Source organism: Haliotis asinina, chromosome 9, assembly GCF_037392515.1.
Source record: "Haliotis asinina isolate JCU_RB_2024 chromosome 9, JCU_Hal_asi_v2, whole genome shotgun sequence".
Lineage (NCBI taxonomy): Eukaryota > Metazoa > Mollusca > Gastropoda > Lepetellida > Haliotidae > Haliotis > Haliotis asinina.
Window position 1 is genome coordinate 2,385,055 of NC_090288.1, and position 144,179 is coordinate 2,529,233.

Below are 144,179 nucleotides of genomic sequence, written 5' to 3' on the forward strand. Positions count from 1 at the left end.
AGACCTGTGGGTGGATTTGTTATGGTTTTATTGATCATGTACTCAACCGACATCGTCTACCTACCACATTTGTCTATTACTTTCGAAATATTTCCTGCAGTCAATGGCATGGTCAAATGTATACCCTTGGGAAATGTATTGTTCCATAGAGCTGGCTATAAAATAAAGTTGTAAACTAGCCCTGTAACTAGCAAGCAACGGGCCGCCGGGCAGACACCATTTTATACACTGATTGTACCCATGTAGGGAACCTGTGTCTTCGGCGTGACTGTTTAACCAGTAAGTTACCCCATCGCCCCACAAGAAGACAAAGGATTGCGTGGAGATCACTCTAGACTCATAACTAGCCCCTCACTGAACATATTTTACAGAAAAAAACACTTCATAAGAAAAATGCCAAAATTTAATGAATAAGGGCCCTGAGGCATTCTTCGTTTTCAAACTGAAACTGTGAAAATCTAGACTTGCCACATGATGTAACCTTGCACGGACGTACTTGGATATGTTTGTTTCTGAGTCTGTAGGACAGACTAACATCATTCGTACCCTGGATAGTGTTATTGTCTATTGCTATAATCACTCGATTTGCTTCATACTGCCTTCAAATTAGTACAGTACTGTAACTGAATATGTAACAAGTCTTAAAAACTTTTCGAAATGTTGTTTATTTAGCTGGGTAAGTTTCTTTTGTTCCTGAATATTCCAGCCTACATATGCCCGAGAAGCTAATAGAAATAGAATCTTCCACACCGCTGTTTATAACACGATCGATAATACATTCCTGATAACTAGCTATCGTTGGAACACAATGTAACAATGTTACGAATTTCTACTGAACCGCAACGGGAAAAAATGCAATACAATTACAACAGTGTTTAACAATGAATTACTGACAAATGACCAGAACGGAGTCTGCCACTGCACTGAAAGTGAAAGTTTCTGTCTTTATTAGAATGACACAAGATTATAGGAAGATTATTACCAGTCTAAGTAAACTTAGTCTTAGTGTTTATCGTTACACTACACCACTGACAAAACCTAGTAGAAGGTCGTGTCAGGTAAACTTTGAGCGACTACTGACCGTCCAATCAAACGTGAGACGGTTAAATAGATTTAACCAATCAGAGAACGACTACTATTTAGGAATCGGAGGGACTTTCAAAATATTCAGATCACTGACACATATCTCTCCACATACAAAAATCAGCATATAACACGATTGTTTGACCAGCAGTATATACGCTTTGGGTTTTCATGTTTACCATTAGCCAATATTTCCGCAAGACAGCATCCTTGAATATTGCCAAAAACACTATTTTCAGCGACTGTTTACTCACCGTTGCCATGGTTGTGCGTACGCCGCGTGCATCACCCGGAAACGAGCGTACGCTAAATAGCATTCGGAATCGTTCGGGCACGAACCTTTTCGAGATAAAAAGTTCAAAAGGTATGTGCGAATGTCCACTTTCGCGATTTGGTAAGCTGTGTTCTGATTGGTCAAAGGTTATCAGACGCGACCTCCCATAAGGTTAGACTCAGTAGTGGAGTGTAACGAAAAGTACTGAGGATAAGTTTACTTAGACTGAAATTATTACATCCCAGTTTTTCGGTAATGCAACATCCAATATAAAAAATTTAATGTATACTGAACAGCATTGAAAACGTGCCAGTAGCACACACTGACATGTCACAAAAACGCCTTGAGCAATGACCAAGTGTATTAGAACAGGAATATATACGGGTAATTATGAAAGACAATTTAGGGCAAAAACAATCTCCCATACAATAATTACATTTACATTCACCAGTGTTCAGAACACACAAGTCAGTATCGGGTATGTCCACCATTAGCAGCACGCAGTATCTTCTCACTGGTTCAATGAGTCCTTAAGTGTTCTGGGAGATAGCGTTCCACGCCTGAACATGGTGCACTGATCTTCAAGATGGCGATGACCGATTTCGCGATCTTAGAGCGTTGAACAACACGACGCTGACCGGGACGTATTCTGTTTCTAAGCGTCCTTTTCTGCTTGTACCTGACCTTTAATTTCGACGATAGTTGAATGGTGGCACTGAAACCGCTACGCAGCAACTCTACTTGAAGCATGCCCAAGACACCTTCACGGTTCTCCGCTGTCTGTCTTGGCATCTTTTGTGCACAGCAACTAGTCATATGGCTTCAAAGAATGTGTCTTGTAAAGCCTTATTCTGCATGTTGGAGGATAGGAGTTCGGGAAAAGGGGAAAAGGCGAAAAAAAACAACAAAAAAGTCAGCACATTTTCCACGATGTGCACGCAATTGTCTGCGTTTTGTGATGTCGCCCATAAAGGATTTAGCCTGTTTTAGGCATTTACAACTGATAAACTGCATACAAATATTTATGTAAACGGTTTTAAAAACGGATATATCAAGTAGATCTAAAAGAAATACTCTGATTTTACGAAAACGCCATTTTTTGCAATTAATTAAGTTTGCCCTCGGTTTTTTTTATATGTGTATTATCGAGCACCCTGTACAAAGATCTGTAACAAAGCTAGAGCAGATGCAGCCAGGTGTCAAGTTATAAAAGATCAGATGTCTGTTAACATGTATAGCTTATAAAAGACCACTTAGTCAATGCATACGTCCCCAGTTTGAAGTTCTCTGCCATATCTGCGTGGTCACCACGAGTTCCCAAAACAGCTCTGTATCGTCTGGGCATGGGTTGAATAAATCTTTGAATACAATTCTGGCCCATACCTCTTGCCTCTTGATCTAACGTCTCGGGTGTCGTTGACGTCCACGTGCGCGTCTGCACCTGCAGCTGCAGTTGCTGTGACAGTTCAGTTCTGCAAATGAAATACCTTGATATGTCTGTTCCACTTCGAGGCCAAACTCGCGTAGAACCGGTTTGTTGATAATGGTTTCATAAACAACTGATGGTACTCCGGTGAACACTGGAGCGACATGCAACGCTAGATTGAGGCTCCCCTTTCTCCTAACGTCCACTTGCAATGTCTAGATTTACCGCAATGATTCGCGGCATAACGATATTCTTTTATTTCAGTTTTTTTCAAGATCCGGTTAAGAATTGATCTTCAGGAAATAATCTGTGTCGTAAAAGGCAAATAACGGGATCGTATGGTCATGCGTGTTTCGAACCCAACATGCAAGATTTGGTTGTTTCCCAATACGGCTCTTTCTACCGCTCTTTAGTGTAATACAGCCAAGGAATCCGAACAACAGACTTCCCAGTTTCCGACTGAACACTATTCAGTGTATTCACCATGGAATAATTTGTTTTGACGACGACGACGACGATGATGATGATGATGATGATGATCTCGAAAGAACCAAAAGACGTCATGAATTTCGTCTATCATAATTAAAATCATAATCAAGATTCTTTACACCACTTGCCACATCTGCGTTTAGAAGCAGGGTGACTAGTGATGTTCAGTATCTACTTTACCTCTTTTTCAGCCACTTTCGTCATTTTGATTTCTGTGGACCCGTGGCTGACTCAACACATTCAGCCCACAGACTGCAATTAATGGTGACAGTTTTGTGAACTGTGACACATTTACAAATTTACATTGATCTATAATTCTGCCCGAAATCCAGTGCAGTACAAACTCCAAAAGCCTCATTAATATAAACTAAAACAATGTGGGATGTTATTTCTATCTGTTGCGAAACCTTTTTCGAATTATCAAATTAACATTTAATGCAAATGATAGCGTAATCCAACTCAATATTACAGGAACGTTTCTTATCTGAATTACTTACAGATAATTAGATATTTACTGAAATATCATCCAACTCCTGCTTACAAAAATACTATTCAGAACATTCTGATGTATAACAGCCATCACAACGGCATAAACCTCAGCGTTTCATTACACCGTGGGCTCGCGTTCCCCCGTAGTCTCGTGTTCCCCCGTAGTCTAGATCATTAAAAAATATATTTTGTTTTTGCAGAACGAAATGTTGAAAACACCATCCTCAATGCCATTATTCATTCTGCTAGCGGACTTTTCGTATCACATAACCTTCGTTTGAGTAAGATAAATTTCCAATGCGGACGTAAAAAAATAATCTTAATCAAAGTATCTTATTTGTTTTAGATGTCTTTTTACCATTAACTTCTATGTAGAGTTCTATTTCACACCTACAGCTCCACTTCGTTTCCCTTTATGGTACTTTCAAATTAGTGAGCTTCCTTGTTTATAATTATTAACGTAACTTTCCTTTCAAATTCTTTGTTTTTACATCATGAACAGGAGAAGTTTTCACATTTCCTTGAAACGTTATGACGATGAGAAGACATTATGAAAGTTTATAAATGTTTAAACTTACAGCGTGATTAACTGAGGTTGAAACAGTATTAGAAGACTAGTTTCTAAAAGACACATAACAGTTGCACATCGAACGCGAGTTTCAAGGTGGACCTAAGCGAATTTGTTTACCCTGTTGTGATGATGAGTTACAAGTCTGGCTACCAGATAATTAGAAAAATGAAATTATTAATCTGTTTGTATACCACTTCCTTCAGGCTGGGTGTAAGAATGTTGCAAAGCACAGGGACAGAGAGAGCGACTGCCAAATTTGGTTGTGTTTTGTTTAACGCAGGGTAGATGTGAGAGTTCTCGATGGTGCATTCTGAGAGAAAGGGTGAGTTGAGAAATAGGATGAGGGGGCAAACAGGATGTTGTCTTGCGCCATTCAGAGAGTGTTGAGTGACATGAATTCAATGTGAAGAACAACAGGAAGCCAACTGCAATGTACTTCTTTCAGAATGGGAGTGACGTGTTCCCGTTTTGGACACTGTAGTAGGTATATTGCCGTTCTATTCTGTATCAATTGAAGAAGATTCTGTAGCAGTTGTATCTGAGATGTGCCTCTGCCTGGGGAGGATGTAACAGCAGCATGTGAGAGTCTATGTTCTTTCATCCGACAGATAACGCCTGACGTCATTGCTGACGTAATTATGACGAATACCAGATCCAAAATGACATGGCAGATCTGTACTTAGAACCGTTACAAATCATGATTAGTAGCATCAAAATTGGCTACGTACATGATATCACTAGAAGGCGACAAACCGTATGGTCGTCCCAGCGAGCAAACACTTAATCAGCTTGTCCAGCTCTCGCTACATCTTCGATGAAGCATTTCAAATAACGGCTCTGACGTTTTCAGCGAGCACAATAAATGTGTGTCTTTGTAACCCTCGCCATATAAATAGTTTGACTGATAAAGTGCTGAATTGCATGAGGACAACAGCATTTTTAGGAAGAATTCTATTTTCCTTGTCCTAATCCGCCATGACAAAACATTCAACGTTGACATCAACATTTCACCAACACAAAACAGTGCACATGGCCTTTCGGTTTGTTCCGTACTGACTAGGATGTTGAACGATTTTACGGCTTCTTCAATCACCCGAGTCCAATTCAGCAGCACGTCTCGAGAACTTCATCCCATTTTGTGAGTGTACCTGCCCACATCATGATAAACAGTCCAGATTGTGAACGCTTACATCACTCTGCTTGTTGTAAGAAACAACTGAGGAAAGGGTTATCTCTTTCCCCGTTGTCCCAAGGAGAACCCAACAAAATTCCCTTCCCAGCAGACCCGTGAAGGTCCCGGGGTAGAATAGGCCTTCAGCAACCCATGCTTGCCATAAAAGGTGACTATGCTTGTCGTAAGAGGCTACTAACTGGATCGGGTGGTCAGACTAGCTGACTTGGTTGACACATGTCATCGGTTCCCAGTTGCGCAGATTTATGCTCATGTTGTTGATCACTGGGTTGTCTGGTCCAGACTCGATTATTTACAGACCGTCGCCATATAGCTGGAATATTGCTAAGTGCGACGTAAAACTAAACTCACTCACTCACCCTTCCCAGCACTTAGAACTATACCCGTCACCACCCTCACAACAACACGACCTTCCAGAATTCCCTTCCCAGCACTTCTACACTCAAACACCACAATCACACAAAGATGACCCTTCAGAATTGCCTTCCCAATACTTCTACACCCAATCGACACCCCTGACACCAACACGGCACTCGAGAATTCCCCTCCCAGCACTTCTACATCCAATATGAACCTAATGTGTGCTTCTCACTATATGTTAGGTCATCTCTTGTTTTCCCAGAATAGCCGCATTTGAGGGGGGTTTTTTTGGAGGGGCGGGTTTTACTTTTCCTAACTTCATACGAACATCAACATTCAAATGATTCGTGAGTATTTGAAATCAGCTGAAAAATATCGTCCGAGATTAACCTCACTATACAAATGTGTTCTCCAAGTGAGATTGGAACCGTAATTCTCAGATGTGTAGGCAGACGTTCTACCGCATGGCCACCGGGCCAACGAAAGTAGTGGGGTTAAATTATCTACCTATAGTTACTGTTATTAAATTGATTTTACGCGCGCTTAATTTATTGTTATATAGCTTCATTAAATGATCATCTGCATCGTGATTAGATCACTTCTGCACCCAATCACCACCCTCACACAGACGTGACCATCGAAAAATCCATTCCCGGTACTTAACAAATGAATTATTGGTGTTATTATTGAGCGGAAAGTTTGGAGTATGAGACTGACTACTGGCATGTCTAACTTACCATAAGGTCCCAGCGATACAAAGCGAATGTGGCTCGTAGTAGGCTCACAGAGAATTTTAAAAACCGAAAATTCCTACTGAAATTGTTATTTGTATTTTGGAAAATAGATATATAGACCTGCATAGGCAGAATATGTCCTTCATTTAATCACGCTCTGCTGATCGCAGCTGATGGCTTCCTGGTGTCTGTAGGAGCAATGCAGTCGACCACAGCCAACGTGGTCGCGTCTGGCTGATGTCTGTCAATAGTTCAAGGCTCATCGACAGTGTGTTGCTGGCGTTCATCAGCTGCTGCGAGCCACGTGGATGAAGCGCAAACTATTGTCAGTTAACTCTCTGTTTGACTCACAATGTAGTCATACGTCATACCTTTATAGAGGGGGAGAAGAAACTCCTCGAAAAGCCGCTGAATGTATGTCTCGGGTCGTTACGTATCCAGTGTAGCCAATATGGTGACAGCGTAATATTTAGATTGAGCCCGGTTTATTTTCAACTGCTGATAAAGTTCGTTGAGTGTTGCAACAACTGAAATCCAACATGTAGAAAATAGGCTAACAATTTTGTCACTTAAGTTTAAGTCAAATAATCGGTATTAGTGTCGTATTAGAACTGTAGATTTGTGGTAAAGTTTCAAGTCGGTATGGTATAGCTCACTGACTTCTATTCTCGATTCACCGCGAAGATAGACTACATTGTGTCGATAGAAACTTCTTTCACATATTCGTTTAATTTCTAGAAGGAAAACGTACCTTTAGTTGAAAGTAATAGTGACAGTTTTATGACTGAATTGTTAGGGTGTATTTGAGGTGTGTGGAAAATATGACATTTCGAAGATCTGTTCTGATCCGCCATTGAAATGCTACATGCCATTGTTTGAGTATTCCTAGTTACTTCCTCAAAAACATGTTTCACATACACCTGTAATTCATACGAGGGGGATATACTATCGGGTGAAATGTGTTTGCAAGTAATAGTGATAGTTTCATAATCTAAGAAAGAATGTTAAGTGTATTTGAGGTGTGTGAAATCAGGGAGCCTATAAAGATGTCGTAGAGTATCCCTGGTGAAATATATGACATATCGCCGATCTGTTCTGATCCGCCATTAAAATTCTATACGCCGTTGTTTGAGTATTCCTAGTTACTTCCTCAAAAACATCTTTCACATACACCTGTAAGTCATATGAAGGGGATATGCTATCAGGTGAAATGTGTTTGCAAGTAATAGTGATAGTTTCATAATCTAAAAAAGAATGTTAGGTTGTATTTGAGGTGTGTGAAAAATGTGACATATCGCCGATCTGTTCTGATCCGCCATTAAAATTCTATACGCCGTTGTTTGAGTATTCCTAGTTACTTCCTCAAAAACATCTTTCACATACACCTGTAAGTCATATGAAGGGGATATGCTATCAGGTGAAATGTGTTTGCAAGTAATAGTGATAGTTTCATAATCTAAAAAAGAATGTTAGGGTGTATTTGAGGTGTGTGAAAAATGTGATATATCGGCGATCTGTTCTGATTCGCCATTGAAATACTACACGCCGTTGTTTGAGTGTTTCTAGTAATTACTTAAAAAAACATCTTTCACATACACCTTTAATTATTTTAAGGGGAATATACTATCAGGGGAAATGTGTTTGCAAGTAATAGTGATATTTTCATAATCTAAAACAAAATGTGAGGGTATATTTGAGGTGTGTGAAAAGTATGACATGTTGCCGATCTGATCTGATTCGCCATTGATGCGGGAGGGTTATAGTTCCATAACTTCTTTCTTTCTTGTTGATCTTATTATTTGACAAAACTGGAAAGGTGTTTTAGAACGCTTTGTGAGAGTTTTACACTATATTTTTGAGGGCAGTGTGTTCTAAAACACAAGGGCGGATCAGAACAGATCGGCGAAATGTCATATTTTTCACACACCTCAGTTACACCCTACCAATTTTTAAGCCATAAAATTGTCACTATTACTTGCAAATAAATTTCAACTAAAGGTATGTTTTCCTTCTAAAAATTAAACGAATGCGTGAAAGAAGTTTTTATCGGCACAATTTAGTCTATCTTCGCGGTGAATGGAGAATAGAAGCCAGTGAGCTATACCATACCGACTTAAAACCTTACTACAAATCTACCGTCCTAACATGGACACTAATACCAATTATTTGACTTAAACTGAAGTGACAAAATAGTTAACCTATCTTCTACATGTTGGATTTCAGTCGTTACAACACTCAACGAACTTAATCAGCTGTTGAAAATAAAGCGAGCTCAATCAGAAAAATATTGACTTGAAGATTCATCTACCATTGTAACGTATCTGTTACTAGTCTAGTTCCAAGGTATATATTAATTGTTTTCGATTACATTCAGACATGTAAGATTTCAGACTGATGTATGTAGCCTACTGGCAGAAACGTCCCTGTCCTTTAGCCTGCAGTGGAATTACGAAATTGGTCATTGGTCAGGGCATCGGTCATATTTGACGTCGAATTGCTACAGCTTTATTACCTCGAATTTTATGTAATTAAAATATTCCTATCGATCAATATTTGTCGTAATATATGCAAGTGGTGTCCAAATATCTTTGCAGTCACCATTACTCAATTACGAATATTTGTATCTTTTCAATAAAGGGAACTAACTTCAACTGTCTACATTTCCCAACGCCCACTAATCGTGGATATTGATCCCGCTAAGTTGGCATACACAAGTTATTTCCCTTAGAAGTCCCTTTGCTCGTGCATGCGCAAACAGGTTTTACCTCACGTGGTGCATTCGCGTCCCAGTCAACAAACGACAGACAGCAGTAGGATGGCCTGTCTCTAAAAAATGGCGAATGTTTTTGATATTTTCAATGTCAAGCGCCCAAGCGAAATTGACAGCGGCATCAAATCCCAAGGAGAGTCAGTGTCATTCAAAACTTCTGAACTGAACTGTCAGAAGAGGGTTCTAAGTCAAGACAGCACGGAAGAAGACATTTTTGAAAACAAACATGGCGCGAAGGTACCCGGAAATGATACACTGGAGGAAGAACAAAAATCAATCAGAATGGACAACATACCATCCTTTGTCATTCCCAAGCTGAAAAGGAAGGAAGAAGGTACATTTACACATATGCAGACTCGGTTGACAGAAACAGAATCCTTTTATTACCACTATAATGCTGAAAGTTTGAAACGGGTAGTGTTACACATTCAGACCCGTGACGTCATGATATTGTTGCCGTGTTGGATGTCATGCTTCCGTGGCATTAATAAGTTATCATAGTTTAAGTACATTGCCTTGATATGAACTGCCATCATGTTGTTTTGCATTCACATAAATATGATTATGACTTTACTTGCAGAATATGTTCAAACGCCTCAATTTGTCAGACGTGTCATGGATGGTAAAATGCATTTAAAATATCCAGGTTAATGCAAGCAAAATTGGCAAAGTCAGCCTCCAGGTTGATAGAACATGTGATAGGTGTGTTATTCTTTCGTGCAGATATGCACCTCCTTCTCTGTCTGCTGTTGATGCAATGGCAGTCGTACATCACCAAATACACATGGCCTCTCATGGCCTCTCCGGTTTACAAAAGATGTTAACAGTCATATGGTCTCATGTTTCTGCTTGGTCATTTTGAGTCATGTTATTTTTTATATGTATTGTATCAGACATGCATTTCTAACAGCTTACATGCCAACTAGCATTGTCCCGCTACCACACCTGTGTCAGATTCTGTCCACATAACTTGATTTGTTTTATCAAAATTGAGAAAAAAATCTAAGACTTAACAAAAGACTTAAGACCACAAGAAAAATCTCGAGTTAATAATTTTTTTGCACTCTCTGTATCATGATACATAGTTAGGCAACATTATAACACAGTATGCTTATCAAACTATATTTTTTGTCAAATGTCTTCCTCAGAACCCTTATCCTAAGATAAATTGTTGGTGAAATTTGCAATTTTTCTGTATGATTTCTATAAAATCTACCTTGACCTTGTCACTAGAATCTGACGTTTATGTTGATATTTACACTGTTAGTTGATGTCCAAATATACATTTCTAAAGAAAATATTTGAAGATAGCATATCGTGATGTGTATGGAATCATATCATATCGTTCCAAGACATCGTGATGTTTATCACATTGTGAATTTTCTGTATCGTCACACCTCGAGGATGAATTTAAAAGTTTGAATGAATTAATGCAGTGATCCATTGAATCTCTCACTCTTATGTCCTCTACTGGCCGAACATTATTTCAAGCAAATCCCATAGAGTTTTGTCCTTCGGAGCCCTCTTTACAAATTTATGAATATCCTACACACAACATCTCCGGTAATTACAGGTTTTTTACTGATAAAAATTGGGATGATCTGGTATTTTCAACTGCCATCGGTAGCTGCTGCAGGTAAATTTTTCATTGCATTTAGTTGCCTTTTATTGGTAAATTTAATATAATTGCAGTTAAAAACAACGTCTTGGCACATCTAGATATAGCCTTTAGCACATAGTGGACGTGCATATCAAGCCATGCCATGTGATTGGCTGATACAAACAGTCGCACAGCCACGTCCTGTTATCTATTTGTAGCTGTAGCACGTGGTAATCATTCCGTGCGTAGTGAAAAAAAAAATGGTTTCCAGTGGTTAAAAGGAACAGCATAAACTGACAGGGTTTTTTTTGGTAACATATAAGATGCAAAATAAAAGTCAAACATCTAATCCAGTGGTTAAGGGTATGGAAAAATATGGTGATGTTTTTTTCCAATTGTGACATGTCATAACAGCCCAGTGCCTTTTCTTTTATTTTGTCATATTTACAAAATCAGAACATTATCATAAAAAGATATCTTAAATAGTATATATGGTCACCCATTTTCCATTATCAGAAACTTTCCACTCAGTAACATGACACAATAGTGGAAAATACCTCATTTTTATAAGCTTCATATGAATAATATGTGAGGCGATTCGCTTAATGGTGGGTATCATTTGAAAGCTGTGATTATCAACTATATGACTACCCGTGCCAAGAGTACTTTCACAGTTGTAAGAAGCAATTTTCTTGGATAAAAATTGGTTTCTAAGGAAGCATTTTCGACACAGCCTGCTATCGGGATGTGATTGGCCAAAATCAGGCACATGACCCAAGGCAGTCAATCGTATTAAAGTAATGTTGTCCTGGTAAACGAAAAACGTTTAGATTTAGAACAACATTTTGGGTATTTTGAACGCATTAAACAAGAAATCACTATCAATATGTAAATTATAGAACCTACTGGACGTATCATGCTGCGTTATGACAAATGTACTTCATGCACGTTTTCTTCATTAAACATCGAGCCTGGGCATAAAGACTGAGGTGGCGAAAGTCAAGATATCACTCGACAGTGACAAGACTTACATTACACGATCGCACAAAAGGATGGACAGAGTAATTTATATGTACGTTTCCCAACTTTTATGAATGCTGTTGTTGATTTTATTCCTCAGTTTATTCAATTTATTTAATGACATTCTGAACACATTTATTGGACTGCTTGAAATCATTTTCTGATTGCCTCAGCATGGCATCGAATTGATAATTGTATTTAATGTAAGTCTAATGAACATATTCTCAAACAACAAGGAACACACAGCACACCCTGCAACACATTTATTGACAGTATTTCGTTTACTGATAACTTTCTCTCCGGATAAAAACTGGTTCAGCCGGAATTTTCAGACCCTGTTGGCATAAGCCACCAGCAGTATTCAGGACTACAGGGAACGCTGAACATGTGATTGAAACCAGTTCAGCAAACGGCAACAAGTCTCTGTACAACAGTTTTTGATGTAGTACAGAGCATGTGTTTATGGTCCATAAATGACAAGTGTTATCTGTTTGGAAGTTGTCCGCATCCAGCTTAATTACCGATTTCAGCTGTAGGAAATAATATGTCCTTTATTGCATCAATAGTGAGTGCATATGTCGCATTGTATACTCTTAAGTTAAAAAAAAGTAGGGGAACCTGAACTTTTGATAGGAAGTGTAGACGTTAACAAATGTTGCAAGGACAGACATCTTATGAACACGCCTCCATTTCACCCTATTGCCACCCCTAAACACAACGCAGTAGCCCCATACACGTGTGTGGGGTCTCTTTTTTTTCAAGAAAGTCGATCAATCACTTAAAACATAATTTTGATGCTCATCTTGCATCACACATTTGTTTGTGTTGGTTTCTAGTCGTTTATTTTTAAATGAAAATCAAACACAAGCAAATTAATTGCCATACACAAATCATCTTTCAAAATCAACTACAGTGGAAGCTGTCTTACTCGGACCCCAAGTAACTCGGTTTTCTATATAATTCGGACCAAATTGTTAGCCCCGCAGAAGTTAACTGAGTTATCATTACATATAGGCTAACTAATTCAGACTTCATGTAACTCAGATTTCGGACTGAAATCTCCGCCCCTTCAAGGTAATTTAATATGAAAACATAGCTAATTAACTCGGACTAGCGGGACTGCCTGAGGCAGAAGTGCTTTGTAGTAAGCTGATTACCGACTTCAAACGGATTATCAGGTGTGATGATAACCAGTTAACAAAAGGAATTAACAAAGAAGTTCAGCAACCTGACACGACTCATTCAGTGTCGTTTTGATGGTATGCGATTTTGTTATAAAAAGACGATTCTCTAGTAACATTTCATCAGTGACAAAATACCTGAACCAATGATACGGTGTATTTGTTGATTTCTGTGGAGAAGACTGAATCATACATGGGCGTTACCTCGTGAAATAGCAAGTAACACGAAAACATGGTACGCCACTTCTAGCGTTCGTGCTTATGGACAAGACACGAAATGTGTGTTGCATTGGAAACCACCTGACGACAGAGCATTCCAGCAATAAATTATTTATAAAAGATGAGGTGATATTTATTGATGGAATTACAGTTTTGATAATCTACTGATACACAATAATGTCCAGGATAATCTTTTGCGCTATTACCCTGAAAACACGTAACACCATGGTAAAAGTACCGTGCATGCGTATCTCCTGGTCAAGGGAGCTAACTCTTGACTATCACCAGTCCAATTCGGACTCCTTGTAATTCAGACACAAAAGTCTGTCCCAGTCGAGTCTGAATTAGACAGTTTCCACTGTACATTCCAAATAGCTATGGCTGTAAGGTAGTGCAAATGGTGATACATTCTCAAAACATTCAATATTATCATGTCAACATTGATTGACTCCTTTAAATCTCCTAAATATTTTAAATCGTAAATAAAAGAAATGAAGATCCACCACTTTTTTTTTTTTAAGAATATATAATATTGACCAAATATTTATCAGATTTGTGTGACATTTTGCCTTCAATATGTGTTTGTATATGATGTCTTATGAAAGTGGAAAACTAATTGATAATGCTAGTAATTGTGAAAAACTGTTTTCTTAAGTTCATTTTTCCATTGTTGTCATTGTTATGGCCCTTGTTTCATGTGTTTCAGCTTGGTGCAACTGTGTGAAATGGCAACAGTTTCTCAGAAACCATTGAAAGTTTGCTTGCTTATCTAACTCAAAGCGATAATTATCAAACTTTGGTTCCAAGAATTCTCAGTTGTCATTAATTCTTTTCTATTATTTTCAGGGGCCTTTCTTTGCAATATGTTTTCTTTGACTTTTTGAAAAGTTTATTTAAGCATATACACATTGTCCAGAATAGGTGCCATGATCTCCTCTTTTTTTCTTATTTTGCAGTTAAGGGTCTGTCTTTATTTATTATTCATATCACATTTAATCATTGTTACTAATGCCTTTAAGCAACCTTTAAAACTGTCTCGTTCTTGTCTTTACATTCCTCCTGTATTATTTATATTTTGGTTTTCTTCATCTGTTAAAGAGTCAAAAAAAACTTTCACAAATTCATTTAGCTTCTTAAGAAACTGAAGTCTGAAGTCTCGATATGCACACAGTTCCATATTTTGATAAATTACTCAAAATGATCTCATTTGCACAATTAATGCAGATTTGCTTTCATGGAGAATGACTGAAGAAATTAAAAAACAAAATAGCCATGTGGCACTATGCATAAATTACTATGGGTTCTTTAAAGTTGTATAGTATTGGATAGTTTTACGTTGATGGGTTTTGCTGACTGAATACAAGCAAACATCACATACATGTGAACTCTACGGTGGTAAATAATGCATAATACTAATAGAGCAATGCATCTCATTGATTGCTGATGTGTGTCACGTCTATCAGTTACGGACTTGAAACAACAGCACTTGAACAGATACAAATGAAAAGTCACCAGAAACGATGTTCTGAAGCAGGCTGCTATGTTTACAGTAATCACTGAGAAAGTCAGTGTGTCACAATGTTGTGACATCAGTTTGTAAAAACTCTCAATGTGTGCAGCACTTTAATTGTGATTTCTAATTAAATTATTACAAGCCATTTGATCCAGATGCTGCATGTCACTGTAAGCGCTGTTGACAGGTTCAAACTGCAATGTTGAATATGTGAACAGCTTAAATCCATCAATATTGACATTAATCTTGCGTTTTGTTTAACTTCCATTCTCTTCAGTGCACAGCCAAAAGTACCTAATTGTTATTGGGATTTGTCATATATATATATGTGATAACGTGTCTCCTGAAACTTTCCTTTTTGTAAATTACGCTCTTAACATGATGAAGTTGAAGATAATATTAGATTCAGATAATGTCCCATTTGTGATCAGAGTATTAGTATATTCAGTGTTTTCTGGGTTGCAGTGTTCCTCTCAGGCTATGCTCTTGTGCCATTTGTGCTCTTAAATAAAATCAGGTACACTGTACAGGTATGGGCGGGTGTTTGCGGATTCATTCTGTTTTCTTTCTCTTGACATCTTATGCAAAACTCCAAAATCAGTAGAGTTGGGTTTTATTTGTTTGACATGATTCACTCACGGTAATCAATGGTACTGGCTTCACATTCAAATGAATGGAATTTTTTAGAAACTTCAAGGGTCGTCCAATTGCTTTTCCCTACCCACAGAGGTTACTTCTGTCATATCTGCCGCATAACCTCTGTTCTAATAAAGCCATGTTTATCAGTTAGATTCAATATGGCAGGTGCCATGGTGTTTGTTGATCATCGAGCAAAGGATGGATTCAGTATTTCAAGTTTAACTGAAAAGCAGAGACTAGTGCAACAGAGAGAGCAGGAATCAATTGACAAGACGTTTTTGTTTTTTAAAATATTACAATATTTACTGGCTAGCTCGTCCATTGTTTTTTGATGGAAACGCAATTGATCCACCATTACATGAATTGATTCTGTCTAGATTCTAGTTTTACCATCCTGGATATCTCCAGGGTATACGCTCCAATAAGTCTCCACTATACCCTGGATGCATCTACGAGTTAACCGATAAATTTATTACCTCCCTTGGCAGGTGTTTTATCCAATCAGGTGTCGATGTAGGGAAGTTGAGCGAACCAATCACAACTCACTTTCTCTTTTCAAATTACCTAACTGATTAAACTTGGCAACACAAACCATGCAGAAGTTCTCTGAAAGAGGTAGAAGGAGTTCTTACATATATATTTTTTTAAAGTATCGAACCTATCAATTTGTATGATTTCTCCAAAATCTCAGTCGCAATGCAAGCAAATCTCTGCAGTTGAGACCGCTACCTTTGTTGACACTGGCAAGCTTGGTTATAACTGCGGCCTAGCTGATTGGCTACTGTGAGAATGCAGGGCCAGCAAAGGGAGGTAATAAAACATGTAATTCTGATTAGGTATGACATAAGACAGTACATACCTGCTTAGTAAACTTACTCAATATACTTAGCTGAGTAAAATCATTGAAATACCCATGTATTTGAAAGCAGTGGGAAATATGAATTGAAATACCCACTCAAAATTCATAATATTCAATCTGAAAACAAAAACAATAGGTACAGTACCCACATGAGCTAAATCTTATCTAGAGCTCTGTGTTTGTTAAAGCATAGCATGAACAACTTATAGATTTTAATTCATAAAGCTCTGATGTACTGAACACTTCCAGTGTGTTTCAACAGGAAGTATAATCAATCATGTTCATTCTTTTATATGATTATTAGTCTGTGCCTATTCCATTTGCTTAATGCTATGGTTGTGTCCCTTGTTTTTGACGCTTTAAGTTTTGTGGTGGTGGTGTTTACAATTAGACAGTTATTGTTCATTTGCTGAACTTTGATTATTGATCTGCAAAATGTGAGCGACAACCAGAACTACTCAATCACTGGAACAGTATAGTGGAGAATGAACCTGACATTTCTGTAATAAGAAATGTGAATATACCTACATTGTATGCATTGCTTTTGACATCACTGACTTGAGGACTTTTGGCCTGTAATTAAAGTCATATTTTATGGTGACATTTATTCAGTATTGCTTTCTAATCCAAGTTACTAGTTAACAACTTGACTGAGTCTCATGCCAAACATCATATTATTGCTCTTTGTCATTAAGCACTGTCAGAGAACTTAAGCAAAGCACTGTTACTGTGAGAACTCAGTATCTTCCATTTCAGGATCATATCAGCTTATGTACATACAAGAAAATATGCACTATATGGTAGGAAAAATTAAGGAAATGTAGCTGATAGCCATGCACCACAACAATAGTGTCCGGTCGTGGAATCATTTTCAGACAAACTTTTCTGTATTGTGTCACTGTTCACTGAAGAGTAGCATTGTCGTGATACATATATGAAATATAACAAAATGAAAAGTCATTTCAGTGCTCTGAAGTTTTTCCAGTATTCCAATATTGAAAAAATGAGGAGCACATAATCCTGATGTTGAAAAATTATCTGGGGCCTTGTATTATAACCTTGATCATTTTACATTTGAGTATGAACTTCTCATCAAACGTTAAAACAGGACACATAACTGTAAATTTTTCCAGTTTTGCCATTCCATTTGAATAATTGTAAATGTATTAGACCAAACATCATCTTTTATAGATTATTTTAAAAACCAGTATGGTGGACTCTGACAACTTGTTATTAATGCTTGAAAATGGTGTATATTTTTCAGATTTGTTGACTGAAATTGGCAGCGATACCCATGAATTCCAGCAGGAGATATTACCAGCCATCAGGAAGAGTTACCGTTGTACTTCATCACTCAGCAGATTCTCTTATTACAGGATACGCACTGTTCACAATAGTGACCTCACACAAGCTGTAAGTAGCACTCTTGTTTGTGATGTTTTAACCCTAGGTCATTTTGAGTAGAATGCTGGCTGATATTTTAAAAACATGTCAAAATGTGAAAATCACGTCTGTTGTCTTTGTATGGAGATGGATCAGGTACATAATTAAGTAGATAAGAACACTAAACCTAATTTCACATCCATCTTGCGTCACGTCCTAAAACTGTCTATAAAGAATGTCAGGACTAGTTCATAAAAAGCTTACAGAGTATCTCCCTGTCAAGCAGATGGTAACAGATGTTATACCACCTGCGTAGGGATTGAATAACAAAGACAGTGTGCTGGAGTGCAGTGTGCTAAAGCATGATAATCACTGTGAAGGGGTTATGTGTTGATGTGCTATTTTCAAGATAATGATGTAATGTTGAAGTATTAATGTATTCTTCCAAGAACACATCAACTGCTAAGTGGAATGTTGAAGTGGAATGATGAGGAAACTATTGTTGTATGAGACCATGTCACTATTTGTAAATTACCAGTACTGTATATAGGGCAGTCAGTACTGTTTGCTGGTGACAAGGTGCCTGACTCTGAGGGTGTGGGTTCGAATCCTGGGTGGAACTTACCCCAAGTACTAGAATCTGTACTTTACTCAGTGAGCCGTGAAGGTCCCAGGGTAGAATAGGCCTTCAGCAACCCATGCTTGCCATAAAAGGTGACTATGCTTGTCATAAGAGGCAACCAACGGGATAGGGTTGTCAGGCTCACAGATTTGGTTGACACATGTCATTGGTTCCCAATTGCGCAGATCAATGCTCATGTTGTTGATCACTGGATTGTCTGGTCCAGACTCTATTATTTACAGACCGCCGCCTTATATCTGGAATATTGCTGAGTGTGGCATAAAACTAAACTCACTCACTCACTCACTCACTCACTCACTCACTCACTCACTCACTCACTCACTTTACTCAGTGTATGAAGAATACCTGTCATAGAGCCCAAGATTGGCTAGATTTCTGATGGGTGAACTACATTACAGCTAGCCAACCCTACTGTCTGGTTTCAAGTGTTCTACACATCTGAGTAACTTCTCAATATCTTGATGTGTGGTCTTTTCAGATCCATTTGGGGCTTGTGACATTTGAAGTTAACAGTGGTTATGTCTTGTTGGGAGTTTTTACTTACTTCATACACTTAAAGACCGGAGTGTTTATGGATGACAACTTCTTTATTGTGAAGGTTCAGAATGCTTCAGAGTATGTTCTCACTTCTTCATCAGGTGAATGAAACAATTATGAACAGACAGCTGTATGTACACATTGAAACAACAGTATAACAAAGGAAGCCAGTAGTTAACAGGTGGATGGACAAGAGTGAAAACCAGGGATCCCTGTTTCATTCATCTGATCGTTTCCTTAACCTGATGAAGAAGTAATTTATTCATGTGTATCACTTCTAAAAGTCCTTCAAAGACTCTGTACGACATGATACGCTACTTTCCTAACGTGTAATCCTGAATGTAAAATCTTACACGGAGCAGACAGTAGTGTGTAAGGCTGTCCACAGTTTTGTTTCCTCATTTCCAAAGTGGTACTAACAGTAGGGCGGGCGTTTCCCATCTTTCCAAGCTAGTGACAGGAAAATGGTCCCACTACATTACCCAGACCATAGAAAGAGGCTTTTACCAATGTGTAGTGGCAGTGGTAGTGGTGGTGGTAGTAGTAGTGGTAATAGTTTAGCTCTACACATGTTTTTAATCATAGAATATGTGTTGTTTTATTATTGCTAAATATCAGTACAGTCGCAAATTGCTGAGGGCTGGTAATAGTGGTATAAATCTAGTTGGCGTTTTTGCAGGTAGCCATAGTGCCGTAAGTCCCCATGATCACTAGAGTGGTGGTCTACCTTCAGTTGTCATCCTAGTTTCATTTCTTATTACTCTGATATACAGGCTGGTTTTACTATCCTTGGAATTTGCACATTTATCATGAATTCATGATCATTTTAAGTCACGATATGGCTGAAATATTGCCACTGTGACTATGAACTTTAACTCACCATAATCATTCCATGTAGCTGATGTATGCATTTATTTATGTTATTACACATTTGATAAATAAAACATACGTACAGTTACTGAATAAAGTCACTTATATGTAGTGTATTATAGTATTATTATGATGAAATTCAGATGACGGTGCATGAGGATACTTTCACACTGTGCCCATGCATCATCTCCTGGCCATACTGAATTACCTGTGTGCAGCCTAATTAGCATACTTAACATGCTTAAGTTACTGATTGCAAGACATGAACAAAATGACTACTGCGGTAAACAAGATCTGAAAACAATTAGCTGATCCCCGCCTCACTTCAGATATCATCCATTCTTGCAATATAAGCAGTTTTGGCTATCACTAGTGTACCATGGAATCACAGAACAAACATTTTAGGACGTAACATCTGATATATTGTCGGTAGAGAGAATAGGTATAATTATTCATTTGCACCATGATAACGATGATGGTGAAGGCTCTACTGGTTAACTGTGTGTAAAGCATGTCGTAACTCATACAGCATCCATCACCAGTAATGTATGCACTGTCAGTGTTTAAGGTTGGACGGTAAGGATCAGCGCTCCTAGCAGTTTGTGAAGGATGATAAAGTAGAAAAGATTGCCCATTTCCATACTTGAGAGACTTTGAAGATATTGTAGTTTGTTTAAAGTTGACGATCAAGACACATTTTTAGTTTAATCAAGCTGAAATTATTGTACATTTTGTACAATTAAAAAAAAATGGTTCCATTAGAAGGAAAATTTGGGTCAGTTGTGTGTGTGTGAATATTTTTCTAAATCTAGTTTAGAACAGTTGATTGAAGTAAGCAGCTACATTCACACTAGCGAGTCTAAACGTTAGATGGGCAGCATACATGAGTCATTTCACATTCTCTGTTATAAAGACGGGATATTTGTAGGTAACAAAATCTGTTAGGTGCACAAGGTAATGATATCTCTGAGAATAGATTCAGTATGCAAATAAGCCCAAATTTAATGTCCTTGCTGAAACATGTAAATTCCTGCAAAATTAAATATTTAGAACTCTGGCACAACAAGGTACAATGCTTGGACCGTTTGGACCTTTCCATGTAGAAATCCACAGCCATATGACTTTTAAAGCAGATAATTAACTGAATAAATAGTAAATGTAAATAATTTGGTATGCACAGTGTAATGTCAGCTGACAGTTGAAGAGTAGATTGGTCATGACAGCTGCACAAAGAATATTCACGTGTGAAGAAGCTTAAGCATTTATAGTATGGCAGTCTGTTTTATGTCCATTGTTTCATTGAAGTTTAACGAAAATTATGTAAATGATAGAAGTGACACAAAGTTGATGACTTAGTAGAAAGAGAGATTTTGTTTGTTTGATTTGTGTGTTTATTCTCACAGTTATCAATATTCCGTCTGCATGTTGGTTGTTACAAATTATCGAACCTAGATAACCATGAGCACAGCTTCAAACAGTTGGGTTCAATGAAAACCCTATTCATGCTTGAGGTTGAATGTTACCAGAATGAAAGTTTGGAAATTTGATCTGAATTCTGAAATTTCTTACTGTTTTCCATTTGCCTTCCAACTATTTGGGTCAATTCTTGTGAAATGCCTGAATGTTTTGAACATTCTTTGTATTTTCAACATATTTGAGGGAGACTAGAAAACACAAGCTACTTCAAATACTGTCAGAATGACTCGAATATTCTTGAACAAGTCGGAATGTATCGATTGCTGCTGGACTTCAAGTGGAATACTTTTTAGATATATCAGAATATTTTGATTGAAGTTGGAATGTACCTTTGATGCAGTCTGAATGGCCCAAATGCTCTTCAAATGAGCCTTGACATCAACAGAATACCGTTGAATCACTTAAAATATGGCCACTCGTCACTGAAACGTCAGATAGTATATGGAAGTTGTATTCTTACAAAGCTTGAAAAAGATGTTTATTACTTTATTTTGACACTTTCTTCCAAATGCAGTTTGAATTTTGGAGATGTTTTTTTCTGGCTGATTCCGCTTGATTCATGTAAATTTGAAATAAGTGTGGAGCCTTGAGTATGGCCACATGGTTACCACTATTTGTAAAATGGCATCTTTGTTATGATGTATCTTGACATAGCGTCATGTTGAACATGCACTTTAGCAGAAATTAAAAAGGCTTTCTCCTAATCTGTTTTAGATCAAATCTGTTCTGTGTCACAATCATATTTGGGTATTAGACCGTTTGCTGTTTATCATGTTTGCAGTATGTGGTTAGGTAATACATTAATCCTTGCAATAAATAGTGTGAGAGTCTGTGCTGTTTCGAAAATACATGTATGATCAGTGACTGAAATTAGCAATAAAGGTTTTCAGGCTGATCTCACATCTTGCACACATGGACCACAGATAATCGGTACATGCTGTACACCTGGTTGCCTGGCTAATGACACCTGACAATAACACACGTCATATTGGGGATTACACTTTCTTCGAAAAGTGCAGATTCTTGTAAATTTGTTGGGTTGACTCCCATCTGAGTCTGGCACCTAATCATCAGCACACAAGTCCAGCCACAAGTCCAAACTCAGCTTGTGAAAAAGAGAAGAGGACACATTTCTCTATTGTCATTGTTTCATAATGGACGACTGCTGCCACACATGATACATTAAACACAATGTACTGAAGGTTCAGGCTTATTTGTATGAGATGAGACTGCCAGGGATGACCAGATACATCTGTAGATTAGTATAACTACCACTGATTCCCTACAACTATTAATGGATGCACAGACTCTACTTTGGTTAAGGTAGCAACAGATACTGCCGGCAACAGTTTATTACCCCTGGCAACAATGAAGTTGAATGGGATATAGAAACGAGTTCTGTCCTTCTATGCATCTGCAATATGGTTTCCGAAGCATATCTGCTAAACTATTTCTGATAACTTAAGCAAACTTGGTACACATGTCAAGAGCATGAACCCTAGATGTGCATTTTTGGGGTTTAGACCCAGATATAAATGTTATTTTTTGCTATGTTTTGCAGTCTGCATGGGAAAATGACTTAAAGGTCACATGCAACAAAAAACACAACTTTATGCCAAAAAATGCCAATTCAACCTATAAAGTTGAAAAAAACCACAATGAAGAAAAAGGCCGCGAAATCAGAGTTCAAACGATTCACTAAATTTCCTTTGGCACCAGGGGGATAAAGTGATTTCAACAGCTGTGCTGCGCTGTGCTCATAACGCATGCGCAGGGAATAGGTTTGTGGAGCTTGAAACAGTATGCACGACCGGAGTATGAGGTCATGAGCAGTCGTCTAATCTTGTCTAAACAAGTAAATAATGTACTCGTTACACAAATAAACTTGTTGCTTGAGGTAAGCAACCTCTGTTACAGAGAAAACTCAATATCTGGTTCATTGACACCTATATGTCTGCCTGCCTTTCTGCTCAAGACAATATGCAGTACACAGCTTCAGTCATTGACCACATGCAATTTGAACCTAACACCTATCATGCTATACACCATAAACAAAATAAACTGATTTATGACTTGTGCACCCGAGTCCTGTCTGCCACATTTTGTAATTAGGCAGGTGTGATACTTGTACACATTTTTCAGATGACTTGATCTGATGGAAACTGGTGCAAACTCTTGTCAATTTTAAGTCCTGCTTTGTACTTGGACGAATGAGTTTCCAGCCACACAGTAGTTCACCATCTCTACTGAGATGATTTTTGATGGGATTGAATGTAAATTCAGAGAACATGTATTTACAAAACCCAACATCTCTGTATACATTCTTTATGGATAACAACTTCTAGTGTATATGATTTTATTTGACAACGGTATATGAAAATATGAATCCATACTAAAACAACACATCAAGCACAATAAAAGAAGTTGTTATCCATAAAGAATCTTACTTTCTTGTCACTCGCCATACTTCTAAAATGCCCATCAAACAGATCATCTTTCTGTACACTCAATGAGCCGTCAGCATATCAGCAAATAAACCAACCAATCAGAAGCAGTCGTTACGCTTGAGTGCACGCCCACCCGCTATGACTGGGTTCGGCCTCCCGAGGGCCTCTTTTTGAAGGAAGTAAGCCCAAGTTCAAAATACTGCATGTTTGAATAGCGATTGTAAGCTAATAATTTTGTTTATTTGCTTTTTTAATAAGCAGCAATATATAAGTGATAATTGTGTTTTAATTATGTTTGATATTTTGGTTGCATATGGCCTTTGAGCTGTGCTGTCATCTTCTCCAGAGGAGATCTTCCAAGCTATACTTGCAAGCTTTAGCAAACTTTGCACATATGTCAAGCATAATCCACAGATGTGCCTTTTGGGGATTAGACACATATATGAATTTTCGATTTTATTTTTGCAACTTTCATGGATACATGACATACTGTGCCTATGAATATGTCATCTTCTCCAAAGCAGATCTCCATTGCTATACATGCTAGCTTTGTCAAACTTGTTGCACATATCAAGCATGATCCCTACTTTTGCCTTTGCAGGTTAAACCCAGATATGAATTTTATATTTTGCAGTTTCCATGACAAGTTTGACTTGAAATTGGTGCTTATGCTTTTTTCCATTCTTTATTATGTCTGGTGGTATACTGCTGCCTTTTGGTATGTTTGCATTTCTGAATAAAATGTTTTTTTGCATGTCCATGGCAACAAGTTCAACCAAACATAATTTGGTGATAAAGTTCTTTTCCAGAGCAGAACTCTGAGACCTTACAATAGTCTCCTTCCACTCTGCCATATGCACATCAAAACATTGACATACTGTAATCATAATTAGTAGACCTGTTCGTGAAGAGTATTTTGTTGTTGAAGATATTGATGGCTTTGCCGCCTAGTTTCTATTGCGTTAAAAATGACTTCGGTTTTTCAACTAATGCATATCTCGGTTATATGTATGTTACTCACTGTTTAAACTATTTATCTCATAAATGATTTGAAATATCAATAGTTTTGTCATCTTTTTATTGAATATCCCACATTTCTACAAAGAGCATATTATAAAAAAAAACAGTAATCATTAATTACTCTTAATCATTACAGTATCTTTCAATATTGCAATATGAGATGAAATCTCTATATTAAATCACTGTTAATGTTGTTTCTGAATTATGTCATGTTTCTTGTGAACTATATTGTACATATCCTGGTATAGAGCTTGTTCCTAATGCAGGAAATATGTGTACTGGTGAACCAGCTATCATAATCACTCATGTAACCAGTGTTAACTAGATATGCCACTAATTGTTAATTTGAAGTCATTTCACTATTTAGATTACACTGATAAACTCTGTACTGTTTCCAGTTGTGTTTAGCCAATCCAACCACGAATGTGAGTTGTTGTTTACGTACATACAGCTTCATAATAATTGCTGCATCCTAAAGACTGATCATTTTTGGAGAATATTGGTTCAGTGGAAAACAAGGGAACAGATTGCTATAGAAGTAGAGTAAGCAAGCAATGCTTGAGTGCCTGATATTGTTGCAGTACTTCCTCATTGTCAAGTCATTACATTTTGTCACGAAATGTATTGCACCAAACAAATTAGATTTATCACGTACATAGACTTTGATGAAATATTTCAGTTTAAAAAATGTCATTGTGCTTGTTGTCGCATGGGAGAAAAATTGTCTCTGGATGAGGATGCGTCTCTTCGCCTTGGCCACTGCTAACGCTGGTTTATTCTGATTAGCACCCCACTGTGAAGTACGTAGTCAGATGACACAGCACACATTAACCTAAGCTCAACCAAACAGCTGTTTTCAATCTTCAATTTGTTTTATTTCTTTAAGATGGCAGGTGAAATTAGCACAGGACGCAAAGCCCACTCATTCATTTACTGATATTGTCATATAAATATCTTTATTTGTGTGTGTTGTGTTTTTAAGTATGAGATCAATAACACCTGTGTATTCTATATATTCTGGTTATCCTGTACCTGGTGGATGTGAGACATGAAGACCAGACACTTCACACCTAGCCCATATGATTCAACAATCCTTTCATTACATGATAAAAGAAACTTCCCAATTCTCATATTTTGCATTCTGATGGCATAACATTTGGTCTATATATATTGCTATTGAATTTTACACTATACTAATACCATGATTGGAGGGGAAATATTTGTTTGGTTAACATGCAAAAATAAAATACATATTCAAGTTTACACAAATTTGAGTGGAATTTATTATGGTAACTGTTTGTTCGTCTGCACAAAACAATGCTTCACAAAATATTTTGAAAAGTTATTTTAAAAACTTGAAACAACTGATTTCATCCACATATTGGTGTAACCTTACATATTCACAACGTCTTGTTCTCCCTTGTATGCTATCTCACTGAATGCATGTTAGCTTGAAAGTGTTTTTCTGCTAGTAGAATGACTTTGTCTCAAATAGTTGCCAATAGTTGAAATACCATAGGACCTTTCTCACTCCATCCTTCTTCTTATAACTTCCTTTTCCTTTTCCCTCCTTACTGTATCGGCTGTATTCTGATTCCTCCATTATTCTGGCAGATGATGTATAATTATAGGTATGTTCTAGGTAATAGACAATCCAGCTGAACAATAGCGTCTTTACTTCCTGAATAATGGGGCACCAGGCACGCTCCTATAAATGTCAGTACTCTTGGCTTTGATTATGGAGAACCACTGTGTGTGTGTTGCGTTACAGGAGCAACGAGCCTGTAATATTCACATGTGTGATCGGCTCCTTCCTAGAACAATAGCCAGAGCAAGTGGGTTCTATTTGTATCACAAATGAGGCTTCTACAATTTGTGATGTCCGTCAGAAAAACAAAGTGTTTCTTGTTTCATGGCCAGCTCTGATCTGGACCCGCCCTTCCTAGACCTATTTTTGCAATTAGTCTGAAGTAGCATGACATGTTTTTGAAAGTAGACTTTTACTGACATTCAGCTAAACTGCTATTCAGAGTTATGAGTTTTGTGATCTGCTTATTACTCACAGGACAGGAAAACAGTGTTATCAATGGTGATCAACAAAGCAGACGATGGAGAATGTAAACAAAAGGGAGATAACTCTGTCATGACTTCTTAATTGATGAAAATATTCAATTAGAAAATACCTTATCCCCAGAACACAGAAACTGAATTTTAATTATCCTTAAACCTACATTTTTGTTTGGTGGATATTTTTGGTCCAAAACACTAGTGTCCTGGGTCCTGTCTAAGCGCAAACGGGCATGAAGATGAGAATAGTCTAGTACTATTATCAACGAAATCTAACTTTGAATTTCCAAACATGGCTCATGGAATACCTACATCCCGTGGACAAAACAGCAATACGGTCATTCCCTTTGCAAATATGTTTCAGCGTTGAAAGTTGTTCATCTTTTAGCTCAAAGTTTATGTTTAAATTGTGCTTTGTTTAGTGTAGCGAAGTTTCAGAGTTCAACAGTTCCACCAATTTCATGTTTTGAAATGCGTTTTACTATGCGCGATTTGATTGGTTTGCCATGATTCTTGGCAATAGTGGCATACGAGAGGGGTACGAGTCTTCTTTTATGGTCTCGGAAAGAGACGAATGTTACAAATGTCGTTTCAACTGTTTCAGCTCAGCACCTGTTTAAAAAAACTAAAAGTATATTAATATAAGAGGGTAAGATTCTTTATGGGTAAGACCAGTGAAGGTCCCGGGGTAGAACAGGCCTTCAGCAACCCATGCTTGCCATAAAAGGCGACTCAGCTTGTCGTAAGAGGCGACTAACGGGATCGGGTGGTCAGGCTCGCTGACTTGGTTGACGCGTGTCATCGGTTCCCAATTGCGCAGATCGATGCTCATGTTGTTGATCACTGGATTGTCTGGTCCAGACTCGATTATTTACAGACCGCCGCCATATAGCTGTAATATTGCTGAGTGCCACGTAAAACTAAACTCACTCACTCACCCTTTATGGATAACAACTTCTTTATTGCATATGATGCATCATATGCAATAAAGAAATTGTTATCCATAAAGAATCTTACCCTCTTATCACTTACCAGCTTCTAATAATGCCAATCAAACAAATTATATTAATATAGAGAAATTCAGAAGGTAACAGTAAGTAGTAAGGTAAGTAAGATAAGGTAGTAACAGTAAGTAACTGATGCATGTCTGCATCTTTTCATGAAGCCAGAAATCCATGCTGTTGTTAAGTTAACTTTGTTCTCAAAACACATTCTCAGTTATCTCCAAGGTATGCATTAAATCTCCACCATACCTTCCCTTGGTTTGCTTTTTATCCAGTCAGAGGTGTAAGCTGGGAAGTTAAGCATGACAATCACTGTCATAAAACTCACTTTCGCTTTTAAATTATCTAACCAATTAAACTTGGCAACACATTTGATGCAAAGGTCCCTGAAAACGGTTGAAAGAGTATATATATTTTTAAACTTTCAGACCTGTCAATTTGTCTGTATGATTTCCTCTCTCTCTCTCTCTCTCTCTCCTCCTCCTGTGAGATCTCAGTGGCAAGGGATGTTGGTTTTTTTTTTGACAAGACAGTAATGATGACGTGTCAATCAGGTCAGCAAGCCAGAACACCCAATCCTGTTATCTCCAAGTTTTGTGTAGATCTTTGTAGGTATCTACTGGTAAATACATATAAGATGATCCATGACCTGACAAACGACCCCAATTTGCATACTTGGGAACACCCCACAGAACGATCCACTTGAAACAAGAGGGAGACAGGTTGTCTGATAAATATCGAGAAGTTCATTTTCCCTGTGCATTTCTCGCCTGAATTGTTGTAGCACACTCGATTTGGGAACAGGTACAATCCCAACGAATTGAATCAACAGAATATACTGAGCAGATATGTTTAGGACCACCAATCCATTTCACAAAGCAAATGACACTTTCCTGGGGTTTTTTTTAACAAAATTGTTGAACATCTAAAATGCTTGTCAATGCCCCAATCATCTATTTGTCTTCGTCTTAACTAAAGGTTAGTGTGGAATATCAGTATCTTATGCCTGAAATTGCAGTCTTATCATTCGAAGGAATATGCGGTGTTGATTTCATGTCACGGTTAGCATGTATTGCATGTGCATAATCGTCAAGCTACCTGTAGCAGCCAAGTGTACTCACCCAATTCGTTGTACCGCCTTTCTTGTCACAAATGCGTTTAGTGCGCAGGATCATCTAATATTTGTCTAGCAGTATATAGCAGTGATGTGTGGCATTGATCTTTATACAAATTTATGCTGCTACAATATGGCTGGGAAACTGCTTTCATTAATTTGATAATATAATCACACACCACAGACTTTAAAAGGAGTGTGTTTAGTTTTACGTCGCTTTTAGCAATATTACATCAGGGGACACCAGAAATGGGCTTTACACATTTTACCCATAAAGGGAATTGAACCCAAGTCGTTGATGTGACGGATGAACACTTTGTGCACTAGACTACCACTCCAGCCCTGCGAAGTGTAGGAGGAAGGTGGAGCAGATCCACCACCCCTCATGAAATTCAGAGGTGTAGACATGAGCTAATCATGTTTGAAAATATGTCATTTCATCTAGTGTGGTCCCCAGTGGAGGGCTGGTCAGTGTGTGTTCAGATGAATTACAGTACTGTATGGTTTTTAAACATTATTGTTTGTTCTTCAGTATCTGGAGAAACGGCGAGAACTGAAACAAGCCGGATACTCGGACAGAGATGTTGCTGATAGCTATGCATTCCTTCTTGTGGAGAGTGAGGCAGAGGTATGTATTTCTTCAGACAATTAAGTAGAAACAGTGATGGAAATTACTGGTCCCAGAGGCTTTAGTCTTCTAGAAATTACTGTTGGCACTAAGCATGTAATGCCAGTCGTTTTACGTGCATGTTAATACGTTGTTCATCATACAGCTTCAGCTGGAAAATAGAATGACTGATGATTACACAGCGAATCAATTGTTATTACTGTTTACAGCATGATATTCATGATGTATAATTATCTTATCAGACTAAGAATAATTACTGGACTTACGTTCATCTCACGCTTATCTAGTTTATTATTTTACTCAAAATGCCATTCGACATTGTCCATATTAATTGCTGCGAAATATGTGTGGTGACTCAGGTGGTTGCTACAGTGTTTTCGTTAACACACAAATCCTGCCAGAGGTGGAAATAACCCATTGCCTGACATCTTAGTCCAGAGTTTTTTTTTTGTATCAGGCAAGCTAATTTGGTAATGGGGAGTTGAATCACATGGCACATAATCTTATGCGATCCAATAACACTGAGATGACTGATGATGTTTATCCACAAAGGAACTTCTCTGCAAATCCCAAGCTTTTACTTATTTAATTTGGTACAATGTCCGAAGGTTAAGAATTATTATTCAGTCAAGGAATAAGTTAATTATACTCGTTTCTAGATATTGATCTTCTAAATGACGCCAATCCTATCACTCTGAACATTTTTGCGTCCATTGGATATTCCATCGCTAGCGCTGACCCCACTCTATCTTGTCCACTATGCATCTCCTGAAGATGCTGACTCACAAATTTACCTGACATGGATGTTGTTAATGTTAAAATTTATTGGATGTTTGTTTCCCTTGTTTGTTGGTAAGTAGTTCATCTAAACATTCTAGCATACCAGTTCTGCTGCAGGTGGAGACAATATGCAAGGAAGGGGTGAAGATAGGAAATCTCACTGCATCCTGTTTGGGAGACCCAGACATGGGTAGGTTGCTGTCATATGATTGCATTGATGAATATTTATCACATAATATTTTGTTGCACTGATGTGAATGTATATGTCTTAGTCCCATATCCAGTATAATTGCTTTTGTTGGTAAGCATGGGTTTATCACAGCTTACACGAAATCAATAATTTTCCTATATTTAACAATATGAACAAGTATCAGTTGAGATCATGTTTAGGAATACATGTTGTTGATATCCAATCCAGACATCTTTGATATATAGTATTCTTATATGGACAGGAGTATGATGTAGACAGTAATGGTTGGTTAGTGCACTGACTGGTAACATTGGGCACATAGTACTTGTGTGGATATGTGTGCTTTACAAATATTGTATAATGATATAACATTGCATTTGGATCTCACGTAAACTGTACTTGTAGTTAGAGACGGCTAAATCTTAGTCAGGCAGTTGGCTGGCTGCATGTTTTTTGGTTATATACAAGCTTCTGTTACTGTGGCTATGGTTTGAAGTTGAACATTAGAGACCACACATAAAAAACAACAGCCACAAATGGTGTCATTTACCACAGTGTCAGGTTCAATTCATAGTTGCATAGTGCACAAAATGCCATCTTCATGACCCAATTAACTATTGTTTATTTCCAAAAGAGCACACATGAAATTACATTTACACTTATGCACTTTCATAACAGAATGAAGTTTGTTTACAATATGTGGCAATTATTGGGACTGAAACTAACACAAGGCGGAACATTTGAATTGAAACCATTATTTTGGACAGCTAGAGTCATCATTCAAGAATTAGTCTTCAGCAACCCATGCTTGTCATAAGCTTTGATTGTAAACTAGTTAGGGTATTCAGACTCACTGACTTCGTTGATACATGTCGTGTTATCCCAGTTGTGTAAATGTGCTTATGCTGTTGATCTCTTGATTGTCTGGTCCAGATTCGATTGTTTTCGGACGATCGCCAAAGACTATGATAGAGCTGGAATATTACTGTGTGTAGTGTGACCAGACTCGATTATTTTCGGACGATCGCCGTAGTGCTGGAATATTACTGTGTGTAGTGTTATTAACCCAACCAAACTGAAAGTAACTGGTTTGGTCCAGGATTACCTATCGTTTGTGCTTGTCTGGTATTTCTGTTACATCATCCCCGTTACTGTTTCTACATAGGTGTGCAGTTGAGCAAGCATGCAGATGTACTTCGTTCCACATCCATCCCTGTTCGCAGCAAGGGGATTATCATCATGTTTAAAGTAATGAAGGTATGTCATTATTTTTGGTGGTTAATATTGTTAAATCCACCTTTCCGTATATTGGTACTGCGTTATATTTTGTCTGAAAGGGAATTCTGGTTCATGTTTGAACTTGGTATTGACATGAGAACATGCAGTAAAGATTTTTTATGTTACTTGTGATGTTATGACTGTAATTCATCAGTAGAAGACAAATATACAATAGCTAAGCCAAGTTTCTACATAATACAAACTTTCCACATAGTATAGTAATACCTTGAAAACCTGTCTGCTCATTCAGAGACTCAAAAACTGTTAGTTGTAATATTTTTAAATTAGACCTCCTACATGGTCTAAAAGTGAGATATTGATGATTTAACATTTTTTAGAATTACACCATTTTAAAAAAAAATTAACTTAAAAAAAGTTTTGTCATGAAAGTTATAATACTGTAGTGATTGATGTCTTGTCATTGTCGTTCTGTTCTGTGGCAGGGTCACGTAAAACCTGTGTTTGAAAACAGAGGTATGCCCTACTTAGAACCTACTCCCAACCACGAGTGTCACGTTGCGAAGGCAAATCCACAGGATGGGAATACAGTCACTCTCTCACAGCTGTTTGAAACATCACAGGTGAGTCAGTCATCCTATGTTGTGGGTGGTGATGTTGCACAGTGATTGCACTTTCCCATGTCACACCAAGTATCTGGACCCCTGAAGACCTGGGTATGGACTGGTCTTCTGTTTCCCCATGCTTGTCAAAAGGTGATTGGGCTTGCTGACTTGGTTGATGCTCATGCTGTTGATCACTGAATTGTCTGGTCCAGACTTGACAATTACAGACTGCTGCCATATAGCTATAGTATTGTTGCGTATGGTGTTAAACAACCAACCAACCAATTATCTGAACTATTAATTAGTAAATTAAGGCCTATATCTAGCATCCCCAGCTGTTCTTGATGCTTGATTGATAATTGCTGAATATAGCCACAAACACATTTGTTATATCACCTTTTGATTTTAAGAGAAGCTCATAGTACATCATAGATCAGAATGAGAGTTTGCAGTGTCAGTTTGGAGTCAGTAAAACCTCAGTAATGTGGACACTACTATTGTATGAATGAACATCTGAATCACTTCACTTTACAAAAAAACAGCAACCCGTGGCCACTATTATGTATGTTGCTTAAGATTTTGCATGTATTTTGTTCAGTCAGAAATTACATCATATCCTTTCTGTAATTTCATACGATGCAACAAGGATGACTGTCAAACTTTGTCGTAATAAATACAAGATTTGAAAGAAACTATCGAGGAACACCAGTGTTTCATTTGAAAACAACAACAATGTAACAAAAGGAAGTATGAGACAATGGACAAATAAATTTTATGTCAATATGACATTAATGTTTAGCCTTTGTCAAGTAATGTTCAATTGCACTCTTAAAAGTAATATACTAGTCGTTGGTGTGAATAACAGGGATTAACCTTTTTAGATTAACTATATTTATGTAGACCCAACAGATCTTAATTATTAAAGAGGCAGATTTGTTACACAATGCAGACATGGATGACTTGTGTCAGTAACGTAATCACTACAAATAATGGTTTAGAATATTGATCTAGTTTCCTTGCTTTTCCATAGGAGTTTGTTTGGCATTACTCCAGCCTGTAGCCCATAATGTTCTGTAGCCACACAAATATTGGCATTCTGTTACCAGAGGTCAGTGTATCAGGGCTTCTGATCACTTGGTCAACCATTAAGTCAACAGTGTGCAGTAAAATTAACGCTGGTCCTGTGGTCCCTGTCTATTTAAAATTCATCAGGACCATAAAGCTTGCATTACTCCTGGTGGCTAGTGAATTTGGTATTGATAGTTAAGTAGATCAAGAAATGTTATTTTAGACCAGTAAAGTACAGACAGGACCACAACTTATTGTCCACTCGATACTCACAAGTTGTCATTCACAATTGGTATTGAGTGTTATTTGTTTGTTCAGTAATATATAGTCAATATTCCACTCCACTTATGGGTATTTTAACATCTATGAGTACACAGCTTTATTTTCAGTTCTGCTTGAATGCCATTGACTGTTTAGTATTTGTTCTTGGGACCTGTGAAGATCTGGGTCAGAATTGGTCTTCATGAACCCATCCTTGTCATAAAAAAGGACTTTCAGGATCGGGCATCACTGGTTGACATGTCATCACATCTCAGTTGCTCTTGCTGCTGATCACTGGATTCTCTGGTCCAGACTGGATTAGTAAGAGACCACCCCAGCATAGCTGAAGTATTGTTAGTGCGATGTCAAGCAACAACCAAACCAAACACAAGAACCTAGTTTAACTCAGCACCATTTCTATACTGTTGAGCTGATACTGATGTGACATTAAATGTTAACTCAGTGACTGGTTGCAGCACCACCACATAAAATCAATAAGTGTGATATAGTGCATTATTTATCTAAGTAGTGTTTGTGTTTGTGTGGGTGTGATGCTTGCAATCCATCATTAAGCACAGATCTGTAGAGACACTGGTACGGAAGTCAAAAGCATATTTTGGGTGATTACACAATATTCTATTGTTTCCAGTTTCTTAAGTATGTTTGTTTTACAAGGAATAAATAATTTGGTAATTATGCATGTTGACTTACTTTAAAGAAAAGTGCACATTGTACAGAGTTGTAGTGTGAGTGAAGTCAGTTGATGTGCCGTTGTGTTTCCAGCTGTACTTGTATGAATACGGAGACCTGACTGTGGAGCAGCGGCCGCGCCACATCTGCCCCTTCGCTGTCATGGCCTTCAACTACAAGGAGGATGTGAGGAAGATAAAGCCTGTAGAAGTCCCAATTGTTAGGTTTGTTAACAGAAATACTGGTGACATCTTTGATAGGCATTCTAGAAGTAAATTCTAGAGTAAATTCACTGAATAAAAGAAGTTGTATGTCCATAAATCATAGTCCTCATTCTTCAGAAATAATGGTGCCCAAGCTATTCTTCATTTTTTCCACACCACATTTCTGAATAATTACCCTCGGAGTAAGCTCAGTATTATTCATTACACTGCTGTGCTGAAACTAACTAACCCTAGTGAAAGATTGCAGCAGCTAACCCTTTGAATTGACCAACCAGAATGCAGATGTCAAATCTGATGTTAACAATCACACATAATATTTGAACTTTTATCTCGAAAATGTTTGTCCTGGACTGATTCAAATGCTATTTTCCACATGATTGCCCCAGAGTGATAAACATGGAGGTCACTATCACAGCGTGAGTAAACAGGTACTGAGAATAGCATTTTTGTTAATATTCTGGTATGTCCTTTTTTTGGAAATATATGCTTATAGTAACCATGTATCAGAAGCCAAAAGCATTTATACTGCAGGTGTTATGTGCAGATTTTTTGTTTGTTGAGAGATCCGTGTCAGCGACTGTGGAAGAGAAATTCCAAAAACACTGCACACAGAATCTCAATCTGCATTCAGGCAGACATGAAAAGATTAAACCAGTCAATGATGATTTTGAAAGTTGAACCGTCATTAGTAGCCATTGTCTGATTGGTTAAATATATTCAGCTGTCTCACATTTCATTTGACAGTCCTAGTTGGCTGAAAGGTTAGCTGACATGCCGTTCTACTAGAGTTTGTAAGATTAGTACTGAGCGTAAGTACACTTACGCTGAGGCAAGTTTGTGCTTATGTTACCCCAAATTTTTGCAATTTGCTTTCTCATAGTTACGAATGGTCTTCTGATGAAAGCAATCTGTTTTAATTGTAGCCCCAAGTTGTCAAGCCCTAAGATATTCAGCCCTAAGCTGACTAGTCCCCCTGCTTACACCAGCCCTACTTCGAGGCCTCCGTCGTCCTCGTCGCCATACCGGGAGTCATCAGATGAGGAGTACGCCACATGGAGCGGACGACTCAGTGTCAAGGGGCTGTTCACCTGCAAAGTGGAGATGTTCTCTACAGCAGCTTGCATCAAACCTGTCAAACTGTGAGTGTTTATCTCCACCACAATTTAGTAACATCAGTGTTCTGTGCTTTTTTTCACAAACAGCCTGCACAAGGAATGTGATTTTGTGCAGTTAGTGTAAAAATTTTGTGCTGAAATAATCTTTTAGTATCATTCTCTCTGAATGAATTGTCAAAAGGAAAATAATGTGTTAAAAGTTTACTGTGCAGTTTCGGTAGCCTGATGCTGGAGACTGTCTTGTGAAACAGGTTGTAACAACTAAATGTTTTTGAACTGATGATGTTTAGCCTAAAATATCCATTCTTCTTGTTACAACAACTAACTAACATATCTTATGTAAGTTATATGTATGACTTGAACAGTGCCTCTTTCATAACAGATCATTCTTTAGCCTATAGATTTGAAGTGAAACTTGATTTGATACACCCCACAGCTGAACCTAAGGTTGCGTGTTCTATGTTTAAGTTTATAAGCCTTAGTATCAATGAAAACGAAAGTGAATCCTTCGTATCAATCATTCTTTAAACAAACATGTCAGTAAAGATGCTAGGATCCTCATCGAACTACCATGGCTTGGTGACATAATTAGTAAATTTAGCATCATTGCACAGTAATAGGCCTGTTTTGCACAGTTGAATTTCTTTGTGATAAACATATGTTTGTACATGTATCCTCTTCCAGAGGTACCACCCTAAATGTGACGAAGAAGTGCAGCTTGCCTCTTGCTCAGAGCAAGTACTTCGGCCAACTAAGCAGCTTGAGGAAGAATGGGGAAGTGTACTGGCGCGGGAATTACATCAACGTGTGTGAGCTTCGACCTAACACTGACAGCAGGTCACAGTTCCAGAAAGTGATGAACTATCTCGGAAAGAACAACAGTGTAAGATAATCAGTGTAGCATCTGATTCTCTTGTGTAGATGTGTACAGCTTACTCTAGGCATAATTCTGTTGGTCATATCCCTATCAAATATCAGTACCTTATAATTTATTAACTCAGTACATTATCAGCTATGTCAGGCATAAAACACTGTCAGTGAAAAATCCAACAGAATAAATGTTGATAAGCTTAATCAATTATAAAAAGATTCCCTTGAGTATGTACACACACTAGTTATTCAATAAACATGACCAATAAAAATCTGTAACCCTTGCTTGTCACAATAGGCAACTAATGTGACTTGTTTGACACATGTCATAGCCCTTTTGCGTAGATCGATGTTCTTGCTGTTGATCTGTAGATTTAGTGGTCCTGATCCGATTATTTACAGACCTCTGCCATACAGCTGGAATATTGCTGAGTGTGGCATAAAACTAAACTCACTATCTCAATAAAGACAAACTTTATGGATAACAACTTCTTTATATAACGATGTCCGAAGGGCAAATTACATTTAAAACTAGATTCTTCTTTTGATGAATAACAGAATGGTGTTTACTCCAAGTGATGTAGTGGTAGTTGTGACCACAATGCAGCCCTGCAACTGTTCATTTTACATCTATTTCAGATGGCTGTACTGAAACCTGACTCGGACACAGTGTTGTTGATGATGCCGGACTGCGCTCTGACATATCAGCTAGGTGAGGGGACGTATTCTCATGCATGTGCCTGAGATATGTCGAGAACGTGTTAACACAGTTCTTAATAACACACATGTAAAGTGCAGCATCCTCATTATTCACACAGACAATGGATTTTCGATTTTCCCTCTGGATAATACTTCACTGCTAGCACACACCCAGAATTGGAGAACAGTATGACTGAGACCATTGACACATTGAAATGAAGTTTTGTTGTCATAGAATATATTCCCAATGTTTGAAATATAGTCATGCCAAATGACACCCTGTTATAAGAGTTGCATGTTTATAAGATCTGGAAAGACACTTTTTGAATGACCCTCACTCATACTATTGAAATACTGAACAAAGGCAAAAGACACCTCATGTTTAGCATGTTATAGCAGCCCAAGGAGCACCAAGAAGTGAGCTCTTGTCTGATTATTTTCATGTAACAAGATACATGGAAGGATAATATTTTCTGAATTGATTCTTTCAGGTTTAACCAAGCCTCATCAATATCCTATTGTTCTGCACTGTATATTTCTGTCCAAGCAGTCGTGCAAGTTCAAATCTCCACGTAAGTTTCTTGTCACCAACGACAATCATGAACATGTGATACTTTCATTTTCACTTGTTTACTAGGTCTGTGTGTGCCATTTGCCTATACCATATTCACTGGTTGAAAAACTCATATGTTTGATTGGAAGATTGCACAAAGTACTAACTCAGATTATTACCATCATTGGGCTTTCTTAGATTTTCATATTGTGAGAGAATCAATTGAAGGGAGGTAACTCACAGTTAACTAAGATTTGTACATAGGAACCTCAACCAGTTGCAAAAGTGAACAAATTCTGTATAGATACAGGTCATGGTCAGTATTGCATCCCTAGTACATTGATAATAGACTGAATATGTTAGTTTTCATGGGAAGGAAGTCCACTTCCATGCTTTGAGTGTCATCCCACACTGAAATCTGGATTAGTTTCTGAAGTTGAAGTTCTGAAGTTCCATTGCTTAATTCATCTGTACATTTGTCAGATTTGCTTTCACTTCTTGTATTACATGGTATTTGGGTTTTTTTGTTGTGCATGGTGGAAGGATGGATTATGTGTTGTTGTACTGCCTGGTTTTGCATTTGTTTTTTGTGCCTACTTTCAGGATACACGATAAACCAGCATCGAATCCAGTCACCACCTCCACCCACCTGCAATAACAACACATGTGTTGCCAGATCATCAACGTTATCTCCAAACTTTGCCACACCTCTTCAAATCAATGTCAACAATAACCAACTCCATCCTCCCAGTCCCTCCCTCTTCACCCCTCCACCCTCAGCACCACCACTACTCCCAGACCTGTGGTCTAGCACACCATCACAGCTACCATCACAGGCACCCTCCCCAAGCTTCTTCCCACCCTCGCTTCCATTCAACTTACGTATACCTCCTCCACCACCGCCCCCACCCCTCCCTCCTCTGCCCCCTCCACCCCCACCACCGCATCACAGTCCTCAGTCCTACCCTAGCAGCCCGGTGAAATGGCCACCCTTGTCCCCTGGACAGAGACACAAGTCTAGCAGCCAGCCGTTACTGACCAGTGATATGATTCCACCCTCTCCCACCAGTCCTAGTGGTAAGCTAGTCAACACTTACAGCATGAGAAGTTAGCCTTTGTGAGGCAGTACTAACACACTAAATATTCTTGTCATAGTAAAAGCTCTCGCAATCATTAATTAAATGTAATTAGAGGGGTTGCAAAGAGCAGTAATGTGGTGTTCTACATTTTGGCGAGTTAAATTTTCCTTTCATTTTCTTGACATGATTGTGTTTACATGTGTTTCTGTACAGTACACTCATGTGTTTTCTGTTTGAATATACATCACCATGTTCTGACGTTTGAACGAGACTACTGCTTTGATGTGAATCCTTGTCCTCCGGGATATGTCCTGTCAGTTGGCACAGGTGTTGGTGATCTTTATTTGCAGTTTACCCTGCAGTGTAGAATCTGTGATGGCTTGGGATAGAATCCTGATCTTCAGTAACCCATACTTGTCATAACAAGATCAGAAGGTCATCGGTTCCCAATTGTGTAGGTCAATGCTCATGCTGTTAATCACTGGATTGTCTGGTCCAGACCCGATAATATACAACCACCGCCATATAGCTGGAACATTGCTGAGTGCTGGGTGTTCCTAACTCCCCCTAGGATCAGCTCACGAAAATCTGCTACCATGGTAACCCATTGGTCTGTGTACTTGTTTCAGCAAGGTGGTATATGCGCACTTCCCACATCTCACTCAGAGCAGAATACTGAAATATTCCGTCTGCATTACATGGAGACAGATTGTTTCTTTCATCAAATAATGTGTTTGTTTCCTGCTTGTTATGTTGTGTGTGCATGTGTTTGTTGTAGTTCTGGTGTCCGCTAAGTCAAGTCTGTCGCCCTTGTCACGCAGTATCGTAGCTGCCCGGGAGAGTGGACCTGCCACAAGACTAGGGCCTGTTGCTGGTAATGACGTCATGTTCAGTCCGCACTTGTACCACCCGCATGCTATTAGTGATTTATCGTAATCGCCAACATGTAGTCTGCATGGAGTATTTATTCATTACTGTTGGGATTCACCTGTAATGGTTGTAATAGGCGATGTAATTAATGGCCTGAATCACTTTGTTGAATGTGTCTGAATTGTTGTACATAGTATTGTCCATTGGATTGTCTGATCCACTTGCTTGTTGATAGACTTGTTAATGGTAATGATAGATTATATGCTCAGCAGATATGTTGTCAGTGCAGTACCATATATTTCACTGTGCCATGCGGCACAGTGGAATCAAGTGGCATGTGTATAAGAAACTCACATTATCCGTAGGTGTCTTCTTGATGCATGATGATAGTAGATGCTATTATGGGTGTTTGTTTTCAGAAGCCAAACTGTTGTACCCTCATTTGAGTGGCCCACCTAGCTCCACACCCTTCCCACAGCGAAGCAGTTCCACCACCGACATGCATGACCCACCACGTCCGCTCCGGGTGGCCAGCCTTCCTGTAGGATTTGACGAGGGCTTTGCCCAAAAGGTGCCCAACCACTCCATGTTGAATCGCTCCCAGGTGCAGAACATGTTTGACTCTCAGAATAAAGTGCAGCATGACATGAAAAACAAGCGACAAAAGCGTAGTGACTGTGAGCAGGATTCCACCATTACATCAACCTGTGCTGAAGACGAGGCTCATCTGGCTTTTGAGGCCAGGTTGGAGTCACAATTGGCAGAATCCTGTAAAAGTGACTCCATGTTTGAGGCTAAACACCGGACATCAACAAGCATGCATTCCCACTCAGACATTGAACTTTCTGAAAGTGAAGTCGAGTCCATTGTGAAGAAATTCTCATTATCAGATTCTTCAGGGAAACATAGAAAGAAGGCCAAGCCTGATGAAGAGAGGTTTGATGACAGTCCATCGTTAAGACCTCTCGCCACGGATGTTGTAGCTAGTGCTCAAGACATGAGAACTTTCCTTGAAAACAATCTACAGCGTTCTAGAAATCCATCAAAAGGTGATAAAGATCGTGCTGATAAAGTTGTCATTGACAGTGTACAGTCAGTCAGAGCTATGTCAAAGGCTACCAAAGTGGAGGAAGAACCAACTGTATCCTCAACAGATGGCTTAAAAGATTTGAAAATGGCCAACCAACTCTCAACAGCAAATGACATGAAGGAATTCCTGAATTCTACTCTTCTGAAACCCCTGAAGCGTCCTTCTCCCAGAAAAGATGTGAAGAAAGGCATCAACACAAAGGACAAGGTGGCTAGGATCTCTGAACAAAGGTACAGTATGTCGAAGTTGACTGCAAATCTTGTGAACTATTACCTCCATTGTGTGAGAGTGGTGTCAGTTTTAGCATTATTTGGATAATGTTATGTAACAAATCCCTCCTGCCAAAGATTTGAACAAAAACTTCTCCCAAAATAACCCTACAGCTTTCAGTATTGTAATTATTGTGACAGTAGTCCTCGATGACTGAACAGGGCCCAGGCTCTAAGAAGAAATCTTGAAACATGGCACTCAAAGGCATGACCTATCAAAATCTTGTCAATTTTAGGACTTGTGGTTTCAGTCTGCAGAAAATAGTGGTCTTTTCTTCTTTCATTATTGCAAAACTACTGAAAGATAAACTACTTTTTCACATTGTTGTTGGTGTAATATGATTGATAGAAAGTCTTGGTCTGGTTACAACAGTGAAGTCTGTGTTCTATTTGGAAAATACGCATCAAGCTATTGATGGATTGCACATTGTTAAGCTCCAGTAGCAATAAATTAATGATAAAACTAAACAGTGTTGATAGTTTAGCAATTGACTTACATTGCTAAATACACAGCACAAAATACAGGAAGTGCCAGATTTGTTCAGTTTGATTAAGGGTGTTTTCCCCAAGTTGTAGTTGTCTCTTAAGAAATCTGGATCTGAATTTCAAATTGCCTGACAGTTAATAAAAGAGACTGGAACTACTTCAGCATGTCTTTCTTTCATCTAAATTATACGTTCATTAAAAAATGACTTCAAATGAGGCAAGACAAGGAGGAAAGTGTGTCATGTTGTTTTGCTGTGATGTCTGTTTTCAAGATTGCCTTATGGGCTGAGCCTTGTTCTTTCACTCCCCCCTTCCATCCAGATAGATTTTTGCTGAAGTTAGAATTAGAATCCTTTTTTTGTCATATTTTCATTATATTGTAGATTAAACTCACAGTAACCAATAAAAGGTTTCCTATTGAAAGGCAGATTCAAATTCTTAACTGTAACTGTTTATCATCTATTCTGTTACATCATGTAAACTTAGCAACATGTGTGACATGGGCTGTCCATACTATATCGGATGAAGTATTGATTCTTCAAATGATCCATATAGCAGCTCCTGATAAAAGAATGATAAAGATTATACCGATAAGATGTCAAATATAGTTGTATTTACACTTACTTTAGTTTTCTACATATAAGCCAGCTATCAAACTGACTGACTGACTGAATGCATCAAGCTTTAGGATCTGAACCTAGTTTTCATTTGATGATGGCCATTACGCTTTACCATGGAGCATAAATAGAAAAGGAACAATTCAAACTTGACACAAGTGTCATAACTAAGTACACAGTGTTGAGGTAGTGAAAGAAGTCAGGTTTTCTTCAGCTATTGCTATGATAAAAATGAAAATAATAACCAAAACAAAAAGTATATAAGGTGTCTACATTTATTGATATGGCTGTACAAAGCTACAAATTTGAACAGTCAGCAGCAGATACACAGGTCTGGTCTATACTGTGTTGACATGAATGGGAAAAGTTTCAACTGCATTGGCACATAGTGAAGGTGCCAATTGGCAACGCTGAAAAAAAGTCATTCCAGATTATTAATTTACTGAGTGAAGTTCCCTTTAATCAATTATTATGGCTGTAATGATACATTTATCAATACAATATTACTGAGGATGTTCATACTTCATTACTTTAGGGCATTTCTTTGTCACAAACAACTTGTGAAGGTTGTTACTGTGGAACCCAGTACAAAAAGTACATGTTCACAAAGTTCCAGATAACTTTTCAAGCAACTGGGTATTTACCCCTATGCCCGTTTATGCATGAGTTACGTGAAGGTCCCAGGGTAGAATAGGCCTTCAGCAGCCCATGCTTGTCACAAAAGGCAGCTGTGCTTGTCATAAGAGTCGGGATTGGGATTGGGTGGTCAGACTCGCTGATTTGGTTGACACATGTCATCGGTTCCCAATTAAACAGATCAATGCTCATGTTGTTGACCACTGGATTGTCTGGTCCAGACTCTATTATTTACAGACCGCCGCCATATAGCTGGAATATTGCTGAGTGCAACTAAACTCACTCACTTACTCATGTATGAGTAATTGCATATTTTGAGGAGTAACTAACATAGTTACAATAGTTAAAAGAATTGAGTATTTTCACCAAGAGTTTCTTATCCTTATTGGGTAATTAACACCAATAAACATATAAGTAAAGATGCTTCTCAATGCTTCTCAATGCTTCTCAATAGACATAACTTTATAGAAATTCTTATATTTCCAAAGAGTTGGTAGCTATCTGTACACACTCAATATGGAAGCCATGTGACTACTCCAGTAAACTTGGAGAGTGGCTATGGTTTTAATCGTATATGTATATATAGGCATCGCTTACTATTTGCTAATGCTCTTGTAGACTTCGGGTGCCATGACAAATTAACATTTGCAGGCCAATTCAGTTGCATAAAGCATGCAAGGTATTATAGACCTATTGGGTTTTAACGTGATTCTTAGACATTTTTTTTTTGTTAAGTGCTCCCATATTTGTAATTGAGTAAATGTGATTTTTTATTGCATAAAATATGCAAAAACATGTTTTATCAGTATGTACTTATCAAGGTGACAATACAATTTAACCTGGAAGTTTTGTTCAGTTTTGAAACACTCTCAAGTGCTACTTTTTGTTCCAGTGACAAAGGTATTTTCTTCAGTTGCGGAAGAGACAGACATTGTTGCTCCATTGGCATTGTATTTAAGTTTATATCTACAAAGCCCCTCTGCTGAAAATCTATCTAGCTTTGTCTGATCTTCGCCCTAAGGGGTTGGATCTTTGGCTGCAGACTTTCTTGATCAGTCGTCCTCTTGAAGATATCCTTGTTTCTTGACTGAGAAGGAACGATTGACCATGCCCCTTTATGACCAAGTCCAGCCAGTCAGTATTATCACATGACAGAAGTTTGTGAGTCACGGAAACATCTATAACAAGTGCTACTGCCTAATTTACTAACTCTGTGATGGAGTAGAATCCCGGTATGACAAGAAGTGGGTTTACTGGTAATAAGATGAAGTAATGTAAGTTGTCAAGGTTTTACGAACATTTAATATTTGATGAACAAAGGATTATGAAACATACTTTTAATTATAAACCTAGGAATTGAATGAATGGAAACAAATACTGAGACATGTTTCAAAACTGCTCTTCCTGGAAAGAAATTCAGTAAAATTGCGGAAGTTTTTGGTCCAAAGTTACGATCGATCCTGTCTAAATTAATGCTTGACATGTTCCTTGGTGCCAGTGTGCCTTCCTTGGTGAAACAGCTGATGCATGAGACTCTGTACTTGTTGGTCCAAATGTCAATGTAAATTCTTATCCAATTATTATGTGCAGCAGGATTGACAAAATGTGCTGGCCATGTTGTTGCCTACTTTTTGTTACATTTCTTTGGCATGCAGTTATTCTAATATGACCACGTAGTCAGTTAGGAAAGACATTAAACTGAAAGTAACGCCCATGTGATTTGGAAAAAAAGAAAAGTTATGCAGTTCGTAATACATGTTTTTCATCTCCTCGTTTGACAACCATAATAACAATAGCACCAGTCCAGAAAGAAATGATACCTCTAGTTACCAGAGATGATGTTCCCGTACACAACAAGCTTATTCAAGAGATAATCTTTCATGACTGTGAGAGGGTTGTATGGGTTAATTTGGCGTTTGCTTAAGATAATCTGCATTTCTATCATTCCTGAATGCTAACCTTCTTATACCTGCAACACAACAGTACAGTAAATAATGTCATCCCTCTTCTCCCTTCTTATACCTGCAACACAACAGTACAGTAAATAATGTCATCCTTCTTCTCCCTTCTTATACCTGCAACACAACAGTACAGTAAATAATGTCATCCTTCTTCTCCCTTCTTATACCTGCAACACAACAGTACAGTAAATAATGTCATCCTTCTTCTCCCTTCTTATACCTGCAACACAACAGTACAGTAAATAATGTCATCCTTCTTCTCCCTTCTTATACCTGCAACACAACAGTACAGTAAATAATGTCATCCCTCTTCTCCCTTCTTATACCTGCAACACAACAGTACAGTAAATAATGTCATCCTTCTTCTCCCTTCTTATACCTGCAACACAACAGTACAGTAAATAATGTCATCCTTCTTCTCCCTTCTTATACCTGCAACACAACAGTACAGTAAATAATGTCATCCCTCTTCTCCCTTCTTATACCTGCAACACAACAGTACAGTAAATAATGTCATCCTTCTTCTCCCTTCTTATACCTGCAACACAACAGTACAGTAAATAATGTCATCCCTCTTCTCCCTTCTTATACCTGCAACACAACAGTACAGTAAATAATGTCATCCTTCTTCTCCCTTCTTATACCTGCAACACAACAGTACAGTAAATAATGTCATCCCTCTTCTCCCTTCTTATACCTGCAACACAACAGTACAGTAAATAATGTCATCCCTCTTCTCCCTTCTTATACCTGCAACACAACAGTACAGTAAATAATGTCATCCCTCTTCTCCCTTCTTATACCTGCAACACAACAGTACAGTAAATAATGTCATCCTTCTTCTCCCTTCTTATACCTGCAACACAACAGTACAGTAAATAATGTCATCCCTCTTCTCCCTTCTTATACCTGCAACACAACAGTACAGTAAATAATGTCATCCTTCTTCTCCCTTCTTATACCTGCAACACAACAGTACAGTAAATAATGTCATCCCTCTTCTCCCTTCTTATACCTGCAACACAACAGTACAGTAAATAATGTCATCCTTCTTCTCCCTTCTTATACCTGCAACACAACAGTACAGTAAATAATGTCATCCTTCTTCTCCCTTCTTATACCTGCAACACAACAGTACAGTAAATAATGTCATCCCTCTTCTCCCTTCTTATACCTGCAACACAACAGTACAGTAAATAATGTCATCCTTCTTCTCCCTTCTTATACCTGCAACACAACAGTACAGTAAATAATGTCATCCTTCTTCTCCCTTCTTATACCTGCAACACAACAGTACAGTAAATAATGTCATCCTTCTTCTCCCTTCTTATACCTGCAACACAACAGTACAGTAAATAATGTCATCCTTCTTCTCCCTTCTTATACCTGCAACACAACAGTACAGTAAATAATGTCATCCCTCTTCTCCCTTCTTATACCTGCAACACAACAGTACAGTAAATAATGTCATCCCTCTTCTCCCTTCTTATACCTGCAACACAACAGTACAGTAAATAATGTCATCCTTCTTCTCCCTTCTTATACCTGCAACACAACAGTACAGTAAATAATGTCATCCCTCTTCTCCCTTCTTATACCTGCAACACAACAGTACAGTAAATAATGTCATCCTTCTTCTCCCTTCTTATACCTGCAACACAACAGTACAGTAAATAATGTCATCCTTCTTCTCCCTTCTTATACCTGCAACACAACAGTACAGTAAATAATGTCATCCTTCTTCTCAAGTCAGGACCTCAGGGATATTCGCCTCTTGTCAGTATATAGTAAAAAGTTGCTTGATTTAGTAAGATTGACTGGTAATAGTACTTAAGATAACTCAAACATCTACAAACTATACTTTTATGAGAGGCATCCAAGTGGTTAAAATCTTCAGTTTAGGTTGATTCTGTCATTATATCATGAAGACAGGAGTCTGTTCTATTCCCCACATCGGTACAAGGTGAAGCCCATATCTGGTGTCTCTCACCATGATATTGCTGGAATATTGCTAAAATTGGAATAAATCCAAAAACCAAACTCAAAGCATTACAACAGTGAAACCAATGATTTTGAGGTCTGTTAGACTTAATTCCATTGTGACAGGTTCCAGCTATGCTTGTATGTACTAATCAGTTTCTTTCTCTTAGCATTTTAAGTCCAATTCTCAAGAAAATGAAACGAAGTAATATAAAGTCATGGATAAAGGCCAACAACACAAAATCTCCGACAACCATCATCACAGGTGCCACTTATAAAACCGGTTTCCTTTTTGCAATGTTTGCTGTTGCATTTATTTAAGGAACACTAATGGCATTGCATGGAATTGTTCAATTTTGGACAAAGTTTCCAGTAGTCTACTTTGTTTGAAGATCAACATTTATGATTCATTCATAGACAAGTCACATGCCAGCCAGCGGTTTTTAGCAAGGCTCTGTTCTACAAAGCAATGTTAGACCTGAGACTGTTGAAACCTCCATACTTCAACACTGGCTCACAATAGTCGTAGTGCTGACATCACTTTGTGGTAAGGGCCTTGATCATGCTTTGTTTGCTTCATTACATCATGCTATACTGGAAGTCTTATCAATCATGTGTCATTACGTTTAAAGCCATTGGAAAGCCGTGTGATTAAAATGGTTACTTATCATGCTTCAGATTATGTTTTCATTCCCCAAAAAGGTGGGAAAATGTGAAGACTTTCCTATGAGGAGTATGAAATTTCCATTGTGACTGACTATTCTTATTATCAACTTGGCTGAGATGTTATAAATATGGTAATAGGCAATTTGGTGTGGGTTTTTTTTTTCCTGAAGATGTTGCATTGCTGTCCTGGTGTATAAATGTTGATAACAGCCCTGTATGACATTGTTAACAGCTTGACAATAACTGTTTGTTTCTTGTTGCATGGAGCATAATGTGCATGTTGCATTTAGAAACATTAACTAGTTTAAACTAACGTATGTTTTCTTACAATTTAACATGCACCATTTTGCTTGATTTCTTTATCCGAGTGTCTCTCATGTTGTCATCCTAAAATGCCATGAGAATAGAGATCCCACCACTGGACCATTTGGGGACTGAGTCTGAAAAAATGTGATATTGTCAGGCATTTTGATAAGCTGCAACATCAAATGAATGATTTGTCTTGCGGCCATTGTATGACTGTATGATGTGTTTGTATTGTTTGCTTATTCTTGAGAGATGTTTAAATCATTTTGTTAGTCTCTTATTGAGGGTGATGACTGAAGAAGTTTACTTATGACAAATGCAGGTTATGTTAGTGTAGGAAGTGTTCACAGTCTGATCCAATACATAGCTGAAATATTGCATATTGCAGCATTAACAAGATTTACTAACTCAAAGTACAGTATTGAGAAAAGTGACCAAACTGTTTTTATTAAAAGTCCACAGTTTATGAAGAACCCAGCCAGTGGTAAGAATATGTGCCATGTTAAAGTTATCTGCCTATACATAACCAAGGTATACTCCCCCCATGATTTCTCTTTGACTTTTGATGAGTGTTCAAGGAACATGGTGTATGTTAGTAGTAATATTGAAGTTACTGCCGTTTGAATAATCCAATGCATTATGTCACCCTCACTGAGCCACATTTCTATTGTTTTGTTTTCACCTTCTGGTCCTGGTAAGTTTGGGGCAATTCCCAGTGTTTCTTGTGTTTTCATTCCTTCATTGTTCGTGCATCAGTGTTGTTGTCCATGTGCTTTTCATGTTCGTTTTTTGCACATCTGTGTTAATATGTCTTCTTACATCTGTAAAAGTTAGTTTTGTTTTCAGTCATATCAACTCTTCCCTATTTTCGTCATGATGTTAAATATGTTTATTTGCTTGTCATATTTATGTGGTAGATTAAAATAATGATCAACCAACTGGCCAAAATTTGTTGAAGTAATGATTGAAATTTTCATAACTATTAATAGTTGTGTTTGCCACATTTCTCATGATAGTCTTTTATCTTGTAAAGAATTTAGTTCTTTAACTATAATTCAGAGTCATTTAATTTTATTGAAATTATGATCTATTTCATCTGTGCTGGCATTGTTTTTACAGTGATTTTGAATGGGTTTTTTTTCCTGCATTCACACACAAGCCTCCAATTGATATTGTCAGAATATACACAACTTGTTCTTGCATTGAAGTGAATCATTCTTTTATGCATTTTAGGGGCGTGTTGTAAGAAAGAAGGGCACATAATGAGCAGCTATGTCTTGGCCATTGACATAACTTGTAATGGAAATTCATTGCTTCACCACAGGACCTGTTCAAAAGTTTGTTGTTAGCTAAGCAAAACTTTGTTTGGTGATATACCCTCCTTTTTTTCCCCGCATCAATCTTTTGAACAGGTTCCTTAGTGTTTCACAGCGTATGTCTGTCTGTCTTTTCGTGGGGATTTCATTGTGATCTGTATGTTGTGGTATGTGATATTTGAACTGATGAAAGAATATGTTTCTTTGGGCAGTATTTCATCACAATGGTAAAATTTAATCAAGCCAGATGTATTCATCGAGATAAAATCTTTTAGTCACTTTTCCCCTTCAAGTGATCAGTAGCCATGAAAGTTTGGAGAACCATTCGCAATTCGTATAGGGCCCCTGCCATTTTGATCACAACTGTTGTATGTCTACAAAGCTGGGACTATTTGCAAGGCAACCATCCAAATCAAGGTGTCGTTTGGATTAGGAGTTTCTGCTTAGCAGTGAGCCTAAATCATTAGTCGAGCACATGTTGAAAAAGAATGTTGCAGTCCTTACGAACACTACATAGATGTACTGTGCAGCATCTGCCAACTTATGCCTAGTCTGGGGCTAGTAAAATTCCTTTCAGACAGGTAACCACATCTAATTAACATATGGTGAAACATGGGTTCTGAAAATATTCTTGGACAAAACCAAGTTTCAATCACAGTTTGCCAGCACAGGTGAAAGTAGGTGAGTTTTGCTCAGCATCAGATATCACATGCTTGTTGAAATGTCTTCATCTGACATCAGTGAGGTGCAGTAGATAGAAGCATCATATAATTCATTGATGTTAATAAATCTGGGCAATTATGGCATCTCTTCTTTAACATTTGTGTTGGTTTGGGCCATTATATCTTGGGACATTCTTTGTAAGTATCATGACCCTAAACGGTTCTCAGCAGCATCTGCATATGTCTGGGTATTTTGCAACTGTAGGGAAACACCTTATGCTACCTGTGGACTGATATTTTAGCAGAACATTTCTTGAGGATTACTGTCAGCTTATATGTATCATTGTCAGTTTATATATAAACTAACTTTCAATTTTGGCAGTTTCATTGTGTGTATAAACATGAAAAGTATGTTGCATAACATGTTTTGTGCTTAAAAGGATATTGTGGTATAAAATGAATAGGTACTGTCCTCAATACAAAATGAAGTATTATGATTGTATTGAAGGCAAATTTAAGCACCCTGCTTTTCAGTGCTTTCTGTCTGTCTGTCATGTCTGTAAACTTATATACGTTTACCCTACTTCAAGTCGGGTCACAAACATTGTTGACTTTCATACCTAGAACTTTTATTTATCTATTTTTCAGTCCTGCCAACTTTCATTAGTGAGACTGACAACAAGCACCTGCCGACCATCCTCGATAAGCCCAGCAGTTCTGGGTCTGATACTGGAGGATCTCCAGATACACCTTCATCTACATCTTCACATGTACCCAAAAACTCTTTGCCTTGTTTCACCTCCCCTGTCATGGATACACCGACCCCATCAAACACAGAATCACAACAAACACCCACATCCAAAACTACTGAGACACCTGTGGTTCCCTCCTCACCTGGATTTTTGACACTGTCCAGAAGGAACAACAACCTTGCTAATCAGAACCTGTCAGCTGCAACCCTATTCTCTCCTCCTCGACATGTGCGAGTAACAGCTGATGTGACAGAAGTGAAGATTGTCAACACATATGAGCACGCTAGCCACATCCCTAAGCCTGGCAAGCTAGAAGCTATACAGTACATGTTGCACGGGTAAGAAGGGAATTAGGTTAGTTTTATGCTACACTCTTAAATATTACAGCTATATGGTGGCAGTCTTTAATGAATCAAGTCAGGACCAGACAATCCTGTGATCAACATCAATCTTCACAATTGAGAACCAATGACATGTCAGCAAGACTGACCACCCGATGCCATGTTGCCTCTTACAACAAGCATTGGTTATTGAAGATCATTATCCAAACCTGGGCCATCATGGGCATGTACGGGCAAGTGGAGGGCCTACACTGTATGTCAGGGCTGTCTTAAGGACGGACATGCAGGACTATTGCACATGTCCCCAACTATAATAGGACCCTTATACACTGCTTTGTCAAGGACCTGTGATTCTGTAGAGACAGCCCTACTGTGTGTTGTATACTTTACTTGAGTATTTCATGGCGAGGTAACCTTTCTACATATACTTTTAAGTATATCAGTGTTCCTGCTGGTTTTGAAAATTGCCGGCAGCTTATGCCGACAGAATTTGAAAGTTCCGCCTGAACTAGTTTTTAGCCAGAGAGAAAGTAATCAGTATTCATGACGAAATACTGTCAATAAACGTTTTGCAAAGTGTGCTGTGGTTTGCTTACTTTTCGAGAGTATGTTCAATAGATCTACATTAAAATAATCAATTCGATTCAATGCCATGCTGGACAATCAGAAAATGAAAGCAGTCCAACTAAATTCAATAAATGTGTTTAGATTGTCATTAAATAAATTGAATAAACTGATGAATAAAATCAACATCAGTATTCATAAAAGTTGCCAAACATAGATATAAATTACTATTTCCATCTTTTTTGTGTGATCATGTAAGATCACAGCTTATGTCACCTCAATCTTTACACTTAGGCATGATGTTTAGTGCAAGAATACAAGCATGAAGCATATTTGGCACAGGTCATTACATAACACGATATATGAAATAAGTTCTATAATTTATGTATGTGTAGCAATTTCTAGCTTAAGGCATTCAGAATACCATTATTTTTCCCCAAACTTTCGACTCAATCTGAAAGCTTTCCTGTACGAGGACAGTATCCATTGCTATAATATGATTCACTGTCATGTCTCACGTGCCTGATTTTGGCGATCATGACCCCTATAGCAGACATAAGAGCATAATAAAAGCGTCATTAGAAACCAATTTTATCCCATAAAATCACTTCTTACAACTGAGAAACAACTCTAGGCAAGAGTAGAATGATATGGTTGACGTTGAGAGCTTTTGACCGTTAACTGCCCTCAAGCCAATCACCTCGCATGTTATACATACGAAGCTTCACTATTGTGTAATGTTAATGAGTTAAAAGCCACTGATACAGGAAAATGGGTGACAATGCATATTATTCAAGGTATCCTTTTGTGATAATTTCCTGATTATGAAATTATGAAAATATCTTTTTAAAAAAGGTACATGGATATATGACCATGTCACAAATGGAAAAACATTGTCATATAATTTTTTACTTGTAAACACTGGATTAGATGTTTGACTTTAATTTTGCTTCTTATTTGCCCCAGAAAGAATCCTGTCAGTGTACACTGTTTACTATGGGAAGCCATACTTTTTACTATGCACACAAAGATTACCACATGTCATGCTACATCTATAAATAGGTAACAGGAAGGACAGTGTCAACATGGCAGTATGTGAATGTCTGTGTCAGCCAGTTACATGGCATGGCTGGAGCTGCATATTTCTTTTATATATTACATAATCAGGAAATTACATTTGCCAAGACGTTTTTAACTGCAATTTTGTCAAATTACTGATAAAAGGTGACTTTCAGCAATCCAAAATTTACCAATGGCAGTTGACAGTACTGCATCATCACAATATTTATTGGTTCGAAACAGTAATTACTGGAGAATGGGAACACTGCATATGTTAAATGTATGTGGAAGAGTTGCTCCAGCTGCAGTATACTACATCGCCTCTACATAGGACTCTGTTGTATGTACATGGTGAGATCTTTAGGCCAGAGAGACCTCAAAACAGATACTTTTAGAAAAAATACTTTTGTAATAACTACCTTAATATATGCTCCAATGTCCAAGTTTTCACATTTGTCATGTTTGAATTCTTGGAACAATGATGATGTTGTTCCCTGAAAAAAAGAAACTAACATTTATGAGAAAGGTAGCCTATTCCTGTTGTTTCTGATACTGTATTCATTGTCATTTAAGTTGAGTCCATATTTTCCTAAACTGTTTTTGTTACCTATGTCTGCAGTCCCCACTGTATAAGCTATACCACTTACAAAGAGGTTTAGGACCACTCATTTCATTTACCGTAAATAATCTGTCGTGCCTTTAAGTCTTTGGATTTTGGTGGCAGTGGGATAGCCTAGTGGGTAAGGTGTTGTTCGCATGTCACTCAGAAGACCAGGGTTCCATTCCCCACATGGTACAGTGTGTGAAGTCCATTTCTGATTTGCCACTGTGATATTGCTGGAATGTTGCTAAAAGCAATATGAGAGTGAACTCACTCATTCTGTAAAAAATAGATTGAACTTTATACCTCTTTGTGGTCGTAACATGCAGTGAATCAGTGGCCAAGTCTTCAGCTATATTCTCATATTGTCATGTGTTTCAGTCTGACTCAAGAGGTTCCCACCTCACGTTTGTCAGAAAGTATCATGGTTGTCTTGCATCAAGAAGAAGAGGAAGAGGATATTCGTTATGTGAGGTCTGCTGACTCAAGTGAAAAGTTGGGGGAGGACAGCAGCAGTCAGGATTTGCTGGACAGTCCTCCACACAAGTCACATCCAGAAGCTAACATCAAGGACAGTCGAAACGTTGTTGTCAGTGATAAAGTTGCTGAAGTGCAAGAGGAAGAGTGGATTATAACCGATGTTCTTGAGGAGTCCCAGGAAACAGACAAATCACAGAAGTCTGTTCGTCAGTCAAGGTCACGTAGTAGATCCAGGTCACCATCAGGTTCTAGAAATTCATGTGGTAACCTGGGTATTGAACCAACCAAAGACAATTCAGAAGGTTTCACAAGAGATAATACTGAAAAAGTGATGAATGATTTTCCCGAAAGTTTGGAAAAAACAGATGAAGGAAAAATTGAACCTAACACTACATCCAAAGGTAGCTTACAGAAGAAAAGCAGGCACCACAGATCTCGGTGTAAGAGTGGAGACTCTAGTAAGGGAGGAAATACAGAGAGCAGGAAATCAAAAAGCAATTCTAAAGATATGGACAAAGATTCAAGGGAGACCAAAAGTTCTTACAGAAGAACTAGTGCAACAACTAAAGGTAAAGGAAGGGAAACATCACACAAAAATAACAGTGATGAAAGATGCAGGGAATTGGGAAAAGAGATATGTCGTAACGGTAGTAACACTAGTCAACGATGTAAGGAGTTGGGAAAAGAGACTAGTCATAACTATAGTGGCAGTAGTGAACGGTATAAAGACTCAAGGAAAGAAACAACTCACAACTGCCGAGGTGCTTGTGAAAGAAGCAATGAGTCTGGAAGATCAAGACATCCCAGCAGATCATCAGGCACATCTAGATCAAGTTCCAAATTTGATTCCCAGACTAGGGACATTAGCTTAAATAAACAACTGCAGCAAGTTTCCAAGATTGCTGATAAAGTGTCGAAGAAGGACGACAACGACAGACACCAATTAAGAAATAGTTCCAAACAGAAGATGTCTTCGGAAACTAGACGCAGTTCTGGAGAAAAAACTGAGAAAAGCAGCTTGAATCAGGCAGGTAATAGTGATAAACACAGTAGAAATATGCATGACAAGCTTACTGATAAGAGTTTATGTCGCATATCAGACATTGCTGACAGACTATCAAGTGTCAGTAAACCAAGCAGTGGTTATTCCACCAGATTTGGTGATGGCAAGCCAAAGTCGAAAGCACAAATCATCTTTGAGAAAAAGTATGCTGAAAAACTAAAGCAGTCGTGCCTTCCCCAAATACCAGGCTTGTATAGCAGAGAAATGGTGGAGCTCTCTAAGGTGCAGCCACTGAAACTAAACACAAATGTTGACATATCCCCATCCTTCAAGCTATTAGACAGTTCTTGTCACAGCAGTTCAACATTGCCCAACCCAGCCGTAAAGAATCTTCAGAACTCTTTAAAAGATAAAACACATTCGCCTCAAGATCTGCTTGACAAAGAGAAAGAAATATCTGGCAAATCCGGGTATGAACAAAAGCTGACACAAAAACCTGATGCAAAAACAAATCAAGAATCGGAAATACTCAGCACACATTGTTCTGATGAAGATTCTCAACCAAATTCCAGAAACCTTTGTTCAGTTGTCACTGCTGTATCAAACAGTGATGGGCTTAACGGCAATAGGTTCAACAACGACATGAGAGGTGATGGCCTTAAAGCAACACAAAGTATCTGTGACAGAAGACTCAGTGGGGATCCAAGATCAGGAATTCAAGCCAGAGTTAATCATCCCCGAACCAATAGCAGCAACAGCAACAAAGAGAAGACTGATGACAAGTCTGGCAACAGTTCAGTTGTCAGTGGGGACAGGAACAGTCCGAATACCATGGATGCAGTAAGTAATGTCATGTGAATACATTGTACTTAGAATCGACCTGCTTCAGATTCAGGGGAGAGAGTAGCCATGTGGTTAAAGCTTGCACTCATCATGGCAAAGACCCAGCTTCAATTCTCCACATTGGTACAATGTATTGAGCCCATTTCTTCTGTGCCCCATCATGATACTGCTTAAATATTGCGAAAAATGTGGCATCAAACTATACTCTCACGCTCGCTTACTGTGCTGAAAGGGGATGATATGAATATGAGATGTTGATGTTGAAAGTTTAGTCAGACCAGCTTGTAGGCCACCCATTTGTTCTCTCCGGACAGTCCATTAGTTTTCACCTTAGCTTTGTCCCTGTCATTTCAGCCCCCTGGCCGACACCCAGTGAGAAACCTCAGCATGGCTCAGATCACAGAGGACAGGCACAGTCGACAGTTCCACCCCTACAAGATGACAGGAAAGAGGAAACCAATGGCTTCCTTCAACATTCAAGTCAAGTATGTTTAGAGTCTCAGCATTGTGTCCTAGAGTACAGGAGTTGTCCCATTGATTAACAACTGTTACAGTCACTATACAGACTGCACTTACTTTCATGGTTCCTTGGGTTGTGTGCGTGTAGAGGTATCAAATTTTCAGAAGCAAATGTTACACAACCTGCAAGGCTAGTAGCATGAATCACTATTCAGTTTGAATAACTGGAGTCCAAGCAAATAGTAAAATTAAATGAAGGATATAGATATTAAGCCCTTCACTATAAATGATACAAGAAACTCCTATCTATGAAGCAAGAGTTACTGTTTCCATCTAGTTGTAACTTCATATTCCTCTCCCTTCCCTCTCTTTCTCGTCTCCCTCCCCCAACCCGTTCTTTCCACTCTTCTTCCCACCCTCTCCTCTCTCCCCCTCTCCTCATAATCTTTCACTGTGAAAGTTTTTACAGCTGATTTGTCAAAACGTAAGTCCCATGAAAGATGTGTGAGTCCTGGTATTGATGTTTCTTCTTTAAAGCAACATCGATGAGCTGCTGTCTGACCTGACATCATCTGGTCTCAAATGGAAGCGTCTCAGAGAATCCTGGAGCTTCGCCATGCATCACAACATCAGACAGCAACCTCGCTTTTCTAACTACACATTCTTCAGGAATCCTGTGCCACCTTCACCTGACAAACAAGATAGGTGAGAAACTAAGCAAAGTGAAGATGAATATAGATAAGAACGTATTGAACACTCAGCTTGGAGGATCTTGGTTGGAAACAGTTTTTGGTTGTCAGTGCTTTTCATAAGAAGATTAGGGGACCAGATGTGCCCATCATCATCAAATGATTGGGACTGGATTTTCTGGTCCAGACATAACTGTTAACGGGGTCTTCTATGAGTGTCCGCCCAGAGAGCAGAAGGCTGCTTGTTCAGTCACTGTCCACGTCGTACCAAGATCAGATATTGAACAAGGAACATCAAACCTAATGTTACAGACATATTAGCATGGGTGATGTTCTCACCAGACTTCTTTGTGAATTATACTATTTGGGTAAATATTTACAACTTCAACTTAAGAAGATGAGAGTCACATCATCATCATCATCATCATCATCATCATCATCATCATCATCATCATCCATGAAGGCGTTTTGGAGGGGTAGGGGGATGAGATGATGAGGTTTTATGTTATGACACTAGAGTGTGAACAGTTTCCACCTGTCTCTCTGTTCCTGATGCACATTTCACACAGCGTATTTGGGGGTTATTAAATAATTGTTTTGTAACAAGCTTTGGCAGGTATTGCATATAGGTCTTTCCTCATGCAAGATATTCACCACCCCAAAGTATAGTCTTACTATACTGCAAACACAAAGTATGGGGTCTGTCTTCATAATGCACTCTTCTCTTGTGTTTGGGATCACCCTAAATTATACAAGCTTAAACACAGTGACTTCATTTATACTCTAAGTAAGGTCTGAGTCTGTCTTCATAATGCACTCTTCTCTTGTGTTTGGGATCACCCTAAATTATACAAGCTTAAACACAGTGACTTCATTTATACTCTAAGTAAGGTCTGAGTCTGTCTTCATAATGCACTCTTCTCTTGTGTTTGGGATCACCCTAAATTATACAAGCTTAAACACAGTGACTTCATTTATACTCTGAGTAAGGTCTGAGTCTGTCTTCATAATGCACTATTCTCTAGTGCTTGTGTGTGTGAATCAAACATGGTTCTGGGTGTGTTTCAGCACCCTTATTTTTCGCTGTGTTTGATACGTTTATTTATCTCAATGAAAACGTAATCAGTTGCTTCATTGCTAGTTCTAACATGTTGGTTTTAGTGCCCATTAAGCACACAAAGCATTGCTTTTCTTGTATACATAATATACATCACCTCACCATGTTAAAGTTTATATATGAGCATCAATATTTAGGGTGTTCCCATACTTTTGGTTTGTAGTATATTTGATGGTTGTTTCTTCTACATAGTTTTAGGGCAAACAGGCCTGATGAAGAAATGACTTTTAAAACAGACAACATGCCTGAGTTTGAGATGAGGGCACAGCAGGCTGACATGTTGGATGAGTTCTTCATGGGAGGAGGTGACGGAGAGGATTCACAGCAGCAAATATCAGCAACCTTTGACATGGAGAAACTCTCTTATGATTCACAGGAGGTAGGCCTGTTGCCCTCTGGATTTCAAGTTACTTTTCTATATAAGGCCAGACCAATTTACTTCTCTTTTTACAGATATTTGTCCTCAGAAAGCCTAAAGGCAGAAGAGAAAAAACAATAAAATATGATCACTAATCAAAGTAGTATTCCATCTAGTTACTCATAGTGTTTTACTTTTAGCAATTTATGAAGTGTATGTGGGTGAAAAAAAACAATCTTACAAATTAGTCATTTTTGGCCAATAAAAACATGAGAATTCTTAAAAATTTATCGCAAAATAGTGTTTTTTGTTGTTGTTTTTTATCTTGAAAAAATATGGCAGGCGAATGTGTAAAACAAGGAACACGATTGCTCTAACCTATTCAAGAAATGTATCCTAATCTGTGTTACTAAATGGCTAACATTCTGATGTTGGTGCCACATATAGTCGGTGAGTGTGTCCTTTAGTACTGGTGGCACCTCCAGTGAATGGAGGTCAAATTACACTACTGGATCTCCAGTACTACACTTGGCATCTCTGAATGGCAGATAGCATAGAAGAGATGAGAAAGATGCAAAGATCAAATAGTGGTTTGGGAAGGATGGGGAGAAATGAGAACATGTAGCTTGAAGTATTGCTGATGTTACAAAACATGCTCACATTTGTCTGACAACAAGTCTCTATCCTTTCCCAGGCTGGGATCAGCCATGATGTAGGTCATGACACAGAAACATCTCCACATCTGCCACCTGGACAAGCAGCTCACAACACCATTGTCGACGTATCTAGGGAGGGACTACTGCCAGTCAATGAAACTTTAGACAGTATTTCTGCTTCTGAGATGGGACTTCAACATGCACGGGAATACAGTTCTGAAGAACTACAACAAATGCCATCTGAAGGATTGCATGAGAAAGATGATCGTATGCTGAGAGTACAGATTCCAGGCTGTCATTCTTGGGCAGAGGCTCCTCATCAGACTTGGAATAAGCTGCCAAAGTCAGTTGAATCTGCAGCTGATAAGTTCTTTGATCAGTTCGAATGGTCTTTTGAGACCGATTCCATTAAGTCCAAACAAGATATAGATGTACAGCAAATCAATTTCACTGATGACCATACCATGTCAAGGGGAAACAATGTTGTGAGAAGTATGGATACAGATTCAGATGTGACCGCTGCAAATTCAGCTAAAAGACCACGCGATCCAAGACTTGCCAAAAGAAATGTGACAGTTCCATCTGTAACACAGACAGTTGAATGCTCACACCATGTTTCAGCACCTGTTACTTCAAAGGCACATTTCAGCACCACCGTTCACAGAGACCTTCACCCGCTTGGTACAGTGGAAACACCTGTTCCTGTCACATGTACAGATTCAAATCAAGCTATGTTGCCAGACAGTGAAGTCAATGCAAGAAGCAGTGAGATGAAGAGTTCCTCACAAGGTCTTGATGATCTGCAGGAAGCTCCAATGGACTTCAGTGACAGTGAGCAGGAAGCCCAAGATCATGTTGATAGACCGTCTCAAATTAGCACCACAGTGAACGGTCCACCAAGAGGAAACAATTCTTGTCCCAGGAAACAAGTGTTTGGAAGGACATTGTCTTTTCCTGATACTCTGTCTTCACGAAAGAGGTCATTTGCTTTGTTCCAAGACATGTGGACATCCCAAACTGGACTTGATCTTGCTGTTCCAGCTGTCTCGAAAACTGTGCCAATTGGAGATAGTACTGCTTGTAGTATGACATCTCGCACAGATAGTGAATCATTGTCTCTGAAAGAAAATGGAAAGTCTGCTGGTGCTGTTAAGAAAACTCAAACAGAAGATGTGGCCAGGAGGAGGAACGAGGCTGCTGAGATGCTGGAGGAATTAAACAGCTATCTAGAAACTCAAAAACCAAAAGCCAAGCATGACATAGAGCATATTTCAAAAGCAGTTGATGACTTTGAACAATCAGTTCACCGATCACACAGTATTGTACTTGACCAGAAGCTGACCTCCTTCCTTGGACATGTTGAACCAGTGGATGTACAAGACTCTTCATGTGAGTCCTTGCCTCAACCCTGCTCCCCTGATTTTGATATCCTAGCCCCCTTCCCTAGAAATAAAACACAAGAAGAATGCCTGTCACCACGACTTAAGACTTTTGCCAAACAGTTGAATGGAGAAAATGACACTCCTTCTTCAAGTTTGATCAACTCTGGGAACGAAGACGGGAATGGAAACAGAAAAAAGACAGCGTCATCAAAAAAGACCAAACACAAGGAGCAGAGATGTGGTAGAGGTGAGAATCACATTTTGTGATTAGATTCCTTAAAATATTTTACAGAAAGGGAGGGTGTGAAATCATAGATGCAAGTCTTGCCAAACTTGTGAGACTTGTCAAATCATGAAGAAACATTTTTTTGTAGTCCTATTGCTTGTACCATCTGGTAGAGGGTTGTAGAGAAAGAAAATGAAGTAATTTCTGACCATGTTGTGGTTCATTATTGATAACAATATTTTTTTAACTAAGATGCCTCCTGTGGAATATTCATAGATAAGCAAAGTGTGGGAACAATTGCTATATATAAGTTTTTTTATGAAAGATTTATCCAGTTGATTATTGAATTTACATGCCACCCTCAAATTCAAATCTAGAAGATATTTAAAAACATTACAGTGTATCCATTTCTTTACCCTGTTGTGCAGCCAAGAAAAAGAAGCCTCGTCGTTCAACTGGTCCCCATCCCGACCGGTTCAACAGATGGGACCATGTGCTCTTCCCCTTCACCTTTGACCCCTGGAGGGATTTTAGTATGTTGATCCTGTTTATGTCATAGCCCAAGTTAAACATGAAAAGAATACTGAGAAAATCATACCAACCTTTATGGTCAGATTTCATCAACAATTTTGCCAATAATGCTGCTTGACAACTGCTATGCCAAAACAGCTGTAATTGATGTGCAAAGCTGCTTATAACTCAACTCGCTCACCCACTTTAATCCTTATGTAGCTCGTTTGTAGCAGAAATTTTCATCTTGATTGTTTCTGGTAACCTGATGCATATTTGTTTTCAGAGTATGAACGCAACCCACAGCTTGGTAACTACCATCTTCTTGAGCTTCAAGACAACCCTTCTTTGGATCCCAGGAGGAACAAGGCCATCCTGCAGAAGAGGGATCTAGAGCAGTCTCAGGAACTCACTGATAGTCACCTACACAATGTCAAGCCAGACAGGAAAACTACAGTCAACTCCATGCTGGAGAGGGACCTTTTTGCTCCCACGCTTGCTGAACAAATAACATGTGCAGCTCAGGTGAGACGTATTCAGCTTGGACTCACTAGTTCCTTGATGTCAGCACAGAAACATACAAGCCTTGAACAAGCAAGCCCACATGATGAACAGAAAGTACACCTTGGAGCAGATTTCGGAACTGAACACAGTTGCTGTGTGCTTAAGTCAGGAAAGTCAAACACAAGTGAGTCAGGGATGTCGGATCATGGTCAAAATTTACCTCAGCTCAAAGTGGTGCCCAAAATGGGAGTAGGTGCTGTTGACAGTTATGGAGGAGAAATTGGGGAGAAATTCGAGCAGTATACAACTCATCATTCCGTAGAAGTAGAGTCCTTGCATCTGAGAAGAGACATCATCTCAGCTTCAGCAAAGACCCAACAAGAAAACAAAGAGAAAAAACATTCCACTATTACTGACAGAAAAATATTTGCATCAGAAAAAAGAAAGGTGGAGTCATATAGGATTTCTCAGCCTTCTAAGCATCATTCCAGTGGAGGGACAACAAAAACTCAGGGCAGAACTTCAGGATCAACCATGAAACAATCCTCAGCTCAGTCAATTCAGCCGTCGTCCTCTCAGATTCCAGTGCCTCCTTCAACATTCCAAGAAGACTGTAATACATCTGCTCAAGATCTACCCTGTGATAGTTATATTGGTGATGCTCAGCATGCTGCAGAGGCAGTAGAAAGACTGATGAATGGTGCAGTACAAGGACTTCAGACAACTGGAGATGGAATCCTTCGTAGTTTAACTGTTTTTGATCATGAAACACAGACAAGGGATCGTGAGCCTCCTGCAAATAAGAGAAGGCGGTTTGAAAGTCCAACAGAAAACCCAGATCCTTCTCATGGAGGCCTGGGACCTATTGATAGCACTACCTGTGAAGCTGATGGCTCATTAGCTAGCTTAAGGAACTGGACCTACTATCATCAAGGAAAGGGTGTGGACGCCAAAAACGAGCAGAAAATAAACAGTGCTGTAAACAGTGGAGCATCTGTCAAGGACAGAGAATCAGCATGGCTCCAGAATCATGAAAATCCATGCCTGAAGACCAGAACAGTGCCCAGCTTGTCAACGTCAGATGCAGGTAGACAGTTTCTTGTGATAAGTACTGCCACAACAGACAAGTCACAGAGCATCTCCAGCATGGTTACTGATATACACTCAGACAGAGAACAAAGGACACAAGAAGTAAAAAATGTTATTCCTCACCAAACATCTTACAGCAAACACAGTCTTTCTCCATCAAAATGTGATCTGTTTGAGTTGAACAAATACTACAAAGATGTTGAACCTATAGTGGACAGTGTAGAGTCACAGATTTTAGAGGTAGAGGGTTGCACCAATTCAGAGAGAGAAACTGATGGATATTCAAAATCCCTTGTAGATGATAGTGAATCACAGAAAGGTCCAAAGGACTTGAACACCAATGACATGCTGAAGAAGGGGGAAAAGATTCCAACGATTGGAGGTGAATGTGTTAAAGACTGTAGATTGAGTCCTGTGCAGCAAATCAAGTCCATCACCCCAGCTGTGAGTTATCAGCTACCCCAGTTAATGCCAACTCTAAAACCATCAGCAGAGTTAAGCACCAGTGATCAAACTCAAACAATGAACAAGCCAGGTTTGGCTGGAGAACGACCTGACATCCAGCCAACACTACAGCCTGGGACAGAGTTTCATCTACCTGAGCAAAGAAACAGGGTTTACTTCAATCCTCGTATGATGCATCTGTGGCCTCAGATGCAGCAACTTAACCAGCATACATATCCACAACCATATGTTCTTTATCCTCAGTCTGTTTCTCCACTTAACTATGCCCCTAGTTCCTTACCGTACCCGGTGTCGCACTTGACTGGTACCTCCGGCCTGCCTTGGAATGCACAGGCATCACTGAGTGTTAATTTCCATCCATATCAGAACTCATTGCCATCATATCCGCCAGTGATAACATATCCCACATATCCCACACAGTTCATGTCCACACAAGGAGCTGTGACTTCCGAAACTTATACCCCACCTTTGAGAGTGTCCCCTGTTTTTATGGACAGTCTTGCTATGCAGCAGCAACAGCAGAAGGTCGGGGAGCTGCTCAAACAAACAGTCTCCCAAACTATCAGTGGAAACAATGATAGTGTGGTTGATCCTGGTGTGCATAGAGATGATGGTAGCCCTCCACACCTCATAGACATTCCTTGTGTGACTCCTGTCACAAATGGTGATCACCAAAGCAAACCAAGTCAAGAATCGGACACAGAGCCAGTTATACCTTTGAAAGAAATTTCACAGTTTGATCAGAGTCTTGAAGACATATCAGACAATGATGATCTGGGTCTCGGATCAGTAGAAAAAGACACTGAAGTTCCAGAATTCAGGGAAAGGATTCAAGAGCATATAAAATCCTGCCTTGATGACCTTGAAGAATTCACACATGATCTGCATGAGGGAAGACCTGATGCTGACCTGGAGCCTGGGCTGGACCTGTCCAGTACCTACTACACCTACTGTGACGAAGTGCTGACGCCAGAGAGACTGCAGTGCTCACTTAGTCGGGGGGAGAGGACGGTGCTCCGTCAGTTTGCTGACGTTCAGAAGCAGGTGTATGAGTCTTTGCCTGACAATCCCTGGGCTGTTCGCGGTGGCGTGACTGAAGGTGGTATTGTCAATGCTGATGATGACTTCCTCCTGCAGGGAAAACCAGGTAGGAAACGAGGGACAAAATCAGTTTTCCTAGATTGTTTTTGAAAGATAACAAATCAAGCAAATTGTTATGTTTAGGGTATTTCTGTGTTGCACCTTGAAACGTCCATATATGACGAGGATATCACCAATACATGAAGACTTTTTCCAAAATCATATATATGTTATTGATAAGCAGTTTAGAAACAAGACTGTTGTAAATTGAGATGATTGATGAGCTTGTACTGTCTGTTCCAGGTGATCTGGATCACATCCTGTCTGGCATGTATGCACTGTGTCGGTCTGGGAAGAAATGGTTGATGCTTGTCCACTCTAGCGTCATCATGCAGTTGGCTAAAACAAGGTAAGCCGTCTTGGCTTAGCAACAACAGTGGTGGCCTGTGCCCCATACTGATGTGGTGAGTAACTGTGCATGAACACTAGGGGATGTACAATGTTATTGTGGCAACATGAAGACTAGGTGACTTGTACAGTGTTACTCTGGCAACATGAACCCAGTGTGACTTGTACAATGTTGCTGTAGCAACATGAACAAGCTAGTCGACTTGTGCAATATTACTCTGGCAATGTGAACACTACGTGACTTCTACAATGTTACTCTGGAAACTTAAAGCGTAAATACATAATGTTGTAAAGTGCCAAAATCTAGTATGTGGCCTGTAAATTTACAGAGATGCAGACTCGGAGCACTGTTGGGTGCAAAAGACCCTGGCGCTGATCTCCACTTTCAGGAAGCGTGGTATAGTGCGGCTTATCTCCCAGTGTGATTGTGATCGTTACATGCGCAGCGCTTACAGCCTCGGCCTGTGTGTGGCCAAGTTCCGCCAGAAGGAATTCCCTCTGCTTCGACTTAGCCTTGTTGTCTCAGGTAATAACTCTGAGTGTAAGTGAGTGAGTTGAACAATCAAGTGATCAACAGTATGAGCACTGATGTGCGCAATTGAGAAGCGATGACATGTCAACCATGTCAGAAACCCTGACCACCCGATCTTGTTACTCGCCATTTGTGGCAAGCATGGGTTGCTGAAGACCTTTTTTACCCTGGATTTTCACGGGCCTTTAATCACTGTGACTTAGCCATGTTGTCTCAACTGATCACCCACTGAGTTTTATTGTCAGCAAGGAAATTTTTATATATTCTTGGAATGGTTATTGTCATTTAACATTGACTTTGGTTACCGTGTGACACTTATTTTGGAAGTAAACTGTTGTTGATGCTCCTGCTCTACAGTATTAGAGTCGTATCTTCCAGCCTATCATGTGTGTACCAGTGCCAACAACAGGACAACAGACTCTTCAGATACCTGTACTTCAAATTAATAGTTATTGTTTATTTCAAAATAATTGTTATCATATGATTAATATGCTCTGACACACAAAGACTCTCCTTTCACCACTTATCATTTTGATGTTTTCAGAAAAGCCTGACAAAACACTTCAAGTTACTGATGGAACTCGCCAAGTTGTCTACATCCAACCTAAAGCTTTCATTCAGCAATATCTCACATCTTGACCAGCTTCCCTTCATGATCTCGTCTCCATGTCAATGCCAATGTTTTGCAGTCTGGAAAGGCTGTTGGTCACACCCTAATGGCTTATTCTCTACTGTTTACTAGTAACTTGGCATCTTGTCACAAGCACCTGTTGCCCTAGAATCTCGCTCAGGTTTCAAATCTGACTGTTCTCTGTGCACAGGCAACTTCAAGTACCATTCCCCAGATTGCTAATAAGTTAGCAGTTGAGGATGATATGATCAAAACCTTAGTTGTATCATTATTTTAGTGATGTTCACTATACAAATGGCCTGTAACAATAAACTAAATAAGCCACATGAAGTGTTGTCCCTTACCAACTCGACCACAAACCTCAGTGATATGTGAGCATTCTTGGAACTCAGTGACAGAAGGTTCAGTGTGGGTTCTCCTTGCTTTGTGTGTACACGACATGACCTTACAAGACCTCCAGTGGCTCTTGCCACGCCCCACAATGCTGTGTGTTCCTTCCACACTAGTTACATCCTGACAGTGATGCCTCTGTTTCTGTAAACCCTCTCTATAGCAATGACCTGTGATTGAATGCTAAAACTGTTGTGTGTTTCTGTACTTGTTTTCCTTCAGAAGTACAGTTGATATAAAACTGTATTGCCCCTGTGGATATAAAACTTTATTACCGCTATTGATATGAAACTGTATTGCCCCCATTGATATGAAACTGTATTGCCCCATGTCTATAAGATATCATATTGCCATTCACCGATTACTACTACTTAGGAGTTTGTATTAGTATATGAAACTGCTGTTTGGTGATTGCCTGTGAACAGTTTGTATAATTCAAAGGTGACCCATGTTTATAGTGCTGGGTATGCTTGTCATGCATAGCTTACAAGCAGTGGTACTAAGAATTACACATGGCTTCTAGTTCGATACTGAGCACAAAGTACACAGTGTTGTGTACAAACTGTACTTTCATGTCAGATATTTACAGATGTTCACAATACTAATTGACAGTACTAACTAATTAAACCTCACAAACAATGGTACCAGTATTCTCATATTCTCATTTGATAAACATTACCTGTATGTCAGATATTGTGCATGGTCAGCTGTTAATGTATGAACAAGTAACATGTTTTAGAAGGATCAAAGATGCACTTGAGTAAAAGTTAAGTGTGTCATATACAGTGATCGAAATAACGACCTGCACGTGGCTGGTAAGTTTGAGTCGGGCTGCCTGGAAATTCTCTCCACCAGCCCAATTTTAAAAGTTGACCTACTTTCAGTTCACTCTCAGGACGATTATTCCATTTTTATTGTCATGTCATATTTTGATTTTATAAAGATGAATGAAAGCTATGAGTATATTCCATAATTATACATGGACAACTCTTCAGCCAGTGAAGATAGCAATATAGGACACTAAAACTGGCTGGCTTAGTAAGCTACGCTATGATTGCATATGTGTAGTCACATGGTTCAATAAGAACAAATCAAAGACAGGGTTACTTACTCATTTGTACTTGTTACAAAATGGCGCCTTTTTTGTGAGTTATTGCAAAAAAGTAAGTTAAAAAGGTGGGCAGGCAACAGGTTACCAGTCCGGCTGTCAGGTTGAGTTGAAAAATTATTTCGATCACTGGTCGTATATACTCAGAACTCTCAATACGTGTCAAGGTCATGATTCATGTATATATTATGGAAGGTTGTACAAATATCAATTGTCTTCACTAACAGCGATGATCACCTATTTAAATATTTGTTATTGTTGTTATATGTTTTACCAGCATTGAATATTTCATGTCAACGATGCTCCAAACGTATGTTAACGTCTTTCAACTAAATAAAGGGAGGTAACTGCTTTTTATGTTGCTGTTTGCTTACTAGGATAACTTGTTATTATAAAAGTGAAACTTTTGAAAAACATTAGAGACCTTGAGAAGAAGAGCCCAGTTGGACACATTATGAAACTGTTGTTCGTTTGACTTTAATGAGAAATGCTTCATTTAGATTTTCACTACAAATATTTTGACAGTACAAAGCATGTGAAGGGTGTAAATGATAGAAAAGAGTATTTTCAATCTAATAGGGCAATTGTTCTAGCTGAAATATTGCAGAGAATGGTGTTCATCAATCAACTGAATTATATTGTAGTTTCTGCCATGACTGAATGTTTTCACAACTACCAACAAAATGCAATAATGTTAGTAATATGTGGTGAGGATTCTGGAACTGTGTCCCAGAATAATGTGAGTAATGTCACCATGCCATGCCCTAGAATATTGTTGTCATTATAAACAGACGCTCTAGCTAAGTGTTTGTCTCCCTGATATCAAAATGTATGTTTTATCTGGTTATGATTGTCGTCTCATCATGCTTGCCTTATATAGTCAATGCCGTATCAAATATTCCTTACATGGAATACTGACTCAGAGAGTACATATCACATGTAAAGAATACTAGTGTCTGAAATAATTACTGTGTCTGCAATTGAACCTTAAACTGAAATAGATATTTTTTGCCAGTGCATGAAATATTTTCCAGTTATATAAGGCTAAAACAATCTGTGTGGCTACAAGCTCAGAAATCCTGCAGTTTCGCTGCACTATAGGACAATTTACAAATCAGAAACCTGTGTATAGTGTATACTGGTATACTGTTGTGTGATCACTGTTATTTTGGAGAAAATAGCCACATTATGAACCAAAAATGCTTTGACTTATCGTGTGTTTACATGAATGCATTGTTCTATTTTGAAAATGTCATCTGAACCCTCATTTTTTCTCTTTTTACTGAGAAATCATTTCTCAAGAAGCTCAGCATGACCTTTTTTCTTTTTCTTTAAAAAAAAAACAAATGGGCAAGTAGTGTCTTTTTTCTCATAATTGAGAACTTTGAAAGAGTTCTTGTTGTGTAACTCATGACTTATGATCAACCCATTTTCAGTAATGTGTATATGGTTCTGTGTAAACACCTTAACCTTGACAGTGTTATATTCCTGGGGAGCATTAAGTACACCTTCCAGGGATAATGCTGACCAATCTCAACCTGCTGATACTAAATAGTATGCCATGTGATATATTCATCAAATGTTTGCATTACAGTGTTGAACAAAGATACATGTAACAATCATGACGTACGTGAAAAAAAGGATATGGTGATATGACTTGTATTGTACGTCCCTGTTAGTGTCTCAGGCAGTATAATCCAATCCTATAGATATTATTCTAACAATGTTTGTATTGCCCTTGTATGTCTATCAATTTGTATTACCAGGCAAGTGCTGTGATGTCGCTTGAGACAGTATTTGGTATCCCAACGTACTACCCAGTGTTCTAGATGTGTATCGGCTACTGCATTGAAAAGACTAGCTTGTCTAAGTAACTGCATTTTCATATTATCTCAAATCCAAGTGTTGAAAGTTCCAATTGGATTTAACCCTTTGGTTGTAAATAAAAGTTCTTACTGTATAATTAAGTTAAGCATACTTTGTGAAGCATAATTTTGCAAAATGTTTTTGAAACTGTCATGTTGTCCATGTCCTGACTGGTAAACCCAGTGGTCTGTTTGATAAAGAAGGTGATATTCCTCTGCAGGTTGAATGCATAGCCCTTCTACTTATTTCTATTACCGGTAGTATTTATTGTGTAGAAATCCACATGGTTGCTTCAGCATCGCCATGGTTACACCACAGGTAGATAGATCATCATATATTTTTGCATCAAATCACTTCATTCATCACCATCCAATAAGTATTGTGTTGTGCAGTTTTCTTCCACATGGTGGCAGTGGTACTGTGTGTATTTCAGTTTGTGGAAGGCCTAGGTTTATGTCAGTGTAATCTGGTGATGTGTTTCAGCTGTCCTTGAGAGCCCGTGTGACAACTGTGCCATACTCTACACTAGTCCCTGTACTAGTCCCTGTACTAGTCCCTGTACTAGTCCCTGTAGCCCTTGACACAGTGTACCTGTAGACAGGCCAGGTTCATAACAACCCAGTGAGGTCATCATGTTTTTTTATAGCCAGTTTTTGACAGTGGCCTAGCTGAATAGTTTCTGAAAGCTGCATACCTTAAAGGCCATTCTGCTGGAGATACACCATTTAAAAAAATTAGGGGATATTCCATTTTGTGAAACATAACCAATGCATATGAGAAAAAGTAATATATATCCATACAGATAAAACTCTTCCAGGGAAATACAATACAATGTCACATTTTCTCTTAATTTCTCTTATCATATGTATCTTCCTAAGATTCATTATTTGCATATTATTAATCTTGTAAATCAAATATGCCTTACTTTTTAATGGTATGTATCTGTATCCATTTAATCAGTATTTTCTCCAAACAGGAAGTATATACATGTTTGTGATCAGTTCAGTAATAAGGAAGCCTTACCACTTGTTATGGAATAGGAAAGGCTTAGAATTGGAACTTAGGCCACACTTTTTGTATTTCTTTGTTCACAGATCTTTTACAGCAATATTCCTTGGTTAGGTAGTGAAAAATATTGAATTTTTATTTAAGTGCAATTGCAGATTTTGCCTCATGAGTGTCCTTCACCATTAGCAGGCCATTTAACAAAAATAGAGCATGCCATCAGCCAATGAGCTGTTCTCCTTTCCGTCTATAACACGGTTTTAAAAAAAACAGCACTTTCACTTGGTAATGTTAAATCAGAGATTGTATTTGTTTTAATATTTAAGATTCTGTTTTGCACCAGTGCTAAATTTGTTAAAGAAAGTAGATGTTTTAAATATATGTTTATTTTTATTTATCAGCCATATTTAGAAAATGGCAAAATTGAGTTTTATTATGTATTTTTCTTCCACTGAGCAAACATTAGTCAAGGGATCTTTAAACCAAGTAATAAAATAGTGTATCATTTATGAGTGTATCCTTAAAGAACTTACATTAGGTCGATACTCCACTATATTGTGCAATGTACCATACTACTGGCAGTGTTTGTCATGTAGTTAAAATACTGCTGACTGGTCTTTGTCAAATTCACTCTCTTTACTCAGCCATTAGGAACTACTGCACATATTGATCCAGTGTCTTTATTTGCTTATATTTTCCACCAAATAGTTACAAGCAAACAGTATCAATATTGAACTTCAGGTGAACATTGTTGAGTATCTGATACAGTAAGGTGAAGGTTAGTTTCAGAAGTGATTATACATAATAATGTGTATGAAAGTAAGGGTCTTGTTTTTACTAATATGTGAAGAACGTCTTCAACCGTTTTTTTTTTTTTTTTTGGGGGGGGGGGGTGTTGTGGACTTGAAAGATTACAACAGTAATGAGTTGTGACTTGACAAAATGTGTAATGTCATTTTGAATGTGTGGTGTTGCTTGTTTTCATGCCATCTTATCGCACTGCATTCCAGATGTAGTCTATATGTAGAGATTACACCTTACTCTTTTCAAATCTGAACATATCACTTGTATTTTTGAGGAACAGTTTCATTTCCACTTCATGAACAACTTTTTTATATGTTTTAGTCAAAATAGTGTACATGTAGCATAGTGTTAATATTATTTCACTTTGGAGCTTCGATCATTTTGTACTTGTTGAAAATAAAAGTACCTTGTTCAGATATCTGTGTTGTCTTTGATATTGAGGGCCTTCAGAAACGTGGTGGCAGTTTATGAGCGGCAACTGAAAGATTTCCTTAGTCCATGCAAGAATGCGGAGCTTCCAATGGAACCCTTTTAAGAGAAAGGGAAAAAAACACTTAGTGAGGTCTATGTATGCCCTCCCCAGCTGGGCCATGGAGAAAATATATTCAGACCCGTTTGTGATGTGTTCAATAGATTAGAGTTTTCATCCATACGAACCCAGATGGCGTGAGATTTATGAGCTTTGGCTTGAGTGCTAACATTATTATTAGATCCGTGAGTCTCAAACCAAGCAAGGCAAGAGGGTTACCAGGTATGACGTTGCTGTGGAATACTCCACTTGGCGTGGTTTATTGACTTGCGTTTATCCACCGTTTGTTGGAGCTCCTAAGGCCAAATATGGGCAGATGACTGGGAACTCCACCGCACCATGTGAATACAACAAAGTACCCGGATGTATGATGTTACAGAGTATTTTCCCATTGCTCTTCAAGGGGAACTGTCGGCAAATCTAGACTTGTTTTGGTCCGGGATCGCCGAACTAAACCTAAGTTAAAGCGATGTAACAGCTTGTAGCATGCAACATAGTTGCCACGTCAGAACATTCTGCTGGTAACAATTTCAGATTGCGTACTAGTGGAATCTCTTAGATATGAATTTAGACTTGTTCTCGTCACTATATGACAGGAATAATGCCGATGTGACGTAAAGCCCAACTCCCCACTAGATCTGTGTCTTTCTCGGAGTTCTCGGAGTTCTTTGGTCAGACTTGTCGAAGACGTGGAACGGCGTTTCGCCCGAGAATCCATTTGCAGGTCGCAGCCAGGATGCGACGAGGGCAGTGTAGGCTATTAGTATCCTGACTACATCATAGTGGCTTGTATTCATGCTGATGTTGTCGATGTTTCTGCTGATATTCTGAATTCTCCGAGATTCATCACGAGCTCAGAAGCAATGTTGGTATGGTGGGTCAACTACCGAAACATATTTTGGTCCGGTATATGATAAATGACTCCCAATTTGTTGTTAGACAAATGTGTTTCGTAAACGTTTTTACATACTTAAACCCGTCAGAATCTCCTTACTCCAGCAGTCGTACGTCCAGATTATCTGACTATTTTCCGTTCCACCGATAACTTAGTTACCTGGTTTGTTTTACAGGCCGCCCTACAGCCAGCCTGTCAGGATTACTGTGTATAAGACCACAGTTGCAAGAGCGATAACTCTTATTCTACAGCCGTCCCAGTCAGTCTAAGTAAACTTCGTCTCAGTGTATTTCGTTACACTCCACCACTGAGTCTAACAAAACCTAGTAGAAGGTCGCGTCAGGTAACCGTTGATCAATCAATGACAGTCGAATCAAATGCGAGACGGTTAAATAGATTTAACCAATCAGACAATGGCTACTATTTAGGGATCGGAGGGACTTTCAAAATATTCAGGTCACCGACACAGATCTCTCCACAAACAAAAATCAGCATATAACACAGTTATTTGACCTGCAGTATATACGCTATGGGGTTTCTGTTGACATGGTTACCATTAGCTAATATTTCCGCAAGATAACATCCTTGAATATTGTCAAAAACACTATTTTCACCTACTGTTTACTCACCGTTGTCGTGGCAGTACGTACGCCGTGTGCATCACCCGGAAGCGATCGTACGCTAAATAGCATTCGGAATCGTTCGGGTACGAACGTTTTCGTGATAAAAAGTTCGTAAGGGATGTGCGAATGTGCACGTTCGCGATTTGGTAAGCTGTGTTCTGATTGGTCAATCTCAAAGGTTACCTGACGCGACCTCCCATAAGGTTTTGTTAGACTCAGTGGTGGAGTGTAACGAAAAGTACTGAGAATAAGTTTACTCAGACTGACGTCCCTTCATAATGTGCAGGGGTACAATGTGTTGTAAAAGTATGGAACAAGCCCGGCTTAAAATATCCTTTGGATTTTACCAGATCCCTCCCGGGCTGGAATAGGTCGCCAGTAATCTATGGTGGCCGAAAGATTAGACATACCTAGTCGGAAATCAGTCTTCATACTCTGAGAACGTTAGAGATCTTCACTGATGTTCGTCGCCTGTTTGTCTGACAGTCTGGAATCTTGACATTTCGCCATGATGATGCTCATAATTTCGAGTGTAAAATAAACATAAAATAGTGCAAGACGTCTGCCTATCGCGCTGAAGGCCCGGATTCAGTCCCCGGTGCAGGCACCTAGGTTCGGATCCCGAGGTCGGCACATTTGCGTAGAGTCCTCGGACAAGATGCTGAGATCCACATTGTCACAGTTCACCCAGTTGTACAGTGGGTACCCATATGCATGGGGATGTGCTTGCAAAGTGAGTTATTAGTTCATCGCGCCTAGCGCCTAACCGGCTGCATGGATGTATGATCACTACGGAGTTGTAAAAGTACGTATCGGAGAGTACGGTCGCGTCCTATGACCTGGGATAGTAAGTAAGTAGCGCCGTGAGCAGGCAGTGTGTTTGGATATGAGCGCCACATAAATGAACTACATGTATATACAAACGAGCAGAAAGAGCATGCTTGGATATCAGCGTGTACGGCACGCTGGCGGGCAATTCGGCTTGGATGCTCCCACCTGGGACTGCCTTTTGTCGTGACAAAATGCAACGTCACCATAACCAACTGTTCGGTTCGATTCCTCACAATGTGTGAAGCCCATTTCTGGTGTTCCCCGCCGTGATGTTGCTGGAATATTTCTAAAAGCGGCGAACAACCATACTCACTCACTCACTCACTCACTCACTCACTCACTCACTCTCACTCACTCGGGTGATATGAAATGTGTTGTTTGCTGGCGGACGTCACTTCGATTGAATATTGCTGAGGTCCTCCAGTCCCCTTTCCAACCTGCAGAGACTGCCACGTTGATCAAGCGCACCTCCCACACCGGATCAATGTAACTCTTCACGTTTCTGAGTGAGCCGTAGATCAGCACATCTCCAATAATCCGGCCTAATGCACACTAAATTGAATAATCGACTGTGGCATTCCCATGGGAATGGTGTTCGTGTTGGCTTCTTGTGGATCAAGGCCGACTGCTTGGTAACTTCAGTTGTCTCCTGCGGGACTCGGGCAAATGAATACGAACATGGATCGAGTTTCCAGGTTCATGACTTGGTGGATTATTGGTTCCATTGCTCATTATATCTACCACTGGTTCATCTGGTAACATTCGATACATTCACTGCCGACAGTGGGCCTTGTTACTGAACAAGGCAGAGCGTGGTAGGATTGCGTCATCCGGCACAGGAAAAAGTGAATGTTGCTCATAGCCGCGGTAGACAATCTTCAATACCCCAGAATTATGTTCTCATTTATGAAGACGGACATATTATTAATGTTATTACAACACTGAGATTCCGCGTGATGATTCATGGACATCTGGTGATATATATCCTGAATTATTTATAAAAGAAAACGGCACAATACAACCGATGTGAAAATTTTAATATGAAAACTTCAATGAGTCATGATATCGTGGAATTTGAGCTGCTTCCTTTATAAATTCAGTGTCAGTTTCTAATGGGGTGAAACCACTTTATGTGAACATGTTTATATTCTCAAAACGGAAGTGAAAGCTTCAATTCGTGGAATGATACACAGAAGACAGTGATACACTGTTCTTACATTAGGACAAGTCTTCTATCAGCGGAAACTCCGTATCTGTGCACGTACTCCCTACTACACGGCTAAATATGTAAAATACAAAACCTACAGTCTTGTTACACTGGAAAGGCACAATATTTATCTTGTACTAGGCAAAAACGCCATCCTCCTACACATTGACTATACATGCAACATACAAAATGAACAAAATATTTCACTGCAGTCCAACGCCTACACACCGGCAACATCTCGCAGAGACTAATACCCAGCTTTAGCTGACGATGTAAGCAAAGGGATATGGATGGACTTGTTTTAGTCTTCAACTGCTGGGGGCAATCACCAACGTCTCCTGAAACAAAAACAAAACAACGCATGCATGTTGAGTACTTTCATTTACAGTGTGATTTCTGTGACTGCTGTTGTGATCCGTCCGATCCGATTTATTTGCGAGTGTGATCGTTTACGCCATACTCGGTGATATTCCAGGTATTTGAACAGGTGTAAATACCCTAGTGGTTGATGTGATGAGCAACGCATTTAAGGATGCTATTTGAAAATACCGAGCAAGTTTGATGTTACATTGTAGAATGAGAAGCAGGCTTTCTACAAGTTGACAGTATTTTGCATTAGTGTATTATTGAAACATGTCTGTGTAAATCAAAGGGTGGCTTTGATGTCACCTCTCCAGTTAAGCTCTAACCAATGAAGATTTAATAATGGAAGATTCAACAGTTCCCATCTGTAAATCTGCAAAATAAGTGAATGTCTACTGGGAATGACAGGGTTGTGTTTTAAGCCAGCTTTTTTCATTCTACAATTGAGGCACTCATTAGCACTCTGATCTAACGCAGAAAAAAATGAATGTTTGGGGAAATAATGGTTAGCTTTATCCAACTTAACATCTGAAACATAGTAAGTGATAGCTACTTACTTAAAACAAATGTGTAATGTACTCCATTCAATACACATTTGACATGTAATATAAACAAATGATAACATAGTAACTGGCTTACATTCAACAATGTGACTGAACACAGTGAGTGAACAACGAGCCAGACCGAATTGCTAGTACCCTGACGTCATAGTTTGACCATCGAGTCCATTACGTCACCTTGCCATAATTACGTCATAAGTACGTCATTATTTGCTTCTACCGGACGACATTAACATAGCGCGAGGCAGAACATACCCTTGCTGTCCACTCTTAGTTAGTCTCCATCGCCGTGTGATCCGGATAGTCGTCACTGTCGTCCTGCAGAACAAGTCAGTCAGCTGGGTTTCAATTATACTATACCAGCAATATTGGCATCAGTTTTACACAGAATCATTCAGAGTTTTAAGTGATCTTTACACCGGTTTCAGACGATATGCTGGTAGTTCTTTGACATTACAACCTTGTTTGACCTTGACCTTGACGTCTTGGCGTAGGGTTTAACGCGTTTATTGAGCAAGTGACCATCAATTGCTTGATAATGTAAAACAGTTGTTAGAAACTACACCGAAACACCGTTCTCATTGTAATAAAGACATTTTTTCATCCACATATTGATGGTATCCGTATTTACTGCTCTTTCGCAGCCTTCAACCTTCGTACTGTTGTTGGTTTTTAACGTATTTCGAGTAGTATATAGTCAGGTATGGGCCAATGAACCCTGATGCTGATTGTATTTACATTTCGAAATAATGAGCCAGGTTTTAGTCCGAGCATCCCATCCCTATAACAGTCATCACCTAGTCCAGTACTTCAGAGAGTCTGCAGCAGTATCACCACTGGTTCTTTGTAAATACAATGTACAACATCACGCACCTGTTTCTCTTCATCAGTATTCTCCCCGTCACCTGAGCCTTCCCCTTCCACATCCTCTCCTGCATTTGTGTCAGACCTCCTGGAGGGTGCTGTATGAAGACAAGAAACAAACAGGTTCATGTCCAGTAGACCAGGGTCAGTCTATCTCTGCTGGCTTGTTCCACAGAATGATAAGTCTGAATAGTGTGATGAGCGACAAGGAGTTCCAGAAATGAGGATTACTTACATCAGATTATTTTGCAGGTAATGGGACAAGGAAGATACCGTCTTGAAAGAACTAATACTTTGGTTAAATCAGATTAGTTCTATTGCTATGAGTTATATTACTATGTTAAGTACATTAATAAGCTTCTCAGACAATCATGTATAAGTGAATCAATCATGACATATTATTTGACGTGTTTTTGTTGACTATTTCTGGTCTGTCCCAGCTAGTCCAGCTGTTTGGCGGAACTCCCGACCAGAAAATCCAATGACTGATGATCTGAGCAACGATCAGCGCCTTCAGGGCTGGCATTCAGGCAGGGTTGGCTACCCGAGCTGAGTATGACTAGCACATGTTGCTGGGACCAGTTAAACTTGTGGTCTTACGTGGTAGTTTACAGGGCGGCAAGTCGTCACACGTCTTCACTGCTATGCCTTCACCTGGAACAGCAACGGTTAAACACGTGCAGGGGGGCGTGGCATTACACCAACGGACAAAAATAACTCTTTCATGTGAAGTTGAATTAAAATGGCATATTTCTGAAATAATATAATGCATCTTTCAATTCATTTATCAGAGGTATCACCGACAACGATTCTCATCTTTCAGGGGCTTGTTCATGCATGCACACAGTTAGAAGTGAGTGACTAGTATGGTTTTACACCTCTTTAAACAATATTCCAGCAAAGTCATTTCGGGTGACACGAGAAATGGGCTCGATTGGGGAATCGAACCCCAATCAGCACGTCAAGCGAACGCATTATCCACCAGGCTAGCCCACACTATTAGGATGTTCACCTGGTTATGAGAAAATAACACGCACACACGTGAACAGCACAATTTTGTAGCAATCCGGCGACTATTAAACACATTTGTAACCGTCAGTGCTGCTTGCCAATGCCGGAGAATCGATGTGCATGTGCGGTTGGTATGCTGCAAACGTCGCCAAACAATGCCAGGCATTTTAATGGTCATCGAAACAAAAAGGCACCCCCTTGAAGACGTTATCTACAGCAGGGCAACACCAATGACATGCCATGGTACGGTTGCCCATGTGTCATGCCCACGTGTCATGCCCACGTGTCATGCCCACAAGCCATCCGTACCCAGATCATGCACATCCGGGACTGATTCTAAGTTGCCACATGAAATGATGGTTGAGGTAGCACGGCTTTGGCGTCCGAAACTTCCTCCAATTCCCCGATGTGTACATAAGTTTCAGTCTGTTCAAAGACATGGGTTCGAATCCCAGACCAGTACCATCGTGGTGTGACCATACGAGTCTGAGACCTGCATCCGTGCGGGATACAGTTTAAGAGAGTAAAGAAAAATAATCAAATTTATATTGAACTCTGACTATAATGTATGTTTCAGCCAGTAGCTGCCAAACTGAAAGTGTCAAGCTGAGATTTAACTAAAATATTGTTCCCAACTGCGTTAACTCCAAACATAACACACACTACTTACAGTTTATTTGACAAGGGTACAAACTACAGCGATGCAAGCTGACAATAAATTGTTGAACAAATAAGACGGTTTCCCCTTGAAGTAAATTAATTTTCAAAATTATAATATACGGCCTTTTTCGTCAGTTTGGAAATCTTTTGTAGCGATTTACATATTTCAACCAACGTTCGATAAAAACAAACATCAAAGCGAATGCACAATTCTAAATTCGGAGAAAAAGTCTTTGTAAATGCTTGAACAACGGTCCCAGTCGTACTACGTGTTTTTCGAGTCTGTGGCGCATGATGAACTGGGTGAGAGTGAAAGGGACTGCGAACATGGCCACGTCTCCGGAGAACCGGCTAGACGACGACATTAATTACCGTCCAGGACGCAGCCGCTCTCGCACTGTGATTAATCCTGTTCTCCAACGGGGATTCCAACTTTTTTCAATCTGTCAAGCCTAAAACTTTCGTACTGAATCTTTTCCCTAGACTCCAGATGACCATTTAAGTTAAATAAGGCGAAAAGTCTTTCTCTAAACCCATATATTCTCTGTAAGTTGCGATTTTTTCCGGATTCACAGAATATACATCTACGCATGTATGAAATACATTAATGAGATCAATTTTCAACAGCCAGCGTGGCACCGATGCTCCAAAACGATTCTCTCTTGTATAGAAGGCAGTATTGAGCTATAAATTCTTGATCCCTTCTAAAATACCCATTACATTATCCGTCTCTGCGGTAGATGTAGCGAACGTGGGGTGATGTTAAGTTCAAATATTAACGATGGGATTTATTGCGCTGGTACGGCTATTCTCTGACACACAGTTCTCCTATGCCGGGACTTGAACACTGCTACTGGGGCGAAGAGCGAACGCTTCTACCACTTGGCTTCATGTTCAAGGAATTCTCCGCCCGCTGATGTGAAAGTGGAATAGCGTCACTCTGCAGTCAGGTATTACAGACAGCAGGGTGGCAGGATTCATCCAGTGGTCGACATCATGAACACAGATGTTGGAATACGACAATCACCACTCAATACGTCTAGTCCGGCTGTAGACTTACCCTTGCTAAGGACTCCCTACAAGGTTTGAAGCAAAGGAAGGAACTGTATCACAACATCTGTCTCGGTCTTATTCCTTGATCAGTTCAATGATACTAATGGACTATAGCTAAAGGAGACATAAAACACAAGTAACTCACTCACCCATGACACAAGCACCACTGACACGCCATAATCGTGTCAAGAAACACCCACCCATGGTGGTCCGGGATAGAACTGGCCTTCAGGAACGCATGCTTGTCTGGAGGCAACTAAAGAGATAGCATGGTCAGGATCGCTGACTTCGTTGACACATGTAATGTCATATCCCAAATGCATAGGTCGATGCTCATGATGTTGATCACTGAACTGCCAGGGTTAAAAAGACATACAGGACACAACGAAACATAGCAAAGACCGAAGTCAGAATATATTCCAGCAATGCAACGGCTGTCTTTAAATATTCGAGTCTGGATAAGTCTGTTCGTTGTGTAGCCCCGCACTTAGCAATATTCCAGTGATACGTCGGCAGTCTGTACATAATGGCGTCTGTAATAGACAATCCATTCACAGATATCGTAAACATCGACCGGGTACTATGACTTCCATCATCAAATCACTACTCGATTTTTTCAGTCACCTCCTACAACAAGCACGATTTGCCGAAGATCAAATCTATCCGTGTTCTGGATGAGATAAACGGATAACCGACAACAATACACCCCCCTGGTGTCCTTACCGTCACATACGTCACCCCCGCTCCTTGGAGCAGGGCACTTGCACTCCCTCTGTCTGACCCTGAGTGCGGCCTCCTGCTTACACGTTGCCGTGCATTTGGACCACGAGCTCCACTCGCACCAGGATCCATTCCCTAGAATCATCCAAGACAATCAACTAAAACAACCACTCATCGCACATTTCAACAACAACAACAGCAGCAGCAACAGCAGCAACAGCAGCAGCAGAAACAGCTAAGACCATGCGGCACAGGTCCAGAATGGCCTTCTTATGGCCCAAATCTGCCGAAATCTCTTACTACTTACCAGCACTGCTATATATTTATTACCCATATAGAAAAGAGAACGCAGGAAAGTATTTCCCTTAGTAAGCCCCCAGGAGGTTATACATTGTGTTGAACGTTGATTAGCCGCTTCGGGGAATACACCATGTCATTAGTTTAAAGCAGTATGACGGAACTACTTCAATCATCTTTTCAATTCATTCAAGGCTCGAGAATTAAGTAATTACGTGATTAATATAACTCGGGAAAGATAATCTGTCATTCACCGTCACTTGTTAGGTACTGCCTAAATAGCATATGCTACTCGAGTGAATGAATCTGTGAACAAGATGCCAGATACGGACATGTACCTGCAATCAGTGGAGTTAATGGCATGAGCAAAGTCCCTCACCGTCAAGTCTGTCACCCGAACATAAGCACCTCTAGAGGTGCCACTATTGAGATCATATCCCAATAATAGGGCATACGGAGTCATGAATAACGTCTTGTTAATCGTATGGAGAGTAGGTTATTACCCTTTAAAGTGATCGAACAAATCTGCTTCTGCAGACTTGAGGGGAGTTACGCCAAAACTGAATGTGCCTGTACTTGCACAATCTAGACAGTTTAGTTTAACATCCGACTGAAGTCTAACTCGTTTGCACTACACTCAGAATATTCCAACACCGAAATGTAAAATTGGAACCTATACTACACAAATGAACTTAAGGAACACCCGAATATGTATTTACTGAAATGACATGGAAGATTCGGCTGTTCTTAACTTCTTTTGAGTAGTTAATAAGAAAATTACATTTTAGAAAATGCCTATAGAACTAAAACAAAACCCATTTTCTATCTGAATCAAATATTTATTCCTGTTCCAGAACCAGACATTGAAATTGGTTTTCATATGACGTGAATCAGCTCATCTGTTTTTCAGGATAAGGAAATGGGCCAAATGAAATTGCTCGTGGCGTATTATATTTCAAAGATGGCCTAAGCTATAGCTGCCTAGCGTCACGGCATTAGTAAAGGATGAGATTTTGATACACCCCATTATCACACATGAAACGAATTCAGTGTCGCCAATTTCAGTAATAGGTTCTTCTTCAAAGTTAAAATGGCTCTGAATGCATTTTAAGATTGTTTGGGGTCCGGTATAATTCATCCAACAAAAACCCATTCTTCTTCAACAACAGCTAGTGTCAATATTCCTGAACGTCTTAAACTGAGTTGAAGAAGCCCCTGGCGAGTACATGTTGGCTGTTATACAACTAATAGACGGATCGATCTCCAGCTGTAATCATATATTGCGTCCGTTCTTATAAGACTATTTGTTGCTATCCCACCACCTGGGTTAGGGGCTGAACCTTGCATGACGATCGTCTGTGTTCTGACAGTCGGATGCTAACAAGCTAACAGTGAAGACGGATAACGAGCTAACGAGCTAACGAGACGGCTCTTTATCCATAAGTTTACCCCCAAATACTCTTATTCTTGTTCATCCCATCTTCCCGTGACAAGGGAGGTAAGTCACACAAAGGTCGAACATAACTCTGTAAAAGCCATGGTGATGCTAGGATAGTGTCAATGTCCAGCATAGTTCAGCAAGAATGGATTGACGACTTGCTTGTCTCGGGAAGATGGTATCCAAATTACAGATTGTGTCAGTGACTTTCTAATGCACATTAGTCAGATCAGGATGTCCCAACCCTATTAGACCAACGAGGTGAGGTGTAATCTCCGGTTAAACGTTGGTTCAAGATGGTTGTATTGTCACGAGTGTTCACGTAAAGTGATTGATTGAACATTCCCCTTTAACGTCAGTTTTATAGTGTTTGCTCACAGAATTACCACGATCAGACGATTCTTTGTTTGCCTCAGTGCCTGGGTAATAACAAGTACCATCTTATAACGCCTTCAGGTATCCGGTCACTCCGGAGTCGAACCCCAGACATTCCACTCTCCAGGCAGACGCTCTGTATTGAGAGACCTACACGTATCAGGTATGACGCCATATTGAAGTTTGGTACCCAAGATCAACTACAAGAGTTATATCATAGTTACCTACCTTGAACTTTAGGTTCAAGTTGGCCAACCAATCGAATAGTTGGAAAATAGTATTTAGACTCCGGCAGCATGTATTTTATGTATGTGATAGAGAATAACCTAACCTTGACCTCTCGTCATTTTGGACACATGTGAATGTATGAACTTCAGTTTAAGATGGTGATTACTAGATCACACCTCTGTGACATACAACCGAGTGGGCGTGGTATGTGACGGGATGGTGTACTAACGTGGGCAGCCTTGCTCGTTGAAGCATTCGATCCGTTCATACTGGTCTCCGTCACACGGTTTGCCACCGTGGACAGGTGTCGGCTGATTGCAGCTCCGGGAGCGAACCTGGAATCCTTTCTCGCACCTCTCAGCTCGACAGAAGCCGAAGTTTGTCCACTCAGACCATCCACCGTCAACTGAAAATAGATAAGGAAAAGCTTCTGATTACTTCAGGAGATCATGTGTCCATACGACTTCAATTATTGTGATCACCTCAATAAATCAAATGCATTACATCAGCAGGTCGTGTCATAACGTCAGCAGTTTGTGTGATAACGTCAGCATTACATGTGATAAAGTCAGCAGTTCGTGTGATGACGACAGTAGTTTAATAGGAAATGTTTAAACATCGTGCTCTTTACTAGAAACTCATGACTTCACAGTAACATTTACAAAGTGCTAATAAAGGAATATGCCTATGGGAGTAAACTTTTTAAATACCCACTGGACAATTCTTTGATGTAATGGCCGGATTAAACCGAGAGGGCCAGTTTTCCGGGTGAATCTCAGACCGCTTGGACATTCGTATCACACGGAAAAGGGAATATATTGATATTTGTAAATTAATCAAAACGCTCACCATTTGTTTGCCTCATTGCCGCGACCCGAAATCAGTTAGTGACTCATGAGTTTAGTGATCAACAGCAAAATTTATTTATAAATTGAACCCCAAACAATTTCCAAATTCTCACAGCGAAGTTTACCCGAAGATTTTTCTTCATGTTAAAACCCCGCGTCTAGAGACGATACAAAACGTTGTCTTTAATCTCCGACAGGGGATTCAATACTGCTTCTAAGACAACTGAACGACGCACAAATTTAACTCAGTGAAAGAGAAGAGAGTGTATTGATCTAAAACTTTGGCGAACTCGTGATGAACATGTACGGTTTTAGTCTGAGAGCCACGGGGTATGTAATCTAAATAGATGGGCCTCTTTGATAAAACTCCCTCCCTTTCCACGGTTAAAGTAGGTAAAATCGACCAGTATCTAAAGCGACAATTACATGATGTCTGTCTTCAGTAGGTTCGCGAAGAGGATGCACAGACGATGACGTCGCGGGTGACAAATAGGCTGTCACGGAGGATGACGTCCAAGGGACGTCGGCGACAATACATTAATTACTTGCGAAGCCATGTTTTAAAACGGTTGTGTTTAGACGAATCTATAATGTTACTCCTGTCTATACCTAGAGATGTGAATGTATAGTGATTTTGAAAAAAACCCAAAATGCCAAGATAGGTACGTGCACTTATCGTAATAGAACAGAGACAGTTAATTTGGGGTAGACAGTCCTGAATAACGGACTACTATCGGACGGAACGAAAACAATGTACCTGTCACGGACGTATTACACTGGCTGGCCATGTTCCTGTGAGTGAGTAAGTGAGTGAAGTTACTTTTGCGCCCAGCTCAGCAATATTTCATCTATATGGCGGATCTGGACCCGACAATCAAGGGATCAACATCATGAACATCAATCTACGCTTTTGGGATACAAGAACATGTGTCAACAAGGTTAGCGACCCTGATCATCCGATCCCTTTAGTCGCCTCCTACAACAAGCATGTGTTACTGAAGACCAATTCTAACCCGGATTTTCATTGGTGATGTGAATCAGTAGATATGGCTCCACGTTCTCAAGCATGGTGGCGATTTTTACAAAACATAGTTACAATTTTTCAAACAACAACAACAAACACCAGCCATTTCTAACCGACTGCAATGTGAAACAATACGGTTCATAACTGAACTAACTGGGTTTCCCTTTTTACCTGGGCACGGCCTCCCTCCATAGCACATGAGGGTTTCCTTCATCTTCCCCACACAATCCTTTCCCCCGTACAGTGGACGCGGGCTGTCACATGACCTGGTCCGCTGCCGTGTCCCTTGTCCACAAGTCACGGCGCACTTGGACCAGGAGCCCCACAAGGACCACCCTCCGTCCTCTGAAACAGACGTGAAATCACCTGTGTGAGTAACCGGCTCAACCGGAAGCATTCGTAAAACATCTCCGACAACACCAGCACTACCAATATCATCATCATCAACAGCAATACATCATCATCATCATCATCAACAACAACAACAAAAACAAAAACAAAAACAAACGGTATCAAAAGTGATTGAGTAGAATCTTTTACAGCTTTACCGATGTACTGTATAGCACTACAGTGGGCATGGGACACTGGTTTCCCGAATTTGGTGCGATGAATCAATGCCTTAACAAAGCTGCCGAAACAAATATAATCCATTTCATGCTGCAAGGCTGTTCCGTGAGTGGCCGGATGTTCCGATATTTTCAGCAATGATTTCAGGGAGACGAATTCGGGACTCTCTTTTAATTCACACAACCTTAGGTCCCTTTCACAACTGAGGTAAACTGATGTACACTGGGATATCGCACCAGCGTAGTCGACTGACTTACTTATGTCCTCCACAACGATAGCGAACGCGATCGTTTACCACTTGAATCATAAATACATGTGCCAGAACACGTACTTAACGGGATCAGGTTCGGGTGGTCAGGCTCGCTGACTCAGTTGACACAGGACATCGTATTCAAACTACGCAGATCCATGACCATCACTGGATTGTCTGATTCAGACTCAACTATATACAGACCGCCGGCATATAGATGGAGTATTGCTGAGTGCGAAGTTGAACAACCCACAAACAAACACAACGCATAGGAAAACTGAGGATTAGGAACACTATTCCACACCCCTCATTTACAGATAGAGTCAAGTATTATCCGTGTAAAAATGGTAAACAAAGGCAGACATTTAATCAGGTAATCTGATTCATACCATCCTGATCTCTGTTTCACTGATGAAAACACAAACATGGCTTTCAGGAACTGATATAATAGTATTACGCTAAGTTTGCATTCGCCTGGGGGTATCGGGCAGATATTCCAAACCAAATAACCACGCTTAGCAATTTTCCATGTTCTATTTTCCTTGCCCAAAATTCCTACATTCCTCTATTGCTATTTAAGTCCTCTAATCAAATTAGTTTTGAAGCTAGATTCGTTAATATCACTGGACATCGAATTCGTGTTTACTTTGAAACCTGCGGAGGTGTTGGTGAAATCAGGCCAGTGACAGTAGTAGCTATGCCTGTGTTGTTTTTGATTGTTTGGAGCAGAGAGGTAGCCTAGTAGTTAAAGCGTTCGCTCGTCACACCGACGATCTGGCTTTGATTCCTTTTATGGGTACAATGCGTTAAGCCCATTTCTAAAAGTGGCGAACAACTCAGTCACTCTGATTCTTTGACGATGTTCTCAGCTGTATTTTGGACAGCTATATGGAAGGCGTTTGTAAGTAATCGAATCTGAATCAGACAACCTAGTGACTGATATCGTGAACAACAAACCTAAGGGTAGGATGGCACATGGTCAGTCAAGAGAACGAGTGAGACCTTCCGTATTACTAAATCACCTCGGATTCCTGTGTACCAATTCCGGCCCGAAATGTTCATGAGGAGTTGCAGAGGAAGTGTTGTGTCGGTGACAGTATGGTGAGTGAGTGAGTTTAGTTTTACGCCGCACTCAGCAATTTTCCAGCTATGTGGCGGCGGTCTGTAAATAATCGAGTCTTGACCAGACAATCCAGTGATCAACAACATGAGCATCGATCTGCGCAATTGGGAACCGATGACATGTGTCAACCAAGTCAGTGAACCTGACCACCCGATCCCGTTAGTCGCCTCTTACGAGAAGCTGAGTCGCCTTTTATGGCAAGCATGGGTTGCTGAAGACCTATTCTTCCCCGGGACCTTAACGGGTCTCGGTGACAGTATAAGAGACTGTATAGGACACAGTAAGACTGAAGCACAGACAACGTTGACAATGGAGTTTCCTTAGTTCTTCTTAGAAGACTCAGGTATTCACTCTGTCTAATCCCAACCAAGCTCGTCCTAAGCTGGGAAATGTAAGGCTTCGCACTACATCTGCACAGACGGTGCTTCAGTCTTCGGAATTTAACATATCACGATGATACTCACGTGGGCATCTGACATTTTGGCACTTTTTGTTGCTGTTGGCTGGGCCCACGCAGTTTTTCCCCCCGTGACTGGGAGCAGGGGAGTTGCAGGCGCGCGTCTTCCGCTTGACCCCCTGTCCGCATGTGGTGCTGCACAGCGAGAACTCTGACCAAGCACCCCAGTTACCATCAACTGCAACGTTAACGTCCACATTTCACATCAACGACTCGCCACATCGTCGTCATTACATAATAATGTTCAACATCGTCTAAAATGAACGTCACTTAAAGTCAGAGGCCATCGTCCATAACGAAGTCTCTGGTCAACGTACTAACGACATCTTACATCAATGTTGATAACGACACAGTAAGCCAATGACGTATTCTCGTGTACTGGCACCCTACTCATCCATCGTCTGCCATCCGCCTGGTCTTTACGAAGGGTTCAATCGTACAATCGTCCGACAGGTATATCATGGCATATATCATATCATACTGTACCTTTCAAATGACTAACCCTCCGTCCCTTAAAGCAAGAATAGACTTACCCGGACATGGTTGTTCATTGCATGTTTGATTGTTCTCCGCTTGCCCAGGACAGACGAGTCCACCATACGCAGGAGGGGGGTAGTTACATTTTCTCTGACGGATCCGGAAACCACGGTCACAGGATAGTGAGCAAGGTTGCCATGGAAACCAGGGTCCCCAATTACCATCGACTGAAAACAACAATAAACAACAACATTGGCACACAAATTGGCGGAAACAGAAAAATGTCAAGCTGTTTCATGTAATCAAGTCGCTTCCTTTACACCCGAGTAAAATACACAAACAATACGGTTTTGAAGAAATGCGTGGCTTTCCCCTTTAGTGTTTAGCGGAAAAGAAACAACAGTGTCGCGATACCGGAAGTACACGGTGACCAGTCACGGACAGTGAATACAGATGGACATGTGCCGGGCTGTGTAGGTTGAACGTAGGTCGGACAGAGCGTGGTGGTTGGGAAGGATTGTGCTGGTTAAAATCGTATGAAATATTTTTGATGGCCAGAAAGTGACAGCTGGTTTTTGCGCCAAACTTGCTGAAGATCACACACATTTACGAATGAGCAAATATATATTGCTCACCACGGCATCAATAATGTTTCCGTTTTTCGCCTTGAAAACCAGTAGCCAAGAATTCTAGGATGTGCCCATGAAGAGCCATGCCAGAGATCCTGATAAATATCCGTTATAAATCACAAAGTAAATGACTATTACGGCTGAAAGCTACTTGTTGCATAAAAATGTATTTCTTTCAGTACAGTCAAAATCTAATAGCTATGGCCTCAATCATAATATTTACACAAGTAAAATCAATCGCTTGTTACACTGGGACACTTGGGAATGGTATTCACATCGTTGTAATAACCCGAGAGAGTGACAGAGAAGTGGGTGTTGGGGTGGTAAAGGTTTCACGCCGAGAAATGGACTCACACACTTTATATCAATGCACAGAATCAAACCCGGATCTTTCAAGTGTCAGGTGAACGCTAAACCTGCATAGCTAACCAAGGGCCGTGGGCTGAAACGGGAAGCGTTCTTGACATTTCTGTGCCAAGAGGACGCGATCATTGGTAAACATGTTACTTGGTGCTACATCTCTGCAAACATACATCATCAGAAGCAATTTCCCCTCAGTTCCTAACATAATTCCCATTTTGAACTCCAAACATAGCCGGCACGTATAAAGAAGTATAGCACGTCCGCCTAACAGTGCCCTCTCAAATTGGACAGAAACTCATTAAAGGAGCTTTTATGCCATCAGAAGCTGTGATGCAAGATCTGGAGCCTGCGTTACGCTAGTCATCGAAACTATCGATCCTGGAGCCAAAAAAGCTTCATCGACCCAGTTCACTCGAATATCGATCCTATCGCGTGAACTGTTTCTGAAACGCGCCAAAAATAAGCTGCATCAGACGACATCCGGTTGAAATGTTTGCGTCTCCGTTAAGACTGATGACGATGATTTATTTTGACAGTTGAACTTCCCTTCCTTATTTATGTTAGATGTTGATTCTTTATGTTAAAGGGGGTCGCAATTTCAAGTCTTCCTTCAGTGAATAAAGAATGACGGAGGTCGCTTTCGCCTGGAATAGATTTCAAAACATAAAGTGCTAATGAATACCCATATTTCCTCTCGCGTCGAAGCTTTAAAATCTACTGGAGAAAGTATACATGTTTACCTTAAGATATTTAGGAGTTATTCTGGAATTTATACTCCTTTTATTGAGATTGGTTTTGCATGAAAACGCCAGTTAAGTTTTTACAAATAACGCAGCACAAAATTCATGAGTAACTTTTCCTTCTAATCGATTACTCTTGTTACAAAAGTATACATTCTTTTTACAGAATTTTTCATGGAACAAAATGTTAACTTTCTGGAAAAGTCAGACAGTAATCAAAAGGAATTGAAGCAACTCTAGACGCGCGTACACATTTAATGACAATAACCTTAAGGGCGTCTGTCGTCACGGACGAACATATATCAGCAGAATATGAAATGACTGATACTAGGTTTTCGCCTGAAGACTACCAAGCCCAAAAACATTTACTTGAAGCTGTTGTTTGTATAAAGCATTAGGTAGATCAACCATGCTATGCATACCAATCTCTGCAGCCAGTTCTCAACATGTAAGGCCCTTCATCGATCTCCCAGTCTCAGAGCTGACTAACTGGGAGTCTGAAGCCTAGCTAACGACGATCGAGACTAGATTCTGGGAACTGTTTCTAAATCCACCCACTATGCCAACTCTCCCGAGCAGAGCAAACAGTCTAGTAGCTTCCAGCTTTCATCCTAGGCCCCAGATCTGGTCGCATATCAAATTTACTTAGTTTCGGGTCAATCCGGGTCTCTGCAGCTTCAAAGAGTTTCAAATGTCGAAACATGAGTTTCAATTTCTTGACTGGGCATTGATTATTTCAATGCATTACCAAGTGCCGCCATGGTTTAAAAACTCAAAGCAGGACCCCAAGCACAGGCTGTCAGTAGCTGAAACAGATTTTCAACTCAGATGTAGGCGCAGTTATTATTTTCCCAAAAACAAATTAACGTACTTTTTTCTTTTGAAATTGTCGCTCGCTAAATATTAGAAACATGGCTAGGCCAGTAAATTTGCCAAACTTTGTTGTGCAGAGTTGCGACCCTTAGTCGTGCCATGATCCGCTGATCGTGGTTTCTGACTACAGCTTCTCCCTGTTCTATACGTCACTACCTCCATGCTTCTAAAGGCCGAGCCATAGGTGGACCTTTGGGATAGGCAACTTAAGACCGCTGATTCTGGGTCTGAATCCCAAATTCCTGCTGATTATGATCCGTGTCAACAACATATCGCTGCAGATGAGAATCAACAAAGAGGTGACCGAACTTGCTTTCTTTCATATTAAATTATCAGGACGCAACTTGACGAATCCAACTATGTCCCTAAGGCCATCCAGATATCTATAGTCGCGGGGTGCGGAGCTCGGTTCACTCCGTCTATAGGTTTGTTTCCAGGTTTGTAAGCACCATGTTCGTGGGTTTCCCAAAAGTTGAATAGTCTCAAACCTGCATTGCTTCGGGCTCTCCTCCCACATCAAACAGACACGCCGCCATAGAATCCTGTTAGCCCCAACTCTCCCGCCGCTCTGCACAAGCAGACTGAAGTCTAGACAAGTACGACATAGTCAAGCCGCGAGGCTACAGTGCGATAACGTGGACGCCATGTTGTCTCAAGAGTACCTAACTCCAAGAACAATTACAGTTTGTCTCGGGGCAAGACGCGAGTCTTGAGTAGTCAAGACAGAATTGACATCTATCCCTCCCAAGACAGATCTGGTCCTCGGTTGCGACCCCAATAAAACCTACAGTCAGAGTCAGCATACCCCTTCCTGCACAAGACTGTCTCCTCCGTGTCCTTTGGCCCCAACTACAATATGGCTGTGTCTTTGGTCATTTTATCTTGCTGACTCTCCAAAAATATTCCTTGAATATCCGTAGTTAATCAGCTTCCATCGATCTACCATCACTTTCGTGTCATTGGGGATTCGGCAGGAATCGCTTGGGGTTGATTCTTGATCAATTGATAAATATAGACCGTAACTTTTTAGTGTGGTTAAGCTTCAATTCTTGTTTCTCTTTTTATTCACTGGAGGGCGGGCAAGACTCCTAAATAATTCCGCTACTAATGAATACTGGATCTACCAGATTATTCCAGTACTGACAGAACGGAAGCTGAAGCGTGAATTTCAATTTCCTTAAAATATAAAGAAAAACCAGTAACGGTTCGATGATGAAGGTGCGGCGCGGTGCAGAGAAGCGGCGGTTCGTGTAAACCAAGATGAAGTCCTTTGTACTGGGCGTGAGATTAATCAAGCCGTCGCTGGATTGAGTTTACTGCTTACAGGAATTAGTTACGGCAACAGTGGATGAATGACTACCAGCATTTTGATTCTGGTACCATCATCCAATGATATTTGAACATATTCCATTTCCATCTGGTTTCCATCATGGTGGCCGTGACTAAATGAAGTTGGCAAATAGGGCCCCTGTTCCTGACCTATGATCAGAACCACATTCAACAAAACGACTTAACGAAACGGTCACAAGACGACCATAGCTGAGTATTTTCAACATCGGTATACGATAATCCTTGTTAAGGTCGCCTTCTTGATCGGCCTCTTGGCCACTAGAGTGATCGGAGCTACAACGTTTAACACAAGCTTGTTAACAATCTTTAAGAGGGATTTGTGACTAGTTTGTTTGTTTGTTTGTTTGTTTATTTGTCTGTTAGTTTGTTTAAGGCCACACTAAGCAATATTCCAGCTATATTCTGTAAATAAATATCTGGACCAGGCGATCCAGTGATGAACATACTTCTGTGCAATGAGTCCATGAATGTTTCCATGCACCTTATACTAATAACGGTGTCATAGAGCTAGCCACACTGAGATACCACACCACTATCTGTTAACGATAAAAAATCCCTACGTGGCTACCCCACGCAGATATTCGAAGCCGACTGATTCTTCCTTACCTTAGCTCCTCAGTGCCAGCCTAATCAGAAACAAGCTTGGCCCGACCGAGAATCAAACCACGACTTTCCGTCCTCATGTTGATGTTCTACCCATGAAACCACCGGCGGCCCTCAGACACCGGTCATATGATTCCAAGGAAGGACACATTTGTTGTCTCTTGATCCACAAATGAATCCTTGTGCCACAGATGATGGATGACATTACTGAGTATATGATGTCGATCTCTAGGCACTAAGATAGCTCTATGAGACCACCCCCATTAGCCAGGCGTGACGAAACGAGCTGTCCAGATAAAAATGACTGAATGAGGGTGGTTTTACCCTGCTTTTAGCACTATTCCTGCATTATCAAGATGGGGGATACGAGAAATGGGCTTCACAAATTGTACCCGTGTGGGGAATCGAACCTAGGGCTTTCCAGTGACGAGCGAACACTAACCACCGTCCCTGCCCAGATAAACACAAAGGAACGGTTACACATCGGTTTGCATGAAGCCAGGTGTTTGAAAGAGACACAGAAGCTGTGATGCCGAGCTCCTATAGACTCGGGTCATAGGCTCACCTGGACAGTAGAAGTTGACCATGCATGGTTGGGACTGGACGTTCTCGTAGTCGTTCCTGTCGCAGTCATCACAGACCTTGAACCTTGACCTCCAACCTGCTCCGCACGTGACGCTGCACGGACTCCATGGACCCCAGCGAATCTTCTCCCTCTCTGGGTCTGAGTAGGAATCTGAGGAATACATGATAATACTGTTTAATAAGCGCAAGAGATGAGAGGACAGTACTGTAGGAGCCAAGTTACTGAGGACATTACTGTAGGAGTCAGGAGAAAGAGGACATTACTGTGGGAGCCAGAGAGAGAGGACATTACTGTAGGAGCCAGGAGAGAGAGGACATAACAGTAGGGGCCAGGAGAGAGAGGACATTACGGCGGGAGCCATGGGAGAGAGGAAATTACTGTAGGAGCCAGGAGAGAGAGGACATTACTGTAGGAGCCAGGAGAGAGAGGAAATTACTGTAGGAGTCAGGAGGGAGAGGACATTACTGTGGGAGCCAGGAGAGAGAGGACATTACAGTAGGAGCCAGGAGAGAGAGGACATAACAGTAGGAGCCAGGAGAGAGAGGACATTACGGCGGGAGCCATGGGAGAGAACACATTACAGTAGAAGCCAGGAGAGAGGGCATTACTATGGGAGCCAAGAGCCAGAGGAGAGAGGACATTACTGTAGGAGCCAGGAGAGAGGACATTACTGTAGGAGCCAGGAGAGAGAGGGCATTACTTTGGGAGCCAAGAGTCAGAGGAGAGAGGACATTACTGTAGGAGCCAGGAGAGAGGACATTACTGTAGGAGCCAGGAGAGAGAGGGTATTACTATGGGAGCGAAGAGCCAGAAGAGAGAGGACATTACTGTAGGAGTCAGAGAGAGAGGACATTACCGTGGGAGCCATGAGAGAGATGAAATTACCGTAGGAGCCAGGAGAGAGAGGGCCTTACTGTAGGAGCCATGAGAGAGGACATTACAGTTGGAGCCAGGAGAGAGGGGGCATTTCTATGGGAGTCAAGAGCCAGATGAGAGAGGACATTACAGTAGGAGCCAAAGGAGAGAGGGCATTACTATGGGAGCCAAGAGCCAGAGGAGAGAGGAGGTTAGCATACGAGTTAGGAGGTCCGTCCCAGACAGGTAGTTTCAGGAACAATATACTGCCGAATGCATTAAGCAGCCGTCACTCTTTCACATGGCCAATTGAAAATGCTGAAGATTTGTCAAAGCTGAGCTAACACAGCAAGAGCTTCACATTCCTGTTTAGTTCCGACAGTTCAACGATATATCACCGCATGGAATACATAAAATGACATTCCAATTTATACATGCAGTTCTCGTGACATCCAGAATATGTAATAAAGCTGCTGAACGTAGGGGACAATCACGCACTGTTTTCCCGTTAACATCGCGGCCTTTTCTAGTGGAGAGGGAAATCTCAACTCAAACTGAATTACCTATAATATGTCCCTCGCTGCTTCAACTGCCTGCTTGGTAGGCGAACAATTCCACCTCAGGCTAACAGATACTCTGCCTGTTCAAGACATTAATAAATCCTTACCCCTTGTCATGCTGAAATAAATTCCAACTAAATGACGTGACTCTCGGGGGGTTGCCTTCAACTGGGGATGGAAGGATGGGAAGCGAGGCTCTACCGAGGTCTCGAATAAAGCCTTTGGACGCTGATAAACAGCTAAGTGGACTGATTTAAACATGCCAGGATATTATTCGGAGGAGGAAGCACGTCTGTGAATTCTAGAAATGCCTAAGTGATTGAGTGAATCAGTGGAATAAATGAGTGGCTCGATCTACCCTTAGAAGAGCCAACACTTGTGCCACTGTGCCATGTCCCTGTCCCGCTTATGTGAGTGAGGTAGTGAGTTGAGTTCAACGCTGCTTTCTTCAGTAGTCGGTATGTCAGTGAGTGAATTCAGTTGTACGCCGTACTCAGCAGTATTCCAGCTATATGGCCGCGGTCTGTAAGTACTGGAGTCTGGACCAGACAATCCAGTGATCAACAGCATGAGCATCGATCTGAGAAATCGGGATACGATGACGTGTGACAACTAAGTCAGCGAGACTGACCGCCTGATCCCATTAGCCGCCTCTTGGGAGCATGGGCTAGCTTGACAAGCATGGGCTAGCATGTCAAGCATAGGCTAGCATGTCAAGCATGGGGTACTCACTTCTAACCTGGATCTTCAGTACAAGACATGAAAGATGAAATCATTGTGAAGACCTGGCCGGTTACTAATAGATGTCACTGACATGTGTAGACAGAATTCGTTATTTCGGATCAATCCCGATCTTCAGTAGAACAGATGGGGTACAAGTGGGCATAGCTGCTAAGAATGGGACTTCACGTGTTATTTTTTTACACCTGTAATTAAAATATTTCATGTTATAGTTCTAAACATCTACTTGTCTTATATTCGTAGACTTTGATGTGCGTGGCCTGACCCAGTGGATAGTCCTGGGTTTGTATCTCCGAATGAATACCACAAGCTAATAACAGATCCACAGCGGCGTAAAGCAAGCTTCATTTATGTCAACTTACACGATACATCAGTTCTCTTGGACGGTTCATACCACGACTCTTTGGGTTTGACGACGACTACCGGCTCAGCTGTCTGCGTCTCCACTGTAGGGTTCACCTTCTTCTCTTTCTTGGGATGTTTTTCCTTTCGTAATTTCTGCAGCTTCTTCTTTTGGCGCTTGCTCTCCCTGTGTGGTTTTCCAGCACACGGAGTACATTTGAACCGGTTCTTTCCCACTTTTTGCTGAAAAACACGTGTCCTTTAATTTACATGATCTCATTTGAAATTCCATTTGTACTGAAAATAAAATCACACGAATTTGAAACGACCGATTCCCGTTGCCATGAAATGTTCCGCCTCACTAGAGACACATTGACGTCCGTCACGAAGTAAATTAAGGAACAATCAATCCTAGAGAAATACTTGGGCGTCATAAAATCCTCGTTTGCAAGGAATAGGCAATAAGTGGAAACATTTCAGTCGATTTATTTGGGTGTTCTCCGTGCTTGCAATACTAAATAGCTTTTTACTACATATCAGACAAATTACCATCAAGACTAGTATCTAGTATCTAATATCTAGTATCTAGTTTACTCCTTGGAGTAGGGATGAATCGTGACTTGCATCAGGGTCATGGTCCTGGCCTTGAACGGAAGCCGAAAACGACCTACATCGATACAGTTTAATGACACCAGGGATCAAACCGGGGTGGATTCGAGACCAAGACCCGCCGAAAATGACAAGGGAGTTAGTGAATGAGTACGCCACCTTTATCAATATTCTAGCAATATCACACCAGAAATGGTGTTGCACCACTCTGGGGAATCGAACCAAAGGATCTTCGGAGCGATGAATGGACATTTAACCACTAGGCCACCCCACTGCACCTTAGACTAGACACATCGACTAGACACACAGCCCTTGACAGTGATTTGCGGCACTTTAGACGAGACTGGGCTGCAGCAGAAGCTGATACTACGTCATCGACAATACATCGCTTATCCCCCGAGATGCATGATGATGTTGCAGCCAAGGGAGCAACTTCCTGTACCTTTCTGAGGGCATATCCACCCCACTTCTGGCAACAGGACGCTGAAGTATCGAACGACCCTTTCCGGACCAGACCTGCACACTTCCCGTTGGCCTTGACTTTCCGGAAACATGTGATCTTTCCTGCAACATATCACAAAGCAAATGACCTTGACGTAACATCCGAGTGACCACGAAATGCGACGAGAGACGGCGGTGTTGAAGCCACCGTTCCTATCTGAACCACACGGCTAGACACTAATTAGATTACTAGTGGCCTCAGGGGAGAATTTATACCATTGCTGTCTATACGTGCCCATTATTTAACGGATCAAGAACATTGCTGAACACTTAAATACAGGCACAGATCCATCTGTCATCATTGGCTGGTATCCTAAAGGAGGTAAAGGCTCATACCTCCCCACTTTAAAAGAAATCTGGAAGTGTATTTCACTAACACTGAGATAAAGGAAGACTTGCGGCCGAGTCATTAACTAAGACATGATGGCGGTCCAGCCACAGCGCCCTCTATGATACAGTCAGTAGACAGTTGGTACCATACATATGGGATTATTCTGACACAACCTCGGTATTGTATTAGATAATATCTAGTCCATATTTGGACGGCTGAGACGATTTAGTCATCTGGGCCGGTAGCCGAGAGTTGACGAGAGTTGACGAGAGACAGCATGATGGCCATTCACCATATAAACGAATCTGGTTTTACGCCGTTTCAAGCAAAAGTCCAGCAATATCAAGAATTAGATGTAGTGTACACATGTTGGGGTTCAACCCCGGGTCTTAGGCGTGATGAGGGAAGGCTGTGACCACTAGTGCGTGCCCATCATCCTCGTTTGTGAAGTTACTAAACCAGAATAGATATGACATAACTGTATAAACAATACAATCAAAACATGCTTCGCACAAATGTAGCATGAATAACTTTCTCTGCTCCCCTATTAATAAAGTTAACTCGACCTACCGTTTGACCTCTCGGGCAATGGATATGCAGAGTAGCTCAGGTCAAGCTGAACAAAGTATTTTACACAGTATTAACAGTTGAGGGAGGTAAGTGTTTATGTCCATTTTCCAATCCCCTGACGAAGTGGCAGCCGCTTCCACCATCCATCGATGATTTTGAAGCTTTTCTTATTGATTTAGCAAAACTTCAAGTTATCCTACAAGAAGGCTTACGTTATCAAACAATTTAACATCACAGGGTTTTTCTTGGTTTACCCTTTTCAAATACCATAGTGGGTAGTTATAATACTTAAAAGAAAGGGATTCTGACTCTGAAGTAATTAGGTCACATGTTACGTTAGGTTCGTGAACATTTGGGAACCGCTTGATGGCTTCCTTTAACGCCAAGCGATCGCACACGCTACCTTCATATCATAACCCTTCACAAAAAATGAGGCAAAGATGTATGCTGAACATATTGCAAGCATATCGATCATGAAACAAGTTCTTCTTACAGTTCAGCACAAGTTAATCAAGCAAAATTCTTATCTAAATGCATCAACGCCGACGGCAAGACGACCACATCGTTGTTCATGGTGCGTCATCAAATGGCAACGGCTGCAACAGCACGTAGCTATAGCGAGGCAATCCCTCATTTTAACAGATGCCGTATCATGGTACTCCAAAATGCATGATAAATAGTGTCAAATATGTGCTACATGATTGAAATATTTTTTGCCATTACTTCTTTAATAACTTGAGTTAAAAAACGTGTTTGCATCTTCTTGTATGGTGGATGAATAGTTGGAACGCGACCGGGTATCCCTAATTTTCTATTTCTTTTATATTTAAAGGGGTGAGGAAGGGTGGGTGGAGGGGCAGGGTTTGGGGTGGAGAAGATATTGCTCTTGATTTATTAGCTCCAGTTTATAGAATGGGCGAGTGTAGTTTTGTTGTAGGTATATTCCAGCACTATTCATAGGTGACTACTGACTTACGACCTTCACGGCGCGGGTGGAGTAACTATGATTAAATCCGCACCGAGAGGCTGAGAGTCGTTACACCTCAATGGAAAAATACCCTTGACTTCCCCTCCAAATTCAACATATAAGTCTGCAGACAACGAAACCTCGAGAGAATCATGGATATGATTGGTTCTCAGACCCCAACGTTAACCGTTGACAGACAGATCTGATGTTGCTCTGATGTTGTTCTGATGTTGTTCTGATGTTGCTCTGATGTTTTGTTTTGATGTTGTTCTGATGTTGTTCTGATGTTTTGTTCTGATGTTGTTCTGATGTTGCTCTGATGTTTTGTTCTGATGTTGTTTTGATGTTCTGATGTTTTGTTCTGATGTTGTTCTGATGTTGTTCTGATGTTTTGTTCTGATGTTGTTCTGATGTTGTTCTGATGTTTTGTTCTGATGTTGTTCTGATGTTGTTCTGATGTTGTTCTGATGTTTTGTTCTGATGTTGTTCTGATGTTGCTCTGATGTTTTGTTCTGATGTTGTTCTGATGTTGTTCTGATGTTGTTCTGATGTTTTGTTCTGATGTTGTTCTTACTGAGTGTGGCGTAAACAACCATGCATGTAGGTCCGGGTGTCTGTGACGTGAAAAACAACGCTAGTCGAGATGTCTATGTGACACCTTCATCACATAGAGAACTTAGTTTTCAAACCTCGTGGTTTTAACAGACTATGTGTACCGGATGAACATATTTTGACAATGGGCTTGGTCTGAACAAGTTGAAATGAACGACAAGCCAACGGTAATTTCATACATGGTGGACATGACGCTATAATTGGGGGAGGAATACTATAACTGGGCGAAACCACTTCCGTGTTGTGCAGGGAAGCCCCACTGAGACAGTATTAGTGGGACGACCTTCAAACATAAATTGTTTGTAAGACGAGTCTAACGACAAGCAAGAACAACATTACAACAGAACATCCATTCAATATATATCATGATACTATTAAATTGCCTTTTTTCAGGTTCAACACAAAGTGTGCATATCTCCAATTTACAACAATACTGCTGGGTAAATGAGTGAAGAATATATCCATGTTGTTGAACACTGATACCACATGGCCATACAGCGGCCCTTAATAATCCGAATGTAGAGTAAGTGAATGTTATCACCTTGCTCAACAAATCAATCCATATAGATATGACGGGAAACGACCAACAATGGAATCCGGGGATGAGACAGTTATTTGATGTTATGAGCAGTCACTGATCCCATCTACTCTGTCTTCAGATCATGTGTTGTTACGGACCCATCCAAAACCAGAAAACATACACAGGAGTTGTGGTGGCAGCAAGAACATAGAACAAGGTATAACATGTCAAGCAAGACTGGGCTCCTAACTTTGGGGTCAAGCTGGGATTGAAACCACCCCAGCAAATGTTTAGTCCCAGCTTGGTTCTACAGCAGAAGTTTAATTTGGTTTTCAGCAGAAGTTGTCAAACCTTTGTATATGGAACGAAGAGGTTGTGTGTGAAAGAACCACCATCATCGGCAACCGTACCTTTGTTCTCGTATTTCTTGCGTGCTTGTCTTAAACGAGTTTTTTAAGCTATAAATTATTCTCCACTAGTTGACACTCCCGCCAAATAATCCTCTCCAGACTCTAAGTGTTCCATTCCTAATCCATTCACGACAGGTTTAAATCGGGGAGAACGTGTCCCCCTCGGTGACAATACAAACAACAAGATTCAAGTTTATTGTTTCCAAGACTCCCGTTCTTCCAGTACTGCAGAATAGCACGGAAGTATCGATTGACAACAAGGCTTAATTAGCACTGGAGGGTTAATGCATTCAAGTGTGCTTAATAATTGAGTTTGGTCTGATTGATGTGGCTGCATGTTAACCCCTGTGCTGTTGGGTTTCGTGACATATTACACATGATCATTGATTTGGGGTTCGCCACTACTTTGAATGGCACGAACAAAATAACGTCAGTCCTTTTTACACTTGGGAAAACAAACAGACCGAACCCATTTACAGGATGACAAAAAAGTTATAGAAATTACTCAGATCGATTTTGTATCGCCTATATCAACTATGTATATATAAATAAAACATCATCTCCCTGATTGAAGTCAATATGGTCATTGGTTAGAGTAAATGCATGCTCATGTATGTTTGATTTTTAATGGTACAATATTTGATGAAATTAGATGAAGTTTCATCTCCACAAATGGTTATGATTTAAAAGCTTACAATAATGAAAATAAATATAACATTCAAATGGCTCCTATTTGGTTCTGTTACGATGATTTTGTCGGCTATCATAAATGAATGAATTCCGAGGGATAATGTAGTAAAGCTCGCTGTTATCGTGTCCCAATTTCGTAGATCGATGCTCATGTTGAGGTGACTGGTCCTGACTTGATTATTTACAAACCACCGCTGGAATACTGCTGAGTGCGGCATAAAACTAGACTCATACACTCACGCGTTTGCCATCAATATCACACCTTGACAGGGAATCGGAAAGTAATGCACGGGAATGCCCACAAATCTAGTTTCAGGGTAAGTCAGCGGATCCTGACATTTCCCAGGGACGCAACTACTCCTCCGAATATTACATCGGGAGAGTTACAGACACCTTGGTTATGCATGAAGACCTTGAATGTCTCTGTTCTGCCACGGTAACCTGATCTCTGATGGATCAATACTCGTGTCTCTTCGCCAATGAAAAGATTGTCTGTGTTTGTGTACAAAACATTAACAAATAGGCAAAATGAACAGATACATAATACTCAAACTAAAGGCGTTGGAATAGGATGACTTATGTTTTTCTGGATGTAAGTATACAATTGTTTGTTGAGGATGAAGCTAGTCTTGCCAACATCCTTCATTCTGACGTTTATAACGGCGTCAGCTCGACATGATGGCTCCGAGAAAGGTGAATATGAAATATTTATTCCACAGATATTACCGAGGTGAAAAAGATTATTTCAAAGGTCAAACGGAAAAGCTGATATTTCAATCAGTCGTTCTTTGTACCGACGTAGGCTGGGCTAGGTATTAATGACAGCTACATTGATGTCTTCCTATACATGTTTCTTATTTCAATAAAGATGTCGGAGCTTGCGTATATGATGGCAGGCGTCTGGAGAACATTTTGGCTATCAGAAAACTTTATGAATATTTCTCCTCCATCTTGATATAAGATATTGGGACAGTCACTTTGAATGCAGACATTGTAATGTCAAGGGAATCACTATTAAGATGGTGTAATTGCTTTCAAGGGTCAAACTGACCTTAACCATACATATAACTCATCAGCCTTTCTGGCAGAAGTGGATTGCAGAATATCAATGACAGCATTCTGCTAAATAGTTCCAACATATTTGGTACCGCCTTCAACGGCCCTTTACTTGGGTGAAAAACACATCCACCCTCATTTACTGACGACATCGTCATAGGGAGCGTTCCTAAATATTGTTCCTGATCAGAGGCGACATGGTTCGCGAGCTGGCAAAGAGACAATCCTGATTCTGGGTTTTCCTTGTACTGAGTGTCTTTAAGGCGAAATCAATTTGTTCACAGTTACCATCATAAAGTGTCCCTTTCACTATCTGACATTTAAATGATCACAATCCTGTACACAACCACGACGCCCTTGTTCGTCTCTCTCTATAAATATATTTGTCTCTACATACGCTTGTAGTAACCCTTTGTATAGTCAATGACATCACAATCCCGTGTACATCTGTGGCGTTATTCCCTACATATGCTTTTCAATAACTGGGTGTAATGCTTCATATATGATATTTACATCATTCATAACCTTCAGTACATTTATACATGTATGTCCTTGTATATATCCTTTTCAGTACATTTATACATGTATGTCCTTGTATATATCCTTTTCAGTACATTTAAACGAGACACAACCCTCTGCACATCTATATGCACATATATGTTATGTACATGCATTGCTAGGAAGAGTATGGAAATGTAACAAAAGAGGGGAAATAAAATAAAAAAACCCTAATAGATCTTAATACATTTAAAGTGTTAAACTTTAATATATATGATCAATTTATTAAACGAACCAGGAAACGAATGACTCCGTGATCTGTTTCAAATCAACAAGATTTCTCCAGCATACAGTTACTGCATGTACATACTCGGCTGTCGTTGTACAAGGCGATCTTAGCGCTAAGGTGACCCTTATTAACACAGACTTATGGTAATCTGAGCGCTAAGGTGACCCTTATTAACACAGACTTATGGTAATCTCAGCACTAAGGTGACCCTTATTAACACAGACTTACGGTAATCTTAGCACTAAGGTGACCCTTATTAACACAGACTTACGGTAATCTTAGCACTAAGGTGACCCTTATTAACACAGACTTACGGTAATCTTAGCACTAAGGTGACCCTTATTAACACAGACTTATGGTAATCTTAGCGCTAAGGTGACCCTTATTAACACAGACTTACGGTAATCTTAGCACTAAGGTGACCCTTATTAACACAGACTTATGGTAATCTTAGCACTAAGGTGACCCTTATTAACACAGACTTACGGTAATCTCAGCACTAAGGTGACCCTTATTAACACAGACTTATGGTAATCTTAGCGCTAAGGTGACCCTTATTAACACAGACTTACGGTAATCTTAGCACTAAGGTGACCCTTATTAACACAGACTTACGGTAATCTTAGCACTAAGGTGACCCTTATTAACACAGACTTACGGTAATCTCAGCACTAAGGTGACCCTTATTAACACAGACTTATGGTAATCTTAGCACTAAGGTGACCCTTATTAACACAGACTTACGGTAATCTTAGCACTAAGGTGACCCTTATTAACACAGACTTACGGTAATCTCAGCGCTAAGGTGACCCTTATTAACACAGACTTATGGTAATCTTAGCACTAAGGTGACCCTTATTAACACAGACTTATGGTAATCTTAGCACTAAGGTGACCCTTATTAACACAGACTTACGGTAATCTCAGCGCTAAGGTGACCCTTATTAACACAGACTTACGGTAATCTTAGCACTAAGGTGACCCTTATTAGCACAGACTTATGGTAATCTCAGCGCTAAGGTGACCCTTATTAACACAGACTTACGGTAATCTTAGCACTAAGGTGACCCTTATTAACACAGACTTATGGTAATCTTAGCACTAAGGTGACCCTTATTAACACAGTCTTATGGTAATCTCAGCGCTAAGGTTGATTTGTACAGCGGCGGATCATATGATCATTAATGCCTCCATCTGGACACATGAGATCTACATTTTAATAAATGATTTTATATTATTGTAACATGTCTGAAATTGATTACCCTACTTCAATACAGTCTGCCCATTATTTGAATATTTGTCAAGAAGATGAAGAAGAACAAGACGTTTATAAGATTTCCGCCTTGTCAAGAATAAAATTCATGGGATAGCACTTGTGTAAAGGACAGGTGAGACGAATATGGTATATCAATACATATCATATATCGACATACTCCTTACAATAGATTCCAAGAACACAAAGTCTCGCCCACAGGCAAATTCACTCATAATCTCTATATATCTGTAGAAACTGTGATTGTCTGACATTTTGAACGAATTCAACAACACATTAATATAGTCTCGTACACGACATCGTGGACTACTGCATCACAACTACGTGGAGGTGTCACTTCTTTATTCACACTGACGTCATCGTGATAACCCGGGGCTGCACCGTCATAATTATGCTGACGTTTTTGTGGTACAAATTAGCGCGTTATTTAGAAGGATATTGTCTTACTCCACAGGATCTCGATGTATAAAAGTAAAAACCGGTCGTCATATATTTGTCTTAGATACGATTGCCATGGTAACGATTGCCATATGGGTTTCATCGTGGTGCAAACATCACTGAGGAATGAAATCAAACTGAAAGTACTTGCCTCAATAAACGTATTCAGCATTCTTTCAAATATCGCTCATTTTCCCTTACACCATTAATTTCACATGAACTGATAACGTTAATATCGTTTCGCTTTATTAAAAGCTAACAAGTCCCATCATGTTGTGTTCGATAGGAAGACCTGGAAACCGGCGAATGATAGATTAACCATCCCACGGAGTGATTTCTGTCCTTGCCCTAGAGCGGGGTAGCATGCTTTCCGATGAAGGAGTAAGTATACACTCCGAAACGTCGTGCCGTTCACAATAAAGAAGTCAATCCATTTTACTTATCTCGTGCATTTCACCTCTGAATGACCTTAAAAGATTTAATCTCACACTGTTCAGATTCAGTCTAAAATAATAACCAGTGGCTCAGATCTGTGAGTTCAACGTGTTTCTTTCGGTACTTTGATATTGTTTTGTGTATAGCTTGTATCTACACTGTAGCACTATGATGCGTTAAACTGGCATTATTTCTGCATATTTTTTATCTTGAACTTTGGTGCTCCTTACTCAGACGTTACTTGAGGAGCAGCGAGATAACCCACAGGTCAAGACGTCCACTCGTCACGCCGAAGACTCAGGTTCTATTCCCCACATGGGTACAATGTCCGAGGCCCATTTCTGGTGTCCTATGATACTGCTGGAATATTGCTAAAAGCGGCGTAAAACCACACTCACTCACTTTATTTAAGAATGGGTGTTTCGTGCGCCGTCTGGTCGGACAGTACATATTGTATGTGTAAAATAAAAATTTAACGACACATCCGTGCACCAAGTGACTGTAGAGTTTCATTCGTATAACATTGGCACGGATAACGGTTAATAACGTTACACGGGCAATACACGTCGTACGTTATAGGTTTACATTAGGTGATACACCAGTACATCTGGATGGTTCGAAACTACAAAGTTCTGCAATCACATTAAAGCACATTGTCGGGGATTTATCATGCAATCAATGGTATTGTATCCACAATGCCCTACATCGTCCATACCACCTCCACGCAACACTGCCATGCCAGGACACGAAACCCCTGTACTGATAAACACTAATACTTCAACACTATTTCCTCGTCTCCATTAACCAGTGAATTACTCAAACAGGGCGCGCCAAAGGCTAACCTTTCATTCCTGAAGAAACATTCACGTATTTTCAATAGGTTTTAAAAACGAATGTGTCACCTGTGTAAGAGCGGCCTAAAGGAAACGCCGAGCTTGTTCAAGTATACCTGTGCGCACACCTGCCGCGTTTAAATTCCAGCCTGTTGAAAGATTTACTTTAATCACATTCTTAAAGGGTTTCGCTGGCACTGGAGCGGTAAGAAAACACTGTTTGATTTCACCGTCTAAATTATACGCTGACCTCTTGCTATGTACTTATACAACACTGACGCCTTAAGGCGGATATATTGACACAGACCATTTAAACACACTTCCACATCGTCTATAGACTGGAATATATGACAGGCCGGGTAGATTTATAATATCTGTATATAACATATAGCTTCATATATATCATGCATCGACAAAAAATCAGTAGAAATACTTATCCTACGCTTGTTCTGATACAGTCTGGCTTTTGAGACAAATCGATTCTACTACATGTTCAAATGTCACCTGGAAGTTGTCATTTTACCCACCTTTACTCTCAGCTGCAACAATCCACGCCAGGACCAAGCTGAAGATGCAGTAGCCGTTCAGGTTCATCTTGGAAGCTATCTCAGTCCACCCAAGTCCACTAAACGCGGTGTTTGGTCGTATCACAGTAGCCCACACTTGACTCCGGGAGAGCAACGTTTACTGGGAACAGTCTGTGTAGTGAGATGCGTGCATGTATGGAACACCAGACTCGACACAATTCCTAAATACTCGCATAGACAAATCTTTAACAAAGCACTGATCAAGTTGTCTTCAGCAATATGCCGTGTTGACGCAATTCAAATGTAATAAAAACCCGGGTCTACTGATGAACAAAAGAAACACACGGAGCTAATTGAGTCCTGAGTGGACGGTTTATACAGCGGCGCCGACGCGTTTCCATAGATTGATGTATCGAATGAATCAATAGTGTAAAGCAATGGAATCGTTGGGCTTGCTATGGGAAAGGGGCAAGTGCATCGTGTTCGCCGACTCATAACCCACCACCATACCAACCTGCAATAACCACAACCAGCTGTAATTATTCAAGCAATTATTCATGGATGCCTTATGAAACTCACAAGGGACAGAAGCAGAGTTATGGCGGTGATTGCACATAACTGCAAAGACAACAATGGATTTGTTTGCTAAGAAGTTTATAGCAGGTGTGTCTGTCAACAATGACACAGAGATGGTATTTACAGGTAGACAGTACAGGTACACGCTTTTGTTGTGGTCATTTTTTGTTGTTGTAACTGAGTGATTGGTTGCACGCTTGGGTAAACAGCGTCTGGGGTATTGGTGCAGGTTCCCACAAGCCTGGTGAATAGCTGGTGTATGGCTGTTGATTCATCGGGAAGGTTTAGTGAATGTGAAATGGAGATCGCGAGATTAAAGGTTGAATTAAACTGTGAATTGTAGCGACAATCGTTTCAACAAGACGTCAAATTGTACGGAACAGCTGAATGGATCAGCTGTAGTGCCAGATATGCACTAAGTCCAACACTGTATTGACGAAAGCACGAACGAATGAACCAATCAACAAACCAGCCAACCAGCCAGCCAACCAGCCAGCCAACCAACCAATCAACCAATCAATCAACAGACAAATCATTCAACCATCCAACCAAATACGGGGCATACACGTTGCATCCGTGGTGAGAATCCTTTGGTTGGGTAACAAAACTACGGGAGATAACTCTTACTTATCTTTAATTCCCGCCAGACCTGTGGTTTTCTGACTTCAGTTTGAACCCAATTATCATATTCCGGCTGAAGGAATATGGGACAAAATAAATATTGTGTATTGTGTTCACGGCCTTGCAGAAAAGAGGAACGTATTTGTAATCGTGAATTTAACGCAGCTAGTTTCATGAAACAAATGGCCTTCTGCCATGAACGGAACAAGAGCAGCTTATAATATGACCTTATGTCCATTTATGATTTTATGGCCTTGGGGTTCAAATCCAAAATACAACGTGGATTTGCACCGATTAATTTATCAGTGTTGGTGCAGTAGTTCCGTTTTAGAGGATATTAAACGGTTTGTAAATTTTCCCGATATTATCAAACATCAAGCGAACGTGGACTGTGGAGCGATCGAAATATTTTTAAAGCACTTCACAACAAACCTTCTCCAACAAAGGACCGTGAACAGACCTTTTCAATAATACTGGGGGTTGGATAGTAGATGAATTCACTGATGTTTGGGCAGAGAGAGTGGATTAAGTCATCGTATCCGACTAAAGCGGAAACACGCGATTGGATCTGCATGAAACGCTTCCGATGTCTCTTTCGGACCGGATGTCGTAACCGACGCCCCAGCATGTTCGCAGCAAGATCGTCACTAGAGCTGGAATGTACGGTTTCACATCATTTGTGGTGCCGAAAATAGTAAGAGGAGAAGCTTGTATTGTATTTGGTCTATGCTGGAGGAGGCACATACATTGCCTCTGAACGATCGTTTGCGGAATAAAGGTTATTTCTACAGAGACAAGAAGTAACGTAGTGCCAGATGCACAAAATCATTCTCGTATTCAGTACAATATCTTTAGTAAGATCAACGAAATACGTGCATTTCCCAGAACATTTCAGTTGTAAATTCACATTATTCTCACCATTATCTTGATTTTAACACCGCAAATTTGCCTTAGAGTACACACGAGACAGCTCGGTGCAGTAATATTTGGACCTCCATGGGTACCCGATCTAATACTCATGGAAAGCGATTTAGTGACATCGTTGATGAGAGATAATTGTGTGTTGTTTTCTGTCCACAATTTGGGACATACTGACGATATGAACTGTTTCATGTTCTATTATGCGGTCTGAGGACAGGCGGTTGAAGAATTTAGTGGTGTAGGAAAGGTTTCATCACAGACTAGTTGGTGGGAAAATGTTTCACCGAAAGAGTTCCCCATGTCAGTATAGCTCATACATACTTTGCAATGTGTTGTACCACAACACCAACAGGCCTCCCCACCCTGGCGACTATATCCTTCGCAATACCGGTATTGTTCATGTTGTACACCTCTGCCGGAAATGACGTAACCCTGGCCGTTGGGTCGATCACGTGGGGTGCTGTTGGTATCAACACAAACGTCCAGCGATGGTGCCTTGATACACCTCAGCTACCCTAGCTACAGCTGAAACAACACCTTCAGCTACCCTAGCTACAGTTGAAACAACACCTTCAGCTACCAATACCTCAATGACGTTGTTTCAAATGCTTCCATTAGCCGTCGAGCCACCTGGTGGTTGAAGCGGTACTTACAGAATGTTTTCACAACTAAAATCATTTATTGACCTCTTCAGGATTGTCCACTGACATCCATCCCGTATTTTTTATGTGATGTAATTGTCTGTGTGATTACTTTCGGGTAATGCACTTGGTTGTCGCTGTTCTGATGACGCCAATGATGTCCTCCATTCTAACTCATCCTGGCTACCGCGCGATCTGTAAACAACAGGAACTGGATCAGGCAAGTGATTGACATCTGGTATACAATTGAATTTATCAGTTCATCCAAACGAGCCTGACTACTCGATTTGTTAGCATTCCGTTTACGGCAATTGTGATTTGTTGACTCTGAGTTCTGTCCCGGATGGTGATGGTGGGGTGGTCTTGTGGTTCAAGCGTTGACTCGTCACGTTAAAGACTAAGGTTCGATTGCCCACATGGTATATTTCAGGTGTCCCCCGTCGTGATAATGCTGGGAATTTTCTAAAAACGGCGTAAAGCTATACTCAGTCACGTTATCCCGGATGTGAAAAATCACAACGACACTATCAAATGTATATTATATTTGCGCGGTCTATATTTAATGCGTTAATGTCTTTCAATACCGCCCATGCATTTCTAACATATTTACTTAAATGTTTTGATGGGTTTTATCACATACTCAAGCTGCACGAAGCAGGTACGTGGCATTGTCAAACATTGTAAGAAAGGTGAGCCCGCTGCACTATGCCAATACTGACTGAAAACATGTTTACAGATTATTTCAGAACCTCCTTTTGTAATATATCAGAGAGTGCATGGGTTCGCGGTATGAAGTACGTACTCCGCTGAGGTGACAGACGTAGACGTCAACTCTCACACATTTATTACACATGTCACGCAAAACTGCGTTCATATTACAACACATGAAAAACAAAAATGTGTTAAAAATCACACATATAGGTTTGAAGTCATTATTTTTTGGAACTTTTCTCAGAAAGGAATTTGCGTTGACTTAAAGGAGTTTCGAGACTCACTGGTACGGGAGGGCGGCCCTTCAGCCCCTGCATGTCAAGATTCTTTTCTCTCTTGGGGCTGTAAGCTGTGAACAGATATGTATTACCCGTACAAGTGATCTTCAGTAACCCATGCGGGGTCGTGTGGTCAGGCTCGCTGACTTGATTTACACATGTCGCCGGTTCCCAATTGCGCAGAACGAGGTTCATGCTGTTGATCAATGGATTGTCTGGTCCAGGGTGGATTATTTACAGACCGCCTCCATACAGCTGGAATATTGCCGTGTGTGACATAAACCTACACTCACTCACTCACAATCAGGCCATCATTCTGACAGACAGGGGCAGCAACTCTGCAAAGCAAACTATGGCGCTAAAGACCACGAGGCACCAATATTACCCGTGAGTGTCAAGCGCCGACACAAACTACATCGGTATGACTGCAGCTGGATCATCTTATATGGCAACGACTAAAAGAATATGTAATTCCAAAGCGCCTAGCTGGTGATCAAGTTGTGCATATGAATCTTTGACATTTTCGAAACGACAGTAAATATCGATTAAACTTTCAATTGTATATGACAGGAAGTTTTACCAAAAAATACGCCTGTTCCATTGCTTCCCTTAAATGTGTAAATATGTTTCCAGACACCCGGACTACATCTGCATGCAAACCATGGATTCATAATCCCGTTTAAATGTTTTGAATATGGGGATGTTTTTAACGCTGAAATTGAAAACAATGTTCGCTAGGGGAAGTAGAAAGTCTTTGCTGCAACCCGGTTCGACCTTGTCATCGGAAACAAATAAAAGTCAAATAAACAGGGCGGTGGCATGGAGAACACACATAACGACCTTTTGCTAAAACACTTATTGATTTGCCATGTTCATATCAAGAAGAGCATGCCTCCTACATAACACTTGGGCAATTAATTCATTCTGATATCAGACCAAGAAACAGCCCTAATGGAGATGGAGGTGATGAGGCAACGACCTTAGTGGCATGCCTCGTTGCAATGTTGCTGAAGATTTGAAATCGTTACCGAAGATGTCCTCAGCTCCTCCTCTAAACTCTCTCAATATCCGGACTCTGTGACAGAACCGGACAGAAGGATTATTAGTGAACACGATCCTGTTCAGAATCCCGGAACACCGCTACATTTTGATTAACATTCCTAATTGTACTGAGCGCGGAAATGTCCGATGTTATCTAAAACTATGACTTGTGTCAAAGACCGGAAGATTCGAAAATCCTTACCCTTCCCCGAAATCGTCATTAGCTAGAGTTGGTAAACAATATTTTAGTCTATGGTCAACAAATTGAAGTCCTGTGCAGCCAAATCAGTATTTGGAGGATCACAGAATACAGATGAGCTCTGATGACACATCTAGCTAAGGTACACCGGTGGTCTGGTGTTGGCGTCAGGGCTTGGATCTCGTGTTAGAGTAAGTCACAGGGGAATATAGGATATGGGATGTCTGGAACAGATACACTCAGTGAAATGTATTCCTCGGACAACCCAGGGCGACACCCGCTTGGTTCAAGGGATCCTGTGATAGGATCTTCATGGGACACCACCAACATATCTCCAAATGAAGCCACCAACGGTTCTCTACGGGACATCACAACAGATCTCCACATGACACTACCGATATATCTCCACAGGACAGTACCAACAGATCTCCATTGGACACTACCAACAGATTTCCATGGGACACTGCCAACAGACCTCAACTGGACACTACCAACACATCTGGATACAAGGGATCTAATATGTCACAGGTCTCCAGAAAACCAGTAATTGACTCTCAGGCTCTAATCTGGTCTACAACAGTTGAAACGCATGGGGTATTAGATACAGATTCTGCCACAGAAGAACCAGGGTGACAGTCAGAACCATGAACTGTGTTTAACACCATTGCTTGAAGACTATTTCAGATACATCACGAGTTTTGCATGTGATGCCGATCTCGGACACATGCAACCTTGATGATACCCTCAGCATGTGTATAGTGGTGAGGAAAACTGAACACAAACCCTGCTATGGCTTGGAGAGACACTACGTATGTAATGTCATCACTTCGGGCGACTGGGTTACCCGCGTTCACTCGGAATAGGAGCATCGTAAATCTAAGATACATATTCAGGAAAGACCGCCTTGGGTACTGATGAGCGCCTTTGTCCATGTTCGGAGATTAATGTTATCCCTGCAAATCGTGCACGTGATGATCTACAGAACTCGCTCAGGAGACGCGGAATCTGAAGTATCAAGCGAGGGTATTTAGGAGACACGGAGAACAGATCGATTCGGATAAGACTTATCTCAGTTCCACTTAGACGCGACGGTGTTTCCTCAGCAGGCTAACGTATATTACACTATGTTTGTAGTGCCCATGTTAACCCACGTGTTGCGTCCTAGACTGACAAGGATAACCTCATTACTTGTCGTAATACGTTGGGCCTTTTTCCAACGAGTCGTCGCGGTTCAATACATACTCAATAAAACCTCCCGTATGTGCAGGAGCACACTGAATGTCTCCACCCTTAAACCGAATTACCAAATGTCAGTCTTAAAAAGAATGTCTGTGACTGCACATTCGACATTTTAGTTGCAAAACGATCCTTAATGAAGAAGGAGACAAATAGCTGACAGACTAACATGGCCAATGCGTGTTAACTAGTTGACATGAAACGGTCCAATTAATAGAAAAAGAACATAACAGTCGGAACATATAACGTAAATAACTTTCATTAAATTGATTCAAATCAAAGGTAACTGAGCTCTAGAGTGAGGTGGATTTAACGCCGAAGTGGACAGTGTTCTTGTTACATCAGGCTAGTGCACCAGGGAGACTGACATGATGCAAGCATTTAAGTATTTGCCGCTTTGGCTGATGGATCAACCTTTTCCGTGTGAAAACCATGCAGATTCGGTGTTATTACATGTCCGGTGTTGTTACATATTTGGTGTTATTGCATATTTGGTGTTATTAAATATTCGATCTTATTAGTTATTCCATGCTATTACATATTTAGTGTTGTTACACTTTTGATGTTATTACATATGTTTATGACGTATTTACGACATATGAAACGTTAATGCCTGAGAATGACTTGTCTCAATTATCCCCCAAAAGTCGAAATATGCGTTGAAAAAGGCAAATATCGGTACAAACAGTTTGAATGGACCATCAGTGATGGCACCACCACGGAAACGATCAAAGACTTGACAGTACATGACCTCTCACACAGTCACAGATGGATCCATATTAACTCATGTTGAACGATGCCTTCGAACTATTTCAAGCTTCACCTCTGCCTTGCACATTTGAACACCAGGAAGACCACAAAATGACTTTTGTGACACAAACCCGGCTATGCTGGAAATGTCATAGACCATGGTCGGTGAGAGCGTGATTGCTGGAGTGCGTGTGTGAGTGAGTGACTGAGTGTGTGAGTTAGTGAATGATACTACAATATTCGAGTTACATATAAGTCCGACGAGCTGCAGGTTTAAGATCATTTTGTACTCAGGATTTGAATTCACACTCCTTTCTCGACTAACACGTAGGAACATATCCATCAGTGCTTAATCTTCAGGTACAATTCACTGACAATATAAGTATTGCGGATTTCCATTCTGCCATTTATTTTTGATGATTGTTTCTCATTGAAGAATCTGCGACGTTTCCATGGAAACTTGTGGGAATCTGTGACAAAGGGTGTCACAATATACTGTGAAATCAATTGCAAGTTTATGCTGGTGTAGTTTGTGGTCAGTGTGAAGAACATGACCTCCCCATTACAGAGGTCAATGTAAATTCCCATACTGAGTCTCACAGCGGACAGTGGTCAGCACTATGAATAGTAGTTCCCACTAGCGCTCTCCCTCTGACCCCTATTCCCAGGACGACTGACCAGTGTCCGATTCTCTCGATTTGTCCAGCCTGGAGACACGTGGAGATAGTGAAGGGGAAGGTTCTCCAAGAGGCGATATCAAATTACGGTTCATGCATGTATATCAACTTATCTCATGACGGAATATTGGGGTAAAAACGTATGTGAACGTTTACTATTCAGAAATTATTTTCTAGGAATTCCATGCATTATTTATATCCCAGTAAAATATTTATGAGTCAACTTTTTATGGTAATGTCCATTTTATAGCTGGGTCCCACAGTTTGAGACAGAAAAACGTTAACGACATAAACAAAATATGACGCATGTTGCACAAATCAATATGTACTCACCGCTGATTCAGCCCTTTATCAATATTGACATGTGAGGAGGGAATAACCGTCATATCAACGTAAACCGGGATCAAAACTCTCATTATCCTGCTATTGATCTTTATATCATCACAGTGGCATACGCAGTTTCGGTACCAGTGCTGTCTATTTGCCGTAGTAGTGACACAGTTGATGATGTAATGGTCGTTCATGTCATTGTCGAGAGGTGGAGTGGTATTCTGGTTGATGATGGCCATTGACAACGTCCTTCAAGGGGCGCCATGATTTGTTCGCGTGATTGGGTGATTATCTGTACATTGTTGTGCTTGTCAGTTAGCGAGGGACTGGAGTCAGGCTGTTCTGACACTGAACTCCACAGAAAAATTAGGATAGGCTTGAAGAACAAGCACAAACGTATGCAAGTAATTAAGGTATTGATGACTTTCAGTATAAACAGGCACGGAATCGGGAACACCTGTAATGTCTTTTACAGACAGGTAAATGTTTAGTGGTATGAATATGATAGGCATTTAGTCAGTCAGAACAAGAACATGCTTAGTCTCTGTCATGTCAGGAGTTAGTTTCTCTCATATTAGGCACAAATTTCGTTTCTTCCAGCTCAGGAACTGACTTTGTCTATGTCAGATCAGAAACAAATTTAGTTTCTCAGAAAGTGGGCAATACAGTCACTTTTCTGTCAGCGTCACTGAGCTGGTTATGCGGACAAAGCACACCAGAAACATGTCAGAACGTGGACAATACAGTCACTTTTCTGTCAGCGTCACTGAGCCGGTTATGCGGACAAAGCACACCAGAAACATGTCAGAACGTGGACAATACAGTCACTTTTCTGTCAGCGTCACTGAGCCGGTTATGCGGACAAAGCACACCAGAAACATGTCAGAACGTGGGCAATACAGTCACTTTTCTGTCAGCGTCACTGAGCCGGTTATACGGACAAAGCACACCAGAAACATGTCAGAACGTGGGCAATACAGTCACTTTTCTGTAAGCGTCACTGAGCCGGTTATGCGGACAAAGCACACCAGAAACATGTCAGAACGTGGGCAATACAGTCACTTCTTCTGTCAGCGTCACTGAGCCGGTTATGCGGACAAAGCACACCAGAAACATGTCAGAACGTGGACAATACAGTCACTTTTCTGTCAGCGTCACTGAGCCGGTTATGCGGACAAAGCACACCAGAAACATGTCAGAACGTGGGCAATACAGTCACTTTTCTGTAAGCGTCACTGAGCCGGTTATGCGGACAAAGCACACCAGAAACATGTCAGAACGTGGGCAATACAGTCACTTTTCTGTCAGCTTCACTGAGCCGGTTATGCGGACAAAGCACACCAGAAACATGTCAGAACGTGGACAATACAGTCACGTCTTCTGTCAGCGTCACTGAGCCGATTATGCGGACAAAGCACACCAGAAACATGTTGGCGTTCATACAGAAATTCTGCAAGGTCATTTGGTCATGGGGATTATCTGTACGTGGTGTCTCCAAAAGACGATTTTCTGTTAGGCGAAGTTATGTAAGGCGAATTTCAGAAAAGGAAGTTTTCATAAGGTGAAGTTAGATAAGGTAAATTCTCCATTATGGAAGCTTACATGTTGGGGCACACTGTAAAGCAAATCTCCATCAGGAAAATACTGTTTCAGGTGAATATCCTTCAAATGAATTTCAATAAGTCGAACTCAACATATATGAATCTCGATAAGACTTCTGATAGAAATTCCGGTTGGGGACTCTTATTAAGGGGGCATTTTAAATGTAGACTCTAGTTTATGAAAACAAGGACAAAACAAGGAGGCAGTTCATAAAACTGATAAAAATCGATTAAAACACGCCACAACCAACCAATCAATCAGTCAGTCAGTCAGTCAATCGATCAATCGAGCAATCAACCAGTTGCTTTGCTGCTGTTTGAGGATTGTAATGCTAGGAACATGACATCAACTAGTCAGAGGACTTGTTCAATTATCAGCAGGTGAATCTTTAGAAGCTAAGGGCGCCACTTCACGACACGGTCATGCAAACTTATATCGGACCAGACCGTGATGCTACCATACAGGCAAAACTTTAAATAATGCATCTAAAGTTAGTTAAAAGTGAAACGCGTCTTACATTTGTACGTGCAATATTTCGACAAAAGGGAGAAAAGAAATCAAAATTCCACTTCATAATATACTGAACAGCAAAAAAACACCTCTGACTTTTTGTCAAGTTTTTAAACAGAAGACATAAATATGAACTCTTACTTTTACAAGATTTCATTTTCTGTTCAAAATTGCGTTTCTTTTGCTGTTCAGTATAACTGTCCTTCATCCATTAGGTATGGCAGCAATGTTTTTCAAGCACAAAAGGTCAGGGCTGAAGAAAAACGATGTAATGGTCAGGTAGACAAGAGAGTCCATTGAGTCAGCTGATCACTGCCATTACGTGTATATCCACCTTCCCCAGGTGTGTCAGACCGGTCTGACTTTAACCTCGACATCAAACAAAACAGTCAGGTTATTCTTGGAGATCATATCATTAAGACACACGCAAATAAATCAACGTCCCCTGGAATATTGGCGTCAGTAAACCACACAGACTCAGATAATACTTCATTGTCACGCGACATTCAAATTCCACTGACCACCAGAAACGTTTTCAAGTATCCAGGATAGTCTTAAATATTAAGATTACATCACCCACGCGAGGGGTGCAAATAGAATACATGCGACAAATCATTTCCTCAATCATCAAAGGCTCTTCTAATGCCGAGTCCATTGACACGATTGCTTTCCTGTCACAACCAAATAGTAATTACACCTTTCTCTTCCCAGACCTATCATTTCCATCCGTCACAAACACATGCCAGAGCAGGGCAATTAACACGTGTTTCAGTTAATTGATTTCCTACAACTGTTAGATGTTATTATAGGATGTTTATAATCATTCCCCTCTTGCTCGCTGGATCACTAACCTAGTACCATAGACAGCTACGCCCCAAGACATCCCCAATGGTTCACTAAAGCTGATTTCATTCTGCAGCTCACCCGCTAAACTAGGCCACAAACAAAACCGAGGTATCTCACATCCAGGTATATCACAAAAACCTACGAAGTATATCAGAGCATTACATAAACAACAAATAATTACCTTTTGAGGGATGGAAAGTGAGTGGTGAACACTAGACAGTTCCATGGATGACTAAGAATAACAAAACGTTTCGACGGTTTACACGGAATAACCATATGTAAATATACCCAACGTTAAAGATTACTGCCTGGAGATTTATACTCACAATTCATGAAACATAGATATATATTTATGGATTAAGTGCTACAGGAACCAAAGTTTATTGGACGCGCTATATACCCGAGTGAGTGAATAATTAACTTCGCATTGAACGATATTAGCTTTAAACATAGGTCCAAGGTGATTCAGCTCTATGACGCTGAACACTCTAAGTTCTTTACTTCTCCTTCTGGTAATATGAACTGATGTACGCCTCTTTGTAGCAGTGTTATCTGAGCTGGTAGGCTTATTTATCTCACCGCTACGTTAAACCTACAAAATGTCATTTTGTTGCATTTAGAAGATCACTACACATCTCTCCCATTCCCCGATCATTTATTACAAGGCGCAAAAAACTGTTACCAATATTTACAGAATAGAAGTTTTCAGTACAGTTATCTAACAGTGGTTTTATATCCGATAAAATCTAGTCCGAAATGTCCTCTGTTAAATAAGCTATTTCAAACAATGTTTCAGCAAACGAGTCTTGTTTAGAATTAGACATAGAATGTTTACGAGGCTATCTGAAGGCAGTTTATTCCGAACTGTCCAGATGTCAGTAGGCCAGCCTATAAACACCCAATGACTCCGACTGATGTCACTGTAAGGATATTGATTCCACACAACATACAATACACATAGATGACATAAGACACACGACATGAAGGTAATGCAAGGTCTGGAGAACGGGTAGGGCACCAGCCGTATTGAGGTATCGTTGATAATGTAGACTACCATAACTGATGTTGTAGCTGATTGAGCTTACTTCGTAGTTGATGAGGAGGAGGATATAGACGATTCTGAAGGTGATGGTGAGCTAATGTCATGGTTGATGACTCGGGCAATGTTGTGAATGATGTCAAGGGAAAGCCCCAAGTGATGGTAGGTATAAAATAAACGAGTACAGGTTTGGTTCTGAAATGTATAAACAATCAGGTCGAAGATGGGATTCGAACTACTCACAAGCACGTTATTGGTACGTCTAGGAGACGCGGGTCCATACAGCGAATTCCCTGCCTGAGATCATCGTACTAAACTGCAGTCAAGACACACAAGACAATAGTCGTCATTTTAGAAAGTAGTAGGTTGACTTGCAATATTCACTTTATCGACAGGAGTGACGAATAAGAGGAATGTGGTGTTGGATGGAGTAAGTGTGAGAGGGTTGAGGAGGAATGAACAGGATTCATGGGAGGCTTGTGAGGTGTCTGATTCAGGGGTGTAAGAAGGTAGGTGGGAGAGGGATGAGGGAAGGGGAAGTTGTAAGGGATGGTTGCCTGCCTTCGTATCCCTTATGTCCTTGCTGGGTGCGAGTCAGTCGGGAAGTTTGGCTCAAGGATAGAAGGCGCTGGTTCACTGGAGCATTTGGGCACTTGGCCACATTGACATTTGAGCCCTTGGACACTGTGGCATTTAAGCCCTTGGACACTTTTGCATTTGAACCCTTGTACACATTGGCATTTGGGCACTTGGTCATTTGGACACTTAGGCAATAGTGGAATTTCAGCAAGTCATGTGATCTAGGTGCGCATCACGTGGTACAGGTCAAACTTTTGTACAAAATGGCGGCTGTCAACCGTGCCCCTTGAGTGATCATCGCCAAGTTCAAAGAACAATATCATCAAAATGGGGGTCAAACGATGCACATATGGCACTTGCAATAGTGACTCACGCTTCTACCATAAACCACATATGGCAGATGCTTTTTTCATCAAATTTCCAATGCCAAAATCAAAACCCGAGATGTGTGTTCTCTGGATCAAAGTGTGTTCCCGCGGTGATGATTTTGACCGTTACAGGCTTACCCAGGATACCTACATGTGTTCAAAACAGTTTGTTAGTGGTCATGGTCCTACGGTGGACATACATCCTGACCCCATACCCGGTACCGCTAGAGGCGTGGAACTGAGGATCATCAAAACGAAGACGTCAAGACCACCACCAACAAGCCGTCGAACTTGTCCCCAGAGAAGAAAAGAAGTCATTCACAACTCCAGGTATATGTTGGGAATGAAATTAAATGAGTTGAATGAAAACCCAAAACAAATATTGAACAAATATTTTAAAAAATGAATAATTCTGTAGAAATGAGTGTTTATAATTAATTATATCAGATGCTCATAAAATATAAATACATATGTTTGCAGGTACTAAACACAGACATTGAAAAGGAAAAGGAAATAACTGAGGGTTCTGACGAGCCAGCTACAAATGTTGATAAAGAAGGTATCCAAAGCTTTTAAAGGAATTGGTTAGTTAAGGAAATCCCTATGGAAAAATCCTCATTGAAATGAACAGGTATCACAATATTCCAGATCTTGTGTAAAGTACACGATCACACACACTTAGATCATATATCCCAATCAGACCTTGGATCTGGGGATAATAGTCACATCACTCAGTACCTGTCCAGACACCATCTTTATTTTCACATCCCTTAGTTACACAAACAGCCTCTTTGGGGGACAAGTCTCAACCCAGGTACACTCTCACTGAGATTCTTGTGTTGCTTTTTCTCTATGGCAATGTAAGCCTTCCTTGCAGCATTCTCCTTCTTCCTACCCCACACTATAGCAGGCTGAGTATCAAGGTCAGCGGCATGTCTGCCCAGTACACAGTCTACAGCTTTACTGGGATCAGTAGTAAGATCTGATCTCAGAGTCCTGGCACGGCTGTCAATCCTCTTGAAGAGGGATGCTGTGATGAGACCCTTTCTTATGTGATGCCTGTTTTCATTTTAGCTTTGTCCATGGGTTTTCATCTCCATGTAATTTATGTCACCGTCAGAATAGCTACATTTCTGCATAACATCAGCTGGATCAGAATTACTACATGTTGCCAGTTCTTTTGCCCTGATAACTATGGACAACTGTCTGATTCTTCTGTCCACCCCTTGTCCCATCTCAGGGAGGTTAGTCTTGTCTGAGAACAGCTGACAAGCAACTGCGACAGGGGCAACCTACAAACTGATATAAATGTGCTTGGGGTTACATTAATATTGCAACTGAAACATGTAAACACGTTTTACATTTAATTCAACTAACATTGCTTTCAGTTTACCAGATCCCCTTTAGTAATATATACCTCTGTCAATTCATCAAGAAACTGGTTTGCTGCCTTTTGTAACAAACTCGTCCTCTCCCACATCCCGTTTCTCCTTACCATAACTGAAAAAGAAATTCATTTTGTTGCATTTGACTGAAATGTTTTAAAACATTTGTTGTGCCTACAGCCGGAGCTATATTCTAAATGCTCAGCCGAATTATACTGCCTCAGAGAAATATTATGTACACTGAAGGGACAAAATATATACAAATAGTATTTATAACAAGTATTTCATTGACTAATATCAATAAACTACGAATATATGTTACAACAAGAGTGACCAGCAACCCCAGCGACGCTTGACAGACGCCATGTTGTCCCAAAGCGTGACCTGGTCACGTGATCACGTTAATTAGTCACGTTACCTGCGGAAATTGGTCTATTGGGTATTTGAGCACTTGAGCACTCAGACACATGGACCCTTGAGCACTTATGCACTTGGGCATTTGAGCACTTGGATACTTCAGCTCTTGGATACTGGCACAGTGAAGAGCCGTATGGACCCTGTTTCTGTTTACAAAGACATCAACAGTCAGCATACTGGGCACTGTATGCATACATGGCATGTCAGCGTAATGAAAATAGCCTCAATGTCAGCACCAAGATATCAGTTTCTCAAATTTCCCAAAAAGACCTCTCAAATAGCAATCTAAATGGAATAAAACGTACCGAAGACATTATATTAGAAGCGGTCAGGTGATACACAACAGTCAAAAAACACCCACCAAACTCATGATAAATATATTAACGAACCCATCTTCCAGTGCATTCAAAAGCAGCTCTAAGACACACATCCACCTGAACAGAAGACGTGCATTTCGTGTCAAGTCTTTTTGTGGCTGTAACTGATGACGTCTTCGCCCCTTCCCGGAAACCCTGTCATCATTCGGGCACTGTCACACAGATCGGGGTTATTTGTGGTCAGATGACTCATTGTCCTAGCGGAGAATGAAGATAGATGGCATCAATTGTCTGCCCACTTCTAGTTTGAAGATTATGGATCAGATGAACTGTTTAACCATTTCTCTGCTAAGTTTCAGGCACAAAAACGTTACTAGTGGTGTTTCTGCTTTGAATCTAAGATATTTATATACTTGTCTTGGGCACATATTTGCATTCTAAAAACACTTTATTTAAAACGATGTAAAAGTTACTCTAAAATCATTTGATATTGTGGCAAACTTTATTAGTGACTGACCGTCTTGAATGTTCGCCAAAATGTGACCTTCGTGATTCTGTCACGCGTGTTTGCGTCGTATTGTTATCACTGTAGAGGAAACGTCCCCTTAGAGAGAAGCAACTGCTTGGAAGCACTTCTGCATATTTTATTGCTAGTTAGCGTAATTACAGTGTTAGATGACAATATTCCTACGTAGAATACAACGCACCTTACATGTTCGAATATATAATATTCTGTGCCTGTGTGTCTGTGTGTATACTATGCACATGTATATGCATATATACAGTGTCCTTGTGCTGTCTCCCTCTGCTCCTGAGTTGTCTCCCTTTTCATCGTGGATCAACACTTGATCACATGTGATCCTAACCCACTATTACTAGCTGATCTAAAGGGACGTCCAGATAACTCTGCCGTTCCTTTTCACTCCTGTGTGCTGAAGTGGCATTAGGATTGTCAAGCAACGGTATACCACTGAGTCTGATCCGGCCTCCAACAGCTAAAAGCCAGCGTAACACGATGTAATCTCCAGACCTGCTGACTTACAACAGTCTTAGGGTGTAGGGATTCTTGATGCTTGCTGGGCGCTAATAACTTAATGGGTACTAAATGTCTTTGTAACGCTGGTGTTGATGCCTAAGGTCTCACCCGGCATGGCTGACAAGCTTAAATACAGATCACTTGGGATTTGTCTACTTAGTTCTAGTTTTTACGCATGGCGGAACATTTTCTTAACTCATATCTTTCGTTTGTCAGGTTAATATTTATTGAATAAAGCACTGGGTGTATTTATTCTCAATAGAATAGTTCAGTAGGGGTAAAAACGAAATCTTTTAATCAGCTTCCTCTCTTAAACAAATCATGGGGATTTCTAAACACATTTTCTCCAACAGAAAGCTGCTTAACAGGAAGGTTTTCAAAGACATCATGAAGACACAAGGTTCAATAATAGCTCACAGGCGTTTTCTCGGATTTTTGCAAGATGGGGTTTTCCGTTTCCATAACAATGAAGGAAACAGCCAGCAAAAATGTCAGCTAAATTTCGGAGCGACACGTTGAGAGCAGAACAGGTACATACTCAAAGCCTACGCCGAGTCTATTATTTGGTATGCCATATATTGACTATAAATCAAACTGTTTCATGACAGATGTAAACATTTGCTGAGTAATGAGTCAAAATTATATATTTGATATAGTTGCCATGGTAATCATGTAATACATTTATACAAGCACATATTTCAAATAATACAAGAAGAGTATATTAAGCAAAAGAGAGGGAAAATAACAGTAAATATTGATACATGTGAATATCTAAATAATCACCTGCTCATGGAGAGCATAGGTTACGCCAGGTATAGATCTGCCTTGGCGGATCGGGTGGTCAGGTCACTCGACCTTGTTGATAATAAATGCCACGTGTTTTGTTTTCAAATCAGCAACGCAACCAACAACGTAGCTCATTGTAACGTTTTAAATAAAGAACAATATTTCAGTAACAGTTGTCAAAAAACGAACGGGCTTACATTTACTGTTGAAGCACACTGACACATGGCGAATGGCAACAGTGAAGCTCTAAACTGAACTGAAGTGCCTTATATTCGGAGGTACGCCATAATACGATGTTAACCAGAGTAGACAAATCTTCTGACAACGTGATCACGGATCCGACGCCATGCTTCCTGTAATGTCAGTACGAGGCATTCCTGGCTAGAGTAGACTGTTGATTTTGTTGAAGTCGACATCCAAGGTGATCCCAGACTTGTTCTATCGGTGACATCTCAGGTGATCTTGACAAGACGGTTGTGACAAAAGCTGTATAGGCGGTGACATTGTCCTGATGAATCAACGTTCTGTCTGAGGAATGGCTGTCGTAAAACGGTATCAAAGTCAGCGACGAGGAGTGACATTCTCACCAATAACGAGAACGACCATCCTGCAAAACCGTCACACACACAAAACTGCAACAACGTGACGTAGATTCACCAATCCGTCTGTGGACACCGCCTTCGCTGTCTGTTGTCTGTCGAGAACACCAGTAGCTCACCACGATATTCAAGAGTCAGAATTAGTCCTGGAATGGCCTACAGGCTCGGACACCATGTTGAACAATTTCCTTCTGCTGATTGGATGTCCACAGGTCCATTGTGTCCTTGAATGAAGTCACTGTGAAAAATCTGTTCCTCAGGTGAAGCATCCAGAAATAACGACCTTCCCGTGGGATGGAGGCCCTTGGTTCTCCAGTCTAAGGCATGTCTGCTGCTCCTCCAGTTTGTAAGTGAGGTGCGAACAGTCTAGCCACTCAGCCCATGCAATAAATCGTGCAAAATACTGGGACAAAACACCACAACAATGGTGCTGCGACATCTGCGACATCTGCGACATCCCATTAACCCCCTCTATCTGTTGTTTTATTATTCTAGCATGTTTATGACAACCCGGTGGTGAATGAACACAATTTATCATCTGATAAACATAGGAATGGACTTTTATGTCGAGTGTTAGATTATATTGCACTTATATACTGACATATCTGAAGAAATATATAGCTGATTTTGGACGAGATGAACCAGTGGATGACAGCATGAACACCGATCCTCATCATAGCTCGACTACCGTGGACGGTGTTCCCTTCTTCACGTAGACATCTCTAAGTCCACGAAAGACCGCCCACAAGATGTCGGAAGCATGGCGTAGAACTGTTTGTTTTACAGATCAATATAATTCAAATAATAAGCTAACAGTCACGACAGAACATAATTTGACATTACTGATTCCAAAGACGTCTAAACATAAGGCGAGTGGCCAGTATACCTCCCGCCCCACATGACATCGAAGGGGAGACAAGTACGAGTGGCAGAACCATCTACTGACACCTTCAGTGGATTAACTGGAGCACCAACATACACATCAACTATACAAACCAATATAAATTCAAATTCGGAAGGGTCAGTGTTCAGAATGATTATGACTGACCACTGTCCGAACCGCCGATACTGAATCAGGCGGGACAAGCTCATTGACAGGTTTTCCGATTCTTGTCTGTTATTGATTCAAAAATCAATCAGTTTTGAGCAGTACACATTTAATTTATAAAGTTGAAACTTAATACATGCATTCCCTACTTAATATACTCGTTTATCAAAGTAATAGTTGATTTAGGATATATTCCTATTGAAGCCATATATGTAAATCGATCGACAGCTGAGGTCTAATAGCTTCTTAGCCAATTAATCGGCTTATCAATGATTTCACTTGAAACGCCGTATGTGCGAATCTATTGCATTGCATAGTTACACTGGGGTTTTACATAAGCGCGGCACACTGCTGCATTTGGCATCACAGTGACAGTGATGATTATGACGTAATGCCAGTTCATGCTGGAGGAAGGTGAGGCGAGCGTTGCGAAGAGAGATTCGTCATTCAGCATCCTGCAGCTTTTCCGACCCCATTCATAATCTAGAAGACTTATCTCAGTGAGTGAGTGTGGATTTATGCTGATTTTAAAATATTCCATAAATATCACGGTGGGAGACACCTGAACTTGGCTTCACACATTATACCCATGTTGGGAATCGAATCGGGTAATCGGCGTGACGAGCGAACACTTTAATCACTAGGCGACCCACCGTCCCGAGGGAATGGTTGACGGGACAGATTGTGTCATCATCCACGTACATTCGGCATTGCTTATACTTTCCACAAGCAGCCTGGTGGCAGGTCCGATCCTAGGCCGGCTACTAGGAACCAGCATTCATTTACTAGTTTTATATTAGCTCTGTTTCGTTCCGATCTTGAATAAATGTTGCTGGAAGTCAGTCTGTGTTATTACTGAGAGTTGAGGCAACGGGGGACCGTGTCTGACTAAATAACCTATGGCTTATCTCTTGATCACGTGTCTGAGACTGGCAGTGGTGCTATGGTACCGCAATCATGGTACAGGTGAAAAAAACATACCCGAGGCTTTACTGCACTCGGACCGGATGCAGACGGAGCTCAAATCGATTAACTTCCACAGGTTATTTTCTTAGGTAAAAGATAACAGAAAAAACACTTTCCTTGGCCTCGAAGCTGAGTAGGCATCAATAACGTGGTTCAGAATGGTTTTAGCGGGAAGAAAAACAAACCACCTTGCCTTTAAACACCCCTCGCATGTTTATCGTGTTAAGAATCGAACCAGGGTTTTTCGTAAGTCCAGTGGAGGCAATGACCGCTGGACCCAAACTGCCTTCTGGCCATGTATAGAAGGAAAGTAGACGACATTAGATTTTTCAATGACAAAGAGTGCAGTGAATATGAATGCATTGGTTGTGAATGTTTGATCCTATCACATTCCAGGCTTTTAAAAATGAACATTGTAATTGTTCTTATACAAACAATCGAAGTCATGATCATATTTTTATTGATCAGAATCATTCAGAATCATGTTTCGGTAACATGCGAAACGTCTGATCATTATTCTCTATAAAATGAAAGTCCGGTTTTAGATGTAACCTAAACTCTATTGCAACGTTAGTCAAACAACTCGTGGCCCCAAGGGAAACAAATAAACTGATCGACATCAGTGAAATGAAATCCCTCTAAAAACACCATGGAATTATGATCGCAACAGATCCGGGATAGAATCGGTCTTTTCATAAGAGGCAACTGGTGTTATTGTATTCAGTAAGTCTACGTCAGTTCAGTAGATCGATTTATGCAGTGTTTTCCAGACTCTATTGTTTTCAAAAAGCTGTCATATAGCTGGAATACTGCTGAGTGCGGCCAAGTATTTGGCGCCTGTCATTTGGCACCCAAAGCACATGCCCACACTAACTTTGTGAGCTAACATTCTTACATCCAAGATGTACTTACACCGCCACATGCAACAATTAGGCTCAGTGGATGTAATTACTAACACTAGTCTAAATTATTCACTGACATCTTTCAAGCCCTCAAACACACACATACATCCACGTACGCACACACACACACACTTTTTTCATAACAAGTAAATAAATAACACTTTATGGCCAAGTTCAATTTCAGTAACTTTCCAAATAAAGATGTGATATTACTGAAAAACATATGGAAAACTGCCGTCTAGAGCAACCATGTTTTGAGAATTTTCTTGACTGAGCATTCTCCCAATCCCCCCGTCATCCCCACTCCCTTGAAGTTTCAATCGCAGGTAAAGTTGTGCTCTCACACATCATGTCTCTACTGCTCACGACCCTGACGGGAAATGCGTGGACATGATCATACAAATGGTATTGTATTGTCCTGTAACTCAGGTCACGATCAGCTGGAGTTAAGCAACCGTGGACGCGGACAGTGACAGTGACTTCAGTCCTGAACCACAACAAAGCACATGTGACACATGTGGTCTCACTACAGGCAAGTGAGTTTGATCAAAATTACCTCTGTCCACCCAACAGCATATTGGATTTCTGGTATGATATGATGGGTATCTGAATTTGAACCTTGAACGCCTGACAGACGACTACAGGGAATGGTGTGCACTCGTTGACCAAGGGTAATATGTCAGCTTTTGAACATGCCATGTGTATGGATAAATGAGCAGTATGGCTGGACTATTGCTATTATTTATCATTATTACACACCAGTGTTCCAGCTGACACTGTAAGCAATAAAGATGTACGACTGACAGTTCTTGAACCAAGGAAGGGTGATTTGTTGCAGCCTTTACCAGTCTGTTGGTACTCAGACAACTCTCACTGGGTCTCTGTACCCAGTCATACTTGACACTGGTAACCGAATGCCAGGTTGTGTGTAAATGACCACTCCTCGACAACAAGAGATGATGGAAACAGCAATGGAAGTTCGAACTGGCTGGAGTTTAGATCATTAACATCCACGATATTACCTCTTTCTATATTTTACATAACATTGCATTCTTTATTCGTTAACTTAACGGCAGTTTGATTTGATTTCATCCAATGGAATATGCTTGTAACGACGTTCACGATATTAAGCTCTAGCTCTTGTCTAGAGAAGGGTCGGGGGTGTGGCCCAAAGGTTGAAGTGTCCGCTCGTCATACAGGACACCTGGGTTCGATTCGAGATGGGTACAATGTGTGAAGCCTGTTTCTTGTGTCCCTTGCCGTGATATTGCTGGGATATTGCTAAAAGCGGCGTTAGCTCTCAAAGTCGCTCACCCACCGTCCGGGGAAGGTTATCACAGACAGTCCTGTAGCTGCACTACCCATGACTATGCAACATCTACAATATCAACCTTGGTGATGGCTAGAGACACATGTTAAGCATTATAGATCTAAACAAAACACCTCGCCGAATCGCATGTTGAAGTAATTTAGGCAAAATACCCCACTGACGCTCAAGGTAAGGTAGGCCGGACACGAGAGACTCATGAATGGCCCAACTGTAGTAAGTGTTTGCCAACCTATTCCACGGGTATTTGGGTTAGTACAGATCCGTACCACATACCCTGGTCACAACAGGAGGCTTAATAATCGGGTTATCAGGCTAGGTGACTGGGTGGATTCAGTGCCTCTGTGTTCTGGTACGGTGCTCACAATATCAACCACTGGGTTATCTGGTCCCGTAGTACTGTAGTATTACTAAAACATTGAGTGCTAAGATCCGTTTATGTAGACATAGGGTAAACTACCGAGACATTTATTTCACTACCGATCCTCTTGGAGAATATTCCAGGAATACCAGTACCAGTTTATTGATATCGGCCAGCGTCTTAGAAAACACTGCGACATCATTCCAAACCTGAGTGAGAACAACGCATTTGTGAGATGAAGTCGATCGATTTGGATTGTACTTACATCAAACCCGCGCAGATTCTACGTGGCTAAAGTACTGCCAGTCTCTAAATGGAATTGAGACCTAGTTCTAAGACACACATACAGACGAAAGGTTCATCATTTGTCTCTCGCAGTTAATGGCAGTTTGAAGACATGATCTGCAACGGTTTGGTTTCCAGGAATCGGTCACTGTGGCAATAAAAATATATGGTTAGTGTCAGAACTGCACATTGTTTGCTTTACAAAATAGATTAATATTTAAGTTCTTTAAATATTAAGTCTTTAGAAAAAATAATTTAAATTATAAGCTACTTTAGGTAAGTAACCAGATCCCAACTTGTGCTGCCCCGATCTCATTAAGAGAATACAATATCCGTTTAGTAACTTTGTAATGGCCATATCGAGTAGCCATTTGGTAAGTGTGAGCACTTCTGGCAGTATCATGTTCATCTTCTGCGTTATCTGTATCTATGTCTGTAGAGAGGATGTATAATTCAAACTGACATTCCACGGCGTTTTCAACCGTATACACATGGGGCATTCCCCAAGATATCAAGCACTGCCAGATTTCTTTTTAAAAATATATTTCAGTTGAACCTAACATAAGTAACTAGATCCAAAACACCAAAAAATGCAATACCACTATTATCTTTGCAGACTTATCTGTATCTATTTCTGGAGAGAGGATATATGTTTTATAGAGACAATGAACATTTAGCGACATATCATGTGACAAGATAGCATGAGAAACGTATTTTCATTTCATTTGGTTTGCTTACAGGTTTTCGCGAAAATACTTGAAAGAGTAAACAATGAAAGCAATATGTGTTAAACTGGGTCTTTTAAATGTAAACCTCACGGAATTTGATGGGATGTGAGAACAATAGAAATTATACATTTTGTAGTGAGCAGAAAGTAGGACCCACTGTTCCGCGGTGCGACGTAGCAGTTGACTCGGTCCTTCTCATCGTTTGAGTCTGTAACTATGTGGATTTTTTTATGTTGTCAACAATTTATCCAAGAATAGTCATGGTTGTATACATCAAGACACGTGGTATTTGACTCAGATTTAACTGTAGGTGCCATGAAGCTCAGGCAGGACAGAATGTAACATTTACAGCTTTGTGTAGGCAGTTCTATTTTCTGTTTTCCAATGAGTTAATTTCGAGATGTTCCTCGGACATCTTTGCTTGTATACGGCAAGAGTATATGGAGATTCATGACGACAGTCAATCTGTTATCCGATGATATGATAACCACAGTCATATAAAAACACCGGGTGTCCTGTAACACCTTTGGAGTGGTGTATATAGTGTAAAATCACTTCTGAACCTGATCAATAAAGACTTCCTGATATCTGAATGAGTCCAGTCAGACAAGGTACCTGTGGTTGGAGGTCTCCGTTAGGATATCTACAGCGACAGCAGCTGTTGCCATGGTCACGTTAAAACGTCCACACTGTTGCCACATTGGTGTCATTACCATGCCAATCTTCGTGCCGTATCAGGCATGGTGGTCCAGGTTCGAATCCCGAATTCCGTTATGATTCCTGGTTTATCGCCACCATTCATATCTCACATCGCCTCTTTTCCAACATTTAATTAACAATTTGTCAAATGATTCAAATTGTTTGAATTCAGCTAAACTTTCTAATCATGTTTAAATCAAATTATAAGTTGGGGTTGTTTCCATTCTTAATCTTTAATAATGTACACAAATCAGTACTTGAAAACAATTCTGTATAGCTTGTCTCAGATGTAATAATGATATTGTCATAAATAGAGTGATCTGGCGATTGCCATTAGTTCTTGTTCGTTTGTGTGTAGATGTCGCTTGCCTATATTCGTCTTATTATCAAATTCTAACACGTCATAATGTGCTATACATCCCTCCGTATGACATTATGGGTGGTGAGGTAACCGAGTGATTTTCTCGTCACGTGGAAGAGAGGAAGATCCGGGCGTGATTCCACTCAGAGGTACACCATGTGAAACCAGTCTGGGGACACATGCCCATGAGCGAAAACAACCCCCAAATGATGTAGGAAAAATTAGCAAAAACTCGCACAAGCACATCCCTTCACTCCCGCCCAACCTGATGTGTGGTGAAAGTTGCCTCAGAGTACCCACTCATCCGCTAAAACGTCATCCTGATGAACACGGGAATCAAATTAGTCTCGCTATCTTAATGCAACGAGCAGTCAGCGCACGAACTGTTTCTTAAATAGATCCAAGAAGATCCAAGATGGCATTTATATATATTTTATATCCGTGTGAACAAATGACATATGATCGTTCAGTTTAATTCTGTGTTTTTTGTACGTAACTATGTAACTGTGAGAGAGACAAATAAAATCATGTGTCCGTCTGTCTGCCTGTCTGAACACCAGGACGTCATATGAAAGACTGTGACGTCTGCACAACTGTACAATGTCTGCTCGTGATGTCTGTACAACGGGGGCTTATTGTGTTTCTGCATGGTGGCGACAAACCAGTGGCTTATAGGCAGTGTTCTCACTCACTGTGACAAAGTGAGGCGTCTTGTTTTCTCTCACTCGGTTCGCCAACGCGACAAGCCGATTTGCAATGCCGGAAAGAAATGCTCGTTTTCTGCAAAACTTTTAATATGGACAATTAATTCGTCTCCTATCATGACAGACCCAACGAAGCACCGACGTCAAGTGTCATTCCTTACCAGGCCGCAACGTCAAGCACTACATCTCTCACTGCAAGCGGAAAAGTCTTTTCACCACAAAAACCTTTCATTATTTTCTTTTAATTCCCACCAATTTCCGTTCGTTTTTATTATTTGAAAGGCCCAGTTTATAACATTGTTTTTATTTATTAGTGTTTCTGAGCAAACATCCAAAAGAACTTTAACTGCATTTTTCACGAGTCTTGTGCTCATCGGCGTGTTATATTGTTGTATGTGTATACGGCTGAAAACACCTTGGCATATATTTGTAAATTATATATCTTCACTCACTCACTCACTCACTCACTCACTCCAGACACAGACACAGATGAGGCAGGTGATGAGCATGATAGCAGTTAAAGTACTCAACCAAACTTACGAAAATGTCTTCACCTTATGGCAATCACAAAGTTAATAAAAGGCACATTTACTTCATTAATGAGATCGAGAAATGTTTGGATCTGATCCTGAGTTCTCGAAGTTTTGACGTAAGTTAGAAGTATCACTCAACTTTGACAAAACACATTTCGTAGGATCAACTGAAATCGATTATAATTGAAACATAACAGTCAGTTTGAGTTTGGTGAGTAGAAGACATAAGTTGTTTGGACTTTTTACGTTTCAAAAATGCATCTGAGTTAAATATTCAGCAGTTTCAAGTTGCCAATTAAGATTTGAGCAAAATGTTAAGTTTGTTTTGACAATTCGGGGTCTGGTTACTTACCTAAAATTACTTAAAGTTTCTAACTTAATTATTTTAATTTTTGTTAAAGAAATCAATGTGCAGTTCTGACACTCACCATAGAGTGTTATTGCCACAGTGACCGATTCCTGGAAACCAAACCGTTGCAGATCTTGTCTTGAAACTGCCATTAACTGCGAGAGACAAATGATGAACCTTTCGTCTGTATGTGTGTCTTAGAACTAGGTGTCAGTTCCATTTAGGTGAGACTGACAGTACTTTAGCCACGTAGAATCTGCGCGGGTTTGATGTAAGTATAATCCAAATCGATCGGCTTCATCTCACAAATGCGTTGTTCTCACCCAGGCTTACTCGTGGAATGATGTGGTTGTTATTCCAAAGATGTTGGTCCATATCCATCAGCCTGGCACTGGTATTCCTGGAAATCTCTCCCAGAGGATCGGTAGTGAAATAAATGTCTCGGCTGTTCCTTCTGTGTACATAAACGGATCTTAGCAGTTTACCCTATGTGTACATGAATAGATCTTAGCAGTTTACCCTATGTCTACATAAACGGATCTTAGTACCCAGTGTTTCAACAATATCGCAGTAACCTGTACATAACCATATGTGGCGCTGACATCCCACCAGTTGTTGATATTGTACGTGTATTGTATCGTGGTCTGATCTACCAAATCGCCGAGCACTGCCTCATGTCGTGGTCTGATCCACCAAACCACCGAGCACTGCCTCACGTCGTGGTCTGATCCACCAAACCACCGAGCACTGCCTCACGTCGTGGTCTGATCCGTAGTCCTACGAACTTCTTTGGCCCATTCCTAACGCACAAGCTACGATCAAGTTAAGAATCCTTAGGTTTATGAACGTTTCGAGAGTAAAGTCTCTGGATTCGGTGATCATAGATCAAAATACTTTTCGTAGAAGAATGGTACCTGCAGTTTCGGTGTTATCGATGTGGTAGTTGTTCCCTTTGTTTATCTAAAAGAACAGGAGGGTGTAGGCTGCATATAAGAAAGACACATCATCTTTTGAGTAATGAATGGACGTTTCGCATGTTAGTAGGCCATGTTTCTGTTGCAGGGAAATGAAAACATACGAATGCGGCTGACATTATGTAAAATAAAGATTAAAATGTTTGAACCATGTTTAATGGCGCCTGAAATATGGCAGAACTTGGCATGAACTTGGCATATCCCAGACTAAAGTAGACCCAAAGGATGTTGACAACACAATGGACTGCGCTACACAGTAGCTCTTGTTCATCACAGATGGCGACAAGGCCGACATGGTGTCAATGTGAAAGTGTACAAGTTTAAGTTGCGAACGTTTGCATTAATGCATTTGCATTTTATGAATACAGTGTATATTCAAATATTCACCACCATTGAAAACTGTATGGATGTACGTGGCTTCGAATAAACGAATACAGAATTCTCACGGCTGTTCAACACGAAGGGCCAGCCAGCGTTGTACCAAACACGAGGACTGTGGGGTCGGCATGAATGCAAAGACACAGCTTTCGCAATATCCACGCTTATGCATAAATTCAAATATTGTGTCCGAATCATCATTGTGGACGGGTCAACGTCGACAGTAAGTAATCCCCTCCGAGTGATTTTTTACAACACAGACATCTGATTCCAAGACTTTATGACACAGCTGTTTTAGAACATATGGATTCTATATGAGTGAGTGTTGTTTTACTTCACTTTCAGGGCAATTAAGGCATTTCAGGATGCGGGACAGTGAGGGAATGTGCGTGTGTATATTTTCTTATACAATGCTTTTGTTCGTTTTTTGCCCCCCAAGGGAATTTGTCATCAGACTGGTTTCACATGATGTACTTCTAGGTGGAATCAAGCCCGGATCGTCCTCTGTACCACGTGACAAGAGACTGTTTTAATCACTCGGTTACCTAACCGCCCCTAATGTCGTATTGTCAGGTTGACGTTGTTTCCTAACCGCCCCTAATGCCGTATTGTCAGGTTGACGTTGTTTCCTAACCGCCCCTAATGTCGTATTGTCAGGTTGACGTTGTTACCAAACCGCCCCTAATGTCGTATTGTCAGGTTGACGTTGTTTCCTAACCGCCCCTAATGTCGTATTGTCAGGTTGACGTTGTTACCAAACCGCCCTTAATGTCGTATTGTCAGGTTGACGTTGTTTCCTAACCGCCCCTAATGTCGTATTGTCAGGTTGACGTTGTTTCCTAACCGCCCCTAATGTCGTACTGTCAGGTTGACGTTGTTACCTAACCGCCCCTAATGTCGTATTGTCAGGTTGACGTTGTTACCAAACCGCCCCTAATGTCGTATTGTCAGGTTGACGTTGTTTCCTAACCGCCCCTAATGTAGTATTGTCAGGTTGACGTTGTTACCTAACCGCCCCTAATGTCGTACTGTCAGGTTGACGTTGTTTCCTAACCGCCCCTAATGTCGTACTGTCAGGTTGACGTTGTTTCCAATTGTGCAGATCGATGATCATTCTGCTGATCGCTGGGAAGTCAGGTCGAGACGACATATGGCTGGAATATTGCTGAGGGCAAACTCATCCACGCACTCACTCACTCAATCACCCATGTGGAGGGAAGTATATCACATTGTGACATGTTAGAATTTGAAGTTTGCTGTATCAAGCACTGAGACAAATATGAGCACGCGGCATCTACACACAAATAAATAAATGACAATCGCCATGGTAACCAGATCACTGTATTTATGACAATATAATTATTACATCTGGGACAAGATGTACAGAGTTGTATTTAGGTACTTACTTGTGTACATCATTCGTGAGGATATTACTAAAAATTACGAAAGAAGACAAATTGAAAGTTATAGGTAAAGTTATATAATGGTTTGTTTACATCAATTCAGTTTTGAGCATATCACGGTGTATTAGTGTAATGTTGGAGAAGAAGCGAGGTTAGACAGAACTTCACCCTCAACGAGATGGCGGTGATAAACCAAGGATCATGACAGAATTTAGGATTTGAACGCGGACCATCGTTCCAGATACAGCAAACGTTCAATGTTACATTTTCATTTTTCTTCTGTGTTAAATACATGGCTGTAGATGTAGCAAGCTAGTACAACGTTGAAGAGTTTTAAAGTACGTCTCTACAGATCGTTCATTACATAAAACAGCTTCTGAGCAGATGACGTCGATTCCAAACAAGTTCATGTTTGGCCAACAGGTATATTTCAAATCTGCTGTACTTACCCGAGAAAAAGTTTCGTTGAATGCGTACAAATTAAGAGGCGAGAGACTGGTTTATGTGAAACATGTGGCAGGCTGTCCTGATACGGAACAAGGAGTTAGTGGATAATCATGACAGTAATTACAGTGTAACCATAGTGGTCTTCAGACATGACTTGGTCTGTGGAACAATGATCAGGATGATTGTGCTGTCAGTTCTCACACGGCAATGTGAGAAACTTCCAAAATTGCTACGCTTTATTTAGACAAACTGAATTTAACTGACATGTAGGAAGCTTTGTTTGTCATGGTTGCCATGAGAAATTGTCTCGCTCAGCATTTTAAACCAAATTACCAAGGATCAATAATAAATATTTACTCGCCCTTTGCCTCCAGGAATAACGTCAGCAGTGACAGGGAAACAGAAGGACAAGATCCGACAGGAGGAACATGAGGTGTCATTTTTGATGTAAAAGACAAGTCAGTGTGGATGTTGTGGCTTGTCTTTGCTCGGGGACTTCCGGTCGATGGCGCATTGCCAGTACCTTACTTGTACTCATTAAGGGCAAATATCAGGAAGTCTCAGTTGTTTAGAAATGATTATACTCTATATACACCATTCCAAGGAAGTGTTACAGAACACCCGGTGTTTTCATATACTGTGGTCATATAATTGGATAACAGATTGTGTAGTCATGAAGGTTCTTATATTTACGCTGTGTACATCCGAAGCATTCTGAGAAACATCTCTAAATCAACTCATTGCACAAACTAGAATAGAACTGACTACACAATGTTGTGTATACTGCATTCCGACCCTCCAGACCTTCAGTTAAACAGTGGTCAAATATAACGTGTCTCGAGTTGATTTTCATTTCCTTGGAACAAGAGTCAAAGATCTGGTTTAGAATGAAACACAGCGGACCTCCCTCTCTCTCGTAACTAGGTCATATCTTGAGAGGTATCCAAGTTGTGCAGAGAATCTGAGTTTAATGTAAAAATGCAACAATTCACATAATGAAGATACAACGACTTTACAAGTTTCCTCGAATACCACATTATATCCATAAATATTCGGGAGATATAATTGCTGAACATATTACACATGGTGGATGTCTTCAAGCTGACGCCATTAACTAGATTAGTCTTTTAGCATGATCTATTCCGAAGTGTGAGTGATCACTAGCTCGACTGGATGAAGCATTCGGTCCATAAATGATTTTCGTTCTGTGACTTTATTGGAATGTGGATGGGAATTGTGTCCCAATAACTGACATATCACTGTAGCACGATCTAACTAATGAAATAGACAAAGCTATTTTTGGAATCTTCCTGTCGATTTGGTCGACTGAATTCAAATTCTGTTCGACAGAGACAGACAAAGGGAGATATGATTTACATGCGTTAAATTCACGAAATGTTCACTTAATGAGGGCTTTATCGAAAATCCTCAAGATTTCTGCATGTATTACGAACAATAATATCAATGATGCATCTGCCACACTGAGGAAAATTGTGTTGTTGTTTTGTTTTGTTTTATTTTGTGTTTTGGTTTTTTTGTTTGTTTGCTTCGTTGTTGTTGTTATTTGTATGTTTTGATTTGTACAACAACAAACTCCAGGAATTCAACATCGTGTATTTTGGCTCATAATTAGGCTTGGGACTGTTCAGTCACAAACTGTATGACATAAAAAATTATATTGAATGTCAGCAATGTCTTGTCACACGTGACCCTTTCATGTGCAGTAGAAAGGTGAAGGTCAGGTGTAAAAACTACAGCATGTGTCACGTTAGTATAGCCTAATCCAAATAGTTACAAATGTCTCACGGACCATACACAGAGAGTCTAAACACCAGTGCCATGAGGTCCAAGTGATGGAGACCACTCAAACAACTAAGGATCTACAACATTTTATCCTGGTTCAGAATATTTTATGAATATGTTTGATGCGTCTGAGTAAAATGCTCCCACATGCATCTGGCACAGATCATTAAAACATGTTCCTGGGCAAGTTAATGAATATCACGACTCATAACTCATAACCGTCATAACTGTGAAATCGTTTGAGGCTTCAATCATTTCACCTCCAGATGGTATAATTATATTCCTTCAAAGCAACTACTAAGAATCCCACTAGCCATTACATAAGCTCTTTGTTTGGCTACTTTTGCACTTGCAGTGACAACGCTGATGATGTAATGGTCGTTCACGTCACTGTCTGGAGGTAGAGTGGTACTCATGATGGCTATTGATAATTCCCGCTAGGAAATCAGTCATGTGTTCACCTGACAGGGTGATTATCTGTACACGGAGAGGCTGTCAGTCAGTGACAGGCTAATGAAGATCTGGAGCTCTCAGAACGTTCTTGAAACAAAGAGCAGTAATGAGGGTGGTAAGGGGGAACAACAAGAACCTCACAAACCAGTTCAGGGTGATTTGGTCCCAGAATCGAAATACTACCATGAGGGTATTGTGTGAGTGAGTATGACATTACGCCGCCTTTAGCACTATTCCGGCAATATCATTGCGGGGTACACAGGAAATGGTCTACACACACTGTACCCATGTGGGGAATTAAACCTGGCTCATCGGGGTGACGAGCGGACGCTTTAACAATCGCTACCTACCAAAAGGGTAAGTTATGACATTAGGGGAAATGGGGTTCAACGTCACGTCACGCCACGTCCAATATCAATGCACTTACAAGCGCATGTGCACGTCGACTAATTCTCAGTTTGACCGGTTTCGTGCGCGACCTGAGTCATGTTCCCTTCCCGTATTTTACAAAACATCCTTAAACCCTACTGACCCCTAGAACCGTGTAGTCCGCATAAAGGGTTACCTTTTTATACATATACTTACCCCAGTACATTGTTCTGACACAGACTCTTGACTTGAGTATCGTGTATACTGGAGGCTGCACGCACACCGATGTACAAGTGTCCACTTCATGCTATGTATCCCCATACAGTAGTAATCTGTAGTTCACGACACCGAGTGGTCGTTTGGTAGAGACATAAATGGCCATCGAGGAGGAACATGATATCGGAAACACCAGTTTTAAGACAATTCATTCTACATTCAACATGAAGAACACTTTTTCAGATTAAAATGTTCCAGGGTGACAATGAATAAACCGTTGTAAAGGTAAAAAGTGCGATTTCAGTTTACTAAATCTTTAACTTTGCTCGCCGGCACGATATCGAAGACCATCGATACAAAGTTCTGCTGCAAAACACAATCCAGAGCTGTAATTCTAGAAATGCTTTATGTCAACTCCTTTGAACTTTACTGTAAATGCATTTAGAATGAGAAGCGCGATGTGAATATAAATATTTATGAATATTTATCTTAAATCAGCAAGATTTGGTAATTCTCTGTAATTATGAATTCAAGCCCAATTTACATGTAATCAGTCATATCGAAATAGGGAGGGGGAACTTTTGATATCACATTGAAACGTATTTGACCTCTCTATCTGACAGACATACAAGGGATTGGGGAGGGAGACGATGCGTTTTTCTACTGAAATCATACCAAACATTCATTTGCTGAATTGTATGCATGATTGGATATGCTAATTGTCACACCAAACAACACGCTCAAGGGTGAAGACATACTGCGCGGGTGTCGTCCATATTCCACGTGTCTCAATGGATCATACAATGTTTACATGTGCCCATATTTCATGGACGTTTTCCTGGAAGCTTCAGAGATTATCACAGATTTATCTGTGAAGCTTTCTGTGGGATGAGCACTTTAATAAAACCCATAGAACATGCTGACAGAGCCAGAGTCATTACTGTGTGGTCCACTATCTCCCAACGAATCGTGGTATCTTTTAGGGACAAAACTGGTCCCTATCAAATCCTTTGTATAAGGACGTAGGGTGTGTAGCTGAAAGGTTTAATGAACAGTGACAGACATGGGCGGAACTAACCACAGGCTTTTCCGACAGAAAACGGAAATAGGCGATTGGCAGAACTTCCGGCGTATTCAGGTCGAATGTCGTAACAATGTCAAAAGTAAACGTCACGTGGATCTACAATGTCGTTACAATACTGTAAGACGCGACCAGTAACCGACTTGACCCGTGCACATGGTATATTTTGATTCTGATGGTACTTGACGATTATTTCATTGAAATTGCCACTTATGTGGACAACAGTTTTTTTAAATGCAGTATTAACGCACTCTGTGAAATTTCTGTAACATTAACGGGTTGATCAATGAAACAGAGGTCTAATTGTAAGGCGTTGACATCGGCGGAACCCAGGCAAGGTGATTTCCGGCAGAAACGGAAACAGAAGACTGTGCTGAGTGAATAGATTCTTGTCTCTCGTGCGTGCTGAAACCGATTGTCTATTCGGGTCTACTCGGCTTTTTCCGTGCCTTTATAATTATTCGACAAGACTGGAGCAGTGATCTAAGCGCACAATGCAGATCATATTCATAACTACCCTACTGTACCAATACAATATTTGATACTCGTGACTCGTTTTACGGAACGGGTCTCCCTTGTATAGTTTTTTTTTGCTAGAGTGGGTGACATGCAGGGGTGAGTGAGAGGCCATTTCAAAGAATGAACTGGGACCCGTTTGAAGGAGCAAGTGAGTCACCGGTCACCAGTAACTGATTGATATTTAAAAGTGACTGACTGACCGATATTTAAGGCTGAATGAGTGAAGGATATCCGGGAGTGAGTGACTGAACGACTGATAACCAGGACTGAGCAACCGATACCCTGGAGATGAGACTGATATCATGAACTGCGTATTCATGAATGAGTGACTGATGAGGTGTTAGTGAGTGTTCTATGCTGGACACGGTTTGAGCAGCATCTCATACGACCATGTGTCACCTCGATGTGGGAATAAGCCTTTCGGTGCTGTGGCTGTTTGCCATAGTCGTAAAACCCACGAGCATGGCAGCGTGTGGTGACATTCTGTAGATCCTTGCATCACCATGACAACAAGTCCCACCCTTTGATATACATAAATAAATTTTGAAAATCATAAACTACAAACGGTATCCAATGGCATACCTAGTTACTGTGCATGTAAGAAACCTTTTGTATTGTTTTGTTTGTTTTTCTTTATATTGAATCACTAGGAGCGGTCAGAGCATTTGAAACCTAATTAAACAGACGATATTGATCAGTTTTTGCGCAGATCACTATCCAGACAGAAACATTCTTTGGGAATTTTATTGACATAGGTTTCACTAAACTTTTAATTAAATGCATAAAGCAGCTAAGCGAAAATGTAACACTTAAGGAATATAAAGTCAATTCTTACGATAAGAGACTCTACACTCATGCATACATGAAATTATTTTGTGAAATGGCTTCTTCTCTTTACAAGTCAATGATGTTACACCATCGTGTTTTAAAGGCAAAGTCGACTTATATCACTTCAGCCTTCTCCTGAACAGATGTTTGTTTTTAAGAGTGACTAAGTTTAGTTTTACCCCGCACTCAACAATATTCTAGCTGTTTGTCAGCAGTCTGTAAATACTCTAGACCAGACAAACCAGTGGTCAACAGCATGAGCATCGGTCTGCGCATTTGGGAAACGAGGACATGTGTCAGCGAGTCTGACAACCCGACCGCGTCAGTGGTCTCTAACGTCAAGCACAGTGAATTTTTACGACAAACATGAGTCGTTGGAGACCTGTTCTACCCCGGATCTTCACGGGCATTGTTTTTAAGAAGGAAGAAGATCTGGCAGTATGAAGATCATCTCTCATTATATACTGGACAAAAATAATTAGGGATACATACATATGTAAATTTTGAAATTATCAATAATGATGTATATATTCATTGACATTCTAATGAAATATCAATCATAACAATACCAATATCCCTAACTTATACACATGCAGAAAAGCGCCGCCCACTATTATTGTGATCTGCTACTTTGGATACTCAATGGTAACTATCATAGCGAGATCTATGACTGTCATTGACATCATTGGTTTGATTATGTTTGGCAACTAAACGGGTGGTGACGCTGTGATGACGACCCATTTGCCTTGCAATGGCCCTGTATGACCGACCAGCATTTTTCATGCCTATCACATGCCATCTCTCAGCGGTAGTTAACTTTCTCCTTAGCATGACTGATTTACTAACTCTAAAGTGAAAGGAGAATCTCACAACAGACCGATGAAACCATGTGTGTGAAACGTGATTTCCAAGATTCAGATGGTATGGAAATGGTGTTTGAAATGAAACGTGCAGAACGTTTTCCTTGTCATATCTTGACAATCTTAGATTCAAGAATCTATGGAAGGCTAATTGAGTCATAAACATTTATACTTTGTATTTCTGATCTTCACTGGTGAAATCAAGACACTATGAAAATAGCGCCGCTTAACTTTTGTGCATGTGTATATTTTGTCCAGTATATTTGAAAACTCGATCGTGAAAACTTCTAAAATGTTGAACCATGCCAAATGTTAAAACAATGTCTGATCATCATGTCTTCATGTGGGGTAGTGTAGGGGTTAAACTACTCGCTCGTCACTGGTTCTATTCCCCACATAGGTTCAGTGTGTGCAGTCCATTTCTCCCGCCTTATACTGCTGGTATATTGGTAAATGCTGCGTTAAACTAAACCCACTCACACATTCATGTCTTAAATATAGCTGATATATTCTGAAGACGTTACTGATGACGCAACCAGCCCTTCACTGAATCGTCCTCATCATCCGGGTTCAGTGATAACGCGTTCAGTGATAGCTATGCAGAGCTACGTTCCTTTGCGGTGTAAGGACATTATTAAGGTGTATCTCCATATATTTCCTATCAGCACCACCGTCGAAGAACTACATCACTTTCCGTCGTCATCAAGCAAAAACAATGCGCTATAAATACATTACTGCTTGAAGATGAATTAAACCAATCGCACTCCCAGCCAGATCGTTTGTTGATCCACCAGCTATCCTGATATCTGTTCTCTTGCATATATATTTTATAATTCTAATCTGATTTACACCAACAAACTTGCAAATGTCCACTGATACTCACCAACAAAACTAGTTTGATGAAGAATCAAATGTCTGTAAAAAAGTTATGTTTCTACGTGTATTGTGTGACGTTCGCTTAGATAACCAGGCCTGTTTCCCATTCTGAAGTCGCCCCAATCTTCATGCTGTGGGTATAATGTTTCACTTCCATAACGTAAACGCTTACATCAAATAGTTTACCCTGCATGCTACTGGAACAAATTGCAATTTGGAATTCGATTCCAAACAGGTTGGATTAATTGGAAAAGATGTCTCAGTGTCGTTTGGTTACAAATTGTTGGAGAGAGTTGCATATTCCATACATGTTGCCACTGCCTACTCTTTTGACTGAAGTTTGAGTACAGCAGAAGATGATCGCCCTACACCCTTTATAGCTATGTCGTCTACATTACGATTGGCTGTCTGACAATATTTATAAGCTTTTCTAATCACCATTAAAGAGCCGCTGAAACTGTTTAGAGTTGTGTCAGTTTTAAGGTCAGTTGGAATGCGTTTGTATTTATCGTCATTTCGAATAACCACCATCTCTTCTTATGCTTCGTTTATCAGCAGACGGGGAGAGAAACTTTCAAGGTGACGTGAATGGGACTCAGCGTGGCGAACAGGGTACTGTGACCAACATGTCCAGTGTAGGGATACGTGCGTGCATCCACTTCTGGTGTAAGATAATGTGACCAACATGTCCTGTGTAGGGACACGTCCGTGCATCCACTTCTGGTGTAAGATAATGTGACCAACATGTCCAGTGTAGGGACACGTCCGTGCATCCACTTCTGGTGTAAGATAATGTGACCAACATGTCCAGTGTAGGGACACGTCCGTGCATCCACTTCTGGTGTAAGATAATGTGACCAACATGTCCAGTGTAGGGACACGTGCGTGAATCCACTTCTGGTGTAAGATAATGTGACCAACATGTCCAGTGTAGTGACACGCGCGTGAATCCACGTCTGGTGTAAGATAATGTGACCAACATGTCCAGTGTAGGGACACGTGCGTGAATCCACTTCTGGTGTAAGATAATGTGACCATCATGTCTTGTGTAGGGACACGTCCGTGCATCCACTTCTGGTGTACGATAATGTGACCAACATGTCCTGTATAGGGACACGTCCGTGCATCCACTTCTGGTGTAAGATAATGTGACCAACATGTCCAGTGTAGGGACACGTGCGTGAATCCACTTCTGGTGTCAGATAATGTGACCAACATGTCCAGTGTAGGGACACGTGGGTGCATCCACTTCTGGTGTAAGATAATGTGACCAACATGTCCAGTGTAGTGACAAGTGCGTGCATCCACTTCTGGTGTAAGATAATGTGACCAACATGTCCAGTGTGTGACACGTGCGTGCATCCACTTCTGGTGTAAGATAATGTGACCAACATCTCCAGTGTAGTGACACGTGCGTGTATCCACTTCTGGTGTAAGATAATGTGACCAACATGTCCAGTGTGTGACACGTGCGTGCATCCACTTCTGGTGTAAGATAATGTGACCAACATGTCCAGTGTAGGGACACATGGGTGAATCTACTTCTGGTGTAAGATAATGTGACCAACATGTCCAGTGTAGGGACACGTCCGTGTATCCACTTCTGGTGTAAGATAATGTGACCAACATGTCCAGTGTAGGGACACGTGCGTGTATCCACTTCTGGTGTAAGATAATGTGACCAACATGTCCAGTGTAGTGACACGTGCGTGAATCCACTTCTGGTGTAAGATAATGTGACCAACATGTCCAGTGTAGTGACACGTGCGTGAATCCACTTCTGGTGTAAGATAATGTGACCAACATGTCCAGTGTAGGGACACGTGCGTGAATCCACTTCTGGTGTAAGATAATGTGACCAACATGTCCAGTGTAGGGACACGTGGGTGCTTCTACTTCTGGTGTAAGATAATGTGACCAACATGTCCAGTGTAGGGACACGTCCGTGTATCCACTTCTGGTGTAAGATAATGTGACCAACATGTCCAGTGTAGTGACACGTGCGTGAATCCACTTCTGGTGTAAGATAATGTGACCAACATGTCCAGTGTAGGGACACGTGGGTGCTTCTACTTCTGGTGTAAGATAATGTGACCAACATGTCCAGTGTAGTGACACGTGCGTGAATCCACTTCTGGTGTAAGATAATGTGACCAACATGTCCAGTGTAGGGACACGTCCGTGCATCCACTTCTGGTGTAAGATAATGTGACCAACATGTCCAGTGTAGTGACACGTGCGTGTATCCACTTCTGGTGTAAGATAATGTGACCAACATCTCCAGTGTAGGGACACGTGGGTGCTTCTACTTCTGGTGTAAGATAATGTGACCAACATGTCCAGTGTAGGGACACGTGCGTGTATCCACTTCTGGTGTAAGATAATGTGACCAACATGTCCAGTGTAGTGACACGTGCGTGAATCCACTTCTGGTGTAAGATAATGTGACCAACATGTCCAGTGTAGGGACACGTGGGTGCTTCTACTTCTGGTGTAAGATAATGTGACCAACATGTCCAGTGTAGGGACACGTGCGTGTATCCACTTCTGGTGTAAGATAATGTGACCAACATGTCCAGTGTAGTGACACGTGCGTGTATCCACTTCTGGTGTAAGATAATGTGACCAACATCTCCAGTGTAGGGACACGTGGGTGCTTCTACTTCTGGTGTAAGATAATGTGACCAACATGTCCAGTGTAGGGACACGTGCGTGTATCCACTTCTGGTGTAAGATAATGTGACCAACATGTCCAGTGTAGGGATACTGTAGGATACGATAACATGTATCAACCAAGTTCGCAAGACTGATCACCTGATCCCTTTAGTCGTCGCCGATGACAAGCATGGGTTACTGAAGGCCAATTCTAACCCGGATGTTCACG

At 40.4% G+C, this 144,179-nt stretch overlaps 2 protein-coding genes across 3 annotated transcripts; one reads left to right on the top strand and one right to left on the bottom strand.

Annotated features, from left to right (window-relative positions):
* Positions 1-9,394: 9,394 nt before the first annotated feature.
* Positions 9,395-71,175, top strand: LOC137295896 (uncharacterized). 2 transcript variants are annotated; one of them, XM_067827462.1, is made up of 26 exons: positions 9,395-9,722; positions 17,684-17,832; positions 29,513-29,608; positions 30,506-30,578; positions 31,744-31,835; positions 32,300-32,437; positions 34,532-34,662; positions 35,586-35,801; positions 36,462-36,660; positions 37,287-37,359; positions 37,838-37,918; positions 38,503-38,976; positions 39,757-39,852; positions 40,268-41,168; positions 47,058-47,152; positions 50,486-50,927; positions 53,536-55,477; positions 55,835-55,965; positions 56,477-56,644; positions 57,938-58,124; positions 58,798-60,388; positions 60,796-60,900; positions 61,164-64,082; positions 64,319-64,424; positions 64,753-64,949; positions 65,500-71,175. In XM_067827462.1, the coding sequence occupies exons 1-26, from the start codon at positions 9,452-9,454 to the stop codon at positions 65,592-65,594; spliced, it is 10,968 nt and encodes a 3,655-aa protein (XP_067683563.1). In that variant the 5' UTR covers positions 9,395-9,451; the 3' UTR covers positions 65,595-71,175. The 2 variants fall into 2 exon arrangements, with proteins under 2 accessions (XP_067683563.1, XP_067683564.1); XM_067827463.1 differs by lacking the exon at positions 47,058-47,152 and having other exon boundaries at positions 50,505-50,927.
* A 3,482-nt stretch (positions 71,176-74,657) lies between these two features.
* LOC137297409 (properdin-like) lies at positions 74,658-105,641 on the bottom strand. Its single transcript, XM_067829415.1, has 13 exons — positions 105,361-105,641; positions 95,853-95,974; positions 94,822-95,044; positions 92,283-92,453; positions 87,216-87,386; positions 86,690-86,860; positions 84,457-84,630; positions 82,643-82,819; positions 80,079-80,210; positions 77,232-77,285; positions 76,641-76,729; positions 76,023-76,085; positions 74,658-75,182 (listed from the first exon to the last, which is right to left on the bottom strand). Exons 1-12 carry the CDS (start codon positions 105,425-105,427, stop codon positions 76,038-76,040), a joined length of 1,599 nt encoding a protein of 532 aa, XP_067685516.1. The 5' UTR covers positions 105,428-105,641; the 3' UTR covers positions 74,658-75,182; positions 76,023-76,037.
* Between the last annotated feature and the right edge of the window lie 38,538 nt (positions 105,642-144,179).

Excerpts from the sequence above, each read along its gene's own strand:
- LOC137297409 (XM_067829415.1), bottom strand. The coding sequence starts at position 105,427 with ATGAACCTGAACGGCTACTGCATCTTCAGCTTGGTCCTGGCGTGGATT. Across the intron at positions 82,820-84,456 it reads TGGAGGGAGGCCGTGCCCAG|TTGACGGTGGATGGTCTGAG; the intron begins GTAAAAAGGGAA and ends ATCTATTTTCAG. Across the intron at positions 76,086-76,640 it reads ATACTGATGAAGAGAAACAG|GACGACAGTGACGACTATCC; the intron begins GTGCGTGATGTT and ends CTTGTTCTGCAG.
- LOC137295896 (XM_067827462.1), top strand. The coding sequence starts at position 9,452 with ATGGCGAATGTTTTTGATATTTTCAATGTCAAGCGCCCAAGCGAAATT. Across the intron at positions 35,802-36,461 it reads TGCATCAAACCTGTCAAACT|AGGTACCACCCTAAATGTGA; the intron begins GTGAGTGTTTAT and ends ATCCTCTTCCAG. Across the intron at positions 58,125-58,797 it reads TCTCTTATGATTCACAGGAG|GCTGGGATCAGCCATGATGT; the intron begins GTAGGCCTGTTG and ends ATCCTTTCCCAG.